The sequence below is a fragment of the Brassica napus genome, unplaced genomic scaffold, assembly GCF_020379485.1.
Source record: "Brassica napus cultivar Da-Ae unplaced genomic scaffold, Da-Ae ScsIHWf_382;HRSCAF=603, whole genome shotgun sequence".
NCBI classification, from domain to species: domain Eukaryota; kingdom Viridiplantae; phylum Streptophyta; class Magnoliopsida; order Brassicales; family Brassicaceae; genus Brassica; species Brassica napus.
In genome coordinates, this window is record NW_026016463.1 from 1 (window position 1) to 123,787 (window position 123,787).

The 123,787-nt window shown below is 34.8% G+C and overlaps 20 protein-coding genes, 3 long non-coding RNA genes, 1 other non-coding gene and 3 pseudogenes across 40 annotated transcripts; 16 read left to right on the forward strand and 11 right to left on the reverse strand.

The window, feature by feature from the left end:
* Nucleotides 1-5,283: 5,283 nt before the first annotated feature.
* On the forward strand, nucleotides 5,284-6,566 carry LOC125603723 (annotated as a pseudogene).
* A 2,419-nt stretch (nucleotides 6,567-8,985) lies between these two features.
* On the reverse strand, nucleotides 8,986-11,217 carry LOC125603724 (expansin-A23-like). Its single transcript, XM_048774557.1, has 2 exons — nucleotides 10,362-11,217; nucleotides 8,986-10,199 (listed from the first exon to the last, which is right to left on the reverse strand). The coding sequence occupies exons 1-2, from the start codon at nucleotides 10,477-10,479 to the stop codon at nucleotides 9,577-9,579; spliced, it is 741 nt and encodes a 246-aa protein (XP_048630514.1). The 5' UTR covers nucleotides 10,480-11,217; the 3' UTR covers nucleotides 8,986-9,576.
* A 2,294-nt stretch (nucleotides 11,218-13,511) lies between these two features.
* Nucleotides 13,512-18,524, reverse strand: LOC125603715 (alpha-glucan phosphorylase 1-like). The gene is made up of 15 exons (XM_048774544.1): nucleotides 18,270-18,524; nucleotides 17,995-18,188; nucleotides 17,532-17,633; nucleotides 17,288-17,464; nucleotides 16,946-17,221; nucleotides 16,595-16,866; nucleotides 15,970-16,087; nucleotides 15,514-15,891; nucleotides 15,284-15,436; nucleotides 15,087-15,215; nucleotides 14,753-14,989; nucleotides 14,534-14,610; nucleotides 14,171-14,357; nucleotides 13,876-14,076; nucleotides 13,512-13,787 (listed from the first exon to the last, which is right to left on the reverse strand). The coding sequence occupies exons 1-15, from the start codon at nucleotides 18,451-18,453 to the stop codon at nucleotides 13,671-13,673; spliced, it is 2,802 nt and encodes a 933-aa protein (XP_048630501.1). The 5' UTR covers nucleotides 18,454-18,524; the 3' UTR covers nucleotides 13,512-13,670.
* An 826-nt stretch (nucleotides 18,525-19,350) lies between these two features.
* LOC106371102 (BAG family molecular chaperone regulator 8, chloroplastic) lies at nucleotides 19,351-21,347 on the reverse strand. The gene is made up of 2 exons (XM_013811135.3): nucleotides 20,733-21,347; nucleotides 19,351-20,655 (listed from the first exon to the last, which is right to left on the reverse strand). The coding sequence occupies exons 1-2, from the start codon at nucleotides 21,276-21,278 to the stop codon at nucleotides 19,768-19,770; spliced, it is 1,434 nt and encodes a 477-aa protein (XP_013666589.1). The 5' UTR covers nucleotides 21,279-21,347; the 3' UTR covers nucleotides 19,351-19,767.
* Nucleotides 21,348-22,998: 1,651 nt separating this feature from the next.
* On the forward strand, nucleotides 22,999-24,257 carry LOC125603717. Of its 2 annotated transcripts, none has more exons than XM_048774545.1 (6): nucleotides 22,999-23,044; nucleotides 23,113-23,259; nucleotides 23,444-23,517; nucleotides 23,610-23,689; nucleotides 23,819-23,970; nucleotides 24,076-24,257. In XM_048774545.1, exons 1-6 carry the CDS (start codon nucleotides 23,041-23,043, stop codon nucleotides 24,135-24,137), a joined length of 519 nt encoding a protein of 172 aa, XP_048630502.1. In that variant the 5' UTR covers nucleotides 22,999-23,040; the 3' UTR covers nucleotides 24,138-24,257. The 2 variants fall into 2 exon arrangements, with proteins under 2 accessions (XP_048630502.1, XP_048630503.1); XM_048774546.1 differs by having other exon boundaries at nucleotides 23,022-23,044; nucleotides 23,819-23,966.
* Nucleotides 24,258-24,340: 83 nt separating this feature from the next.
* Nucleotides 24,341-24,922, reverse strand: LOC125603716 (annotated as a pseudogene).
* A 155-nt stretch (nucleotides 24,923-25,077) lies between these two features.
* LOC106370140 (nucleolar protein 56) lies at nucleotides 25,078-27,148 on the forward strand. The gene is made up of 8 exons (XM_013810203.3): nucleotides 25,078-25,342; nucleotides 25,419-25,633; nucleotides 25,711-25,868; nucleotides 25,963-26,150; nucleotides 26,233-26,485; nucleotides 26,576-26,724; nucleotides 26,807-26,905; nucleotides 27,011-27,148. Exons 1-8 carry the CDS (start codon nucleotides 25,138-25,140, stop codon nucleotides 27,076-27,078), a joined length of 1,335 nt encoding a protein of 444 aa, XP_013665657.2. The 5' UTR covers nucleotides 25,078-25,137; the 3' UTR covers nucleotides 27,079-27,148.
* A 303-nt stretch (nucleotides 27,149-27,451) lies between these two features.
* LOC125603720 lies at nucleotides 27,452-29,107 on the reverse strand. The gene is made up of 2 exons (XM_048774553.1): nucleotides 28,876-29,107; nucleotides 27,452-28,516 (listed from the first exon to the last, which is right to left on the reverse strand). Exon 2 carries the CDS (start codon nucleotides 28,442-28,444, stop codon nucleotides 27,692-27,694), a length of 753 nt encoding a protein of 250 aa, XP_048630510.1. The 5' UTR covers nucleotides 28,445-28,516; nucleotides 28,876-29,107; the 3' UTR covers nucleotides 27,452-27,691.
* A 3,410-nt stretch (nucleotides 29,108-32,517) lies between these two features.
* On the reverse strand, nucleotides 32,518-34,028 carry LOC125603722 (UPF0301 protein Plut_0637-like). Its single transcript, XM_048774556.1, has 2 exons — nucleotides 33,505-34,028; nucleotides 32,518-33,421 (listed from the first exon to the last, which is right to left on the reverse strand). The coding sequence occupies exons 1-2, from the start codon at nucleotides 33,647-33,649 to the stop codon at nucleotides 32,643-32,645; spliced, it is 924 nt and encodes a 307-aa protein (XP_048630513.1). The 5' UTR covers nucleotides 33,650-34,028; the 3' UTR covers nucleotides 32,518-32,642.
* LOC111207034 lies at nucleotides 33,400-35,217 on the forward strand. Its single transcript, XR_002659235.2, has 3 exons — nucleotides 33,400-33,629; nucleotides 34,671-34,792; nucleotides 34,902-35,217. It is a non-coding gene; the product is annotated as an uncharacterized LOC111207034 (long non-coding RNA).
* Nucleotides 35,218-36,500: 1,283 nt separating this feature from the next.
* LOC125603721 lies at nucleotides 36,501-36,962 on the forward strand. Its single transcript, XM_048774554.1, has one exon. It carries the CDS (start codon nucleotides 36,501-36,503, stop codon nucleotides 36,960-36,962), a length of 462 nt encoding a protein of 153 aa, XP_048630511.1.
* A 1,740-nt stretch (nucleotides 36,963-38,702) lies between these two features.
* LOC106369470 (inhibitor of trypsin and hageman factor) lies at nucleotides 38,703-39,456 on the forward strand. The gene is made up of 2 exons (XM_022709075.2): nucleotides 38,703-38,835; nucleotides 39,040-39,456. Exons 1-2 carry the CDS (start codon nucleotides 38,817-38,819, stop codon nucleotides 39,243-39,245), a joined length of 225 nt encoding a protein of 74 aa, XP_022564796.1. The 5' UTR covers nucleotides 38,703-38,816; the 3' UTR covers nucleotides 39,246-39,456.
* Nucleotides 39,457-42,098: 2,642 nt separating this feature from the next.
* Nucleotides 42,099-43,900, forward strand: LOC125574868 (transmembrane protein 230-like). 2 transcript variants are annotated; one of them, XM_048774547.1, is made up of 3 exons: nucleotides 42,099-42,311; nucleotides 42,467-42,751; nucleotides 43,577-43,900. In XM_048774547.1, exons 2-3 carry the CDS (start codon nucleotides 42,469-42,471, stop codon nucleotides 43,654-43,656), a joined length of 363 nt encoding a protein of 120 aa, XP_048630504.1. In that variant the 5' UTR covers nucleotides 42,099-42,311; nucleotides 42,467-42,468; the 3' UTR covers nucleotides 43,657-43,900. The 2 variants fall into 2 exon arrangements, with proteins under 2 accessions (XP_048630504.1, XP_048630505.1); XM_048774548.1 differs by having other exon boundaries at nucleotides 42,207-42,345.
* Nucleotides 43,901-44,236: 336 nt separating this feature from the next.
* LOC106371108 (SNF1-related protein kinase catalytic subunit alpha KIN11-like) lies at nucleotides 44,237-47,908 on the forward strand. 2 transcript variants are annotated; one of them, XM_013811142.3, is made up of 11 exons: nucleotides 44,237-44,494; nucleotides 44,774-44,975; nucleotides 45,425-45,609; nucleotides 45,694-45,876; nucleotides 45,961-46,092; nucleotides 46,165-46,350; nucleotides 46,429-46,518; nucleotides 46,600-46,683; nucleotides 46,798-46,938; nucleotides 47,092-47,322; nucleotides 47,565-47,908. In XM_013811142.3, exons 2-11 carry the CDS (start codon nucleotides 44,783-44,785, stop codon nucleotides 47,676-47,678), a joined length of 1,539 nt encoding a protein of 512 aa, XP_013666596.1. In that variant the 5' UTR covers nucleotides 44,237-44,494; nucleotides 44,774-44,782; the 3' UTR covers nucleotides 47,679-47,908. The 2 variants fall into 2 exon arrangements, with proteins under 2 accessions (XP_013666596.1, XP_013666597.1); XM_013811143.3 differs by having other exon boundaries at nucleotides 44,381-44,623.
* Nucleotides 47,909-54,870: 6,962 nt separating this feature from the next.
* LOC125603718 lies at nucleotides 54,871-63,327 on the forward strand. The gene is made up of 3 exons (XR_007335660.1): nucleotides 54,871-55,444; nucleotides 55,559-55,626; nucleotides 55,738-63,327. It is a non-coding gene; the product is annotated as an uncharacterized LOC125603718 (long non-coding RNA).
* A 12,168-nt stretch (nucleotides 63,328-75,495) lies between these two features.
* Nucleotides 75,496-75,567, reverse strand: TRNAP-AGG. The gene has a single exon. It is a non-coding gene; the product is annotated as a tRNA-Pro (tRNA).
* Nucleotides 75,568-75,627: 60 nt separating this feature from the next.
* On the reverse strand, nucleotides 75,628-77,491 carry LOC106434564 (pectinesterase 31-like). The gene is made up of 6 exons (XM_013875430.3): nucleotides 77,104-77,491; nucleotides 76,924-77,028; nucleotides 76,521-76,598; nucleotides 76,222-76,409; nucleotides 75,968-76,141; nucleotides 75,628-75,890 (listed from the first exon to the last, which is right to left on the reverse strand). Exons 1-6 carry the CDS (start codon nucleotides 77,347-77,349, stop codon nucleotides 75,728-75,730), a joined length of 954 nt encoding a protein of 317 aa, XP_013730884.1. The 5' UTR covers nucleotides 77,350-77,491; the 3' UTR covers nucleotides 75,628-75,727.
* A 287-nt stretch (nucleotides 77,492-77,778) lies between these two features.
* LOC106434560 (uncharacterized protein At5g39570-like) lies at nucleotides 77,779-79,547 on the forward strand. The gene is made up of 2 exons (XM_013875425.3): nucleotides 77,779-78,485; nucleotides 78,760-79,547. The coding sequence occupies exons 1-2, from the start codon at nucleotides 78,090-78,092 to the stop codon at nucleotides 79,333-79,335; spliced, it is 972 nt and encodes a 323-aa protein (XP_013730879.1). The 5' UTR covers nucleotides 77,779-78,089; the 3' UTR covers nucleotides 79,336-79,547.
* A 124-nt stretch (nucleotides 79,548-79,671) lies between these two features.
* Nucleotides 79,672-81,926, reverse strand: LOC106371114 (transmembrane emp24 domain-containing protein p24delta11-like). Its single transcript, XM_048774552.1, has 4 exons — nucleotides 81,635-81,926; nucleotides 81,268-81,477; nucleotides 81,049-81,125; nucleotides 79,672-79,966 (listed from the first exon to the last, which is right to left on the reverse strand). The coding sequence occupies exons 1-4, from the start codon at nucleotides 81,869-81,871 to the stop codon at nucleotides 79,822-79,824; spliced, it is 669 nt and encodes a 222-aa protein (XP_048630509.1). The 5' UTR covers nucleotides 81,872-81,926; the 3' UTR covers nucleotides 79,672-79,821.
* A 137-nt stretch (nucleotides 81,927-82,063) lies between these two features.
* LOC106434578 (phosphate transporter PHO1 homolog 9-like) lies at nucleotides 82,064-86,382 on the forward strand. Its single transcript, XM_048774551.1, has 13 exons — nucleotides 82,064-82,916; nucleotides 83,395-83,653; nucleotides 83,755-83,803; nucleotides 83,877-83,948; nucleotides 84,017-84,146; nucleotides 84,233-84,353; nucleotides 84,429-84,687; nucleotides 84,769-84,873; nucleotides 84,958-85,002; nucleotides 85,087-85,239; nucleotides 85,522-85,800; nucleotides 85,879-86,018; nucleotides 86,116-86,382. Exons 1-13 carry the CDS (start codon nucleotides 82,262-82,264, stop codon nucleotides 86,210-86,212), a joined length of 2,364 nt encoding a protein of 787 aa, XP_048630508.1. The 5' UTR covers nucleotides 82,064-82,261; the 3' UTR covers nucleotides 86,213-86,382.
* Nucleotides 86,383-97,009: 10,627 nt separating this feature from the next.
* Nucleotides 97,010-97,716, forward strand: LOC106370146. The gene has a single exon (XM_013810208.3). The coding sequence runs from the start codon at nucleotides 97,291-97,293 to the stop codon at nucleotides 97,552-97,554; it is 264 nt and encodes an 87-aa protein (XP_013665662.1). The 5' UTR covers nucleotides 97,010-97,290; the 3' UTR covers nucleotides 97,555-97,716.
* Nucleotides 97,717-100,257: 2,541 nt separating this feature from the next.
* Nucleotides 100,258-102,080, forward strand: LOC106371120 (expansin-A5). The gene is made up of 3 exons (XM_013811158.3): nucleotides 100,258-100,538; nucleotides 100,994-101,285; nucleotides 101,560-102,080. The coding sequence occupies exons 1-3, from the start codon at nucleotides 100,373-100,375 to the stop codon at nucleotides 101,867-101,869; spliced, it is 768 nt and encodes a 255-aa protein (XP_013666612.1). The 5' UTR covers nucleotides 100,258-100,372; the 3' UTR covers nucleotides 101,870-102,080.
* Nucleotides 102,081-102,284: 204 nt separating this feature from the next.
* LOC106369473 (transcription factor MYB105) lies at nucleotides 102,285-104,064 on the forward strand. 2 transcript variants are annotated; one of them, XM_013809622.3, is made up of 3 exons: nucleotides 102,285-103,156; nucleotides 103,225-103,512; nucleotides 103,591-104,064. In XM_013809622.3, exons 1-3 carry the CDS (start codon nucleotides 102,877-102,879, stop codon nucleotides 103,905-103,907), a joined length of 885 nt encoding a protein of 294 aa, XP_013665076.1. In that variant the 5' UTR covers nucleotides 102,285-102,876; the 3' UTR covers nucleotides 103,908-104,064. The 2 variants fall into 2 exon arrangements, with proteins under 2 accessions (XP_013665076.1, XP_048630506.1); XM_048774549.1 differs by having other exon boundaries at nucleotides 103,225-104,064.
* LOC111207066 lies at nucleotides 104,003-111,604 on the reverse strand. 13 transcript variants are annotated; one of them, XR_007335669.1, is made up of 8 exons: nucleotides 111,016-111,604; nucleotides 110,728-110,943; nucleotides 110,463-110,626; nucleotides 110,143-110,339; nucleotides 109,872-110,045; nucleotides 109,709-109,790; nucleotides 106,307-106,447; nucleotides 104,003-104,514 (listed from the first exon to the last, which is right to left on the reverse strand). It is a non-coding gene; the product is annotated as an uncharacterized LOC111207066 (long non-coding RNA). The 13 variants fall into 13 exon arrangements; XR_007335672.1 differs by having other exon boundaries at nucleotides 109,682-109,790; nucleotides 109,982-110,045; nucleotides 111,016-111,603; XR_007335673.1 differs by having other exon boundaries at nucleotides 109,982-110,045; nucleotides 111,016-111,601.
* LOC125603719 (probable calcium-binding protein CML45) lies at nucleotides 104,982-105,913 on the reverse strand. The gene has a single exon (XM_048774550.1). The coding sequence runs from the start codon at nucleotides 105,897-105,899 to the stop codon at nucleotides 105,336-105,338; it is 564 nt and encodes a 187-aa protein (XP_048630507.1). The 5' UTR covers nucleotides 105,900-105,913; the 3' UTR covers nucleotides 104,982-105,335.
* Nucleotides 111,605-114,173: 2,569 nt separating the features above from the next.
* On the forward strand, nucleotides 114,174-116,052 carry LOC125575596 (annotated as a pseudogene).
* Nucleotides 116,053-117,330: 1,278 nt separating this feature from the next.
* On the forward strand, nucleotides 117,331-119,515 carry LOC106371123 (amino acid transporter AVT1I). The gene is given in 5 exon segments (XM_013811164.3): nucleotides 117,331-117,461; nucleotides 117,828-117,927; nucleotides 118,018-118,625; nucleotides 118,875-119,085; nucleotides 119,088-119,515. Coding segments are annotated over 4 exon segments (1,215 nt in total). The 5' UTR covers nucleotides 117,331-117,461; nucleotides 117,828-117,836; the 3' UTR covers nucleotides 119,393-119,515.
* The last annotated feature ends 4,272 nt before the right edge of the window (nucleotides 119,516-123,787 follow it).

Here is a 123,787-nt window from a genome sequence, read left to right on the forward strand (position 1 = left end):
TGGATTTGATTCAAAATGTCTTTAGATGGAGAGACTGTGAGATGATTGTGGAAATGGTTGGTGACTCCATAGGTACACAAAATATTGTCCAGATTTTAGAGCGTATAACTGTGGGGGCAAATATATAGCACCAAGAAGGAGTTACAACATAAGTTGCGTATGATCACGATTTTTCAAAATTTTGATTATACAACTTATAAATAAACAAAATCTTTGTTGGTGCTCAAATGCTTTGTTCCTGGTTGTTCTTGGAAGATTCGTGCATCAACAATTAAATCATATTTGAAGTTTAAAGTGAGAAAGTACATAGACATTCATAAATGTTCTGCTACAGAAAGATCTTCTCGTCATCGACAAGCTACATCAAAATGTATTGGAGAGTTGTATTTAGGAAAATTTGGGAAAATCGGTCTAGGGATTAGACCGATTCACATCATGGACGTGATGAAGGCTATTTATGGTATTGATATTGATTACTGGAAGTCATACAAAGCGTTAGTTCATGCCTGTGAGCTAGAAAGAGGTACATGGGAGAGTGGGTATGAGGATTTGCCTTTTATTTACAGAAGATTGAGGCGGCAAATCCAGGTACAATTACTAAACTTGTTTGCGACGAGAAAGATAGGTTTAAGTACTTGTTCATTGCATTTGATGCATGTATCAGAGGTTTCCAGTTTAGAAGAAACGTGACTGTAATGGATGGACCTCATTTGAAAGGAAAATTCAAAGGTGTTATGCTAGTTGCGGCTTCACAAGATGGAAATGGTGAGATATTTCCTCTTGCTTTTGGGATTGTAGATATTCTTCATGGAAGTGGTTCCTAATTCAGTAGCGTTTGGTTTACGGTGACCACCGAGAGAGTTGGTGATAATTTCTGATCGACACACATCCATTATTTCAAGCGGAAGCTCCTTTTTATCATCTTCACCTATGATAATAGTTGCTAAAATAGACAAATATGTAAAACAGATTTTGTCTTCTGTTGACCAAGAAAAAATATCTTCCAAGGCTCCTCTCAACCCTTTCTTGCATAGGCTTTTCCTCTTTACTTTAACTTCTTCCACAATCCTTTATGCACCTTTGTTTCAACGACATCTTCATTTTCAACAAAAGGTGCACAGTTCAAAGCAGTTATGTTTTCGAACTCTGACAAAGAGAACTGAGCCGTGTATTTCCAAACAAGCACCACATCTCATGCTTTTTTCTTGCAAACAAGTTGGTTCACAAGAAAATGCTCGACTACCTTAGATGACTAAGTGAATTTATTTTCTACAAACCATATAATTATTCAAGAGGTGAACCACAGACAATGTTCCACACTTCTTCTCCAACAGCATTTTCCACATCTTCTAAAAACTCAGTCTTACTATGGGGGTTGATACTTTTCTTGGGCTTTGGCTCACAACCAAGTGAAAACAATCGTAATGGAAATCCTAAATCCACATTTGTTTGAATTGACATCCTGTAAAAAGAATATGAGTCTAATAGATTAAATAAAAAAACTCTACCAAAGAATATTCAACTTTAACTAAAGACTCTCAAGATAATAAAAGAAAACAATCTTGTACACATGCTCAAATATAACTATAGGAAGATTTACGACAGTCATTGGCTGAGAGTGAAGGTAAAATTAGAGAATGATGTTGCTAACCTGGTTTTAAAACCACGCCTCGCTCACGATCTGAGATTCACGGTTACAAAGTATTTTTGTCGATAGAATTGGTGCAAGAAAGGAAGATAAGAAAAGAGATTTTGTCGATAAAATTGGTGAATTGCTAGAATTTTGTCGCTGAAATTTATTTGATTTAGAGTCAATATTCTTGTATATCCTAACCTTCCTTATTTTACAATAAATGATTAATGAGATAATATATTAAAATAATTATTTGATTAAAACAATATTATGCACAGTTATAAAAGGGTAGTTTAGGAATTATGGAATTACTTTGATGATTAGTAGGTTACCTGAGTAATCTTAAATTTATGAGTTGTTCGAACAATTTCTGTAAAAAGATAGGTTATTGTAGGTATTTTCTCTTTTTTATTTATTTTTCCATCCAAAAAGGAACGAGAAGGTAATAATTTCATGTTATTTGTTGTAACTGGTTTGTTTTACATGATGTCCAATTGAATTACATTTCGAATAGATTTATCATACAAAAAAAAAAAGATTTCTAGTTGCAGCCACTGCGAGAATCCGAAAAATGTTGAACCCAATAATGAAGTCATAAATTTAAATATATTGACTAAATATGAAATTCTGAATGACGAAATACTTTATTTATTATTAATAATCATACACACAATCACCATAGCTTGGATCACTATTAATGAACCTACCGGTATTAGCGAAATCGCATGCTTCTTCTTCACGTCCATTTTTTTGGTAATACCTATTCATCACAAACGATGCATGGCTACTAAGATTATTTGGTTCAAAGCAAGACCCACCGGGATTGATTGGCGTACAGTCAAATTTCTGACTACACACCCAATTTATATTAGATTGCATTTGTGCATCTGTGGCTGATTTAGATATCACACAAAACGCCATAGTTGAGGTTTCTTACTCTAGCACTTGCAAGAGAAAGGTGGTCGATCGCAATGATTGATAGAACGAGGAAGACGAGTGTTGAGAGCTGACACATAATTTTATGATATCTTTTTAAAAAAAAAATTCTGGATATTTATGTGAATCTAAACAATTATGCTTATTCTTATATAAAGTTGATGAGCTAGGGTTTTAAGAGTGTCCACATCATCCAAAATTTTCTAACCAATCAAATTGACAGCTCATTTATATGTAAGTCATGTCATTAAAAAATATTTACATTCTTTTGTTGTTTATTGTCTACATTAATATGACAGTCTCGTAATTGTTGAACTCATCTCCTGATTAGGAGGACGGGAACTCATCTCCAGGTTCTTAGACGTGTCTCTTTAACATAATTTTAATTTAAAAAAAAAAAGAAAAATCCCTTATATATTAATTGAGGAACATTTGAAAAGATGTAACCTCAATTTTGTATTAATTAAAAGAGGCCCAATGCATAGGTGGCACTCAATTAGGTAGTCAATTACATTCAATTGAAAAATAAGTAGGTCCACATTCGATTTTTATATGTTGTTAGATACATAAGTTGGTCAAACTATATGATATAATGATATGATATGATATTTTCTTTCCTTAAATAAAACCTACGGAATTACCATAAATGACTAATATATATATGACAATTAATGATTTTAATAATAAAGATTTGATAACAATGTATATCTCCTCCATCACTTTTTGTTTAATTTTATATTATTAAAATAAATTAAACAATCAAATTAGCTATAAAAATAAAATTTAGATTTTTTCGTATATGTTATATTTTGAATTTTTAAAAACGACAATAAATGACTAAAACTATTAAAATTATTATGTTAAAAATTAATGATCAATAGTTTAACATTTTTATTATAAGAAGATACACATGATTTTAAAACCATATGAGCAAAAAATATCATTTAATAATAAAATAATATATATATATATATATATATATATATATATAAAACACTATATACCATAAGATTACATAAATATTTTAATATTAAAACTTTCAATGAATTTTCAAGAACATTTATAAATTATAAACTTATTAAAGATTTCAGATTGAAAATTTTGTTATCGATGATTTAAATATTTTGTTATAAAACGATATGAACGATCATAGAACCGTATGATTATAAATTCCTATTTAATAAATAACTATACAAAATATACTATTCCTAGAAAAATAGGTTGGTCCATCTTAACTTATATTACACTTTTTATTAAACTAACTATCGAATTGATAAATAACGTACCAAAAAATGTTTTGCACTTTCCTTAAATAAAAGCTACGAAATTACCTAATATGATTAACGTATATGTGAAAATTAATTATAATGAATAATAAATATTTGATAACAATTTTTGTTTCTTAGTTCTTTTTTTAATTTTATATTATTAAAATATATTTAAAAATCACATTAAATATATAATAAAAACATTTAAAATTTTTCTTATATGTTATATTTTGAATTTTTCAAAACGTCTATAAATTATTAGAAATTTGAAGATCCCCACTCTGAAAATTTTGTGATCAATAGATTATTTTTTTTGTCATAATAAGTTACAAATGATCATAAAATTGTATTAATATGAACTTTTATTTAATATTATAAGAAGATACACATTATTTTAAAACCATATGAGTAAAAAAATATCATTTAATAATAAAACATATATATATATATATAGATTATACTATATACCATAAGATTACATAAATATTTTAATATTAAAACTTTCAATGAATTTTCAAAAACATTTATAATTTATAAACTTATTAAAGATTTCACATTGAAAATTTTGTTATCGATGATTTAAATATTCAGTTATAAAATGATATGAATGATCATAGAACTGTATGATTAAAAATTCTCATATAATAAATGACTATATAAAATATACTATTCTTAGAAAAATAGGTTGGTCCATCTTGACTTACATTATATTTTTTATTAAACTAACTATCGAATTGATAAATAATCTACCAAACTTTTTTTTGCACTTTCCTTAATTAGAAGCTACGAAATTACCTAATATGATTAACGTATATATGAAAATTAATTATTATGAATAATAAATATTTGAGAACAATTTTGGTATCTTAGTTCTTTTTTTTTTAATTTTATATTATTGAAAGTTATTAAAAAATCACATTAAATATATAATAAAAACATTTTTATTTTTTCTTATATGTTATATTTGAATTTTTCAAAACGTCTATATATTATTAGAAATTTGAATATTCCCACTCTGAAAATTTTGTGATCAATAGATTATTTTTTTGTTATAATAAGTTACAAATGATCATAAAATATAACGCATATGAATTTTTATTTAATAAATATTCAAACTAAATAATATATATATATATATATATATATATATATATATATATACACTAATGATTTAAAGCAACAAGATTGGCTGATCAATTTAGTCGTCCAGTTGAAATCTTTCAAAAGTATGTGAAAGACTAAAGTCAAAATAAATATGGATTTAGAATAGTAGTTATATTTTACTAACCAAATACCGAAAAAACCGAACCGAACCGAACCAACCCGATATCCGGATTGAACACCTGTAATCCAAATGAAGCCAAACTATTGTTTCATTCTCAAAAATATAATAAAAATAATAACTTAATCCCGCGCAAGGCGCGGGTCTTATCCTAGTTACAATTAACACAAGAGACATCTCCTGATTAGGAGGAGTTGGAAGAACAGTCTCTTCTCTACTTCTCCCTGTCTCTATCTCTTCCTCTCTGTGTCTCTCCCAATTGATTGTTTCTCTGAAAAAAGCAAAGACATCGCCAACCTCTCAGAAATATAAACTTCAAAGTCATTGTTTTTATGCTCTGATTTGGTATCCCTTTCTCTGCTTGCTGTTGGTTTTGATAAAGAATGTGTTTTTCTGGTTGTTTCAGGACAGAGAAAGAGTTCGAACCAGAGACTACTTAGTGTCGCCTTAAGGAAGATCATCGGAAAGATTGAATTTTTGGAGAGAATGGTGTGTTGTTTTGGGCAGAGGAGAAAGCGCGACCTGACCAACCTTCTTCTTCTGCTTCTGGTTTCTTCTCACTTTCCTTTTCTTTTTTCATTTATGCATTGTTGTCATCTGAATCTAGTTAATTCAATCAAAAAGTATCTTCCTTTTATCTCATGAGCGGATCATAGTTATTAGTCTGTGTCACATGTAAAGGTGTATGCTTTATAGATAGTCTCTCTCTCTTTTTATACTTGATGCTTTATAGAAACTAGCAAACCCAGGACCGATCACAGGCCGCTTGGCTCCAATATTTGGAGCAGCTGGGAAGATGCTGAACCGTGGGATGGTGAAGAGAGTCAGTCTCTGTCTTGTATATGAATTGATTGTGCATTGCATTTCTAGCTTTCTTTTTGTATGGTCTCTATCATATCATGTTTGATCGTTGGGGTTATACTATGTGTAGTTGGTTGTGAATTACATTTCTTGCGTCGGTTTAGTGAAGATTGTAGAGACTACTTATTCATGTTTGGTCTTTTTGGGGTTGTGATGTATCAGTTTGATTAGGTGGAGAAAAGAAAAGAGATGGCAGGACACAGGGTTGCTCATGCCACATTGAAAGGTCCTAGCGTTGTGAAGGAGCTAATCATCGGTATGGCACTCGGTTTAGCTGCTGGTGGTCTTTGGAAGATGCACCATTGGAACAAACAGAGGAAAACCAGAGCTTTCTATGACTTGCTTGAGAGAGAGGTGAGATCAGTGTCATTGCCGCTGAAGAGTAACAAAGCTGCACAAAAACTGATTCTTCAAGACCGATTGATGATTTTGAATACTTTGCTTTCTTCTGATTTTTAATAACTCTTGAGATGATTTTGAATTTTGTAAGAAAATAAACAAATTTGTGATTGGGATTGGTTAGATCATAAACAGGCTCAAATGTGAGATGATTGATTCAGACATAATCACTCTTGTTTTGTTCAAATCTTTTTTTTTAAGAACTCATAATTAAGAAACTTGCAATAAACTGGACTAACTTATTATAATATATTCTCAATTAAATTGAAGCTCATGTCATATACTCATATGTATTGTCTGACTGTTGCTTGCAGTTGGTCAACACGTTAATCCTTGGGTTTAAAGTTTTGATCCAGTCGTATCAGTGTAGCTTCTGATACGTATCTCCTGCTCTCTAATTTCTCCGATCACGCTGAATAGGTTGATTAGGAAAGGGATCCCGCCGGTATTAAGGGAAAAGGTTTGCCTTTCTCTTTCTGATGCTGCCAAGAAAAGTCCACCGCCCTAGAGAATTATTACAGTGATTTGAGCATAGACTCGACATAGGCTTGGTATGGGATCAAACATGTATCCATCAGCATCAGCTTCTCTACATGGTAAACACAAAGACGAAAGCCTAGCTGAAGTTCCCGTTGAACAGTTGATTGAGAATGCCCATGCCTTTGCTGCTGTCTTCCCAGGTTGGTTAAGAAGAGATTTTTTTTGTTCATGAACATGCTCTCTCTCTCTCTCTCTCTCTCTCTCTCTCTCTCTCTCTCTCTCTCTCTCTCTCTCTCTCTCTCTCTCTCTCTCTCTCTCTCTCTCTCTCTCTCTCTCTCTCTCTCTCTCTCTCTACAGCGATGTTTTGGTTTATGTTTCAGCCAGAGAAGAAGTACGAGATTTTGAAGAAGTTGCAATAATTGAAGCATATATGTAGGATGACTGGTGATGGATGCTCTCCTGCTTTGAAGAGAGCCAATATTGGTATCGCTGTTGCTGCTGCTACAGATGCTGTACGAGGCGCTTCTGATATTGTTCTCACCAAGCCTTGACTCAGTGTTATCATCAGCGCGTTTTAACCACTCAAGCTATTTTCCAAACAATAATGAGCTATACAGTCAGTGCTCTTTTTAAGCTATAGTTTTTCACTGTATTCTCTCTTCTCCAATCTCACTTTGTTTTCCCATGTTGTTTTCTAACAGATTTATGCAGTCTCTATAAAAGAAATAATATTTGTGGTGTACGCATATTATAATTTACTAAAATTTTAAGATTATATAACTTGTGATGTACAATAGAACCTCTATAAATTAATAGTGCTGAAATTTTGAAATTTTATTAATTTATAAAAATATTAATTTACAAAAATTTCCTTAGTTAGACTTTTTATTTTAAGATATATTTATTCTAAGATAAGAAAAAAATGATTTTAATGTATAGACTTTAATTGTTATTTTTTGAAATTTGACATTTATATTAGTTTTATTATATTATTTGGTGTATAATATATATATATATATATATATATATATATATTGCATAGAACTAAAATGTAGTTTTAGATATAATATTACTAAATCTCATCAAAAATATATTAAGTGCTAAGAAAATATAAATATAATTCTATTGTGAATATAAAATAAACAATATAATAATAAATTTTTATTTATATAAAATACATATACATATAAATTATCTTATTGTTTTATCGATTTGTGTCAAACTTTGTACCGATCCAAATTGGAACCGGTGAAATTTATTAATTTATAGAAATTATTAATTTATCTAGTATTAATTTATAAAGGTTCTACTGTATATTAAGATTAACATTTAAAATTTGAGACAGTTGGGGGCTTATTGAAATAGGTTTTTGCCAAATCTTCCCTTATTGGACAAGGTATTTATAAAAAGTTTTACAAATCCCCTCTTATTGGATATAGCATTTATAAAAATCTTATTAATCACCCCTTATTGGAAAATATGGATTTCATCAATGAGATTCATCAAAAGTTATTTTGGATATTAAAAACTATCATTTACCCTTCAAATTCAATAGAATCAAATACCACCTAAAGAGATAGAATTTAAATAAAAAAAGTTATTCATCTTTTACGACAGAAGAAACTTAACTGAGATGGGAAGAGAATGAATTCAAACTGTTCTCATCATCATCGATCTGAGAATGGTTCATATGATGAACTAACAATGGAAGTTTCAGCAAGAAGATGATGATGTGCACCTGTCACCTTCTTAAACCTATTTGCAGAAATCCAGTTTGTAGCAAATCAAAGGTATGATTTTTACACTGAAGAATCTGAGTTCAGTAGAGGAATAGTTGATTATATGTATGGTTTTAGATCTGTCTAGCAATGGTTTAAGTGGTGTTATCCCATTAGAGCTTGGAGAACTCTCAAAACTAGCCATGAACTTATGGGACTATACAAGAGAGACCATCCGCCAAACATGTTTGGAGTTGTAACAACGCCATATTTGTATAACTGGTATCAAGTCTGATGTACAATGGCACAGAGAAAGAATGAGTCTTTTGTCTCTTTTTGTTTTGATTCCCTCTCTTGACACTTTATGAGGATTTTCAAGCTTTTTTTTTGTTGTTGTATATCCTTTTAACTCTTTCACATTATTTTTCAACTCACTACAATATCTCTATGTTTAAGATCTCTCTATTTGGTTACTGAAACAAACAAAAAATTCCCGAAGTCAAAGCCACAACAACAACTATGTTAGTGACGTCGGGATTTCTTCAAGTCTATTCACTTGTTTAGAAGAATTAATAGCTTGGAACATATATCTATATCATATAAGTAGTTTTATTGGTATATCCCTATTATATATGTATTTAATATAAACCTAACAACCGATTACGTATTTTTGTAGTTTAATAGTGAAAATTATTATTAAAATATTTAAAAAAGATCTTACCAAATCCTACCAAATTCCCCTTTTAAATCTCTATCAAAATTCTGGAATTCAACAAAACTCTCAAAATTCCACTACATTTTAAAATCCTCAAAACCTTCTCAAACCCCAACTCCAATAAACCCCCCGTAATATGTTTCATTGCTAGGACAATAATTCATTCATCAATAAAAACAATATCTTATGAAACTAATGATTTTATTATAGTAGTACTATGAAATAGTAGCTTCTAACAAAAACTCAAGAAACTAACATAATCTGAAAAAGAAAGTTAAGGTAATCTAATAAAAGTTTGATTTCGCTTCAAAAGTTTGACCGAACCCCCAAGACTCCGACGCAACATCATAGAACGTCAAGCTCCTACCATCACTGGTCTTCACTGTAAACGAGAGTCTTTGTCCGACTAAACCCACACCAGTGTTCCAATTCTGCCCCCAGTTCCTCTGCATAGAGATCCAGTTACTCTTATGCCCCTTAATAGCCAGGCTGTTAACATCTCCAGCTCCTCCAACGTTATACACCAAAACCATAATGAAATTAGGGTTTCCCTTGACCTCAAACCTCACACCACCTCTCTTCTGACACTTCACTCTCCTGAACTTCACAGGAACGATCCCACTTTTGTACTCGGCGATGGAAGTGAACATCTTCATGGATAGATCGAAGTGCTTGTTAGGAGGGTTGCACCAGTGGATATCAACCGGTGGGGTGTAGTTGGGTGGGCAGAAGTTGGTTGCTGTGATTCTGATTGTACCGGCGTTTTGTTTACACCATTGTGAATTTACACACGTTAGCTCGAAACAAGCACCGCATGTTTGGCCGTTGTTGAAGAGCGCCGTGCTTAGCGCCGCCGTTTCTAACCCATAACCTTCTTGGAATAGATCTCCATAACCACATGCTCCTTCTGTCACGCCAAAACATTAAAAATATTAGATACGATGATACTTTTCACTAAAAAAGCCAATGATTTACTAGATTAATTCATAGTCTACATATTACTAACTAGACAATTATATTGAAATTAAAAAGATAGTATATAAATCAATAACAATATAAAGATACTAACGCATGGTTTCTTTGCCGCTAATGTCGCCGTAAAACGTAGCGTGAGCGTCTTCCCACGCAGCGTCAGCCACAGAGACAAGAATCGCCAGTAACATAACCAAAGACATTGATCGATTCATGTTTAAGTGTTTGTATGTTTTCTTCGACTTATTTTACAATTATACTCGGAATGAAGAATGATTATTTATAGAAGAATATGAAACGTTAATGTGATCGTTTTAGGGAATAAAATATGGTAATTAGCATAGATTTTGGCAAGATTGCAGAATGTTGAGTCCGGACATTAACTTTTTTTTAATTTTGTCAACAAGTCCGGGCATTAACTATTAATATCAAATTGAGGAAGACGTTTGATACCATATTTGTGCATTCAATACTGAATATTGTTAATTATTTCCTTGCTGAGTATGAGATACTGGGTACGTTTCTTATCAAATATGGAAATAGATATATTAATTTTCTTGTTACCTTTTTAAAAAATGGTAAATGGTAAACCTGTAAGGGAATTATTAGTGGGATAAAAAGAAATGGAATAGGATAAATGTAATATGAAGAAAAATATAATATAACTATTACATTCATTACTTATCAAAATTTTAGTGCAATAGTTTCCTTTGAATTTTGTTTACTTTTTTTGAAATTTATGGAATGGTTATTTTATTTCATTCAAGGCAAATGTTAATTTTTTGGTGTGGAATTGAAGGAATAAGGCAATCCACGTTATTTACATTCCCCATTATTGTGTCACCTTCAAAGAATATCGTGAGGCTAAAAACTTACCTCCAACGAATATTGTGTTACAGGCTGACAGCCTAATGTGAGTGGTGATTCTTAGGCCCTGTTCGTTTGCTCACCCAGGTGATCCATTTGGGTGAAGATGCAAATTGATGTTCGTTTAGTGCATTATAATGCTACATCCAGATGGATCACCCAGCTGAATTTTTAAAAACTCATCTCAAATTCTCACTCAAATGAAGGTGAGTCTTGATGGTGCATCTGGATGCAGATGCATCTAGTTCAGTCCAAAATGATAAATGACAAAAATGACCTTTTAAAATCAAAATATTATTTTCAAACCGTAAATTCATTTTTTTTTGCATATACTTTTTTCCACTATAACCAAAAAATGTATTTTCTCGCAAAAACGGAAAAACACATTTTCCCGCCAAAACCGCAAGATGCATTTTTACGCAAAAAACATAAAACACACATTTTTCATTAAAACACATTTTTCGGCTAAACCAGTAAAACCGGAAACAACGCATTTTCTCGCAAAAACAAAAAAAAAAACGCATTTTTCGCCAAAACTGAAAAACACAATTTTTTTGCCAAAACAAAAAAAAAACAGAATTTTTCTGCCAAAACTGAAAAACGGAATTTTTCCACCAAAACCAGAAAACAGGATTTTCCCACCAAAACCGGAAAACCGCATTTTCCCGCCAAACTTGAAAAACACAATTTTCCCGCCAAAACCGAAAAACACAAATTTCCCGCCAAAACCGGAAAACACAAATTTCCCGCCAAAACCAAAAAAACACAATTTTCCCGCAAAAACCGGAAAACAAAATTTCCCCGCCAAAACTGGAAAACAGAATTTTCCCGCCAAAACCGGAAAATACATTCTCCCGCCAAAACCGGAAAAATGTATTTCCCGCCAAAACCGGAAAAATGTGTTTTCTCGCCAAAACCGGAAAAATGTATTTTCCCGCCAAAACCGGAAAAATGTATTTTCCCGCCAAAACCGGAAAAATGTATTTTCCCGCCAAACCCAGAAAAAAACTTATTTTCCCGCCAAAACCGAAAAAATGTATTTTTCCGCCAAAACCGGAAAAGCGCAGTTTCCCGCCAAAACCGGAAAAATGTATTTTCTCGCCAAAACCGGAAAATGTATTTTCCCGCCAAAACCGGAAAAATGTATTTTCCCCCCAAAACCGGAAAAATGTATTTTTCCGCCAAAACTGGAAAAAAACTTATTTTCCCGCCAAAACCGAAAAAATGTATTTTTCCGCCAAAACCGGAAAAGCGCAGTTTCCCGCCAAAACCGGAAAAATGTATTTTCTCGCCAAAACCGGAAAATGTATTTTCCCGCCAAAACCGGAAAAATGTATTTTCCCGCCAAAACCGGAAAAATGTATTTTTCCGCCAAAACTGGAAAAATAACTTTTTCCGCCAAAATCGTGAAAAAAAAACGTTTCCCGTCAAAAACACTTTTCGCGCCAAAACTTCAAAACACATTTTTCCGTCCAAACCGCAAAAACGTATTTTTCCGCCAAACCCATAAAACATATTTTTCCGCCAAAACCATAAAAATGCATTTTTTCGCGAAAAACACATATTTCTTCAAAAACCGCAAAAAATATTTTTGGCCAAAACCGTAAAAATGCTAATTTTCCGCCGAAACGTAAGAAATTATATTTTAGTCATTTTATTAACAAGTCCACCTGGATGCAGATGAAAGTTAAAAAATGAAAAGCAAACGAACATAGTTGCATTCAGATGATTCATCTGGATGCATGAACGAAATGAAGAAACGAACAACATCCAGATGGAGCATCTGGATGAGACATCTAGATGGACCATCTGGATGCATCTTCGAGATGTACAAACGAACAGGGCCTTAATATGGATCCAGTTTCTGTTTAGGCTGTGCTTTTAAGAACGAGATAATTACCAAATTTGCATTCTTTAAACTTGTTTTGATCTTATCCGAGAAAATTAACACCTCTGGTGTGCACCATTTAATGTATGGTAAACTGGTTTGCTTCTGGTTTCTTTACTTACCGGTTCGGTTTTGTCTAACATTTTCTCAGGAAAAGTTGATTGAACGTAGAGATACTAATGTGAATGAACATTGTGTTGAGCTCGAGACAAGATTTCAGTGAAGTATTTTCTCACTAAGGTTTAGAAACAGTCTAGTAGGTGATGTTGTTGCCTAAGCATTGCCTTCTCCTCTGAGAAGTGAAATGCAGAGAAGACAACAGAGTAACTCCAGCTATAATCACAAGCATGCGGCAAGAGTTATGGGTGTTATCAAGCTCTAGGTGTGGCCAAGCAAACACTTCACAGACCATTGGTGCGATATCTGAGAGAGTAAAAGGAGATTTGAAGATGGTAATTTACCGTCTGGGTCTGGCTGACCGGAAGCATCAAGTCTCTGAAGAGTTGACTGAACTCAAAAGATACTAAAGTGAAGGAACATTGTGTTGCATATCATTACATATGATTTCCTTATTTACTTGGATACACTTGGAAACATGGGAAATAGAAAAAAACATTCAAAAGAGGTCTTAAGGTAGACTGGAGTCAAGGCTCAAGGAAGTTCAACTTGCTTAATATTCCATATGTCTTTGGCATACTCATGGATCGTCCTATCACTGCTAAACTTGGATGAACCTGCTGTGTTCAAGATTGACATTCTCGTCCATCTCTGTAAATCATTTATAGCAATTTCAAGGTTAGATGTTGAGGAAGTTTCATATATAGGCTTTTGATGATTGAAGAAAAAGTGTACTTACTTTCTGGTCACGGTATGCCTTGTCAACTTTTTCTTGGCATTCAACGTAGCTAGGAAAGTCTTTGCCAACAAGGAAGTAATCAGCTCTTCCAAAGCCTTCGTTTCCTTCCAAAGAGCCAATCAGTTCATCGTATTTGTTTGAGCCAAAGACACCGCTTCTAACGAATTGCTTGACTTCTTCAAAACTAGGATCTGGAACAAACTGGAACGCAGAGACAAAACAGTTCACAATAAATCACTGTTTAACACTGAGAAGAAGACGGTAAGAACAGAAAGATTATGTTCAATTCACATACCTTTCCCTCTGCTCTCTCTTTCCTGAGGTCCACAATCTCATCAGCTTTAGCACCAAAGAGGAAGAAGTTTTCTTCCCCAACTTCTTCTCTGATCTCCACATTGGCGCCATCCAAAGTTCCAATCAAAATGCAACCGTTCATAGAAAACTTCATGTTGCTTGTCCCGCTCGCTTCCATTCCAGCGGTACTGCAGAGATAACTCTTTAGTCTTCAGTAAATAGCAAGAGTACCATTGATTACATATTCATTCCCAAAGTTCTCATGGTAAAGTGGTTAACATATACACTAAGTCAAGTTCCTATTTTACCAGTTATCTTAATGACAAAAAAAAATAAAAGATGACTTGGCCAAATAAGTTGATACCTGATGTGTTGAGAAAGCTCGCTTGCTGGGATGAGCAATTCAGCAACACTGACATTGTAATCAGGAACAAAGATAACCTACAAGTAGTTAACACTTTTGATTATCAGTTATAGTATAGGTACCAATTTGAACAAGACTTGAGGGAGGATTATGCCGGTTGTCTTCTCAGAAGATGATTAATACAAGCATGTGAAGTATACATAATAATAGGCTCCGTACCTTAAGCAGGTCACCAATTTCAGGATCATGGTTAATTGTAGACCCAACATCTGTGATGAACTTCACAATTCTCTTAGCTTGCACATATGTGGCGAATGCTTTTCCCCCAAATATGCAAACTCTTGGAACAAATGCCTTCTTCCTCTCACTTGCACTCATTTCCTTCATCTTTTTGTAGCGATAAACTATTCCCAAGATGTTAAGCAGTTGTCGCTTGTACTCGTGGATACGCTTGATCTGCACATAGTTTTCAATACAAAAAACAAAACAATAAGTTTACTATTTGACGAGATGATAAGAAAGCTAATGTAAACAAGATCCTCTGGAAATTGACCTGAATGTCGAACATTGCATCCGGGTTGACAGTATATCCAGTTCTTTCCTTGATTAGTGATACAACCTTCAACTTGTTCTTCTTCTTTGCTGCCCTCCACTCAGATTGAAGATCTTCATCATCTGCAAACTGGAGAAAGACCGAACAAAGTTAGCTGGTGTGATACTAAAAAGATAACAGCAAAGGATAGACCATACCTTTCTTAGTTCCGCAAGCTTTTCAGTGTTTAAGACCCAGTCTTCTGTGCCTATCCAGTTAGTTATAATATCACTTAAGTACGGGTTACAAAAACGAATCCATCGCCTTGGTGTTACTCCGTTGGTTTTATTCTGGAATTTATCTGGCCACAACTGCAACAAATATAGAATATTCAGTAACAAGAATATGATTATAGAGAATTATGCTTCACTAGTTTAGAATGTTTTACCTTAACGAAATCATTAAAAACATCGGTTTTCACTATTTCACTGTGTATCTCTGCAACCCCATTTACAGCATGACCACCAACAACAGCGAGGTTGGCCATACGGACCATCTTTGGTGGTTCTGGGATAACTTCCGCTATGACGCCAGCAGTTTCTTCCTCTTCTACTTCCTTTTTCACCACAGTTTGAGCATCTTCTTTAGAATCTTTGGTCTGGTCTACGGTCTTTTCTGCAATAGCTGGTTTGCTCTCTGGCTTTACAATCACATCTGCAAAGGCAGAAGGCAACTCGACGTTTTCTAATATCCTCATTGCCTTCAGTTTCTCCTTGAGCAGGTCAGGATTTTCAGTGCCATACTCAGAAACAATGGTGCTAACAAGCTGCAATACAGGAAGTGCAAATTAGACCAGAGATGTGGAAAAAATAGAAGAGACATATGGTTCTGTACAGGGATGGACCTCCTCATCAATCTTTTCAATGATCTCCACATGACGAGGGAGCAATTTCTCCATTAGTTCTAAACTCCACTTCTCCAATGCCTCAGGCAGAACTGTATGGTTTGTGTATGCCACAGTCCTAGAAATATTATTAAACTATTTAGAAACATGCTGCAGGTTCCAAAACTGTAGACTAGGCCTGCGGGTTTGGATAGTTCGGTTCAACATAAATTTTATCGAGTTAACCCAAAATAAAGTTTGGTTTGGTATTCAGTTTGTTCTGTTTTTGAAAATCCTACCGAGATTTTTTATTTCGGTTATATTTTGGTTTAAATTTGTTAAAATTTTGGATAAGTTTGGTTAATTTCAGTTACAGTCCATTAGTTCAGTTATTTTGGTTCCGGTTTTTATATGGTTTGGTTATTTATTTTTTTTTTTTTTTTAAGAAAACAAAAGTAACCAATTACCGAACCGAACCCAAAACCAAAACCAAACTTTTTAAAGAAACTTACTGAATCGAACCCAACTCCTAACCGAAAACTTTAGTTCTATTCGTTTCGGTTTAAAATCCCAGCCCTAGATTATCATTATTTTAAGACAAGGAAAACAAATAAGAATAAGAGATACAGTCATTTTCAAGAAGTACCTCTGTGTGATTCTCCAAGCGTCCTCCCAGCTAAGTCCTTTCAAATCCATTAGAATCCTCATAAGCTCAGGAATGCACAGCGTTGGGTGAGTGTCATTCATCTGCACCGCAACCTTCTCTGGAAACTCTTCCCAGTTAACACTCCCTCCAGACCTCGTCTCAAAACGTGCTACGATATCTTGAAGCGAGGCTGAGCACAGAGTGTACTGTTGCTTCAGCCTAAGAGCCTTTCCTTCATCTGACTCATCTCCAGGATAAAGCACATAGCAAATCTAATAAGACAAACAACTATTTTTTTTTCAGTAATGTACACTTGTTCTATTGTAAAACAAAGAGAAAGTGAATAGAGACCTTTTCAGCGTTGAATAGAGCTTCTGCTGCCTCAGTGTGCTTGCCAGAGTTATACGAAGACAAATCAAAATCTCCTGAAGGGGCCTTTGTTGACCAGAGACGTAGATTGATAGTAGTCTTGGTTTTATAGCCAGGGATAGGAACATCATAAGCAACAGCCACAACGTCTTCACCACCAATCCACCGTTTCTTACCATCTGATCCAAAAACCACTTTCCCATAGAACTTTACTGGATATGAGACATCGTTTCTGACTATCTCCCAAGGATTGCTTAGCTGAAAAAGAAACCATTTAAGTCACTGATGGAGTAAAAAAAACTAGAATAGCAAGAAGAAGGAAACCTCAAGCCAGTCTTCTGCAGCTTCCTCCTGTCCATCTTTTGTGATAATCTGTTTGAACAAGCCGTACTTGTACCTAAGCCCATAACCCCAAGCTGGATAATTCAAAGTTGCTAGGGAGTCCAAAAAACACGAGGCGAGTCTCCCCAGTCCACCGTTCCCAAGTGCAGGATCTGGCTCCTAAGAAACTTAACCAACTCAGCACACATTAGTAAAGATAAAAGTCTCTGTGAATCAATCCACTAACCTGACCAGCTACACTTTCTAATTCAAAGCCAAGACTCTTCAAAGCATCACCGTAAGCACCAGTAAGACCAAGGTTACCAACTGCATTCGACAAGGCTCTACCCTACAATAAGGCCACCAAGATGATCAGATAATAATAAACCAAAGTACAAAAAAGAAAAAGGAGGAGACTTTAAAGCCCTGTTCGTTTGGTTGCCGCAGGTTTCGGCGTCAACGGCAGCGTCAGCGGGCGGCAGCGTCAATGAGAACAGTTATTGTTCGTTTCGCAGACGCTGACACAACCGCATACTATGTCGCGACCGCAGGTTTTATCGGCGTCAGTCGCAGGACGCGGCGTTCGGACACGGCGTTACGCAGCTTCTTGCGTCAACGAAACGAACAAGAGTTGACGTAGAATGTTGACGCTGACGCTGCCGCCGGTACCTGCGGCAACCAAACGAACAGCCCTTTAAAGCAAAGCAAACCTGCAGAAACTCCATAGACAGATAGTAAGCCTGTTTAGGATTCACTCTGTTGTAATACTCATAAGTAGCGTTCCAGTTCACGATCAGAGCGTCTCTGACGCTCTGTGCAGTGGCGAAGAAAGCCTTAGGCAGCTCGAACTTCTCGGGAGAGAAGAGAGGCGTGAACTCAGAGTGGTGCTTGATGCTCGAGGCTACTGTTTTCATTCAAAAAAGATATTATTATTTTTTTATATAATCATCATTTAATGCTTACAAGTATCTGAATGAGACTGGACCTTGTTCGGAATCGGTGACTAGAGTCTTGGGATTGGTGGAGATAGATTTCACCGATAAAAGTCGCCAGGTTCTGATCCTCGCCGGGAACGTCTTCGTTCTCCAGCGACGAGTGACGAGGCTCGACAGGGAGTTGCATTTCACCGGAATCTTCTCAGCTCCGGCGGAGATTCGCATCGTATCCATCTCTCTCTGAAGCTTTTCAGTTTCACGAGGCAACTCAGTGATCAGTTATAAGTGATCTGAAGATTGACTACGCCACGTGGTTTGTATCTACACGTGTCATTGTGTTATTGGATTTGGGGAGAAGTGAAAGGTCACGTTATTTTACAGTGGGACTGGAGCTGATCAGAGATATTTCTTGGAGAATGCGACAAGACACATATATAGTCCACTTGCAATGTGCTTCGTCCGCTTGTAAAGCGTCTTGATCGTTAATTTAAGGACTACTTTTGTCTATACTCATTAGTTTAGTGCACTTTAGTGAAAATAGTTCTTGTATTAAACAATTGAGCGAGTACGATATTCTAGCGGTAATTCTGAACCTAACAAATTACCAAAAAATTGGAGAGTATTCAAAGATTTAAATTTGTAAAATAATTTAATATATTTATAATATATTTTGCTAATTTTAAATACGATGACACATGTTTTTTGACATAATTATATAATTTTTTATATATAATTTAAAACCGTTTCTTTTTGATTCGTCCAACATTTAGATTATGGTGTGTTTGGTACGGAAAAAATTTCATAAATACAGTAATTATGTGTTTGTTTTGGATTTAATAACTAATTGTAATTATTTAGTAATGAATAATTACACAAAATCTGTTAATAATAAGTAAAAAATAATCAACCGTATTTCAAACTTTACACGGACGAAAGAAGAAAAAAACTTAGGCGGTCAACGCAGGAATTAGACGGTCTTACACGGATCAACGCCTAACTACACCGATTTGGGCATATTCGCCACGATCAACTTTTTCGAACAACGTTTAGGCGACCACGTTTTTGAACAGGGTTTAATACTATTAAGCTAGCAAACAAATGTCACACAAGAGACTATAATCATTAATCACATTGTCGGCAAGATCCAATAACGGTACTACTGATACTATATGGTTCGATTGATACAACTTATATTTTAGAAGCATAATATATTACACACACTCAAGAACAATGCAAGAAACAGAACTTCTTATTGAGTTGATCTCCACAGGCAACTAAGGAAACCAACACTCAAAAGAATATCTATGAAGAAAATGCTCAACTCAAAAGTTTCGTGGAGAATTAAAAAAAGACACAGAATCAGCAAACCAAGAATTTAAAAAACTCTCACAGATCTTCCCAGAGGATGTTGCAACCTAATCTTGAACCATCTGCTTATGTTACAGTTTCTACAACAAAGAAAGTTAACCTTATTTGGGTTCAGGGAAGAGACTAAAAGCCATGCATAACCAAAGAAGAAGAGGACTTGGATCTTTCATGATTCACTGGTTAAGGTTCCATTTTTAGTGGCAATGGAGGAGAGACCATTAAGTTTCCTTTTTGAACCTGGATCTGCCTCTTCTTGTGTTCATTACTTCCCGTTGCGTCCCTTTCACTGCCTTCTGAAGAAGAGACTTCTTTTTCAGATTGAGTTTCTTCTTCTTCTTCTTCTTCTTCTTCTTCTTCTTCTTCTTCTTCTTCTTCTTCTTCTTCAAAGCCCTCTTTTTCCTTAGGCACATACTTGATTTCCTCAACTTCATTCCCTTTCTTGTCTCCATTACCATCATTTGATCCGCTTGTTGAGTCATCTCCCTCCTCGCTAATGCTGCTCGCCTCTGGCGTATCTCCATAAACCTTGTACACATTCCCATCCTCATCAAACCTCACAGTTTTCACCACACGGCTCTTTCCTCCACCTTCTTTCACCAAAACCATCTTCCTAGTTTTCAAACCATGGTGCTTCCTTTCATTATCCCTGGTTACCACAAGGGTTTCTTCCTCGCTACTATCAACTGACTCATCCTGATACACAGTCCTGTTCTTGTCAAGTACCATGGTCTTCCTAACAGTAGGCTTCACTACATTGGCCCCAGTTCTAAACTTAGAGCTACCACTCTTTCTCTTATCGATAGAGACTTCTTCACTGTCATCAGTAGTGGAGTCCAACTCTTCACCCTCATCACAAGTAACAAAGACTTTTCCCATTCGGTTTCTCAACTTCTCCACTCTTCTCTCTTCAACTACACCAAAACCCTGAGGCCTTTTGCTGTGGCTACCCACAAAGCTCACATCAGCAGCATACCTTCTAACAACACAATCATCAACGTACTGCAAAAACCTCACAAGATCTCTGCTCAAAGATCTCTTACTACTCCGTATCATTGGATCAACCCTACCCTAACAGAGAACCAAACGAACACTAAAATCAAACATCTCCAAAAACCAAAAAGGACAAAACTTTATTCACATTATACCTGAATCGAATCCAATTGAAGAAGCAAGTCCGTAGCTTTCCGAGAAACAACCTTGTAAGGGAAAATGGGTTTGCCCGAAACCGAAGACTTGAGAGACAAGAAGCTAGATTTTATCACTGCAAGCTCCTTGAGATGCCTGAAGGAGATGGATCTTCGGACAAGGTAAGAGCGGAAATGGGTTTGGATGACTCTCGCCGCGGAGTCTCTTACTGTGGAGTGTCGGTCGCGGCGTTGGTCGTGGAAAGGTGCGAACTTGTTGAGAGATGACTCGAGAGCATCGATTTTGCGTAGGAGACAGGAGAGGATGACTTGGTCGTGTTGTTGTCGTGGAACGTTGTTTTGGTTGCAGGAGCAGGTTTGGTTAGGAAAGTGTGTTTCTTGTTGATGGGTTTGGAGGTAGGAAGCGAGGAGATGGAGAAGAGTATCAGGTGGTGGTGGCGAAGGGTGGTTGGAGTGGGTGCAGCAGTGTGGAGACGTGGGGACTAGAGGGATTTGATTGTGGTGGTTATGGCTTTGTGAGCAGGCGTGGTGGTGGCGTGAGGCCATGGAGTTGACGGCGGAGTTCGCTAGATTGAAAGGTGTTAACTTTATGGGTTTGACTATAAATCGATCCCGTGAACTGAGAAAGAAGACAGAGAAGATAGCTTGAAAACGTCGTGCAGTCGTTGTCATGTGTTACAACCCGGCACGCATTTTATCTTTATTGACCGGTTGAACCAAACCGGATGGGTTTTACACGAGATTACAAATTTACAAGTTGCTAAACATAGGTTTGTACAGCAACGTTCCATGAGTCCTAATCTAAAGACGAGAAAAACCTCAGCAATCGTACATTGTTTTACTCAAATTGGCACTAAGAAGGTTAACAATTGACAAATTAGTTGTTTTATTCCGGTTCAGTTTTCAAACCAGCTCTGGTTAGAGTATTTGAATAATTATTTGATGTCAAAAAAAAAAACTAACAGCTGAAAAAGTGCACAATCCAATCCTGCTATCTTCTCTATTTTTTTTTTTTTGCCAAAACTGCTAGAACTTTTTTATTAGTTGTTTTATTCCATTTCATATCAAGGTAGCAAAATTAACAAGTATATGAGTAGACAAAAGCATCACCACCTTCAACTTTCACAGTCTCTTCAAGTTCTGTAGCATCATAGCTCGAGTCTTACCATCCGGCTCCAACCTCATCTCTCTCATTTCCACATACAGCTCCTTCGCAAACTTAAACTCACGTATTAAACACATCCCATGTATAACCGCATTGTAAAGCGACACATCAGGCTCCACTCTCTGTTCAAGTAAACAAAACAAACATTAACATTAAAATCTTTCCACACACACAGAATCTAACACTAGACTCATCATGCATACCTCTAGGAGATATGTTCTTGTGAATCATCTCGTCGTATGCATCGAGAGCCAGCTCGCTTCTCCCGCACCGGACAAAGATGCTAACGAGAAGAGAATATGTAACCTCCGTTCCTATTAGACCATCAGTAATCATAACTCTCCAGACTCTCTCAGCTTCGTACACGTTGTTCACCCGTCCCTCTCCTCTAGATAATGTATCCTACTCTTCCTAACCCCTTCAGGCTTCTCTAGTTCTACCCCATCTAGAAAACTCATCTCGTTCTCTCTTTCTTTCAATCCACATTCCAAAGCCATAGTTTCAACTCTGTCTGGTTCACTACTCACTTTACTGAAACACATTCTCGTTGTTCCTAAAGATAAAGACTCAATCTTTACACTAACGTAAACTAGGCGTCTTCGTTTTAGCTTCATGGTCAATGCAAAGTCTAAAGAGTGACTCAAAGACCAATGACAACTGCTCTTCTTAACGGAATGACATCCACAATACAGTTGATTCGATGTAGAAGTGGTGGAGAGAGGACTTAACAAGACATCTCCCCCATGACTTTAACCTGGTCGGGAGACACAGTGAACAAGAGCAATCTACAACACATGAGCAGAGAGAACAAGCTCTTTTAGCATAACTCAGACGAAGAATAACGAACAAAAGCTGAGAAATTGATTCCCAATTCAGCATAAAGTTGAGAACTTTGGCGTAAAGGATTCACTAAACCTTAAGTGGAGCTTGTTCTGAGGCTGTGGAATGTGCAGGCAACGAGGGAGGGGAGATACAGAACAGAAAGGTTCATGCTTTGTGAATAGACAAAACGACGTCGTGAGAACCCCCCTCAAAACGATGACGTTTTAGAGTATGGAATCACCCAAAAGCAGAACAAAGAGAGAAAAGGGGAGATTTTGAACATTGGGTAGAATCAGAGACGTCGGTTTCTCTAAATCAACAATGGGTAAAGTTTCAGACTTTATCATCATCTCGCAGTTGTTTCTTTAGTTTTCATGATCGTTGTGATTGCAGATGAGGAAAGAGAAGGAGAGGTAGAGAAGAAGGAAGAAGGAGAAGTGAAGGAAGGAGTAGCTTCAATAGCTTTATTGCCATGTGGTTCCATCTCTGGCCATTTCATTCACATGCCTCTCTCCATCTGCTATGGCCTCCATGGCACTGGTAACATCTGTTTGGTCCTCCTAAAGTTTATTAGACTAAAGACTTAATTTTGCACTAGTTACAGCTTTTTGATACTAGGACAGTGGTTGAACAAGGTATACAACTTTGTATGTCTATTAGTTTAGGAACATAGACAAGGATATGATTTAGTATTGAACTATCTTTTTTTTTTGTCTTTACAAAGAATTGGCTTGTGAGACTGAGTGCAGCCGTGGTGAGGATTATCGGTTGATGAAGCTCACCATCATAGACTACAATGTATGTATGAGTTTTATCACTTCAGTTCCTAACAAACTTTACTCTTCACTTCAAAACCCACTGAGTCCTGCCATTTCTTGAAAAAAAAAAAGAGAAAGAAGGAACAAACAGTTGTAGTAGAATGCAAAGGCCACGATGCTGCTCGAATCAATGATGTTGAGCATGCTCATGGGTAAGTCCTCCTTGTCTAGCATCTTTTATATGCCAGAACATAAGTGATTGTTTTACTACATATAGAGTGGGAAGGTCATAGCTTTTCAGAGACAACATGCCAATGAGTTGAATTATAAAACCTTTTTAGTTGGGAGGAAGATGTGATTGGGTTAGTGGAAGAAAAGCATGGGAAGAAGAAAGTATCTGTTTCGTTCGAGTGTGAGACATTGAAGGCTGATCAAGCAGCAGAGGACCATATCCGACAGTTTATGCCCAAACTAGCTGGACTTGATGCTGTTAGTACGTATAAACCCAACAATTCTTTTCTTGTGTCATCTCATTACATTATGGTTTTCTTGCTTTGCTTGATAAGCACAATCTAAATGACCGTTGTGATTCTTGCAGTTAACATTGGACCAATGAAGATCACTGGACTTGATTTTGCTGCTGTGAAAGAGGAACCATAATGCAACTTTAACTCTTTCCTTTATGTTTCATATTGTAGAACACAATCAGATTTTGTTAGTGCAATGCAATCAAGGATCTAACTTTATGAAAAATAACTTACTACATGCTCTTTCAACGCTCTTCTCAATTTCTCATCTAATGCTTTCTTCAACATGTCTTTGCTTAGGATTCAGTCTCTTCTGAATGTTTACATAGAGAGCGGTTACAGTCTATTTTCACTATTACAAAACTTATCTTTGAAAGAGGCTCCACTACTGAAGCTAGCGTTTGTAGCTGTGCCTTTTACCATTGTGTTTGTGATTCCTGCAATCACTGTCTCCCACTTAAGAATCCCTTCTTTGATCTCTTTCTGTTGTTCTGCCGTTAGCTTCATGGACTCTTCACTCTCTTCCTTCTTGCCGCCACCCATAGTCTTATCCCCCCACATACTTCATCCACTTAAAGAAGCTATGGAGTGTAAGAGACTCCCAGCTTTGGCCTTCATGTCCTTATCATAATCTTTCTTTTGTCTTTTTTTTTACCTATTGGGAAAACATTCTTTGGCGTATGCTCTGAGTTTGTCAAAGAATGCTTTGAACTTGTTCGTCTTGGGACATTCTTTCTCGAGGTCAGATACAAAGACCATCACTACCTTTAACTGTGTAAGGTTCTATATCGTTCACTGTCTTTGATCTTCAATCTGAGGTAGATATGGTTTGATCTTTGGGTGAGCTGAAACAACTTCCATAAGTGTCACAGATGCTAGAAGACACGTGAAGCATAACAGTAACTGAACTCTTGCCATTATTCTAGATTTTTTTTAAATACATTTTTTACGTTTTCTACTTTTTTTTGTTTTTGGTTAAGGTTATAATAACTGAACTAAACCGTGTAATTTTGAGGTTAGTGGGCCAGCCTCATGAAATTAATGTTGGACCAAAGTCGGCTTAGGTTTAGGGTATATATTTGATTCTTTTCAAAGAGGGTATAGGTCTAAGTTTCTCATTCTCTACAATTCCAATGGCTATGTTTGTTCTCTACGAATCATCCTCCGGCTACGCCCTGTTCGACGTGCATGGCCTCAATGAGATCGGTCAGAACGTTGAGGCTGTTCAAAGCTCAGTTTCCGACCTTGCTCGGTTCGGTCAGGTCGTCAAGCTAACTGCTTTTCACCCTTGGCAGACTGCACAAGATGCTCTAAACCAAGTCAACGCCGTCTCTGAAGGTAAACCATTCTCGTCTTTTTATTGCTTGTAAATCAAGAAACCAGAAACTTACATCTCTTTCGTTTTACTCTTTAGGGTTTATGAGTGAGGAGCTTAGAAGTTTTCTTGAACTAAATCTCCCTAAAGCGGAAGAAGGCAAAGAGACTAAGTTTAGCTTAGGAGTATCTGACCCAAAACTCGGTTCTTGCATATCCGAGGCTACTAAGATTCCTTGTCAGAGCAATGAGTTTGTCCAAGAGCTTCTTAGAGGTGTTCGTCAGCACTTTGATAGTTTCATCAATGACTTCAAGGTGATGATCTGATTGATTATTTTTCATTCTTTCTGCATATGTTTCTTAGTGAAACACCATGTTCTTCTTCTATGTAGCCTGGTGGTCTTGAGAAACCTCAAGTTGGATTAGCTCTTAGCTACAGTAGAGCAAAGGTCAAGTACAATGTGAACAAAGAGGATCATATGGTTATTCAAACTATTTCCTTGCTTGACACGCTTGATAAAGATATCAACTCCTACGCTATGAGAACCAGGTTTGTTTTTGTTAATTGTTTGCTTGCTTGTTATTCTCTATGATTAGAAAATTTTGATTAAGCTAAGTAGTTTTATTATAATGATCTTGATCAGAGAATGGTACTCACCGCACTTCCCTGAGCTAGACAAGATAGTTAATGACAATTACATGTATGCTCAACTTTCAAAGATTATAGAGGACAAGTCAAAGTTGTCTGAAGAGCATGTTCCAATGCTTACTGAAGTCCTTGGTGATGAAGATAAAGCAAGAGAGCTTGTTGAGGCTGGACAAGCATCTATGGGTAATAGATCTATACAAATTTACAATGAATAAAAACATGGTATTGTTTGTTCTGAAAAAAAAAATGTTTGTGTGTCTTAAAGGTCCTGACTTATCACCACTAGATTTGTTACATGCCCAGACCTTTGCTCAGGGAGTTATAGACCTAACTGATTACAGAAAGAAGCTGTATGACTACCTTGTTGTTAAAGTGAAGGACGTTGCTCCAAACTTGGCTGCATTGATTGGTGAGACGGTTGCAGCCAGGTTGATTTCACACGCGGGAAGTCTTAGGAATCTTGCAAAGCACCCATCTTCAACTCTCCAGATTCTTGGAGCTGAGAGGGCACTTCGAAGGTGCATTTTTAAAGACCATATGTCTTATTGTTTTCTACTGTTTTACTGCAGTTTTTTTTTAATTAACTATGTTGTGAATAAAATTTACAGGGCGTTGAGAACAGGTGGAAAGACACCAAAGCACGGTCTGATATTCCACTCTTCATTCATTGGCCGAGCATCTGCTAGAAACAAGGGACGTATGGCTCGTTGTCTAGCTGCCAAGTGTTCTATTGCTGCCAGGGTTGACTATTTTGGTGGTAATGATTGTTTGAAGTGTCCTTTTGTAAGATTTTGATGTAACTTCTTTGTTGCATAGATTAATATCTCTTATTTTTGCAGATAGTAGCAGTGCAGATTTTGGTGAGAAACTTCGTGTAAAAGTTGAGGAAAGGCTAGACTCTTTACATAATGTCTATGCAATGGAAGAGGTTTTAGAAGGTATTGCTCTCTCGCCTGTTCTTGTTCTCTTTGTGAACTAAATCTTGGCGGTTTGGTTTGTTAGATGTGTGTGTGTGTACTTAGTTTCTCATTGGCTTGTTTCAGATGAAGAGATAGTTGATGCCTCTGGAGAGGAAATAGACGAAGAAGAAGCAGCTGATGATGTTGAATGATAGCATATGCTACATTTTCATTAATTTTGATCAAGACATACAAAAATTATAATATGGATGTTGTTGTTGATTGCATCACGTTATTTTCACCAAAATATAAAAGATGATGAAGAATTTAGTTTTTCTAAATTCTAGAGGCTTACATTTCAATTGGAATTTAATTATTTTCTGATGTTGAAGCCCAAAGACTAATAGCAAAGTTTTTATGTTCATTATTTCACTTCAGTAAATTCATTAACACCATAAAAAAGATTCAATTAACCGAAATTCAGAAGCTGAAATCGAAAGAAAAAACCTAAAATATAAAATGAAACGTTAAATGGAAATTGTTGTGTAATTATGACATTCACATTAGCTCTAATTTTTCAGACAGTTCAATAGAAATATACTTCTATGGTTTACCTAATCAAGATTAGTATTACAGTAAACAAAAAAAAGTTTTTTTTTTCAACACAAATCTTATTCTCAAGCAAATCAATCACAGGGCAGGATCCTCAAATATCACAATACTATTATACCTTCCTACATAGATAAAGAAAGAGGATGATTCCTTAATCATTATACGTACATGGATGATGGACCAGTCTTAGGAGTAACTTGTTGAAAGAAATGTTTATGTGACAATCTCCCTGACGAGCCAGTCAAGACAAGGATAAGCGAAGTAGAGGATGAGAAACGACGGAAGAGCCAGCAAGAGAGTGACTAGAATGTACATCACCAAAATAGCTGCACAGGTCGGTATTGCGTAGAGTATAATCAGCAGGAACATGACAACCAATGGGAACTTTGCTGTCAACTGAACAAAGAAAACCAAAGACTTCCTCAGTGAAGTCTGTATGTCATCCCTCGGAACAGACTGAGTACGAAGATGACGGTGGTGGAGACACGGAGGAGGAGCCTCCCTTGTACAATCATTGTTACCATCTGTTTGATCTCTCCCTGGAGAATTGCGTCTCTCGCCATTCATCCTCTCGACCATCCAAAGCACAAAGTAGTTCTTGTGAGGGAATCTAAGAGCTCCTTTGAAGACAAGACGGAAGGAGAGTTTGTTGCACCAGGGGCATGAGATGAAGAGAGGGAGCTGAACCGGGTGCGTGGGTAGCTTCACAATAGCCCATTGAAGTCCCAAGATGCAGTTCTTGCACATCGTATGGCCGCACCATAGCACGTAGGGAACGTTTTCGACAATGTTGAATGACTCCCAGCAAATGGGACACTCCAGACCTTCATCTTTGCTGCCTACAGACGACTCATCATCATCTGAACATTCCACATGAGTATGTACTGGTCTTCTTGTTTCGTGTTTCGGTCCGGTGAGATAGCTGGAAGCTAGGTTCCACATTCTAGCATCAGGGATGGATAACATTGAATGTCTTCTTCAACAGAACAAGCCAAAACAGATTCTACTAACTCCCACCTTCATGGAACTCACATGGTACTGAAAGTGTGCATAAACAATACACAGAACTGAATCAATGTCTATCTGAGATCTGATAACGCAAAACCTAAATAGAAAGATTCGATTTTTATGCTCTAAGAAACGTTAAGTTAAGATCTCTAAAGTTTGATCCTTTCTTCATCGTTTAAGCTAAATCTAAACTCTTTTCAGATTCAAACGTTCAATAGGCGAGAACCCAATACATCCGTTAACCTTAAAAATCAAAACCCACTAATCAGCTAAGCGTAGGAATCGAACAAGATCGTCTAGGTCACACGATGATGAGACGCAAATGATAAAAGTAATTGAAAGGAAAGCAATCAATAGACAATAGACATCGATAAAGATGAAGATCGTACCGATTCTCTCCGACGAGGTTCTGCGCCGGCGAAAGTCTCGAGCTTTCTCTCTTTCTCTGGAATTTGCAAGTGAGCTTTTTTTTGTTTCGAAACGTTGAAGAAGATGATTAAAACGACAACGTTTCTCCGTTTTCATCGAAAGAATAGTTTATTTTAATGTTTTCCAACATCAGTTTTGATATAAAATATTGTGAGTAATTTTTATATATTTCATTAGACCAAAAGGCAAAATGTCAAAGAACTTGGTAAGAAATCCATTTTATTAAATACTTTTGGAACATGAATATAAAGAGATTCCATCGTTATCTAAGGCACAACAAATTGTTGATCGCTTGTGTTTGGGTAAATTTGGACCAATGTGAACGCAATTTAGCTTCAATGTTTGAATACGTTTTGCAACATGTTAAAACCATGGGCGGATCCAACACATTATGTAGCATGGGTCATCTATAAAAAAAAAAGTTTGATTAGGGACACTTACATAAATTAAAGGCAATTATTGAAAAAAAAAGATAAAAATTAGTGTGTGGCATTTGTTCCATCCAAGTTCTATTTGAGATCGTCTCTATTTCTTTTTATTAAATAGTTTCACTACGTACTCTTTAATGCATTTTTAGTTTCAGTTTTAGCAACTTCGTCTAATATACACATACACCGTCTAATTTGCTCTAAATATAATTCTTCCTCCTGATTCATAACTCATGTTATATCTCAAACGAACCTTTTAATAATGGCAACTTCCCAAATTCATTTGTGAGAGTTGAAGGCATGTCGTTGTAAGCATGTTTCTCTTCTTCTCAAAGTTCGTGGCTTTTTGTGATTTTAAACATGAGTATGCTTTCTTTTCTATGGGAATTTAGAGATGAATTCATCTTCTTGGATGTTTCAATTTGGATACAATGGCAATGGTACAAAAGACTCAAAGATTTTGCTCCACCACTTCAATTGGACTATTTCGATAGGTGAAATCTCTTTGTTAACTTTTGCAAGATTAAAAAGCATAAACTGTTTAATAAAAGATAGGTTTTAATTCTGCATCCGGTAACTATTTATTGTAACTGAAAGTCGAACCCAAAAAGTAGGAAAATTCATTTAATCTTCTTTTGTTTCTCTTGGGTGTTAGGCTTGAAGATGAAACCATTGTGCTTCACAATGTTGAGGCAAGTTTTAGATTTGAAGGAAATTCATGTCTTTCATGATTCAGTTGTTGCAATATTTGGCTTCATTGGTAAATGCTTTTTGATTAATTTCTCGATACTCTGAAATTTTTTTGGGGCAAAAATCTTTTAACGTTGTGTGCAAATATCCATAAGTTAGATGAAGAGAAGGCTCAAAAATGTCGGGACCTGACATCAGTTTGGTCCTAAACTCCACGTAAACTTTCCACATTTCGTTCTTGGTGTCTTTATATTTCTAAAATCATCGACACCTAATTTCTTATTTCATAGATTCTTTCATTTAGAAGTGCACTTACATCTTTTTGGGTCAAATTGTTGCCAGCATTACAAAAAAATAAACCATTGGTTCTTTAACAATTTAAGGGAGTGAGAGAGTGATCATTTCAGTTTCTACTATAGCACTTACATTTTTTTTGTCTATCATTTCAGTTTTAATCCGAGAGACAGAAAATACAATCAGGTCGGTGAATTCTCCAGAATAAAATACTCTTAAAGCTTTAATTATTTTATAAATAATATTCTAACTTTTGAGAAATGACTACTTTTGGATATGAATTCCAACGCAGGGAGTCAAGGTTCTTCGACCCAGAAGTAGTGAGACTAAAAAAACACTATCGACTTGGTTTACATGTGTCAGAAGCATTAAAAGGAAAAGATTGATTTGAAAAATTGTGGAACACTGAAAATATTATAACTTCATTAGTTAAGATTTGTAATGTTTCCTCATAAGGTGGTTTGGAAGACAATATCATTTTGTATTTCTGGTCTATTTTGCAAAATTTATTCTCTATCATAAATTAGTTTGGTAAGATTTTATTCAGTTTGGTATGAAAATAAGAAGTTAAAAAAAAACAAGTTTAAACTTTCAGTGTAATTAAAATCATATTATTAATTTTATAGGTAACAGTTTAGCTAGAAAATTTTGGTTTTTTGGTCAAAAAATAAAAACATATCTAGAAAAAAATTCTAGGATGACACTAAATAGTTATATCATAAATATATAACGGGGTTAAAATGACTCAAATATTTCACTTAAGAAATAAATATACACTTATATATCTAATGTTAATTAATCTAGATTTGTGATTTAGATTAGAGGGGTGAGATTTTGGGAGTTGGAGTTTAGGATTTAAAAAATATACATAAATTAATATCCAAAATAGCCAAATATAAAACACAAAATTTAAAAGTAGTTTCAAATAGAATTTTTAGATTTCAAAATAAAATTTTGAAAAGAAAATTAAAAAAAAAAATCAAAAAAAAATTTGAATGGAAAAATGTATTACCCAAAAATAACAAAATATATTTTTATTTAAATAATTATTTAGATTCATATATCTAAAAAGTAATGGTAGAAAGGTTTTTTTACCTCTTTAATGGAATATCTTTTGGTCATTTTATTCCTTGTGTACTCTTTTGGTGCCTTTTGAAAAAGTTATCCAAGTATCTACATATATATACTAAACTTAAAATGATATATCATGAATTTAGTTTTGAGTAAATTAGCTAAATATACTAACAAAGGTGGGATATCATTGAATGGGGGGAAAATGGTAATGTTGGGGGGAAGAAAATTGGAGGGATATAGAGTATGGAGTGCAAATAGGAGAAAAGTGGTGTGTAGAGAGTACAAATTCTCTTTAGTTTTTTGTTAACACTGGTACATCATTATATAATCTTTATTACTCTGAATTTAGTTAGACCGTAAATTTATTTCTGAAATACACCAAGTTGAAAGTTGGTTTATACTTCGGTTTTGTACATTCTTTCGAGATAGGTGACAAGTAAAATGAAAACTCATAAAAAAATTTAAATCAATAGTAAATATAAAAAATGATTCACATAAAAAACTTAACAATATTAAATTATTTCTATATAAATGTTTAATTACTTTCTAACTCGTGTCCTATGAATTGTATCATTTCAAAAAAACTAGATAAAAAATCAATAAAATAGTTTTACATCTGATCGATCTTGAACCGGCTTAACCCCAAAATTGGTTCAGCCGATCTAAAAGCTCCTACATTAGATGTTTCGCTAGGACATGAATATTATACAAGAGGAATGGACTAATCCATTTATTGTCAATTAGTTTTTAGTTGGAAGACAAGAACACTTAACAAACAAATTGGAAGAGTTGGAGTACACATTCATTGACGTTAAAGAGAGATTACCAACATTTATTTATGTCGACAGGAAAAGTAGGTGGCTGATCGTGAGCTGCTCCTGGAGTGACCAAAACCGCAACATATAAAACTGTTGCTAAGAAGACTAATGCTTTTGATGTTTGTTCCATCTCTCTAATATTTGTTTCGTTCTTCTTATTCTCCTTTAAGATTCTTGGATGGTTTGGAATATGACATGACAACAAGGTTAGAATATATAGGGCGAAAGTTATTGCAATTAAGTTATTCAAAAGTAACTTACTGTGGAAATTCTTTTTCTACTAAGTTGTTCAGAAGTATGTTACAAAAACACCTCATAAATTAGTGATGAATCCTCAATACATACCCTAATAAAACATACACAATATAGTCATGACTCACTGACATAAACTACTAGTTAGAAACTCATTACATTAAACACAGTTTAGATAGCAGAGCCACTTTGAGGGCCAATAAGCCCAACAACCTCATCCCAAAGACCATGACTTTGAACAGCTGAACCAAGCTCAACAACACTTGAGCTACATGCAGCCACTGTCCAATACCCTCTCAACACATCTGCTTTCAACTGCTCATTTTCCCAACTACAGTACCCATTAAAGATCCTTACCTCACTTCTTCCCACCAACTTCCTCTTCACCATCTCTGCAGCCAATCCTACACTCTCCCTCGTCCCATAGTACAATCCTTTCATGACTTGTCTGAACACCCCACTCTTCTCAACCTCGTTGTCTTCGCCGTTTCTTGGACTCACCAAGAACAACCTTTCTTCCAAAGGTCCACCAAAGAAGAGTCTCTTGTCTGAAAACGTTCCCGCCTTGTCTAAGACAGTTGACTTTGTCCCTTTGATTGACATCAGCGATGGACGGTTGAGGATGACTCCTATAGTATCTGAGGGTCCAACAGAGAGGATAAGAACCACAGTCTTTTCATAGATATGGACTCCGTCTAGCTTCTCAGTGGCAACTAGGAGACATCCTGGCTCTGCCTCGCTGATCTTGTGTGCCCATTTGTCTCCAAGAGTGATCCGTGAGGACGTTGATGATGAACAGTCCACCACCATGTCGGAGGTTGCAGCTTGCTCCCCAGCCACGAGCCTCGCTCTGAACTCTTTCCAGTCAGCATCTGCTTTAGATTTGTTGACACAATCCTTGATGAGATCAGTATCACTCTCCAATGGCTTCCATGAATCCGAAACAGAACCTATTCAAGAAAAAGACTCTCATCAGCCTTGAAATCTTTTAACTTCTAAGGCAAGAAAGTTCACAAACTTAGATCTTACTTACATTTTACAGAGATGGGAGCAGCAACCTTCCTGGTGAGGAACTTGCCGGAGCTTCTCTTGGGGCAAGAATAGATTCTGGCTTTGGTGAACGGGACAATATCTTTAACACCAGAGATTGATCTTGAGGTAAGAAAACAAGCATCCATGTTACCCTCTTTCTTTTTTCTGACTCAATTCACTTTAGTTCCTCTGTAGACAAGACAGAGAGGATAAAAATACATCTATATATAAAGAGGCTAAATTCGTTTGGTTGTAAGTGTCCTAGTCAGAGGGATGGACAATGGATACACTTTGGCCTCAAGGTGTTGCCTACTTTTTATTTAGTGCACAAAATAGTACAATTAGTATAAACTTAAAAAACTGCAATAGATGCATGTGAAAATTAGTGAAGAAATGTATTATTTTTTTGAAAAGATCATGAGTGCATGTGCAACCCCCCTATTGGACATGTGCACACGCCTTTGAATATTAGATAAGAGACAAATCTTCTATCAACTTTTTGGATGAAGTGTAGACATAGTAGCCAAATCATCTTTGTAGTTACTTAGCCCACTTGTGTGTCGGAAACAAAAAAGACATACATTTACTATATCCACCAACTAGATGATAGGATAGTCCATTTATAATCTCTCAAAATGAAAAACAATAATCTAATTAGTCTTTTGACCTTGTTTTCTGTATGTTCAAAGTCCATTTGCAACCACATAAAACTATAGCGGATAAATTTGACAAAATCAAAGGTGGTCCTCTTTTTCAACCATTAATTAATTACTATTTTCAATAAAAATCATTTCAAAAAGGAAATTAACATCAACTCAAAATCATTTAGACATTTGAGTTCTGTAATAAAATAAACCCCACGAGTTTGTACTATTTTGACTATCTAATCATCAATTTAGATCGTCCAAGAGTAAATAGTACATCTGTACATATCACCACACCAGCAAATACGTCATGGCACTGACGTCCATTTTACGTGACAAAAATGACCAGTAGAATTGTCATTAAGACTTTTACAATTCAAAGCTTTAAGCATCACCTAACCATAAGTTTTGTTTAATATTTTCTTACAAAGTTACAAAGGACCACCTACTTGGTGACGTTCGTTTACATGACATTACAAAACTGAGCATCAGTTGACATCACTACTTAATGACGTCCATGCAGTTGACTTCACTACTTAATGACGTCCATTTACATGACAACATTGCAAAATTGATCATCAGTTGTCAATGTCATCACTCATCAGCCTTATACAAGTCAAGTTCTACGGATCGCCTAACCATAAGGTTTGTATAACGTTTTTTCACGAAGTTATGATTATCACTAATACTCACTGAGTCACTCTGAGGTTCCACGAGGGTTGAACGTCTAATGTTTGATCTTCTCTTGTTACAGGAACTTCCTGATTGATTAGAAGAGCCTGTTTTGGGGACTAAGAATCTGGAGGTAGTATTCCAAGATCAAGTCCATCTCAAGATTAATTAATTATGCAGTGTATACTTCACCCAAACTCGTTGAGGCTTTTTCAAGATCAAGTCCAACGCTCTTCTCGTCTTATTCTAATGAAGCTTTTTCAAATGTTTTTGCTTAGCACTACTCACTTATGAATGTTTACATAGAGGGCGGTTACAATCTATCTTTACTTTTACAAAATCATTGCTTCCATAGATCTGCGATTGGCCTATACTTATCTTGGTTTTATTCACAACCAACAAAAATCTCTAACTACTAGCTAGCAATGATAACATAAACGTTTTTTTTGTTTCTTTTTTAATTATTTTAATTAATGTAGATATGCCATTGAGCTCAAGTTAGCTTAACTTTGTCTATATCTACTGTAGTATTTGAAGAAGCCTCAGTCTCCACGAACTGGGTTGTGACTTGTTCCCATTTAGTTTGGTGATTGTCTGTTTAATCTCTGTTCGTTGTCACAGACTCTCGTCTTTCTTGCCTTGGGTTGCACTAATGATTTTACTGTGGATGGTTTCTAACTCTTGCAGAGCCTTCACCACCTCTTGATGGTACTTCTCCATGGAGATAGATCCATATGTGTTTCGAGAGGTTTCTTTCTTGTTACGCTACCTCTGATGATTTGCTTCGAATTCTTTAACTAATGAAAGACATGGCATCAGATATTTTTCCCTTAACTCCAGAGAAGAAACCTTTCTTCTTTTCGGCTGCAGAAGCTACCATGGTATCCTTTAGTTTCTCGAAGGACTTGTATTCCTCCTTTGGTGGGCACTTCTTCTCAAGGTTCATTATAAATGACATGACTTCTTTGGAAGTCTCACCCTCTAGCTCTAGTTCTGCCACTGTTGTTGTGGCGCTGCTCTCGCTCCCACTTAAACTAGACCCGGTGGGACCTGCAGAACCAGAGGGAGTGCTTGTAGTACTTCCACTAGGACTACTTGAGTTAGAACCTCATTGTTAAAAATGGTAAGAAAATAAGAATGGGCTCAGTTTTGGATTCTTTGGATTCAGTTTTAGGCTAATTCGCTTTTGACAGAACTCTAACGAGACTGTACTGGAATTGGATAATTTGATTTATGTTGTGAGCTTTGTGCATTTCAGATTGGCTTTGGGATGGTTTTGAGTCAAAAAAAAAGTTTACAAAACACAAAGCAAAGCAAATTGTTTATCATTAATACTGAAAAGTAATAGAAATTTTATGAAAATGTGTACTAAAAATAGTCACGAAGTCACTAAAAACAAAGTCTTATATAAAAAGCAGAAATAAATTAATATTTAATATCATTGATATAATATTTAGCCAAGTTAATTAGTTAAAATGAAAAAAAAGGAAAATCAAAACTTGAAAAGGGAAACATATGAAAAAAAGGAAAAATATAATAAGAGAAAAAGGAAAACGCATAAACTAAAAAAAAAAAAAGGAAACTGAAAAACCTATAAATATCTCTCTACCTCTAATACTAAACACGTGATTCATAGTTTAAAACTCTTACATCAATCAATCTTTCATTCAACAACAGTATCATGGTCTGGTTTGCGTATTGTGACGATGAACCCGACTCCTTCATCTCCTTCAACCCAGTCTTCACCGACACGCAACACAACCTCACAAACAACCCTAACATCGTCTTCGACTTCGTATTGGTTTACAGGCGAGCCCCCGAACCGGACTCAGATTCAGACGAAACTCTTGATGACCTCTGCGACTTAGAAACTCGAGTCTTTAGTGAAACCCTCGAGTTTGATAGAGAGTGGCTCATCGGTGGTGGCGATAGGGAGCAGATAAAATCCAACGTCTTTCACATTCTTGAGATGATCCAAGTCCCTTCTTACTCTGACATTGTTCACACGTTAACTATAGATATCTTGGATTTAAAGAAACACGTGTCCGTGTCTGATTCTCCCGAGATTGAGAGGATACGAGTCGAGATTGATACCATTGTCCCTAGGTTTCCCGACGACGTCGATATGGAACTCGAGCTATGATGAGGTGGTTGTTGGTTGGGAACGACGACCAAGGCTGTTGTGCTATGTTTCGATTTTACTGTTTTAAAACGTTGTGTAATTAAAAATTATTCGATACAGTCTATATATATGTTGATTTTCATGTTGTTCCTTGTTTCTTTTTGTCGTTATGAATCAATACATTAAAATGTTGGAATGTTGGAAAATTGTAAGAACAGAGGTTGCAGTAGAGTTATTTGTGTCTTCTTATATAATTATGCTTTAGTGCTCTATATTTAGAATCATTTATCCACTCAATTAAGCATTGAGTACTTAATGGATCAAGGTCAAAATAATATATAGCAAATTAATTGTTGCGTGGTTAAAGCACCACCTAAACTCAAAGCATTTTAGTTGGAGGATGCTATCTGGAGCGGTGGCAGTGTGCCAACATACACGACGTGTGGTTCAGCTACTGAAACTATATATGTCATGTGCATGATCCTCTGTTTCTTCCTCTGATTCTTTCGATACTCTGTTCTCTCCACCTCCTCTGTTTTTCATCAAATGGAGGCGTCATTGTCCGCTGCTCTCTTCCTCCCACGAAGCCGCCACCACCTCTGTTCACGCCGTCATGACCCTCACAGGGTATGAAGTTATGAACCAAACCCATTGCTCAAACTTAGCGTAAAGTCGAAGCCTTTATGAAAAGTTTGAACCTTTCCTCGTTGTTGTCGATGCAGATCGCTGACGGGGAAGAACCGAGTGGATGAGAGCGAGAGCTTGACTCTCGAAGGGATCCGAGACTCTCTGATCAGACAAGAGGACAGCATTATATTCGGTCTGTTGGAGAGAGCCAAGTACTGTTACAACGCCGATACTTACGATCCAAATGCTTTCGACATGGAGGGATTCAACGGCTCTTTGGTTGAGTACATGCTCAAAGGCACCGAGAAGCTTCACGCTAAGGTACACAACATAACCTCTTAATAGGTTGTTACTCAAAAGTTATAGAAAGATTGAATCTTTGGTTCTGTTACGGTGATGATTAAGGTAGGTAGGTACAAGAGCCCTGATGGACATCATTTCTTCGCAGATGATTTGCCAGAGCCTATCATAAATTGGCACCTTTTTGCATCCTAAATTGTGACCTTTCCCAAACAATTTATCTAACAATTGTTTCTATAATCTAGAATTTAGTATGCAACCTTTTTTAACAACTATTTTATTTAAATAAAACATAAAGTTACAATAAAAGTATATAGAATAATAGAAATACAACATAATGCAAAATTAAAATTAGAAAACATTACAACTCAAATTTAAGTTCTTCTGAACCATCTAGCTTGATAACTGAATGTCAATTTTGTTACTCTTATAGTATTTTTTCTTAGGGTGACCATTAAGTTACTCACAACTCAACTTTAGTTAATTTCCAAGTTTTTTCTTAGCATTGAGATAAAAGTAAGGAAAACATGTGGAAAGAAGATAATTTAAGCGAATATATATACAACTGATGATTTGATGAAAAGAAATGATCTACACATATGTTTCTTGTGAGTTGTGAAAAAAATATATAAAATGTAACGTAAACAGAATCATCGGGAATATTTTCTTTCAATATTATTTGAGATTCTGAAAGATTATCTTGCTGTCGATCGGTATGGGTAGAAGAAAATTTAGAAAATAATTAAAATCACTTGCAAGAGCATCAATCCAGATAAGCAATAATCTTAGTCAAAGCTTGAATACCGAGTAAAAAATATCTATTTTACTTTGAATGTGCAAACTCCCACCGACTATACGTCTCCGATTCTATAAATTGGACTCAAACTTTTAAAGACGAGCATGTCAAAATTCACAACGTAACACTGCAAAGCTAAAAGGAGAGGCAAAATGTCGTTTATATGTTCTGGTAAATACTTTTTGTTATATGTTGATGTTTCAGTTACAACGTTCAAAAAATTTCATTTACCGAGATACGACCTGAGAAACATGGTTTGGGGGCATATTGTTTTAATTAATTCCATGGAAATCTTGTTATGGACATTGATCTCTAAAATGTCAAATGTAAATTACTAACCAATCTATCTACTGTGGTTGCTTTGAGTGCGTGCAGGGAAGACCTCATGGCCGGAGCTTATGGGAACAAAGGGAGACTATGCGGCTTCTGTGATCGAACGTGAGAACCCGGAAGTCACAGCAGCCGTGATTGTAGTTCAAACTCCGGTGCCTTTTGAGTATAACATCAGGTGCAACCGGGTCTGGGTCTGGGTTGATAAAAAAGTTGATGGTACCGTCGTTGTAGTCCCTATCGTCGGTTAGACTTGTATACGGACCACGCTGTGTTACTATGTCAATTTAATATGAATAAAATAAAAGAACTATGTACAATGCATAGTTGATTGTTGGTTGGTTATGATGTAGTTTTCTCGTTTGCGTGGACAATTTATGTTTTCGTTACCCGAACGGTTACTGATGTCCAAAGTTATAAATAAATGTTTGTACTCCAACCTAATGGTTGCAGTTGAATAAATTCATATCCTCTTTATTACTGTTGTGGAATCCAAGAGATAAGTTGTTGTAGAAAGGTCGTTCAGTTACTGTCTGAAGCAGACACTGTTGCTTGAAAAGAATCACAAAGTTCAAGTAGTACAGTTATACAATATTCCTACAAAAGTAAACTGAAACTTTCCCTTATTATATCAGTTATGTGGATGAGATGTGCTATGACCTTATACGGTTTAGATATCAATCAGTATCCACATCCAATCTGAAAAAGGTTACTAAAAATGTGCACTGGGTGGGTGAAACATAATGCTATAAACAGAGAGACTCGTACGTACAAATGACAATAAAGGTTTGGCAACTTATTTTTGTGAGACGAAAAGTTTCTTCTATGTTAATCAAACACTATGATCATTTATTTTCTTGTACTGTCTGTGTCTATTTAACTATCCTTGAAATGAGTCTACAACAACTTCTGATCTCATTGACAAGGATTTTCATAACATGTAGATTGTGGGGAATGTTTACTGTTACAACTTTCAAGCTAGACTTGTGAAAAGCTTCTTGGGTAATGTTCCATCTATTTATATTCGTTCATTTCCATTTGAAGTTTTTTTCAAGTGTATTAAATCCAACAACACTACTGTTCGATGTTCGAGGTAGTGTTCATTAGGTAAGTTTTTTTTTCAACTAAATTAAACAAGACTGGCCACTTGAAAATGAACGGCCAACCGGTAAAACGAGCAAGCGAGAAAATAACAGGTCTCGTTCTATAATGTAAAAAGTTGACACAAGTTCAACAAAACAGACTTATCATGTGCTTTCCCATATGAAAAAAGGAGATTATTTGAAATGCTATTGATCACTTGTTGTTAATGAACATATTCTGAGCTAGCTGATAAAAAAAAAACATTATAAGAATCTACAAGCTTTTTGTTTTCTGGAAGATTTAGATCAAAGGATGTGGAATTTTTTTTACCACTGTAGTTGGACTTTCAATGAAAATCTAGCATAGCAGAAACTTGAGAGACTCAATCTTGAAACACAAAAATTGAAAAATCTTTCCAGAGAGGGAAATGTAGGGCAAGAACGACTCTGCTTCAACAGCCTAAAGATAAGGAAACAGCAAAGCAGAGACAAAGGGCCCCTATTAAATGATATGCGCCTACGCACCACTTAGGGTACGCCACAATTATTCCGTCGGAAACCATTCTCGTGGGTATACCACGCCACCCCTCACTAAAGAGGGAAGCTCTCGGCCTCAGGCGCTCTCTTTTATCTTTCTTCTAGGGCTTCCTTCTTCCCCTTATATACGCACTCTCTTTTTCTCTTTCTCCCATTTTTACCCCTCTACTTTTTCTTCTTTCCAAATTGACCCCATCCACATACATGACTTTATTCTCTTTTTCTTCTTCTTCTTCTTAATTTTAAGGGTTAATTAGTGAAATAACAATAAGAAAACAAAATTAAATTTCTAGAGAAAAATAGTAGAGAAAGATAGGAAGATAAAAGAGAGAGAAAGTTTGGTTACTTTGTTAATTTGGATATTTTTTTGGTTATAGGGTTTAATTTCTCATTTCTTAAAAGACATTTTAGTTTGTCATGTGAACATCTAATTTTGCTATGGTTTAGCTTTGTTACAATCTTATGGTAATGTTATATACATAATTTCAATTGTGGTCATCCTGCAAGTAAAACTCTTCTTAATTTTCAGGTTAAGATTTTAGTAAATGTAAATGGAAAATAACCACCTACGTTGCACCGGGACGGATACAGGGACAGATACGGGAGCGGGGACGGAGACGGAAAACGACTAAACTTAAAATTCATAGATACGGAGACGACATGGAAACGTCTATAATATATACTCATAAATATAAAATCCAATAAATATAAAACCAGATAATAAGTTGAGAAGCATGAAACTTGAAAAAGCATATACAAACTTGAAACAACACACACCTAGCTATGATTGTAGGAAAACATGAAACAACACATACGTAAATAAGCTATGAGTTTGCTAACGCTACTTGCCTGTGTTGAGTGCGTACAGGATGTAAGACCCGGAGTTTGCTAACGCTACTTGCCTGTGTAGTCAAACCATCTAAAAGCTGCCGTTGTATGTCGTACCTATTTTACTTGCTTATTACTTGTGAGCCACTGTTATCCCCATCTCGGGTTGAATATATTCGGATTGTGTTGTCATGTTTTCCTTTTAGTTTCAAGTTGTATTTTTTTTTCCTTTTGTTTCTTATTTGTAATCTCTGTACTTTTTTCTTTATTTCAATATGAAAGCCAGTTAAAAAAAAAAAGTAAATAAGCTATGATTCGCAGGATAAGCTATGATCTAAATACACACATGAAAGTTGAAACAACACACCTACGTAAATAAGCTATGATCTAATACACACATAAAAGACATAAAAAATAAATAACCAATCTTCTAGAAAACGATACTGAGTTTACACGAGAAACGTTTTGGAAACGTTTCCAAAACCTAACTTCACCGTCTCCAAAAACCTTTATCGTCCCCACCTCTTTGAAACGTTTCGGAAACGTTCCCACGCCGTCCCCACACTGTCCCCGTCCCGGAAACGCATCTGGTACGGGAGACGTCAAGGAAATGCCGTCCCCGTGCTTCATAGGTAACCACACGAGCACACAATATCATTGATTGGTCTTTTTAGACAAAAATAAAGTAAGGGGTTCAGCATGTGATTTAATGAAAACCAAGGGACTTAATCTATAAAATTTCAAAAGAGTTGAACCGCAAAACGCGTCGTCGTCGCGATAGAGACGAAGACGAAGAAGAAATGCAAATCCGCTCGTCAAAGTAGATCCGGATCATCTCTATCCTCCCGACGACGGAATCATCCAACTCCGGTGAGTTTCTCGCCCCCACCTTTCTCTTCTTCAGGTTCTAAGCCGTTCAATTTTGAATCGATTGATATTCGTAACCTTGATTTCTCTTAGTTAAGAGTTTGTTTCTGTGTGTTGTGGATGCGAAGTTATGCTGTGTGTGTGTTTACTCTGATTAGGAATGGCGTCGAGGAGAAACGTACGGTACGCTCAGCTTCCAGGGGAGGAAGACGATGAGGATTACGCAAACGGTGGTGGAAGGAGAGATTTCGATCCTCGATTTGAGTATACGCCGAAAGCATTTGATAGAGTACCGTGGAAGTCTATAGCGTTAGCTTTGTTTCTTCTGTTTCTTGGTTGCTTGCTTCTCCTTTTGACGGTTTTCATATTCACTGGTCACATGGAAGGAGATAGCTCTCAGGGTTACGCGCTTCTTGTTCTTGGCATCCTTACTTTCCTCCCTGGTAAGACTTGGAGAATAGTCTATTTGTTGAGTTCCTCATCTGGATTGTACTCAATTGCGATGGTGTTTTGATGAAGAAGACCTTGTGGAGTCTGTTGTTTGATGTGGAGTTTTAGAACATGACAAAGATTGTGCTAGCTCTTTGTCTGTTGATACTATGGTTTCTTTAGTCTTTTTATGCTTCTGAGATCCTTTAGTTTTCTGGAAAGAGCAGTGAACGTTGTCATGTTGCTGTTTTGAGTGCTTGATGCTTGATTTGAAAACCGTTGTTTGATGTGGATATTGAGTGGGTTGGATCAAGTAGACAACAGCTTATTTTACTTGTCTGTTGAAATCATGCAGCTTGTGCTCTTGGTCTGTTGAAATCATGCAGCTTGTGTTCCTTGTCTGCTGAAATTATGCAGCTTGTGTTCCTTGTCTGCTGAAATTATGCAGCTTGTGTTCCTTGTCTGCTGAAATTATGCAGCTTGTGCTCTTGGTTTGACTTTGCTGAAATTATGCACTTTGTGCTTTGTTGTCTGTTGAAATGATGCTTTATTTAGCCATTTATGCTTCTGAGATCCTCTTATGTTTCCTGGAAAGAGCAGTGAATGTCATCACGTTGCTGTTCTTAATGCATGATGCTTGATTTAAAAAAAAAAACCCTGTGGATTCCGTTGTTTGATGTTTATATTGAGCGAGTTGAATCAAGTTTGTATGCACACAGCTTGTGTTATTGGTCTCTGATGAAATGATTCGTCTCTTTGTTTTTTTCTCTTTATGCATTTGTGGTACATGAGTAAACGGGTGATTTTAACACCTTTCACAATTGTGTGGCTATAATCAGGGTTCTATGAGACTCGGATTGCTTACTATTCGTGGAGAGGAGCTGAAGGGTACCGTTTCGCAGCCATTCCCTCCTACTGACTTCCCAAGTAGCTGGAGAGACGTTACACGACTCTGTGCATAAACTTTTTTTTTCTTTCAAAGGAAGAATCTTAGTGGAGATACGTAATAGTATACAAATAATAGACTTGATGAGGTGTTTCATGAATCACTCCAAAAGGCTTGGATTATTATAGATAGGGATACTACATAGACTGTTATGTTTCCATTCATCTAACTTGTGAATCTTATTGAACCTCGTTTTTGTCAATATTTTGTATGCGTCTTTGGGTTTTGTCGGCAAAGCAGACAAATGAAGTTAACTTCATAACAATGACATGTTGGGAAAAAATATCTCTAACCCACCAATATACTTTTAGAAAATAGATGAACTCTAAACATCATCAAAATGTATTCTTTTAAAATAACCGAATGCTTTTTTTTATTATAAATAAATGCTATTTCTTCCTCACATTAAGTTTTAATGCATGTTTGTTTTGAAATTTTTGGTTTGGTATTTGATACATTTCTTCCCTTTTTTTCCCAGTTAATCAAGAAATTCTGAGACATGCCAATAACATAAACATGTACATATTTGACGACTTAAACATAGAAGTAATTTAAACATGAATTAAAATTTATTCATAAATAAACAATGTTTCTTGAGTAAAAAAAAACGTAATAATAACTGAAATGTATTAAAAAAAAGTAAACAATTTACTTCCTTTTTTGTGCACTGTAAACAATTTACAGACTCAAATTGGCATAATTTGGTTTCCTTGATTCAACACACCATCAAAGACTCAAAAGGACTGACTCAGCTCTGAGTCACACACACACGAGTTGGAATCTGAGTTTACCAACATTTTACCATTACACAGTAAGACTCTTAACCTTTTCATATCTCTCTCTCTCTCTCTTTCAACCAGATTCTCTGTGTAGTTTTATTAGTTGGCTCTTTCTTTGAACAACTTCTATTTCGATTCGAGGATCTGCTCGAAAACAAAGGGTAAATAAATGTTTGTAAACTTGATCAATTTCTCCTGCTTAAACCTAATTGATGAGTGTCTTGACTGTATCACGGAATACGTGTTGATTAATAATGGTGTAGATTTTGAGGAGCAAGTTTTAACTATAACAAAATGTTGTTTGTTGACAGAAGGGGAAAATGGATCATTCACCAAATAGATTTGGTGGCAATGGAGTTGAATCCATTCTAGCAAACTACAAGCTTGGTAAAACCCTTGGCATCGGATCTTTCGGCAAAGTTAAAATAGCTGAGCACGTTGTAACTGGCCACAAGGTTGCTATCAAGATCCTCAATCGCCGTAAGATCAAGAACATGGAGATGGAAGAGAAAGGTAATAATAATAACACATCATGCCACTCTTAAGCTTCAGAGCTTTTCTTGAACATAACCTTTGATGATTGGTTATGTACAGCAGTGGCGAAGCCACGTTATAGGGTCTGGGTGCAAGTGCACCCGTAATTATATCAAAATCGAAACTTTTGCATATAAAAACAGTTAAGTTTGGGTAGCTACTATGGTAAAAGGGCGCATATGCACCCCCACTTTCTTAGGTTCGATGCTTGCCAAATGCATTTTTTATCTTTTACTTGCAATAGTGCACCCAGTACTTAAAAACTCTATAGATTAATATGCTGGGATTATGAGAGTTTATTAATTTATAGTTATATCAATTTACAAAAAAAAAATGTTTTTCAGATTTGTGTATTTGATGTAAAAATAAGAAGAGTACTTGATTTTACGGTATATGTTTTGATTAAATGCTCTGCTTCTTCCTTATAGTGAGGAGGGAGATAAAAATTCTGAGATTGTTTATGCATCATCATATCATTCGGCAGTATGAAGTCATAGAGACCCCTAGTGACATTTACGTTGTTATGGAGTATGTCAAGTCCGGAGAGCTCTTTGATTACATTGTAGAGAAAGGCAGGTTACAAGAGGAGGAGGCTCGCAACTTTTTCCAGCAGGTTCTGTTTGTTCATCTCTTTCCCACACAACCACTGTTGTTCTTGTAGCTCCTTCTCTGAGTTTGAGTGTTTGACTTCGAGCAGATAATATCTGGTGTGGAGTATTGCCATCGCAATATGGTTGTCCATAGAGACCTCAAGCCTGAGAATTTGCTGTTGGACTCGAGGTGCAATATCAAGATTGCTGACTTTGGACTGAGTAATGTCATGAGGGATGGTCATTTTCTGAAAACGAGCTGTGGAAGCCCAAACTACGCTGCTCCTGAGGTATTCAGTAATCTTATGTACTCATGTCTTGTTTCTCCTTTCATTGGATTATAAGCTGAATCATACCTTCCTACTTGTTGTAAGGTTATATCAGGAAAATTATACGCTGGGCCTGAAGTAGATGTATGGAGCTGCGGAGTGATATTGTATGCTCTGCTCTGTGGTACTCTTCCGTTCGATGATGAAAACATTCCCAACCTTTTCAAGAAAATTAAGGTACTGTGCAGTCTACTTTGATTCATCATTATTATGAGAAGTAATTAACTGAGGTGTTATTTTTCACTCTAGGGTGGTATTTACACGCTTCCAAGTCATTTATCACCTGATGCTAGAGACCTGATCCCAAGGATGCTTGTAGTTGACCCAGTGAAACGAATCACCATCCCTGAGATCCGTCAGCACCGTTGGTTCCAGACTCATCTTCCTCGTTATCTTGCTGTTGCTCCACCTGATACACTAGAGCAGGCCAAAAAGGTTGGTTTCGTCACCATGTGGAACATCAAAAGATTCACTTGCAGTGATAGTAAACAAATTTCTCTTATATTGTGGCAGATCAACGAGGAGATAGTTCAAGAAGTGGTTAACATGGGATTTGACAGAAACCAAGTTATGGAATCTCTTCGCAACAGAGTACAAAACGATGTATGTAGTAGTTTCTGTCTGTTATGCTTTTAAATACTAGTTTCCAATAGTTAATGAAATGCCACTTGCTGCTTGTTTCAGGCTACTGTTACGTACTACTTGTTACTGGACAACCGGTTCCGTGTTCCAAGTGGTTATCTTGAATCCGAGTTTCAGGAGACAACAGTATGTGTTTTTCTTTTCTTCCAGTAGATAGCTTTCCAACATATAATGCTAATCAAACCCGAGTTCCACCTTTATGTTTTGTACTGACATTTTCACCTTTTCTTACTCATCTAGGACAGTGGTTCCAATCCTATGCGCTCAGCTGAAGCCGCTGCTTCACCTGTAGGCCACTGGGTTCCTTCACCTATGGATCAGTACGGATTGGGAGGAAGATCACAAGTCCCAAGTGACCGCAAATGGGCTCTTGGACTTCAGGTTTGTTCATGATTGCTGAATCTTGTTAGAGTTATCATAATATTATTTGGAACTTTGGGGATTTTATAAATGTTATCTTGTTTATGAATGAGTACTCTTCACCTGCACATACCCAAACTGATAATTGTTCTGATACCGTTGTGTTTTGAACAGTCCCAAGCGCATCCTCGTGAGATCATGAACGAAGTACTGAAAGCTCTTCAAGAACTCAATGTGTGTTGGAAGAAGATTGGTCACTACAACATGAAATGCCGATGGGTTCCTTGTTTTGCTGATGGTCTGAATACTAGGGACAACAATCAGCTGCACTTCGGAGATGATTCCAGCATCATTGAGGATGACTGTGCCATGACCTCACCCACCGTCATCAAATTTGAACTTCAGGTAACTGCACACTCACACACATCTCAGTTAGTTATTGACTCAGCAAGTTTCTCAGGGGAAAAAAAACTTCCTAGTTCGGTTTCATTATTACAGTTTAGGTTTCTTGGTAATATTTTCAGTAGTTCACCCAAACGAAAACCGGCTAAGACAGAGACTAGACCCTTCTCCATAGCATGAACCAACTGTTTCATAGTAACAATGCTCACATTTTTTTTTCTGTGCTACTTTGGATTTTGAAACAGCTATACAAAGCTCGGGAAGAGAAGTACTTGCTGGATATACAGAGAGTTAACGGTCCTCAGTTTCTCTTCCTGGATCTATGTGCAGCCTTTCTTACCAAGCTCCGTGTGATCTGAGAGCTTTTAACCATTTGTTAAAGACATTTGTTTCCACGGTTTGTAATAGTAGAGAAGATAGTGTAAGATGTGGGTGCAGTGTTTACTCTGCCGGGTTGCTATTATATACCTGGATTCGAAGCTAAACTCTATTGTAATAGTAATTATCTTTTTTCCATTTTTGATGGTTTCTAAGGTTTGGTCATGTGTACATAAAACTTAGATGTTCACAATACACTAAGATTCTTAAATCTTGGCTACAAACTCGTTTTACCATTTTGATATTGTCTTTTTTTTTTTTTTTTTTTTTTGTTAAGGACAGGTCAAAACTCAACTATAGCCACAAGTCCAATTCTTTTTCTCGTCAAACATAAACAGAATATATTAAGGTAGTTGACACCTTACACTATGAGCAAGATTATTCGCCTGTTTTGAATCACAGATATGTGTTTTATCTCAAGAGTGCTAAAACTTTCATTTAGGGTTTGACTGGTTCAAACGCAGCAGTTGCGGTTGCGGCTGCGGGCGTTTGCGGATGCGGGTGGTTGCGGTTTCTAGCGGTTTTAAGAGATTTGTACGACTGGTTCTGCGGTTAGAAATTGGTGCGTTTGCGGGATACTTACGACTGGTTAACTACCAAATACAGCAGCAGTTAAATAATAAATTAACAATATTTATATTTTATATAATTATAAAAATATCAAAAATCATAATATTATAATAAATATGTAAATTATATTTTCAAAGTTATAGTTTTAAATTTTTCAAAATTATAGAAAATATTTTTATTTTAAAATTTTATAATATTAATTAAAATATAATAGATATATTTTAGTATTTTTATAATTCCATTTTAAAAATTTTATTTTTATTTTTATTTTTGTATTTATATGGTTTTAAAAAAAAAAGAAAAAAAATTATCCTCCCGCAACCGCCCGCAACCGCAAACGCTAGCTGGAACCAGCTTTTGATTTTAAGAGGTTTGGAGCGGTTTGAAGCGATTTGTAGCGGTTTGTATGATTGTTTCGAAACGCTGTCAACCGCTACCAATCGCAAAAGCTGCGTTTGCGGGTGGTAGCGGGAAAACCAATCAAGCTCTTAGTCTTTATATTTTTTCCAGGTAAGTTACAAAAGCAAACTATTCTTCAAGTTTTAAAAGACAAAATGAATCACAGATATGTGGTTTATCTCAAGAGTGCTAAAACTTTCATTTAGTCTTTATATTTTTTCCAGGTAAGTTACAAAAGCAAACTATTCTTCAACTTTTAAAAGACAAAATGTTTTTACAGATATTACTGGTATTATTATATCGATAAGTTCTGCTGATATTACTCGTATTACTACGTTGTATAGTAGTACTGAAGTGAACTATCTTCATCAGTTAAGAAGAAATTGTTACAAAATCACATAAATTTTCTGAGAGTTTTCATATTTCCCATCGCTAAATGAAAGTTTCAATTTCCATGGTAAAAGACCATTTCTCGACTACGCTTTGTTAAGTGATGACATTGTTATTGCCGATTGTAGTGAGAGACAGTCTCTTGTGTTTCTTGTTCCTATCAATCTTTCAAATTCTTCTAATGCATTATACCAACCAAAGCCTGAACATAAGTCTTTATCCTTCTAAGACCCACCCAAGCTCAATTTTGTTAAAATACATTATAATGTTATCCTAATTTGTATAAAATAATTTTGATATTCTAATTTCTAGTTACTTTTTTGCTATTTTTTTCAATTATGGATATTTGCAAATTATTTCATTTGGATATGTATCAAATCTGCAAATGTATCAAATCTCTTCATATCATATATTTCCATACACTTCCTTTTCTTTTCTTTTGGTCAAACAATTTTCTTTTCTGGTCATAACTAATTACAGAAAACCAACGAAACATAGACTTTATTTTTATATTATTTTGCATTGCAGTTATGGCGCTACATAAATAACTTCACCATCCTACTCAAAATCTCAAAATACATTTTAGAATAACAAAAACAAAGATTAACATTGTAAGTGGAGAGAAGGTCACAAGCCACCATGAAGTTTACAACACTAGCATCCATCGCGTTTGTTGTTGTCCTCTTGTCATCAACGGCTCCGATCAAATCCGAATTTCAATCTTTATCTACTAAACCACCTTGCACCACTATTGATATCACAGAATGCGTTCCAGCCATAATCTTTGGAGCACAACTATCGCCAGATTGTTGTCAGAATCTGAAAGTACAACAACCATGTTATTGTGGTTTCATAAATAATGCAGGTTTAAGACCATACATTACTTCTCCTCAAGGTCACGCAGCTCTAGCGTCTTGTGGTATTCCTTTTCCTGTTTGTTGAAGTCCTAGATAACTAATATAAAGTATTATATAATGAAGGACAATTATGTATGTAAGAGTGATGATGATTGGAAATTCATTATAGCACAATTCCGTGAAATTTTTTAAGTAAATCATTTATAACGTTTAAAATAAAATAAAAATAAAAATCTTAGTTATTAAATGGAATAGAACAAACTTATGTTCTTTAAATGTGATATTCAATAACAAACCTAAAGAAATTGTTTGATGAAATTTTATTGGGTGGCTTCTCTTACTTATTTATGCTGACCACCGATTGTTGGAAGACATGGCATGAGATAGAGAGAAAGTCACAAGATATGAAGTGTACAGAACTAATAGTACTCATCGCCGTTGTTGTTAATTGTAATCCTCGTGTCATCATCTCTAGTTAAACACAACTCAGAATCTCAAAGTGTACTCTTTACGATAGAGAAGAAAAAAAATAAAAAGAATAGCATCGGAAGTGGATAGAAATTGACAAAACATGAAGAGTACAACACTAGTAGTATTCATCGTCTTTGTAGTAGTAGGCCTCGTGTCATCTCCTCCTCAGATCGAATCAAGAGTGGTCGTAGAATCTACAAAACCACCATGCACTAAGATTGATCTCACAGGATGTTGGCCAGAATTATTTGATGGAACTAAGCCATCTGCACAGTGTTGCGGAACACTGAAAGCACAACAACCATGTTATTGCGATTTCATTAAGAATCCAGCTTTAAAAAAGTTCGCTACTTCCCGGGAAGCTCACTTGGCCTTAGGGTTTTGTGGTATTCCTTATCCTACTTGTTGAAGTAACCAAAGATGATTATTATAGTAATACTTGATGATAAACAGAAATTATATGTAAAAATGATGTTGATTGGAAGTTCATTATGTTGTCATATGGATCTTGTTTATTCCGTATAATGTTTCAATAAATAAAGAGAAACCAGTACTCCTTGATCTTTTTAAATCGTTTGTGATACATTTTGCTTTGAATTCTACCTAGAATTTATAAAAAGAATCTGAATCACAACGAGGAAGAAGAAGATAGTCAATGCCATCGGATTTCTTCACTCTTGCTGCCTAAATCGAGTAGTCAGTGGAAAAAAGGAAAAAAAAATGGGAAGTAATTAACTGAGGTGTTATTTTTCTCTCTAGGGTGGTATTTACACGTTGGTTCCAGACTCATCTTCCTCGTTATCTTGCTGTTGCTCCACCAGATACAGTAGAGCAGGCCAAAAAGGTTGGTCTTCAAGCACCATTTGGAACATCAAAAGATTCACTTGCGGTGATAGTAAACAAACTTCTCTTATATTATGGCAGATCAACGAGGAGATAGTTCAAGAAGTGGGTTAACATGGGATTTGATAGAAACCAGGTTATGGAATCTCTTCGCAACAGAGTACAAAACGATGTATGTAGTTTCTGTCTGTTATGCTTTTAAATACTAGTTTCGAATAGTTATTGAAAAGCCACTTGCTGCTTCGTTTTAGGCTACTGTTACATACTACCTGTTACTGGACAACCGGTTCCAAGTGGCTATCTTGAATCCGAGTTTCAGGAGACAACAGTATGTGTTTTTCTTTTCTTCCAGTAGATAGCTTTCCAACATATAATGCTAATCAAACCCGAGTTCCACCTTTATGTTTTGTACTGACATTTTCACCTTTTTTTACTCATGTAGGACAGTGGTTCCAATCCTATTCTTTTCCTTTTCTTTTTCACGACGAAACCCTGCACATGCGCAGTGAAACTTCAAAACCATATAACGGTATCTATTGCTACTACTCTTAAGACCTCCTAAGTGCTAACTCGATTTTTTTGGTGTTTTCCCTTCGCCATCCTCAGGTTTCACTACAGGAGGAGAAGGTTTCGCGAGTTCTTCCCTTTAAACGTAATCGATGTGGGACTTTTACGCATCTCTTACTAGCAAAGTTTAAACGGCAAAATTGTTGTGTGTTTACACGCACATGGACCGGACGCTAAAGGCCCAAGTTAAGTATTTGGTAACTGCTCGTGGTTAAACGCATACGTGCATGATGCATGTCAGCATGTGTAGTTAGGGAATGTGTTTAAAGAACCCACTATGTGTATGTATCTCTTTGGTGTGTGATACGTAGAGCTGTCAGATGGGAAAGTCCATGTCCATTTGCCCATATCCGTTTGTCCATTTATAGTTTGTGGACAGAAATTGACCACGTCCATTAAGGACCATTCCATCAAAATCCATATTTATATGGGCTGTCATGGGACCCATTAATGACCATTTATGAAAATTTTGAATTTTAATCTATAGACCTATAAATACAAATATAAGTTCATAAGATTAAAATTCATTCATAAATCCACAAGTACAACAATATAAAATTCATTCAAATACCACATAAATAGCATAATTTCATACCATAAGTTCAAAACATCATAACTCCATACATAATTGCATACATAAGTTCATAGAAAGCAATACACATAAGTTCTCCTTCATGACATCTTCCACCAAATCATAAACCCTACAAAACAAGTGATTTATTATAAGAACCAGTATCATAAACAATCAGCAGTACAAACGCACTAAGCATTAAACAATCACGCTTTCCTTATTCCTTAACCACACTAGTCTACATTAGTCTAAAAACCCATTTCGGTTTCAACTCTACAACCTAGCAAGTAGCAAATGGTACTCAAACTAGTACATAAACTCATTCTCACGCTTTCCTTAAACACACTAGTCTATACTAAAGTGCTTCCAACCTCACGCTTTCCTCAAACTAGTACATAAACTAACATCAGAGTCTGACATCTAAGAGAGAACCCACTATGTGTATGTATCTCTTTGGTGTGTGATAAACTGATACGAATAGTTTAGTGTATATATATAAATTAGTTACTTAACTATATGATATACGATTCTTCGAATCTAATAAGACAAGATGAAGATTTGATCACATCCAACAGATGCGTTCGGTGTTCTCATCGCTAAATGAAGAAGAGCTTGGGAAATTGTTAGGGCAGCCCCAGCGGTAAAAACCTGCCAAAGGTTCTAAAAAAATAAAAAAATTAATATTTTAATAAAAAAATTATATTTTAATTTTCTGTAAATACAAAATCCAACAAACAGACGACAGATGTAGAACTTAGTATCTAAGAGCAACATTAACGGAAGAGCTAAATAGGGGAGCTTAAAAGAAAGTTAATATAATAGTGAGTGGGTCCCACAAAAAACTAAACACCATTGCTTCTGCAGCCTATTTAAGCGTCAGTGTTTGCCTAGTTTACGGGTCCTACTGATACGTGACGACCTACAATTAGTTTATTTATTAATTTTTTTTTAAAATCCAGAAAAACTAAAAAAAATAAAAATTTAAGCACTCCATAATAGAGTGGTAGGGATAATGCTGTTCTAAACACTTCTCTGCACCTCTTTGCAAACAACTCTTCTTTCTTCTTTCTTCTCTCAACTCTTTTTAATATTTTACCGATTTTTTTTATATAAGACATATTCTCCTTAGAGTATCTCCAATGGTGTTACCCACCATTGGAGTCCTTAGCAATATAATAGTAGTTTTTTTTTTGAATAGTTAAGGACTAATCCTAATTGTATGTTCAATGGTGTTATCCATTATGGAGTCATTAGATTTTTTTTTAATTGAATCTTAGAAATTAAAAATTATGAAATTTGCAAACATCTAGCTAATCACATGACCGAAAACAGAAATGAACGAATCAAATAAGTTTCTAGTGCATACATATCAGTCACCTAAAGCCAAACCGAAGTACATCATTAACTCTTATCATCTATGAGATCAGTGAGCATACCTAAAGCCAAAGCAAAGTAGATGAAGGCAAGGGTTGATGAAACGCAGATGCTTGAAATTAAAATATCATCATAACCAGTTTTGAGTACAACAAGAGCAAATGAAATAGCTCTTAGCCGAGTCTACAAACAGACTTATAAAGGCAAGAAATACAAAGCTAAAACAAACAAAGTACCCGTGACTTTGGTCTTGTACACATGGTCTTGTATTTCACCTGAAATAGAGAAAATGCAACCTACTTAAGGAAAGTACAAGAAAGAAACAAAAACACATAAGCAACCAGTGACGTTAGAAGCTCCAGTGTCCACGGGTTAATGAAAGCCGTCGGAATCATGGGAATGACTAGCGAACCGCAGAACCACCCCACTGTTAATGCACCAAACCTGCAATCATAATAACCAAACCCCAATAATTGAAAGGAAAAAAAAAAACAATCCAAGTTCTCGTTTCAGCTAGTTTTCAAATAGCACCAGAAGTTTACCCGATTAGGCAAGCTCTCCCCAAGCTCTTTGTCTTCTCATTAAGGAAATATACGCAGAAGTTTACCAGGAGGCCCAGATCTCTTCCTCGGAGGCGTAGGGGCTAATCCCTAGACGCTTGTACGGGTCCCAGACCCTGGTTAGAGGGAACGTGAGGACGTTGCCTACACACAAAAAAAGGATAATTCGATTTACATGAGTTAATAAAAAAACAGAGTAAAGATTGAAACTTTAAAGAGAGGAAGGGGAGATGATAATAATAACCTCCGTATGGAGAATCAGCGGAGGAGCACTTAATGGGTTTGAAACTTCTCAAAAGGTTCCGAGATAGTGACAGTGACTGATTTGGATTCCGTAAGAGAGAACTGTAATCATAAACAAATTCATAAGCTCTTAAGATTCGATTATGGAACAAGTATACGAACAAACCCTAGAATTTGAAATTGGATAAGCCGAAAGAAGGTGAAATGAAGGCAGACGAAGGAGATAGAGAGAGATGTTACAGCTTCGATGCAGCGATGAACGAAGAAGATACTGTAGAGCCAGAGAGAAGAAGAGACGACGACATGGTTTCATAATCGCCGAATCGCCTTCGAGAGAGCTTTTTTTCGTGATGGAGAAAGAGAGTAAAAAAAATTTTCCACACGCGAAACACAACTCCCAGCCGGACCACTCACGCCTTGCCACGTCCTTAAGGATTTGATCCTTAGACGCCTTAATTAAGGATCAATCCTTCGGTTACGAAATTTTTTTTTTATTATTTATATGTCATTTGCCTAAATAATCGTGCTAAGGATTCATTACGAACCCGCGTTGCAGGTGCTCTTAGAACTTCTCGTTGGACTTGCTCTTATTTGCAAGAAAAAAACTAAATTATCGATGTAAACCGGTTTGCCGGTTCAAAGACAAGTCAGAGAAAATGTAGTTTGGGTAATAATAGTATAGGCCGGACCAGGGGTTGAAGATTATAAAGCTTGCTTTAATCCCAAATTACGGGCATATATATACCGTCGCTAGGGTTTCCTTCCAGCACAAAAGTGTTGCTATGCGGAAACCAGTCGGTAATTGTTTTGTTCTCAGTAGGAGTTTAAGTAATTCGCGTAAGGCAGTGTTGTTTCCTCCTCCTTGTCGCTCGAGCCGGCGCAATGATCCTGCCAAGTTGAAGGTTATTTTTTTTACTTTCTTTCCAAATAATATTCCTTATCGATAAATTTATGTCAATCTCTAGGCTTTTGTTATTTTGGTTGATTTGATTTCAGCTTATATAGTGTTATAACAGAGAAGGCTCCTCAAGTGGTCTGATGTTACCACAACCAACACCACAATGCCTAAGTCGTCTTCATCAAGGTATACTAGATTCACGGTCACCATATCTCCACTGTGTATATATATATATATATCAAGTAGCTAATCAGATGGTTATTGATGAATTGTTTTTTTTTTTTGGGCCCGACACAGTACAAGTAAGCAGCAGCTCGGATCATCTTCAAAAGAAGAAGATGCTCGTAATGATGAAGCCCAAAGCGAAATCCCCACCTAAGTTGTTGTTGTTGTTTTACCTAAACTTTCTTTGCTCAGTACTGTTGTTTTTTTATGTTATATATGTGTGGGTTGGAAAAATCTCACCCACTGTCACAACAATAAGCTGCACTTCGGAGATGATTCCAGCATCATTGAGGATGACTGTGCCATGATCTTACCCACTGTCATCAAATTTGAACGTCAGGTAACTACAAACTCACACACAATGTGCACATGTATCACCAAAACTAAACCAGTTAGGACAGAGACTAGACCATAAAACTTGAACCAACTGTTTCACAGTAACAATGCTCACATATGTCATCATTACACCCACTCCCCACAATTTTTCTGTGCTACTTTGAATTTTAAAACAGCTGTACAAAGCTCGGGAAGAGAAGTACTTGCTGGATATACAAAGAGTTAACGGTCCTCAGTTTCTCTTCTTGGATCTATGCGCAGCCTTTCTTACCGAGCTCCGTGTGATCTGAGAGCTTTTAACCATTTGTTAAAGACATTTGTTTCCACGGTTTGTAATAGTAGAGAAGATAGTGTAAGATGTGGGTGCAGTGTTTACTTTGCCGGGTTACTATTATATACATGGATTCAAGTTAAACTCTACTGTAATAGTAACTATCTTTTTTTCCATTTTTGATGGTTTCTAAGGTTTGGTCATGTGTGCATAAAACTTAGATGTTCACAATACACTCAGATTCTTAAATCGTGGCTACAAACTTCGTTTGACCATTTTTATAATGTCTTTTTTTCTTTTCTTTTTCTTAGCCACAAGCCTAATTCTTTTTGCTATGTTTTCAGTTATGAATATTTTCAATTATTTCACTTGGATATGTATCAAATCTATCTGCAAATGTAGGGATAGGCGTTTGGATACATGTTCAAGTTAGGGTCAGATATTTCAGATTTTTGGGTATTTCAGTATAGAAATATAAAACTCGTTTGGGTATTTCTACATTTTGGGTTGAGTTCGAGTATTTTAAGTTCAGGTTCGGTTATTTCGGGTCTTCGAATATTTAGATTATGAAGGAAAAAAATAAATTCTTCGTTGTTTAAGATTTTTGTATTTAAAATATGTATTTTTAACTTAACTGATTTTCTAAGTTTTAATAGATTAAACTATTAATATGTTTTGAAGATAAAACTTTTAAAATAGAAACACACTAATTTAATTGTTATTTTAAAATTTTGGATGCAATTTTTGTTAATATAGAAAACAAGAGCTTGATATGTATTTTAATTGCATAGCAACTGATTTTGTCCATAATTATGTGTATTATCTGATTTGGAGCCATGTGCAGTATCAATATAAATATTTTGAATAAAATTAGAAAAGTAAAATAGAAATATAGGGTTAAGTATTCATATGTTCGGTTATCTTCACATAGCTATTCGGATTCGGATATTATCCGTTCGGGTTCAGATATTCAATCTCTCCTAATTCAATATCTGTTCTAGTATTTTACACTTCGGTTCAGATTTTGGTTCGGGTTTTTCGGATCGGATTCCGATACGGGTTCGGATATCGGGTAAAATGCTCACCCCTATGCAAATGTATCAAATCTCTTCATATCATATATTTCCATACACTTTCTTTTCTTTTTTTTTTGGTCAAACAATTTTCTTTTCTGGTCATGAACTATTATAGAAAACCAATGAAACATTGACTTTATTTTGTTTGCATTGCAGTTGTGGTGCTACTCAATAACTTCACCATCCCACTCAAAATATCAAATACATTTTAGAATATAAAAACAAAAACAAAGATCAATTTTGTAAGTGGAGAGAAAGTCACAAGGCATCATGAAGTTTACAACACTAGCATCCATCGCGTTTGTTGTTGTTGTCCTCTTTTCATCAACGGCGGCTCCGATCAATTCCCAACTTATTCAATCTAATTCACCTTGCACCACTATTGATATCACAGGATGCGTTCCAGCCATACTCTATGGAGCACCACTATCGCCAGAATGTTGTCGGAATCTGAATGTACAACAACCATGTTATTGTGATTTCATAAAGAATGCAGGTTTAAAGCCATATATTACTTCCCCTCAAGGTCATGCGGCTCTAGCGTCTTGTGGTATTCCTTATCCTACTTGTTGAAATCCAAGATAATTAACAAAAGTATTATATGGTGAAGAACAATTATGTTATGTAAGAGTGATGATGATTGGAAATTCATTATAGTATGTCAATTCTTTGCAATATTTTAAATAAATCATATATAACGTTTAAAATAAAAATAAAACCTTAGTTATTAAATGGAATAAACAAACTTATGTTCTTTAATGTGATATTCAGTAACGAACCTAAAGAAATAGTTTGATGAAATTTTATTGGGTGCTTCTCTTACTTAATTATGTTGACCACCGATTGTTGGAAGACATGCATCAAAGAGACAAAGTCACAAGACATGAAGTGTACATAACTAATAGTACTCATCGCCGTTGTTGTAATCGTCGTGCTATCTCCAGCTGCGATCAAATCAAGAGTGGGCGTAAAATCTACAAAACCGCCTTGCACCGAGATTGATATCATATGATGTTTTCTAGCTATAGTCTTAGGAGATAAATATCGCCACAATGTTGCCGAACACTGAAAGCACAACAACCATGTTTTAGTGTGATTTTATAAAGGATCCAGCTTTAAAACACTTCGCTACTTCCCCACAAGCTCACATGGCCCTAGCGTCTTGTGGTTCTTCATCCTGCATGTTGAAGTAACCAAGATAATTATTAAAAATAATAATATTAAATAATGGTCAATATTTTTATGCAAGAATGATGATGATTATAAATTCATAATGTCATTTATCATGGTTTTTCCATGTAAGTTTTAATAAATCATATGTAAAGAGTGCTTGAAGCATTTCAGAGAGACACTATGAGCTCAACGTAAAATAATCAATGAAGATGTTTCCCTCATATTATCATACTCGATATCGTATCCTTTATATACTAAAGCGCAAGTCGCATCACCAATCTAAATTTGACATGTGGAAAATCTATTTAAAAAAAAAAAAATTGAAAAATACAAAAAAGTAAAACACGTTATCAAAACATGGAAGTTTGAAAATAAGACAAATAACCAACCTTTTACGACCCAATCAGGTAAAGCAATTTTTTATGAATTTTTCTTTGCATCTCCTATTTTTCTGGAGTTTAAATTTAAACTAACACAAGTCATTTAACAATGCTCTGATTGACATGTGTCATTTACAGTTTCTAAAAAAGGTAACCTTTTGTTTTCAAAATAATTAATTAAATACATTCAGAATTTTCAGCAATCGGGTAAACCTAAAAAACAAATAAAACAACCGCAAAATCCCTTGCATACTTTTTTGAAACTGCAAAATCTAAATCCCTGAATTTTCTCAGATCACCACGTCCAAAAGTGAACATAACATCATAACTTCTATATCATGGCTGTTTCAAACTGTTTATTATTATGTATGTATATATAACTTTCAGTCAACTAATTTGTTTCTATTCGCTCTTTTTTTTTGCCACAGTTTCATCTTCCTCCTCGAATTGTTTTTTTCTTTTGGGTTTTGAATGTAACAAAAGAAAACAGTTACATGTTTATATTTTTCCTAAAAAAATCCAGATTCAATGTTACCTTTTTGTTGGTAATTGATTCAATGTTTTCTTCTTCTTAACTTAATGCTCTCTTCTTCTTTTTTGCATGATTCACAATAAAGATACCAATGGAGTTTTCTCCTGATTCAGAGCTTAGCTCTTCCAGAAAAATGGGAAATCAAAAGCATTGTCAAGGTAATAGTAAGTATATATGGCTATATTATATAACGTATATTGGATGTAGATTACTTCTTTCTCTTTCTTTGACAAAAAGGATTTGACTATTTACAAATATGTGTTTCTTTCATTGGTTTATGCTTAAGAAGACCAAGGGACAACAGATTTAGATGTGTATACAGAGATTCCAAACACCAGACCTTAACTCGATTTGAAATACTAACGTGAGTATTTGACAATTTTTTCAGCTTACCAGAATTTGTTTTGGTGTTTTAAAGCTTCCTCTCCAAAAAATTAGGTTTATAATGGTTATAGAGAAAAAGAAAACCTGGGCCATATTACCACTGAGGAACGTGAATATAGTTTTTGGTGCTGTGGTGGGAACTACCGAACATGATTAAGGTCAATTGTTCAAGTAAATTTATGGATAATGAAAGTTGTTATATTTTCCTTGGTACAATATGTATATTTATGGGTTTTAGTAGAAGAAGTAAGTTTGTATTTAGACAAAAAAAAGTAAGTTTATAAAAGTGTGGATGATAAAGCTAATTAGTTCTGTAACATGTACATAGAAAACAAAAACGGAACAAATGTCAATGTGATTTTAATTTGTATATCACCAAGTTCTGAAATTAATCCCAGTTATTTTATTTTGACAAACAAATTTATTATATCCCTTATAAGTACAAAGAAATTGCATATTTTATGTTTTATAGTTTGTCAATATCTAAATAAAAATTTCACTATCTTTTATGGATTTGTTATGATATATTAATAAGAAGTTAAATTTCTTTTTGATACCTTATGGAAAGCTAAAACATAAATATATCTAAACTTATTTTCATTCAGAACTATTTATATCTATCTTCAGATTTAATACTCTAACTTAAATTTGACTCAAAATAGTGTTTTCGAATTTAGAATGTAATACTATTAAACATTATATGAAGACGAAGAAACAACAAGGTCGCACAAATAGAGTTAAGAAATGAGACCATGTGTAGAAATACTAAAGTAATTGTTTTACCACTTTTATTTCGGTTGTTTCATTGTTATTGTTTTTTCATAGATTTATAGCCATGTGGCAAAAGAAAGACATCTTATGTTTCCCTTAAGAAATGTGAAGATGACATATCGGTGGTGCTGCTGGGACGCAATTGAGGTAATTGTTATGATTTTTCTCGATATATTATCCATAATTTATGTTTTATGTAAATATAAATTAACACTCTTCGGTATCTCTTGACACCCAATAAAAGTGGTATGACAATATACGTGGAGTTAATATATTTTTAACCCAAAGTGTATTGTCAATACAATACACGTTCAAAATATATGTTGAATTTATAAAAAATTAAGATTGTTTCCCGTACGTAGTACGGGATCAAACACTAGTATTGATATAAACTATGAGAAAAGATTATTGAATATATTAACGACGTGAGTGTGGTCGGATGGTTCGGTGGACTTAGAGAAGTGTTAAATTTCCAGGATTTGAAACATACCATGCAGATTTACCTATCATTATGACCAGACTGGTGTGGATATTTAATTCTATTGTAGAATTCTGGGTTTGTCTGTCGCCGATAGACCAGCCTCCAGAGAATTAGTTGAGTTCAGATTCGGATACTCCCAAATAATATAAAAAAAAGATTATTGAATATTGAAATACTAGGATAAAATAATATCCAAGACTAAAAATGGATATATTAGTTGTAAATATATTAGTGAAATTATACTCTCGTCGGTTCTTGGACCTGAGTGTTCTCCTACTTAGCATGGTGTGGTTTCTGTACCACGGCGGCGAGTTCGTGAGCTTCAGCACAGGTGGGGTGGTGTCTGAGCTATGTGGCCAGCTCGCGTAGGTCCTGTAGGAGGTTTAAAGAGCGGCCGTCTATGCTGCTTGAGTGGCCTCTCGCATTACTTCCTCACCATCGGCCTTCCTCTTCACGGTCCCTCCTCCGGATGATTTGTGCTCTGTTTTCAAATCCCGTTTCTTGCTGTGGCAAGTTCAGCTCTAGCGTCTCCAATTTTAGTTCGTCGATTCTTGGCGACGATGAGCGAGTGGTGGTTCTTATTAGAGTATACAAGACAAGCCCAAGACAATACCAACAAGCCCATTACTATGTTATAAAGCTATGTGTGTTAGGGTTCCTTTACAAGTAGACTAGTAGTATAAATGTGATTGTAATGTGATGAACAAAGTAACTTTGGCTGCGTTGAATGCAGCCTCTCCTTTCATATTTATGAATCATTTACAATCTTACTTATCTTGGTGACAAACATAAAGATTCTTCCTTTCTTTAGTTTCATTGCACAATAAAGCTTCCTGAAGCTATTTCATTTTCTGTGTCAATAAGCTCTTGTGAGCAGAATCTATGTTGTTTTGAGTTTATTCACATGGTATCAGAGCTGCAGTCGATCAGGGATCTACAAATTTTTATTTCTTGCTCTCAAGCTTCTGCTCGTTTCTGTTGAAGAAGTTTCGTGGCTTACAAAAAAAAAAAAACAGAGCTTTGTCTGAGAAAGAAGAACCTGCGAGAAGACCAAGCCTCTCAACGTTGCCCTGCCCAAGCCTCTCAACACTGTCACTTTCCATAACTAAAGCTTCAAACTTTTAATCCATGAAGATTCAGAGGGTCTTGAAGAAGGAACAAACGACCATTTTCTACCCCTGAAGCTCCAAGGATTTAGTGTTTTCTCGATCCAAGCAAGCAGAGAAACAAGACATGAGCTTTATTTGAAGAAGAAGAGTTTGGTTCATCTGAAGAAGAGTCTGAGTCCTCAAGCCGTTGATGTTCAGTCGTTGACACGTTTCTCTAAAGTCAGAACCTTTGAGAGTGCACGAAGATTGAAGAGTCTGAGTTTCGAAGGGAAACGTTTCACGTCATACATCACGTGTCATGAGTGGCCAGAGATCAAGCGGACTAGAGGCATCACATACTTCATCGCTGGATGGAAGAAGTCTTCAAACCAAAATATCTATGGTAATATTCGTGATCTCTTATTAGACATGGTTTGAGATGGATATTGGCTGGTTTAGATTCGTAGGTCTGGAACTCAGAAAGTTAGATGAGATAGACTGTGATTGATTAGGCTGATAAGGGTGTGTTTAGATAAGCAAGTTAGGGTCGGATATGCTGAATGCACACAACCTGTTCGATGAAATGCCAAAGAGAATGAACTGCAATGTTCTAGTTGGTTATTGGATGGAAAATAGACAGTGGGTAGGATTGAAGTTGTTGTGGGAAAGTCCCTTTTGTATCAGACAAATTTGTTGAGTTACATGGGTCATGAAAGAACCCGGACTCTTTGTGAGAAAGAAAGGTCACAATGTACCTCTGAGTGAGATCGACAAAGCTCTCCAAGTTCAAGAGAAACCTCTGAGTGAAGCCATGCGATACTCTCCAAGTATAGACCAACAATCTCTTCTATGTGGTGAATTGAAGATTACACCTATAGCTCCATTTGATCATGCTTCCACTACCTACTCCCCAAGCCATTTGCATTTGCGGTTCAAACTCAGCATCTTGCTTTCACCTGACGCTAAGTTTGCGGGAGAGTATTAGAGTATACAAGACAAGCCCAAGACAATACCAACAAGCCCATTACTATGTTATAAAGCTATGTGTGTTAGGGTTCCTTTACAAGTAGACTAGTAGTATAAATGTGATTGTAATGTGATGAACAAAGTAACTTTGGCTGCGTTGAATGCAGCCTCTCCTTTCATATTTATGAATCATTTACAATCTTACTTATCATGGTGACAAACATAAAGATTCTTCCTTTCTTTAGTTTCATTGCACAATAAAGCTTCCTAAAGCTATTTCATTTTCTGTGTCAATAAGCTCTTGTGAGCAGAATCTATGTTGTTTTGAGTTTATTCACAGTTCTCGGGTCATTGACTACCACTTCCTAACGCTCGGTCTTCCTTCACATCCCAACATCACGTGGGTTTGTTTGAACTCTTTATGGTGGTGTGCGTGACAATTGTGTGCAGGTTGAGCTCGGTCTGGAGAGTACAGAGGTTGCAGCCCTGTTTTGCTCGGAGTGGCATCATGCATAGGCCGTTTTCGGGCTAATAAATGCTCGGTTTTGGTTACGTCGGGTGTGTTTGGCCCCTGCGTTGCTTGTCTGTCTTTGTCGGCTTGTGCTATAGAGCCTCGGCGAGCTGTTCTCGTATGGGCCATTATCTTTAAGAGCAAATCACCAGAGAGGCCAAAATTACCAGGGTTCCGACTCTCGGTTGAACTTTGCTCATTCTTTTGCAGCAAGCTGTTGTGTGGACTTGGTCGAGTCTCAGGATAGCGGTTGTAGTTGTTGTATCTGTCTGTCCCGCTTTAACTAGATTGAAGTTGTGTGTAGAATTTTATTTGTTTTTCTCTGTTTCTCGTTAACCTTTATAATTTCACTACAAGAAAACATCGGGATACTGAGGGAAAAAATCGTCGGTATGTCGTCGGAATAACGCTATTCCGAGAACATACCGACGAAAAAAGTCCTCGGAAATAACTCCTCGGAAATTCATAATTCCTCGGAATTCCGTCGGAATTTTCCGACGGAATTCCGAGGAAACAAAATTCCGAGGATACTCTGAGGACACAAAGTTCGTCGGAAGGTTCCTCGGAAAATACCGAGGAAATTCCGATGGCCCAATCCTCGGAAGTTTCGACGAAATATTCCTCGGAATGTTTATCGGAAAATACCGAGGAACATTCCGAGGAACTTTTTCCCTCAGAAAATTCCGAGGAACTTAAAGTTCGTCGGAATTTGCCGAGGGGAGAAAGTTCCTCGGAATTTTCCGAGGAACTCCATTCCCTCGGAATTTTGAAAAAATTTATTTTTTAAAAAATTTATTTTTTTTTAAAATTAATTTTATTTTTAAAATTAAAATTTTTAAAATTTAAAATTAAAATTGAATAAAACATAAAATAAAACATAGTAGATAATATTCAAATTTAAATAAAACATTCAGAGTTTTTGGAAAAAAAAAAACTACGGGTCTTGAATGTTCGGGAACGTCTCGTTCGGGTACATCCTCTTCATCATCTCCATCATCTGCTCGTTCAGCCTCTTCTGGGTCTCATAGCCCGCCTGTTGAGCTGCCATCTGAGTCTCCAACGCAGATATCCGATCATCCTTGTCCTTCAGCTGAGCCGTAAGAACTTCTGGATCAACATACGCATGTGGTGCAGAAGAAGGAGCAGCCGACCGGGAGCGACGACCCAAACCGACCAAACGTCCCTTTTTCTTTGGAACCGACTGAAATATAAATAACCAAGTTTAGATAATTTAAATTGATGATAAAATAAAAATCAAGAAATAATTAAATTGAACTTTTAAAAAAAAAAACTTACCGATTCAACGATTTCGTTGATTCGAACCCGAGACAAGTTGGTCGAGGCCGTCGAATCGTCATCATCGGTTTGAAGCTGAGACACTTCGTCATACACCTGAGTTTGGACCAGGTCGACCACGTCCCTCACAAGACCATCATCAATCTGGCCGGTCTTCTTGTTGGTATACGCCCTTTTCATAAGGGCGAGATCATCAACTGGGTGGCCTTCATTTTCTTCCGCCTTGAAAAAAAATAAATTAGACAAACATTAGAAATTTGAAAATGCAAAAAAATAAAATTCTGAAACTTAAATAATTGAAGAAAAAGCGGTTGAGCTTACCATGCGATCCGCCAGAGTGGCAATAGATTGAGCACCCAAGTTATGCTTGTAGATGCCCTTTCCTTTACGGTCGCTCCTGCGGTTGTTGGAGTTGGTGGAAGAAGTTTCTTTCGTCTCTTCTTTATCCCAATGCGCACACAACTCCTTCCAGACCGTGTCGTTCATCGACTTTGGGACCTTTTAATTTAAAAAAAAAAGTTTAATAATTTTAAAAATAGTTTAATAAATTAAAAATTGTTAATAAATTAAAAACTACCTTGTTTACTTCCCACTTCTTCTTCCACTCGTACATCTGCTTCCCATAGTTGTCCATAACTTTATGGACAAAATGGTGATAGATAGAGAGCGTATCATCGGCATTCCAGTTGAATTCTTGCTGAAATAGTTTAAAAATAGTTTTTAAGCACAAAAATATAATAGTTTAATAATTACAAAAATCGTCGTTTTAATAAATAAAAAATAGTTTAATAATTAAAAAAATAATTTAATAATTACCAAAATAAGTTTTAATAATATTTAAAATGTCTAATAAATATAGAAATTAGTTTAATAATTACAAAAATAAGTTTTAATAATATTTAAAATGTCTAATAAATATAGAAAATAGTTTAATAATTACAAAAAATAGTTTTAATAATATAAAAAATATAATTTAAAAATTAGAATACTTACCGCAAACTGCTGAAACCACAGATGCTGCTTCTCGACAGGGAAGTGAGTGAAAGTCGGATGTCCGCTGTCGAGGGCCGAGTACATCATACGGTTGATCCATGCGCTGATCCCGTTCCCGGATCGGTTGAACCTAATAAAAAAAAATTATTAATAAAAAAATAGTTTAAATAAAAAATAGTTTAAAAAATAAAAGTTTAAATTACCATGTTTGACCATGTCCATGTGGATACTCAGTGAGATAGGGAAGATGGTCACGACCGGGCTGTCGAACCAACTCCGCAACCCTCATCACTCCCAGAGGACCGGGTGCAGCAGCGGGACCAGGAGCGGGTGCAGCAGCGGGAGCGGGAGCAGCAGGAGCGAGTAATGGAGAGGGAGATGTATGGTATGAGCTGTGGGGCGAAACGGAATCCTGAACATGGCTGGAAGAACCCCGAGACTGGCTCCCCATACCACCCCGGCTACGACGCTGGCGAGGCCGGATCTGATCATCATTAGACCTGTAAATTAAAAAAAAACATATTTAAAAATTAGTTCTAATAATTTTAATTAAAAAAAACAGTTTAAATAAAAAAAGTTTTAATAAATAAAAAATAGTTTAAAAATTTTAAAAATAGTTTAAATAAATCCCAAAAACATAATAATTACGAAAAATAGTTTTAAAAATGTTTAAAATGTTAAATAATTACAAAAATAGTTTTCATAATATTAAAAATGTTTAATAAATATAGAAATTTATATTTTACATATAAAATACAAAAAAAATGTTTTTAAATATTATATAAATGATTTTTAATCTTAAAAAAAGTTTTATAGATTTTAAAAATGTTTAATAAATATATAAATGAATTTAAAATGCAAAAAATAGATTTTATATACAAAAAACGTTTTCAATATATATATATAATTTCAAATTCGATTTTTATAACCACAAAATTAATAAAAACTAAAAAAAAAATTCAAATCAAGTGAAATACATAATCAAACTCGATTTTACACAAATCTACCATTCACCCTAACAAAATCTATAAATCTCATTCCAAAATCATCAAATCTACTTAAAAACCATACAAATCTAACCTAAAAGAGTGGGATAGGGTTCTTACATGATTATGGGGGAGGATTAGGGGAGATTCGCCGGAAAAACGCGAGAGAGAACGGTGGAGTCGCCGGAAATCGCGAGAGGAGAGGCTCAGCGGCGCGGAGAGAAAGAGAGAAATGGGGAAGAAGATCGGGCTCGCCCTAATATTATGAGGCGTCCGACGGAAACTATCCGTCGGAATTTCCTCGGAAATATTTAATATTTCCGTCGGAATTTCCTCGGAATTCTTTGATTCAATTTTCCCGAAATATTTGGCGGCTTGGTTTACCCGGTTAAATGAAAATATTCCGACGAACAATGATTCCTCGGAATACCCTCGGTAATCTCCGAGGAATTTCTGAGGAACCAGGGTTTGGGGTTTTAAAACATCGATTATTTTCGCCGTATTTCATTTCTTATACAATTATAATGCATACCATTGAGGATTCTTTGTATAGATGATCATAAACCATGAAATAACACAATTTCAAAAATAATTGTAAGTATTCCCTTTACCATTTATTAAAGTGTATAAGTGTTTCTCTTATGTTGTGTGGTTTTCGTTCATGCAATCGTAAAAGTGTTTGTTATTGGATAAAACACCAAAGTTCATAGTTCCAAACATCATAATCTGGTTATGACACTTAATGAAGGTTATATACGTGTTATTCAATCCGTAAAACGTTGTTTTCGATTTAAAACCCCCAGTTCCTCGGAATTTCCTCGGAATATACCGAGGAGATTCCGAGGAAATCCTTATGTTCGTCGGCATTTCCTCGGAATATACCGAGGAGATTCCGAGGAAAAAGAATCTATAATCAAATCCCCATCTCCTCGGAATTTCCTCGGAATTTTCCGAGGAAATGCCGACGAACATAAAGAGTTCCTCGGAATTTCCTCGGAATTTTCCGAGGGAATTCCGAGGAACTTGGGGTTTTCAATCGAGAAGATCTATTCCGAGGAAATTCCGAGGAAAACCTATCTGTCCTCGGAATTTCCTCGGAATTTTCCTTAAAAAAAAAAAAAAAAAAAAGGTCGACGCTAGTCTGTTTCCGAGTCGTCATCACCAGATGAATCTGAATCTGGATCTTGGTGAAACTCTCCAATCACTGGTTCATCCTCTACGTGAACGGCGGCTTCTTCTCCGAAGTCAGTTAAATCGACTACAAGGCCAACTCCACCTAAATCTTCTGCTGCACTTAAGTTGCCGGATGTGCTTGGTTGTAGTGGGTCTTCCAGCTCAGAACTTCCCTGAACTCGGCCTCTCGGGTTGAGTCTTGTAACAGTAACCCATGGATCATCTCTGTTCCTTACCCGGGGGTACTTGATATAACAAACCTGATCGGCCTGAGAAGCAAGAATGAAAGGATCATAATATTGCAGCTTCCGTCTTGAATTTACTGATGTAACACCAAATGCATCTGTTCTCACACCTCGATCTGGAGTGTTGTCGTGCCAGTCACAATAGAAAACAGTACAGCGCAATCCAACCATGCCCAAATACTTGATTTCCAAAATCTCATTTATGTGTCCGTAGTATACATCATCTCCTGATGCAGAACAAACACCAGCATCGTAAGTCGTACTCGAACGTCTCCTCTTCTGAGTTGTGAATGCATATCCTCGAGTACAAAATCTCGGATATGACTTCACAACAAAGTTTGGTCCAACGACCATCTCGCGTATCCAATCGTCAAATGTTTCACCTCTGGCCAAACCATCACTCACATAAGTAAACATCCATCCACCAAATTCTCTCTGCTTCATTTCTTCTAGTTCGTCCTCTGTGGCGTATCTATATTCTAACCGCTTTTCTGCCATGAAAATCCTTTCATATTGAAGAACATCTTCGCAGTTGGTGAGTAAATATGTTTGCAAATGACTGCGCTCCTGATCAGTAAGTCGACGGTCCTTTGGTTTTCCGCTAAGTCGTCCAACGTCTGTGAAAATGTCTGGAACCTTCCAATGATATGTTGCCCGTTCGCCTCTATCATCATGCCGAGCAGGTCTTCTGTTTTTGGTCTGAACTTCTGCTGGAAAGTAGTACTCGGCAAAGTTTGAAGTTTCTTCATTGATCATCTGTGCGACTATAGACCCTTCCACCCTACTTAAATTTTTCACCATCTTCTTCAAATGGAACATATACCGCTCATACAGATACATCCATCTATACTGCACAGGACCACCAAGTTCCAATTCTCTTACCAGGTGAATAACAAGATGCTCCATAACATCAAAAAATGAGGGAGGAAATATCTTCTCAAGGTTGCACTGAATCACAGCTATGTTAGTCTTCAAATTTTCAATACCTTCAAGAGTCACTGATCTTGTGCATAAATCGCGGAAGAAACCACTTATCCCTGCAATTGCTTCATGAACATTTCGTGGTAATAGTTCCTTGAAGGCAAACGGAAGGAGACGCTGCATCATTACATGGCAATCATGGCTTTTCAAGCCAGTAAACTTTCCTTCCTTTCTGTCGATACAGTTACGCAAATTAGATGCGTAACCGTCTGGAAATTCCACATCGTTTGAAATCCAATCAAAGAACGCATCCTTTCCCGCTGCATCAAGTCGGTATATGGGAAAAGGAGCCCTACCACTCTCATCAACATGAAGTTCTGAACGAGCACATATATCGACTAAATCCAGTCTTGACTTCAAATTATCCTTTGTTTTACCTTGAACATTAAGGATCGTGTTCATGAGATTGTCAAAAAAGTTCTTCTCGATATGCATGACATCTAAATTATGCCTTAGTAGATGATCCTCCCAGTATGGCAGATCCCAAAAAATACTTTTTTTGTGCCAGTTATGTAGGTTTCCAACACCATCTACCGGAAAATGCTCATGTCCACCGACGTCTGGCGTCCTTTCTGCACCAAAATCTCTAAGTTGTGTCTTCAAATCTTTCCCACGAATTTCCGGAGGTGGACTGTCAAACACCCTCTTGTTCTTCGTAAACAAATTCCTACTTCTACGATATGGATGATCTGGTGGTAGAAATCTCCTGTGACAGTCAAACCAACACGTTTTCCTTCCGTGTTTTAGTTGGAAAGCATCAGTGTTATCTTGACAATATGGACATGATAGCCTTCCATGCGTTGTCCATCCAGATAACATACCATATGCTGGAAAATCACTTATTGTCCACATTAGTACTGCCCGCATTTGAAAGTTTTCTTTATACGAAACATCGTATGTTTCAGCACCTTGAGTCCATAGTTGTTGCAACTCATATATTAGTGGCTGAAGAAACACATCAAGTGATCTCTTAGGATGCTCTGGTCCGGGAACGAGAATCGAGAGAAACAAAAACTCTCGTCGCAAGCACAAGTTTGGGGGTAGGTTGTATGGTGTAAGAATGACTGGCCATAGAGAATACTGTCTTCCACTCTTGCCAAACGGGCTGAAACCATCAGTACATAATCCAAGGTAGACATTTCTTCTCTCATACGCAAAGTCGGGATACTTTGATTGGAAATGCTTCCACGCTTTTGCATCTGAAGGATGTCTGATCTCACCATCTGTTGAGTGCTCCGCATGCCATCTCATTGGTTGCGCTGTGCGTTCAGACAGATACAGCCTCTGCAACCTTTCCGTCAAAGGCAAATACCACATCCTTTTATATGGTACTGGAACTCTTCCACTCGTATCTTTATAACGAGGCTTCCCACAAAATTTGCATGAAACCCGCTGTTCATCCGCCCTCCAATAAATCATGCAGTTGTCTCTGCATACATCTATTACCTGATACGATAAACCAAGACCAGCTACGAGTTTCTGAACCTCGTAGTATGAGCCAGGAGCTACATTATCTTCGGGTAGAATACCTTTTACATAATCAGCAATCGCATCCACACAGTCTTCAGCCAAATTATAATCCGTCTTAATGCCCATCAATCTTGTAGCAGATGATAAAGCTGAATGACCATCTCTGCAACCTTCGTACAATGGTTGCTTTCCAGCATCCAACATATCATAAAATCTCCTAGCTTCGGCATTGGGTAAATCTTCCCCTCTAAAATGATCATTTACCATCTGCTCAGTACCTACACCGTAATCTACATCCGTTCTAATTGGATCTTCTAATCTAACCGCTGGCTGAGGTTCGCTAGTACTACCAAGTTCATAATCAGTTTCTCCATGATGATACCAAATTTTGTAACTTCGTGTAAACCCACTCAAATATAAATGAGTCCAAACATCCCATTCTTTAATAACTTTTTTATTTTTACAATTAGAGCAAGGACATCTTAACATACCTGTTTTTGCTTCCGGTTGTCGGTGAACTAACCCCATGAATTCGGTTATACCTTGTTGGTATTCTTCCGTAAGCAATCTCGTGTTCGGATCCAAATGAGGTCGATCGATCCAAGAACGAAAATAATTTGAAGAAGACATGTTTTTTATGAATCAAATTCGTGTGTAAAGAAAGTGAGAGGGAGGATGAAGATATGGTGTGAATGAAGAGGAAGAGGGGTGCTTGTATTTATAGTTGAAATCCTGCCGACGGTCCGAGGAAATTCCGACGGAATTCCGATGCAAACGGCTAGTTCGTCGGAATTTCCTCGGAATTTTTAAAATCCCCCAACGGCTCTCCAACGGCTCTCTAACGTCTATAATATTTCCTCGGAATTCATCGGTTTTTTCCGAGGAATACTAGTTTCCTCGGTATTCCGTCGGAATATTCCGACGAAATGAATTTTCCTCGGAATTCCGTCGGAATATTCCGACGGAATTCCGAGGAAGCAAAATTTTGTGTTTCCTCGGAATTGCCTCGGAAATGCCTCGGTATATTCCGAGGAATTCATTTTCCGTCGGAACGTCCGTCAGAATACCGCTGTTTTCTTGTAGTGTTTCTGTCAAAAACTTAAAATTTGGTAATAATATCTTTACATTTTTACCAAAAAAAATATTAGTGAAAATGTTTAACTGAATTGTTTACAATGTAGAATTTAGTTTAAAATATTTCCTGGGAGATTTTGTTGTGACTAGTATAAATATAAAATTAAAGTTCATTTACAAATGTAATTTATTTGGTTAGGAGTGACGACTGTGAAGGCAACAATATCCTCATTGTAAATCTTTTAGATGAGTTTTTCAACAAAAAGAAAAACAAAAAGGAAATGAGGAATGTAATTTCATATGAGAGACCCAACAAAAAATAAGATACCCATTTAACACGTGTAATTTCATTATTAGTTCAGTAACTTGAGTTTTATTTTATGGATTAAAATTTAATTATTAACAAAATTAAATTAAAACTATTAGTATGATATTTACTAGATATCTTTGTTGACAGAACAATGAGGATATTCTAAGGTTTTCTTAGTAAGAAGATCTCGTTTCCATCATTAATTTTGATACTAATTTTTTTAATTTCTTTTCTCTTATCAAAAAAACATTGAGACAGAATCCACAACATTACAAAATCTGACATGTGTTTTGTCAGTTACAAGTTCATATCTATATATAATAATGTCATCATCCTAGTTAAACACAACTCAGAATCTCAAAGTGTACTCTTTACGATAGAGAAGAAAAAAAATAAAAAGAATAGCATCGGAAGTGGATAGAAAGTCACAAGACATGAAGAGTACAACACTATTAGTATTCATCGCCTTTGTCGTAGTCCTCGTATCATCTCCGCCTCAGATCGAATCAAGAGTGGTCGTAGAATCTACTAAACCACCATGCACTACGATTGATCTCACAGGATGCTGGCCAGAATTATTTGATAAAACTAAGCCATCTGCACAGTGTTGCGGAACACTGAAAGCACAGCAACCATGTTATTGTGATTTCATAAAGAATCCAACTTTAAGAAAGTTCGCTACTTCCCCTGAAGCTCACTTGGCCTTAGGGTTTTGTGGTATTCCTTTTCCTACTTGTTGAAATAACCAATATAATTAATAAAGTAATACTTTGACAAAAAAAACCTTAATAAAGTAATATATATGTGATGATAATAAATATAAATCCCTTATATATTAATTGAGAAACATTTGAAAAGATGTAACCTCAATTTTGTATTAATTAAAAGAGGCCCCAATGCATAGGTGGCACTCAATTAGGTAGTCAATTACATTCAATTGAAAAATAAGTAGGTCCACATTCGATTTTTATATGTTGTTAGATATATAAGTTGGTCAAACTATATGATATAATGATATGATATAATATTTTCTTTCCTTAAATAAAACCTACGGAATTACCATAAATGACTAATATATATATGACAATTAATGAGTTTAATAATAAAGATTTGATAACAATGTATATCTCCTCCATCATTTTTTGTTTAATTTTATATTATTAAAATAAATTAAACAATCAAATTAGCTATAAAAATAAAATTTAGATTTTTTCGTATATGTTATATTTTGAATTTTTAAAAACGACAATAAATGACTAAAACTATTAAAATTATTATGTTAAAAATTAATGATCAATGGTTTAACATTTTTATTATAAGAAGATACACATGATTTTAAAACCATATGAGTAAAAAATATCATTTAATAATAAAATAAATATATATATATATATTAAACACTATATACCATAAGATTACATAAATATTTTAATATTAAAACTTTCAATGAATTTTCAAGAACATTTATAAATTATAAACTTATTAAAGATTTCAGATTGAAAATTTTGTTATCGATGATTTAAATATTTTGTTATAAAACGATATGAACGATCATAGAACCGTATGATTATAAATTCTTATTTAATAAATAACTATACAAAATATACTATTCCTAGAAAAATAGGTTGGTCCATCTTAACTTATATTACACTTTTTATTAAACTAACTATCGAATTGATAAATAACGTACCAAAAAATGTTTTGCACTTTCCTTAAATAAAAGCTACGAAATTACCTAATATGATTAACGTATATGTGAAAATTAATTATAATGAATAATAAATATTTGATAACAATTTTTGTATCTTAGTTCTTTTTTTAATTTTATATTATTAAAATATATTTAAAAATCACATTAAATATATAATAAAAACATTTATAATTTTTCTTATATGTTATATTTTGAATTTTTCAAAACGTCTATAAATTATTAGAAATTTGAAGATCCCCACTCTGAAAATTTTGTGATCAATAGATTATTTTTTTTGTCATAATAAGTTACAAATGATCATAAAATTGTATTAATATGAACTTTTATTTAATATTATAAGAAGATACACATTATTTTAAAACCATATGAGTAAAAAATATCATTTAATAATAAAACATATATATTTATATATATATATAGATTATACTATATACCATAAGATTACATAAATATTTTAATATTAAAACTTTCAATGAATTTTCAAAAACATTTATAAATTATAAACTTATTAAAGATTTCACATTGAAAATTTTGTTATCGATGATTTAAATATTCAGTTATAAAATGATATGAATGATCATAGAACTGTATGATTATAAATTCTCATTTAATAAATGACTATATAAAATATACTATTCTTAGAAAAATAGGTTGGTCCATCTTGACTTACATTATATTTTTTATTAAACTAACTATCGAATTGATAAATAATCTACCAAATTTTTTTTGCACTTTCCTTAATTAGAAGCTACGAAATTACCTAATATGATTAACGTATATATGAAAATTAATTATTATGAATAATAAATATTTGATAACAATTTTGGTATCTTAGTTCTTTTTTTTAATTTTATATTATTGAAAGATATTAAAAAATCACATTAAATATATAATAAAAACATTTATATTTTTTCTTATATGTTATATTTGAATTTTTCAAAACGTCTATATATTATTAGAAATTTGAATATTCCCACTCTGAAAATTTTGTGATGAATAGATTATTTTTTTGTTATAATAAGTTACAAATGATCATAAAATATAACGCATATGAATTTTTATTTAATAAATATTCAAACTAAATAATATATATATATATAAACACTAATGATTTAAAGCAATAAGATTGGCTGATCAATTTAGTCGTCCAGTTGAAATCTTTCAAAAGTATGTGAAAGATTAAAATCAAAGTAAATATGGATTTAGAATAGTAGTTATATTTTACTAACCAAATACCGAAAAAAACTGAACCGAACCGAAACCAACCCGATATTCGGATTGAACACCCGTAATCCAAATGAAGCCAAACTATTGTTTCATTCTCCAAAATATAATAAAAATAATAACTTAATCCCGCGCAAGGCGCGGGTCTTATCCTAGTGTTATGTAAGAAGTAAGAACGATGATGATTAGAAGTTCATTATGTCATGGATCATGTTAATTTTGTACAATGTTTTTAATAAATCAAGAAAAATCACTCGGTCCTTTTATATCGTCTGTGATACCTTTTCGCTTTGAATTCATTCACGAATTATAAAATGAATCTGAAACACACAATGAGAAAGAGGAAGATACTCTTCCAGTATAAATCGAGTAGTCAGTGGATAAAAAGAGAAAAACAAGGGGCGTTCCGAGAATTGAACTCGGGACCTCTCGCACCCTAAGCGAGAATCATACCACTAGACCAAACGCCCATTTTGATAATTATCATCGGTGTAGTTTTGATAACCAACGCTTAAACAAGAAGAAAACAATCAAAAGATAATTTGCAACTTTTTTTGGTTTTGGTGTGTGCATTTATTCACTTTGACAAATGACAAAGATAATATTCCAAGTTCAATTACAACAAGTATTCTACGCAGAATATGGTGTTTTCACTCCCATTCTCAGACACAACCAAGGCCGGTCCTGATCTGGATCCACAAAACTATGATGCAGAAAGTGTCCCGCTTCTTCATCCATCAGTTCTCTCGACCACGTAACACGTCCGGCCGAACAGCTACCAGGACCAAAGCACCTGAGGTTTTTCCATCAAAAAAACAGTATTAAATAACCAACCTAATGTTTTTTACTGCAACTTGTTACAGTATGTACCTGTACTCATAAAAGCAAGCACTTCTCTCATTCTCAGCGTTTCCCCAGTTATGCCAACCATCATTTCTGATACACCCATCCATGTAAGTGTACGCAAGCACCACCCTCCCAAACGGTCCCCATGGCCTTCCCAGATACATATACCCACTCTCACCATTCCCAGTGATCACACATCTACAACAAAGTATGTAGAAACTGAGCTCCCTTGGATGAATATTAGAATACATACCAAATAAACATAAACAAAAACAGACCTTAGGAACACGTAACCAGTTGATTCCTGACACGATTTTCGGCTTTGTGCTGTAATAAAACCCTGAGATTTGCAGTGGATATGGCAGTGTTCCAAGAGCGCTGTGCTGTTCCCAAATATGAAATCCACACTTCCCTCAACGTAGCAGTCTTTCAAATATTGTTTCCCATGATGCAAATATAACGTATCCTGCACTTCACCGTTTGCAATAAAGCACACATCTAAACTTAACAAGTACATAACGTTAAAGAGACCTAAAGAACAATAACATTTTGAAGTTGTCTGAATAAAGAAACGAACCTGCCAGCCGAGAAAGCGACAGTTATAAAAGGCACAACGGTCTGCAGTGACTCTAATCGCCACAGCTTGTCCTGATCCCTATGCATATATAAGAAGTAAAAGAACCATACAAAACTGATGAAACAAGTTGTAAACTTTTGTCGGAATCAGATGAAATTTGTAGTAAAAATTGATCTAATCCTATTCCACTTTTCACTTTATAATAAAATAAAAAGTAAATTTTACTTCATTTATTTATTTTCTGTTCATCATTATATTTTTCTGATTGGAATAGACTACAACTCTATTACAATACTTTCGAATACATAATTACTCTATTTTAAAAGAAGAAAAAAATAGAGTTTTTACATTACAGTACGGAATTTCATTTAGAATTTTAAAGGTACAGAGTTTATACATTTACCTCAGAAGCAGAGTTCTCAAAAGTAACATTCTCTGCAATAAAGTCTTCACCTTCGACAATAACACTCCCGCACCCAAACGTTCCCGTCCCTATGACTCTCGACGCCTGACAAACAAACCAATCAGAGTGATACACGTGCTTTTGCCAAGAATAGAAAGGTTTTCAGAAAAGAAAAAAAACCTGGTGATGCTCGATCTTCGAAGCGGTGTTGTTCCAAGTGATGACGGTGATCTCCGGGGAGATTCCGGCGAAAGTGATGAAGTTTTTTCTCTTGGGCACGTACACAGGCTGTCGGTAAATCCCCGGTGAGAGACGGATCACGGTACGACACGTGTTTCCGAGAGGCACCGAGTCGACTGCGTCTTGGACGGAGAGGTAGTCTCCGGAACCGTCTTGCGTAACCTTCACCATTCTAATCGTCTCCATAATTGAAACTCTTCTTCTATCTTCTCTCTCTAGTGACAGTGTCCGACAAACTCTAGTTGCATTGTATTCGCGGCGGGGCCACGGTGGGGATATACGATTGGTGAGAAAGGAGACAGCTTTAACTCGGTTTGTATGTGTCGTGTTGTTTGATCACCATCTGTGTTCTGTTCTTTTATAGTTTCTTCGTCTTGTTATGTTACTTCTTGTTATTTCTAAAAACCTCCCTGTATTTTCATGTATTTGTAAAATTCACCCGTAGCTCGTGAATTGTATTATTTAACCCAGTCCGAAGCACCCAGTCCATATGTGTTTATTTGTTAATTTAAAACTTTTCATCAAACGCCAAAATCGATTCTTTTTTGGTTGATATATTTTCGAGCCAATATAATTCAATCAACTATAATATAACAACAAAGTACGAATAAAAATTATATTAGAATTTTTTTTTAAAATATATATAAAATATAGAAATTTATATTAAAAAATGAAATCTATAGTAGTAGCGTGAAATAGTAAAAGTTGTTTGTAACAAAGATTCAAATTTACGGTCTGACCGGGTTTGCAACTTGATTTAATTTTTGATACAATAAACGATACGTTGACTTAGTCAACAAAGGTAGAAAGCCACGTGGCAGCATTGACTTTTCCGCATAATGGTGGCCAAGTAAACAGACAAAACACAAACTGAGCAACATTGTAATAGTCAGAGAGGAGGAGAAGAAGAAGGAGACGCTTAAACGATGCCGTACTACACCAAAGACGACGATGAAGTTGATGAATTCAACGACTACGATCCGACGCCGTATAGCGGAGGCTATGACATCACCGTGACGTACGGTCGCTCAGTCCCGCCGTCGGACGAGACTTGTTACCCTCTCTCCTCTCGCTCCGGCGACGCCTTCGAATATCAGCGGCCCGTGTTTTCTTCTAGCCATGAGCCTGCTGCTTATGGCGACCAGGCTCTCAACACCGAGTACAGTAGCTATGCCCGACCCAAAACCCGACCCGGAGGTCACGGAGGCGTTCACGTTGAAGGTGAGTACGGTGGAAGGAAACCTGATTCCGGATATGGCGGAAGAACGGAGGTTGAGTATGGCCGTACACCACCTGAGTTGGAGCACAGCCACACAAAATATGTAAGTTCATTTAGTAAAGTAATATAATCTTTTTGCATCTAGATTGTGTTAAAGTTTGAAAATTGGAATATATATATGGAATATAGAATCTCATAGTGAATTATTATTGTTTTATTTGTTGATATCTTGGCCTGAGAGAACACACTTTGAAGGTTTCTTTAATTTTCTTGTTTTGCTGAGTGATTGACTTTTTTTTATTGAAATTGCAACGTAAAGGTTTTGGATGAATATTAATATATCCTCTCTGGCTCTAATTGTTATTTAAATGTTGCAGAGTGGGAAGGACCCTGGTGATGAGAAGAACATGAAGAAGGATAAGAAAAAGGATGGTAATGTCTCTGACGATGATGAGAAGAAGAAAAAGAAGAAGGAGAAGGACCAATACAAGCACCACAACGACCATCATGATGATGGTTATGATGAGGAAAAGAAGAAGAAGAAGGAGAAGGACCATCATCATGATGATGAAAAGAAGAAGAAAAAGGACTATCATGATGATGGTTATGATGAGAAAAAGAAGAAGGACAAGGACCATCATCATGATGATGATGAGAAGAAAAAGAAGAAGAAGGACAAGGACCAACATGATGATTATGATGAGAAGAAGAAGAAGAAAAAGGACTATGATGATGATGATGAAAAGAAGAAGAAGAAGGAGAAGGACCAACATGATGATTATGATGAGAAGAAGAAGAAGAAAATGGACTATGATGATGATGATGAAAAGAAGAAGAAGAAGAAGAAAGACGATCATGATGAGAAAAAGAAGAAGAAGGAGAAGGACCATCACGATAGTGATGATGAGAAGAAGAACAAGAAGAAGGATAAACACCACAAGGGCCATGACTAAAACCCTTCTTTGTAAGGGATTGCATCTCTCAAGCTTCTATTCACTAATTAAGTAAGTAACCCACTCACCCTTTTCTCTAGGTTTTTGTTTTGTTGTTTTGTTTTTATTTCTGGTTCCCATTTGTGCTATCTTCTACGAGACTTGAACGAGTCATGAAACTCTATGCATTATAAGTTTCCTAGTGATGTGTTTTGGTTTAACCAATCCGGCTATATTACTATCCCGGCCGTTACAAAACAACACAGCTTAAAGGCCTGACTAGCCGGATCTTAGTTCCATTATGCGACCAGCAGAAGAAGAAACTATTCAATATGTGACACAACAAGACTTCTAATCAGTACGAAATGTATGATCTGACTTTAGGATAACCAGAAAAATGGAATGTTACATTCTGAAAATCCAAGATAAAGAAAGTGATTTATTTAGTAAAAAAGAAGCTAAAATGGATAACACCAAAATCTGATAAAAGAGTAACAACTTGTTTGATTAGAGAAGCTTCTTCCTCTCCAAGAATGACTTGAGATGCCACAGTTGTAAACCGGCTACAAACAACGTAACCACCAACGAGAATAAACTTAGACCCGCCATTCTCGAGTTCGTCGACCGGTTTAGCTCTTGCATTTCCCGCTCCCTGTCCCAAACAATAACCATATAACAAACTCATCATCATACTCTCCTTTTTCTCCTAAACTAGACCGTGTAAATCCAATTGCATAACAATCGATCATTGCCTATATAATTCAAAAATGGCTGCAAGCTGACCAAATTTACAAAGGTTTGATTATTATGCTAAATGCATTAAAAACAGTCTTAGAATAAATTTTGAAAAATGTTCCTAAAACTTTACTTGACATTTAAGATTAGTGTGTACTACTTTCTTAGGCTTTTCACATTTCGAAAGTACGACCCATCACCAAAAGTACACTCTGTTGTCAACGAATGTACACCTACGTTGCACGGAAGCTTCATCGGACGTCCGCTTCCCGCTTCGGAACCGGAATCGGAATCGGAACCTTGCGGAAGCTTGCGGAATCTCGCTTCCAAAACGTTTCTAAAATATTCTCTTTAAAAATTTGTTGGAAGCTTACGATTCCGTTTTGGAATCACGCTTCCGTTTTAAAAAAAAATGCAATGTATATCAATAAAATATAAAACCATAGTTTTAATCTATATAAAATAAAAAAATTATAGTAATGAATATGAGTTATAAATATACAAATATACAAATAATACTATAAATTATCTTTATTCATTGAGATTTTTATCAAAGATATAGCACATATTGAAATATATTGTGTCAATTATTTATGAAGTATTAAAAATGATTAATATAATATTTTTGTAAACTTCATTTATGTGTAGTTTACAGTTTTAATATAAAATCATTTCAAAATTATTATAAATGAATAAATGCACTATTTCAAATTAAATCATATAATTTTTAGTCCTAATTTTTTTAAAAAAATAATATATATATATATATATATATATATATTTATTTATATATGGATATACGCTTCCAACACGTACCCGCTTCCTAATATTTTAAAAAATCTCGCTTCTGCGTTTCCTTACGCTTCCGCTTCCACGTACCCGCTTCCGTTTCCATGTAACATAGATGTACACACGAATCAAACGAATGAAATCATGATTATACCAAACAAGAGATATTAGTCTGGTACATATACTTTGCTGGGATTTCTTAAATAGTACCTCTCCCGGAGTAGAAACATTTCGTCGTGTATAGACTCCGTCACGTCTAGTAGTTTCCTCACCTCCACCTCCAGCATCTGATAACGTAACCATATCACTTTACTAAGGTTAAGTTATACATGATACATATAAAGAATTATGGTTTAGATCAAAGAAGAAACTATATGGCTAGGTTTTAAAAAATATGCTAGGATTAAATATATATATATAGTTTTGTACGTTGATCTGGCCTCTCTTGGCGATGGTGGCCCAATCTTTAGCCTCCACGCCACTTTTCCATTCGAAATCAACGGCGAATTTGGCCGGAGGTTTAAAAACAGGAGCAATAAAACACGTTGTGTAATCGCCGTCTTCCACCGCCGTGAAAACGAATTTCCCAGACTCCACATTTTCTGCTTGGTGTTGAGTGTGCCCTTTAGGTGACGCCACCTATACGTAAACAATGAGTTTTTATTTTTTTTAAGGTGAAGGTTCATCAAGGAGTCCTGAGCAGAGATTCACACGTATATTGTGATTCTCTATCGCTAATGAATATCATAGATTATTTCGATTATATACAACCATTAATTTATAATTTAAAACTTACAGTGACAAAGATTTTGTGGGAAGCAGGAAGATGGATAGCTTCGTTGGGATTGACGACGGAATAAGTACCCACAGTCAGATAATTCATTTTGATGTCGTCTGAGATACATTTGGTCATGCCTGATTCCAGATCCAATCTCATCGAGTCTCCGGTTCTCATCATCAACATTGTCATCGTTATGATGATCAATCTTGACGTTGTCATCTGAATCTTGCATGTTGATAATCGCAAATCCATGTTTCAATTACACAGAAAAAATTAGAAAATATAAAAAATAAAATGTTTGTTTTGGTTAAGAGATGTAACGAGGAACTGATGAGTTTAAGTATGGTTTGGGACTAACGCATGCACATGCACGTGTGGTTACAAACACACTAAAAAGACTTGAATTCCAAAAATAGAATAAACATGCATCTCCGAATCTCACCCACGAATTTTGGGTATTTTTGAGATGACTAGAGATTACCAAAAGAGGGGGAAAAGATTAACAAATAAAAACAGTTTCTTCTTTTCTTTTTCTTTTTGGTAGATTTTCCTCCGGAAAGATTTGTTTTTGGTGGATTTCTTCCCGGAAAAATCCAACATTTTCCGGGGGAAAATATACCAAATCAAGAAAAGAAGAAGATAATGAAGTTCGGAAGAGAATATGAAGTACAAATGATCCAAGAATGGAGAGAAGCCTACATGGATTATCGTTCTCTCAAATCCATCGTCAAACAAGTCCTTCGTTTTCACCTACAGAAACAACAACATCCATATCATCCTCCTCCTCCTCCTCCCACCGGAGAGACCGCACCTCTCCACGCCGCCAGCACGGGCGGGACCGGCGCATCCGGTCTATCAAGAAGAGTCTCTCTCTACCGTGCATTCAGCGGCCTAACAAACCGAGCCAAAGGAGGCTCCCCGAAGAAATCACACAAACACAACAATCCTCTAAGCAGCAAACGCCATTACCATCTATTCGACGATGACGAGGATCAAGTCATTCTCATCAACGAGGACGAGACGGGTAGCTACAACACGACGTTTCTATGCTCCGCGGAGGAAGGAGGAGAGATGGAGGTTCAGTTTTTCCGGCGGCTTGATGGAGAGTTTAACAAGGTTTTGAGATTTTATAGGCAGAAAGTGGAGAGCGTGATGGAGGAAGCCGATGAGCTTAGTAGACAGTTAAACGTTTTGATTGCTCTTAGAGTTAAGGTTGAGAATCCAAACGTTGACTTCCCTGACATTAATAGTCTCTCGAGTGCTCCTACTTCTCCACACACGACCAACAGAACTCCAGGTTTAGCTCCATAATTTCATCATAACTCCTAAGATAACGTTACATTTTGTAGATATATCAAACAAGCCCGGTACGAGCATAGTCAAAGGAGCATGATGCTTAAGGCATCACAATTTTGTGCAATGATTTTAGCTGTATGTAGGAAATTATAAAAAAAAAATTGTCAAAAATAAGGACACAGAAATTTTATAGATTCAACACGAGAACGAGAATATAGATCCGATTATAAGCCTACTCGTACAAAAATTGGGTGTTTTTGTTCAAGGGCACATACTTTTGTTTGAGCGTTGGACATTAATAAATTTTTAACATTTAATCTTTAAGTTATATTTTAAACACGTCCAAATCAAATAATTTGAAGGGTTTCTAGATATTCCAGGACTAAACTTTACCCATTTAAGTGATGTTTAATCTGGATTAAATGATTATCCTAGCGTTAACCTCAGATATAATTTATGTGAATGTATTATATTTGTAGCCATTTCACCATTGGAAGTGATCAAGGAAATGGAACAGACAGAAGATAAGAAAGTCTTTAAACCTGCTCCAGTAGAAATGCTGGATCATATAAAGCTCAAGATCGAACCCGAAACTCCGTTGTCAATGCTTAAGTGCATGATCATGGGTCTCTCAACTGAGCAAACCTTCAGTAAACCTGAGCTTAAGAGAGCCGAGGAGCTTATGGACCGCGCTTTTGTTGAGTTCTACCAGAAACTTAGGTTCCTAAAGAGTTATTGGTAAGAATTATAATTCTTTTTTATTTATTTAACTATAATTCGTTAGATCTCTAGTTTCTATATAAACCTGCTTCTCATAATTTCTCTCACTATGTTTGCAGCTTCTTGAACCAGTTGGCGTTTTCAAAGATACTAAAGAAGTATGACAAGGTTTGCAATCTTCTCATTAAGCATATGCTTCTTGCTGTGATTTGATACTGATGTATTCTGTAATGTTTCACAGACTACTTCGAGGAACGCATCTAAGCCTTATCTACATACGGTTGATCATTCTTATTTAGGCAGCTGCGACGAGGTTAATACAAATAACCAATTTCTTCTTAAATGTTACTTAAAACCATACTTATCTTTACATTTTTTCAGGTCTCAAGTCTCATGTCTAGAGTGGAAGCTACATTTATTAAGCATTTCGCCAATGGAAATCACCGTGAAGGAATGAAATGTCTAAGGACTAAAGCTAAAAGGGAGAAACACAGAATCACATACTTCCTCGGTGCTTAAACCCAATTTTTCTAACCTATGAAATGACAAAACCTAATGCTCTTTCTAGTAGACTAAAACATCATCCTTCATCTACAGGCTTCTTGTCTGGTTGCGCCGTAGCTCTAGCCATTGCGATATCGGTTCTTGTACATATAAGAGGCATAACAAAAAGCGAAGGCAGGCATCAATACATGGAGAACATCTTCCCTCTTTACAGGTTCTTGATAACGTTGCATTCATCACTTTTGAACACAGAAGAATTTAATTATCTAATGCTACTTTTTTTCCGCAGCATGTTCGGGTTTGTTGCGGTTCATTTGTTTATGTATGCAGGAGACATATATTTCTGGAGACGATATAGAGTAAACTACCCTTTTATCTTCGGGTTTGAGCAAGGGACCGATCTTGGTTACAGAGAAGTTCTCCTCCTAGCCTCTGCTCTAGCAGTTCTTACATTTGGAGGAGCCATCTCGAATCTCGACATGGAGATGGATCCGAGAACCAAAAGTTTTAGTGTCATCACTGAGCTTGTTCCTTTAGGTCTTCTCATTGTAAGTTATTTAGGTTATTGATATTGATCTCTAACAATAAATCCTCATTGTTAGTTTTGAAATTAAATTTTATGATTGCAGTTCTTCATGATTACACTGTTCTGTCCATTGAATATAATATATCGGTCAAGCCGATATTTCTTCATAGGATGCGCCTTCCGATGTCTTTTAAGCCCGCTATACAAGGTAACGTGCAATGCAAGTAAGGGCGCTATACGATGTAGCGTTCAGTCCAAGTAATCTCTAGAGTTTGTGTTTTTCTATTGCTAGGTTATTCTCCCGGATTTTTTTCTCGCTGATCAGTTGACAACTCAGGTAACGAGTTGCTTGGTTTATGATCCGGTTATCAAGCTTGTGTGTGTTTTCTCCTCAGAAACTGATTAGGGTTTGGTTTCGCAGGTGCAAACATTCAGAAGCTTATTGTTTTACGTTTGTTATTATGGATGGGGAGGAGATTTCAAGAAACGAACACACACATGCTATGAGAGTGACATTTACAAAGAACTCTACCTTGTCGTTGCGATCATTCCTTACTGGTTCCGCTTCGCTCAGGTACTAAAACAATGTCAGTACTTGTAGGCAATGCTTAAAAAATCGCTAGATGGTAATTAGCTGTTTCATAAGGGTTAGTATCTAGGTAGGCACCTAGGGTAGACCGATTTTTTTTTTTTAATAATTGTTTTAGAGAAGTCATTTCGCTTATGACTGAATTTTAGTGTCTAGGGTGCCTAAACTGATTTTTAGAAAATTTCTTGCAAGTGAAGTAAGCAAGTTTGCATCCTTTCAAAATGTTTCAAAACTCTTTTGTTTGTTTGTTTGTTTGTTTGGTTGCAGTGTATAAGGAGGTTAGTTGAGGAGAAAGATAAGATGAATGGCCTAAATGCACTAAAGTATCTCTCGACCATATTAGCGGTGGCGGCTAGAACAATATTTGAAACAAAGAGAGGGACGTATTGGCTTACTGTGGCTGTAACCACGTCAACCATTGCCACATTGTTCAATACTTACTGGGACATATTCAGGGATTGGGGTCTAATGAACCGCAACTCGAAAAACCCTTGGCTTCGTGACAAACTCTTAATCCCTTACAAAAGCATATACTTCATTGCCATGGTAAAAAAAAAATAGACACTAGAAGCTTTTCTTTCCGTGGAATATTATTATTATTAATTGAGAAATTGTAAAATGAAGGTGGTGAATGTGGTGCTGAGGCTGGCTTGGATGCAGACGGTACTTGGGATTAGAGAAGCTCCATTTTTGCACAGAAGAGCTTTGGTTGCTGTTGTTACCATCTTAGAGATTGTTCGTCGTGGCATTTGGAACTTCTTCAGGTTCAGTTTTTTACTTAAAACCACATTCCAGAAGTTACGGAAGAAAGAGATCATAAAATGAAAATTTTGTGTTCTGACTTTGTGTGTATGCAATCAGGTTGGAGAATGAGCATTTGAACAATGTGGGGAAATACAGAGCCTTCAAGTCTGTACCTTTGCCTTTTCAAGAAGTTGGAGGAAGCAAGAGCATGTAAATTTATACATATAATGTGGACTAAACACAAAATGTGTGTATTAATTGTTTTATTGTTGTATCGTATGAAAATTGATTCATCCCAATTTTCCAGCAAATATCATTTTTTTGGATCTCTTAACTTGTTAGCATTAACGGATGTCTTTTTATGACCCGACCCGATTCTATTCGGGCTCTCTTTGTCTCTGCTGCCAGTAATCTTCTGAAATTCTCTTTGATTTCAAAATTTTAAAATCAAATTTTCTTTTAATCTACAATAGATTTTAACCCGCACACCTGTGCGGGTAACATTTCATTTATAAATATAAAATTTTATATTATTTTGTATATAATAATTTATAATAATATATTGCTGTCATTTTAAAATAAATAAATAGATGATCTAAATATTAAAATTTAACATATGTTAACAATTTTATTTTTTGTAAAAATTATTACATAATTTATGAATATTAATCATTTTAAAAGGTGAATGATATTTTAGTCACTTTAAATGGTGAATAATATTTTATTTATTTGTCTTACTGAAAGTTCTTTTTCAAAATATATTGGTTTACCAATTCAACATAATTTTAATATGTTTGCAAAAAAAAAACATATTTTAATATGTAATTCATTAATTACTTCTATTTTTTTTTAAAAAAATTATTTCTATTTTAATATAATGTAGAATATACTTATAAAATTTATAAATTAGGAAAAAAAATTCATTATTTTGTTTATAATAAACATTTAATTAAAATTAATTTATAATAATATTATGCTACTAATTTCGAAATTAATCAATGCATTAATTAAAAGAATATTTAAATTTTTTAAAAAAATTTGTTAGATTTTTTCTCAACAGATTTGTTATTCCTAAAACTAAAATTTAAATGTATAGTCAAAATGGATTTTTTATTAATATCCTTATAATTATTTAGAAATGTTATACATTAAATAAACAAATGTAAATAATAAAAAAAATATTTGAATATATGGACGTAGACTTCTAGTATGACTATTTTGTAGTAGATAAAAATGGTACTTCTCTTTTAATAGAGAAGATTAGTTTCTTAATAGATTATATAAATCTATAAATTGATTTTTGAAATGTTGTTAATTTCTTTTTTTGATTATCTCCCGAGTTTTGAATCAAATAGAACCGAGATGTGATGTTAAGAGTTTTCAAATGATGTAGTATAAAAGATTGTCGAACCAGTTCTAAGGGATATCAAAGCACCGAGAATGCAAGTACTAATTTAATCTAAGTGCAACCAATGATTTGGATGATTTTAAACTACTACTAATACTAGAAAGCAATAACATAATGATACTTTCTTGACTAAGGGAAAAGAGAACTCATGGACATAGGGATTAGACCTTGGGTGATCAAGTTTCGAACTAAGGATGAAAAATGATCAATCAAACTATCGACCTTAAGCCTAGACACAATTCTAAACAAGTTCTATGTCTAGATGAATGCTCATTTGCTAACATATCTCAAACATCAAATGTCTTTGGTTGAATAATATGAAAGCAATCATTACTAACAAGTCTATTAGCTATCTTAGCACCTTTAACAACAAATGTCTTTGGCAAAGTATACTAAAAGCAAAGTATACTAAAAGCATAGGAGAGTTGTCTCAGGCATTTCATCAAACACCTTTTTGGTGGGAAATGCCTATTGATCAACTTTTGAGTAGCCAACTCAGAAGATGCATTATGAATATACTCTACTAGGAAGGAACAAGAATGATCTACACTAAAACAACTTAGAACTAACCTAATCACCCTTAATCTTCCTAACCCATGAATTCAAAAAGTGATTACTCACTAATCTCCATGATTCCTCTTAAACCCATATTGGATTTCAGATTAATCATGTAGAGAAAAATATAAGAAATCAACAAGAATACAAGATGAAAGCAATCTGAATCTCAAGAAGTTTTTCTAGTTATTCTCCACCAAAGAGATCATCTGTCTCCAATGGCTTACAAAAGTACTTAACTTAGGTTTAGGCAATGTAAAACAAAAAACAAATGACCAAAAGGCCCCTGAAATAACATAAAAATCGTCCAAGCAAAACACGCGGAACGACCTAGCATAGCCGCTCAAGGAGGTCGCTCCCGACGCGTTTCTTCGTGTCTCGCCCCGTCAAAACGCGAGCGACTTGAGCTGGTCGCTCTGGCTGGAGCGACTTGAGATAGTCGCTCTGGGCTGGTCGCTCTGGCTGGGAGCAACCTTGGTAGGTCGCTCCAGGATGTTCGAACAGGGTGGATATGCCTCTAGTAAATTGGTCATAACTCTTTCATTACATCTTCAAATGACTTGAAACCATTTCCATTAGAAAGCTAACTCAATTTGCTGTGTCTCCACAGAAGATTTCTCTAAAGGCTCCATACATGCTCATCTTTCACCCCCTTTTGGATCACAATGCTCCCAAACATCTCAAATCACTCCATGGCACACTCTAACACCTAATAAGGACAATAAATACAAAATGCAATCTAGACATGGCTAAATCCTAATCTATATGATGAAAATGCTCATGGATGAATGGATAAAACAATGAAAATATGCAAGACATCAAGATGATTTATAAATTGGAACATTTTTGCCGAGTAGAACTGAAATGATCAAATTTGGATTGACCATTCTTATTTAAGTAACTAATCAAAATATATTTGTACTAACTTCTGAATTGGTTTTGTTACATTGTATGTTGTAACCACCAACAGTCTATTTTTTATAGACATGTTACAACAATTTATGACAATCCGGGAAAAAAGTATGAGAACAGGAAAGTTTAAAAGGTATATGTAAGACCAGAATCACGGAGTCTTACAAAATGTGACAAGAGTTTTTCAATAACTTTGTATATCATAGTGTTAGAGAGCATCTTCGGAGTCTAAAAAAATCATCAAAAAATAGTCTCTCAAGCTTTAGAAAAATATACGTAATAATATGGGCTTATTAGTGAGATAGCCATATATGAATGTCAAATTAAGGAAGTAGTCATGATTTTGACATAATTAAATGTCAGGCTTTTTGCATTCAATCTAACCGGTTATACCCTTACCAGCAACAAGTTTCCAGTTGCATTGTCTAAAGTAAATAACGTGGTTATTTTTTGTGGCTTATTAACAATCACAGAACTGTACTGAAAGCGTACATAAGATATATTTCACACATATGATGAAAGAGTATGCATCGACATTAGGTAATAATATTTGTATGTGTAACAAAACATATGTAAATGTAATGGATATTTGATGTTATTAAAATTGCTATTCCATATAGATAAATAGCATAGTTCACGTATTACAGGCCAAGATATATGTGTTGTAAGTACTCAATGCTTCTTAAATGATAATATCTGGAAACATGGTTATAACAGAGTAATCCATTGTATTTTATATAGAAATGAACTTTTTATATTTCAAACATTACGATGATGCAGAACGATAGTGCATTTGTTACAGATCATGCAATTTCATCTCAAGTAGAATAGTTTGTTAATCGATTCTATCTCAAATAGAATAGTTTGAACATATAATTTTTCATATTCTATTTCAAATAGATTATGCATAAAAGATCTCACACAGACAAGTTGTATTGATTAAACCTTAAACCCTAAACCCTAAATCATAAACCATAAATCCTAAACCCTAAACCCTAAACCCAAATATAATCTCTAAACCCAAATAGAATAGAACAAAATAAATAACACAATACATACTGGTAAAATTATAAAATGTATATAATTGCATGGAAAGAAGTTAATGATGACCTAACCATACCACCTCGCCTTTTAAATACTAAACCCTAAACTCTAATCACTAAACCCTAACCCAAATATAAACCCTAAACCCACATATCAAAATCTAAAAAATACATAATATTATATATGTAATATTAAATTATACAATGTAGATCATAGTATGTTTTTTACAGATTCAAAAACATGTAGCCATAGTGAAAACTTAAAAAAATTACAAACTATATATATAAACAAAATATCACTTTTTAGTAACCGTCAAATAGAATAGAACATGATAAAATAGTATAGTAACAAAATATATCATATTACAAAATAGGAAAATACATATTGTTTTACATTTATATTCTATATGCATAAATAACTACATTGGTTTCGATTGTAGATATAGAGGTGATCGCCACTGCACAAGTCTTGTCTCTCACCATAAGAGTCTTTGAAACTCTATTATTCGCCACAGTTCTTTGCCATCAACATAGAAAATTTCATCAACAATCTCACAATTAATATACTATACGGACAGACATTTGTACTATTCCATTTATATACAATACCTTATGTACCCTAATTCTGAGAGTAGCTCCAAATTGAAAGAAAATAAGCAGGGACGAGAAGACGGTGAAGAGAATCAATGGAAAACAAGGAGAACTTACGGGAGTTTCAAAGATCTGAGAAGAATCGAGTTGGAGAAGTTCGGTAGAAAGGGTGTGCTACTAACCGCCGCTTAAACCCTAACGGAGACCCCTAACTCCGAAAACGAGTGACAATGGAGAACGAAGGAGATGGAAACTCTGTCTATTACATGCAGAGTTGAGGCGTTGGAGTGTTGGAGGAATTAGGTGAACGACGGTGAAAGTTAAAAGAGAAAGATGTGAACGACGGTGAGACACAAGTTACTTTTGTAAAGTTAATAATTAAAATATTTATTTAATTATAGTAGCAGGTTGAGCCGGTGATGTTTCAGAGGTATTAGCGTATTAATATATAATTGTAACAGTGTGTATAGAAATATTAGGTTAAATAGCTAGTATGTGAATTACCGTTTTTTCATGGTCATTGGGCCCAATTCTCCTAATAATATTAGAGATTCAGTTTGAGATTCTTATTGATAAACACAGAACACTATCACTACAAGAAAACACGCCGAATTCCGACGGAGATTCCGACGGACGACACAGCCGTCGGACACTTTGGACGGAATTCTGACCGATTTCCGACGAAAACAAAAAATCTGAAGTCGTCGGAATTCCGTCGGCTAATTCCGACGAATTTCCGAGAAAACATGGGTCGTCGGAATATTCCGACGACTTTTCGACGATATTCCGATAAACAATATAACCGTTGTAGTCGTCGAAAAGTCGTCGGAATATTCCGTCAAATTTCCGACGATATGCCGATGAAAAGATATAACCGTTACGGTCGTCGGTATTCCGTCGGTATTTACCGACGAATTTCCGACGAACCAAGTGACCGTTGCCGACAAATAAATATGACCGTTTTATAGCCGTTCGAGATTGGAAAATACTGACGGAATTCCGACGGAATGCTTAATATCTGTCGGTATTCCGTCGGAAAGTCGTCGGATATCCGTAAGCAATTTCCTATAAATGCAACCCCTCCTCATTCATCTCATTCACACCTCATTCTCTCTTCTTTCTCTTTAGTCATAACAATTCCGTGAAAATCATGTCTTCAGGAGCTTATTATCGTTCGTGGATGGATAAACCTCATTTGGATCCCAACACTAATTTGCTTACGGAAGAATACGTTCAAGGAATTGGAGAATTCATGAGGCTTGTTCAACAGCAACCGGATGCAAAAAGTGGTATGTTAAGATGTCCCTGCTCTACTTGCAATAATAATAAGGTTATAAAAGAATTTGATGTTTGGACTCATTTGTATATGAAAGGGTTTTCACGTAATTATAAAGTTTGGTACCTTCATGGGGAAACTGGTTATGAATATGGTAGTACTAGCGAACCTCAGCCTGTTAGTGAACTTCAGCCTGATATTAGGTTAGAAGAACCTAGAACGGATATAGATTATGGTGTAGGTACTGAGCAGATGGTACATGATCATTATAGAGGGGAAGAACCAAATCCCGAATCTAGGAGATTTTTTGATATGTTAGATGCAGGAAAACAACCTTTGTATCAAAATTGTAGAGATGGTCATTCAGTCTTATCATCTGCAACTAGATTAATGGGTATTAAGACAGACTATAATTTGGCTGAAGAATGCATGGATGCGATTACTGATTTTGTCAAAGGTATTCTACCTGAGGATAACCTTGCACCGGGTTCATACTACGAGGTTCAGAAACTTGTAGCCGGTCTTCAACTACCGTACGAAGTGATAGATGTATGTATTGACAACTGCATGATCTACTGGAGAGCGGATGAGACACGAAATGTATGCAAATTTTGTGGGAAACCTCGTTATCAGGAGACGAGGGGAAGAGTTCCGATCCCGTTCAAAAGAATGTGGTATTTGCCTTTGACGGAAAGATTGAAGAGGTTGTATCAGTGTGAGCGCACAGCAAAAGCAATGAGATGGCATGCAGAGCATTCCACAAATGGTGAGATTAGACATCCTTCAGATGCGAAGGCTTGGAAACATTTCCAGTCAACATATCCAGAATTTGCGGAAGAGAGAAGAAATGTTTATCTTGGATTATCTACTGATGGTTTCAGCCCGTTTGGAAAGCATGGAAGACAGTATTCTCTATGGCCAGTTATCGTGACCCCGTACAACTTACCGCCGAGCTTGTGCATGCGACGAGAGTTTTTGTTTCTCTCAATTCTCGTCCCCGGTCCAGATCATCCTAAAAGATCACTAGATGTGTTTCTTCAACCACTGATATATGAGTTGCAACAACTATGGGCGCATGGTTTTGAGACATACGATGTTTCGTGCAAAGAAAACTTTCAGATGCGGGCAGTACTTATGTGGACAATAAGTGACTTTCCAGCATATGGTATGTTATCTGGATGGACAACACATGGGAGGCTATCATGTCCATATTGTCAAGATGACACCGATGCTTTCCAACTAAAGAACGGAAGGAAAACGTGTTGGTTTGACTGTCACAGACGATTTCTTCCACCTGATCATCCATACCGCAGGAGTAAGACTTCGTTTACGAAGAACAAGCAGGTGTTTGATGGTCCACCTGAGGAAGTTAGTGGGGAAAATTTGTTGAAGCAGTTTAGGGATTTTGATGCAGAAAGGACGCCAGATGTAGGTGGACATGAAAACATTCGAGTCAGTGCGGTTGGAGAGCTACATAACTGGCACAAAAAGAGTATTTTCTGGGATCTGCCATATTGGAAGACTCATCTATTGCGGCATAATTTAGATGTCATGCATATTGAGAAGAACTTCTTCGACAATCTGATGAACACAGTCCTTAACATCCAAGGTAAAACGAAGGATAATTTGAAGTCAAGGTTGGATTTAGTCGATATCTGTGATCGTTCTGAACTTCACGTTGATGAGAACGGTACGGCCCCTTTTCCCATTTATCGGCTGGATGGTGCTAGAAAAGAAGAGTTCTTTGATTGGATTACAGATAAAGTGAAATTTCCTGACGGATATGCATCAAATTTGGGGAACTGCGTTGATAGAAGCGAAGGAAAGTTTAGTGGCTTGAAGAGTCATGATTGTCATGTAATTATGCAGCGCCTCCTCCCGTTTGCTTTTTCAGCATTATTGCCACGTAATGTTCATGAAGCAATTGCAGGGATAAGTGTTTTCTTCCGCGACTTATGCAGCAGAGTAGTGACTGAAGAGGGTATTAATAATTTGAAGACAAACGCACCAGTCAGCATGTGCAACCTTGAGAAGATATTTCCTCCATCATTCTTTGATGTAATGGAACATCTTGCTAGGATATATAAGTTAGGATTGTTGTTTGGATTGTTGTTTAAGTTTTTTTTTGGAATTATTTTGTGTTTTTGTTAAATTCAAAACGTTTTCCTGTTTTTAAAAACGTTTTTGATTTTTAAAAACGTTTTTCAAGTTTCCAATAATAAACTATGTATAATAAAACGTTTTTAAAAAATTTTAAAAATATTTAACAACATTTTTCTATAATTATAAAAATTTATAATTTTGTATACATATATATATATAAATCATGTATAATAAAAAATTTTAAAATTTTAATAATTTTTTACAAATTTCCAGTAATAAACTATGTATAATAAAACGTTTTTAAAAAATTTTAAAAATATTTAACAACATTTTTCTATAATTATAAAAATTTATAATTTTGTATACATATATATATATAAATCATGTATAATAAAAAATTTTAAAATTTAATAATTTTTACAAATTTCCAGTAATAAACTATGTATAATAAAACGTTTTTTAAAATTTTAAAAATATTAACAACATTTTTCTGTAATTATAAAAATTTATAATTTTGTATACAATATATATATAAATCATGTATAATAAAAAATTTAGTTGTTTTTTTTAAACGTTTATAAAACCTTTTGTAAATATATAAATGAAAACATTAAAAATAGAAATGGTTTGAAAAGATTTTGATAAATTAATTTTTTTTTAGGTCCGAGGATGTACCCCGCCCCGCAGCCCGTCTTCGACGTAGTTCGGTGAGCAGTTCCCGTGCATCGGGATCGTCTCACGAACAAAACTCGGTTCCCGCATATATTCCCGCTCCAGCTCCCGCTGCCCCTCCCGCTGCTGCTCAACAGGATCCGGGGGTCATGCCAGTTGATCTATTGGTTCAACAACCAGGTCGAGAGCATCTCCCGGTTCTCCATCCCAACCCACGACGAGGACATAGCACTTGGTTAGTATTTTTTTTAATTTGTAGTATTATGTTTTTTTCCATTAATTAACTTGTTAACTAACTTGTATTTTTTTTAAGGTTCACCAAGTCGAAAAATGGCATTAGCAGGAGCATCAACCAGATGATGTACTCCATGCTTCGTTTTGGATATTCAAAGTGGAGTGTGATTCCTTTCGAAGAACGAGAGTTGTGGTTTCGTCAGTTTGCGGTAAACTCTTCATTTTTTTAAAGTATTTACATTTTTTAAAATATATTTACTTATTAAATTATGTTTGTTTTGTAGCAAGAGTTCAACTGGCACTCCGATCTCACGGAAACAGTCCGTAAGAAATTCAACGAAAAAGCCATGGACTCTTATACGAAGCAGATAAACGCGTGGAAGACAGTTTGGCAGAAGAACAAGAGGCCACGGTTCATCAACGGGACGGTGTGGGAGCAGTTGATAGCTCATTGGGGAAGGAAGGAAGAAACTGCAGAGACGTCTTCTAGGAACTCCAAGAACCGGAAGAGCGATCGTGGCGGGAAAGGTATGTATGTGCACAACCTCGGCGCTTGCTCTATGTCTACTAAGGAAGATGAACTTGTAAGTTTTTTTTAATTATTTATCTTTATATTTTTTAAATAAATATTTTATATATTCCTTGGCTAATAATGGCGGTTTTTTAGATCGAAGAAAATGACGGTAATCCCGTTGATCGTCTCCAACTCATTAAGGTGGCTCACACTAACAAGAAGACAGGTCAAATTCAGGATCCCGTGATCAAAGGTGTCGTTGATTTGGTGGAAGCTGAAATAGCAACTCAATCTCAGCCTCTCTCTGATGACGGCGATTCTACGGGAGCTTCAACCAACTTGTCCCTATTGCAAATAAATGAGATGGTTGAAAAGGTAATTTTTTTTATTAATATATTTTTTTATAATGTCGATTACTAATTTGTCTATATTTACTAACTTTAAATATTTTTGTAGGCGGTTCCTAAAAGGAAAGGAGGCCGTTTAGTTGGGTTGGCCCGCCGTGCTTCTTCGTATCCGGCGTCTTCTTCGCAAGCTCCGTATGCCGATCCCATGATTCTCGAGGAGCTACATGACAAAGATGAACGGATTGGGGCATTGGAGGAGCAGAACACCACTATCCTTTCGGAGAATGCCACTATCCGTTCGGAGAATGCCACTATCCTTGCTGAGCTGGCATCCCAGAAGAAGTTCAACGCCGAGATAATGCAGAAGCTAGATCGTTTGATGTCTTCGAGTTCTTAGTTTTTTTCAGCTTTTTAAAACTGTCTGAATGTTTTTTTCTTTCGTTTTGCATGAATTTTAAATTTTCTGAATGTTTTTTTTCTATTTCGGTTTGTATGAATTTAAATTCTATAATATTATTAGTTTTAAATTTCAGATTTTATTTATTTATTAATTAATTTTTCATATAAAAAATATATATAAAAATGCAAAATTAATTCGTATTATTAAAATTGACATTTTCCGACGAACTAAGTTCTCGGTAAATACCGACGGAGTATGACTCGTCGGTAAATACCGACGGACTATGATTCGTCGGAACATACCGACGAATGGTGAGTCGTCGGAATTTACCGACGAATCGTAATCCGTCGGTATTTACCGACGAGTCATATTCCGTCGGTATTTACCGACGAATCAGACTCCGTCGGTATTTACCGAGAACTTAGTTCGTCGGAATCTTCGGAGGATCCGTCTCCGTCGGTATATAGTTTTTCCGATGAACTCTAGTCTCGTGTGTCCGCATCGGAATATTGTCGGAAGTTCGTCAGAATGTTATTTCTCGGTATTCGTCAGAAAGTCGTCGGAAATTCTGACGAAATTCCGACGAATTCTTTTTTTCCGACGAAATGATACCGACGAACGCCTTCGTCAGAAATGCGTCGGAATAGGCCTTTTCCGACGAACTTCCGACGATTTTGGCCATCAGAATCTCTTTGTTTTCTTGTAGTGTATACTAACTTACCCCATAATTGTTTTCTCCATATATGTATATATTTTTCTTCTTTGAAACACTTCTCCACATATATACATACATATATCAATATTTTTGATCTGTTTCAGTTTCATTGTTCAGAAATTACAAATGCAATCGACCTCAACCGTTGTAACCACAATGAAAATCATATTATTTTGGCTTAAAACCAGACAGAATGACAATCATATTATTTTTTTATTTTAGTAGGTGACAATATATAATTGTACACTATAATATATTGTAGCTGAAGTTTCAACTATCATCGGCAACTAGTTGTTTTATAACACAATAGTAATTAATACAAGAATCTTGGATCTATACACCCACCACTAACTCTTCTATTAATAGTTGACTTTATCTGTCGATGAAAAGGCCTCCAAGCAATCCCCAAAAGACCATGTTTGTCTCCATCATTAACTTATAATTACAAATCACAAAACACAATCAAACCCACATCACAGAATCACAATCAGATTCTTTCCATCTCATCAGAGAAACATAAACATGGTGAGACAAAGAAGGAAGTCAGAGAAAGAAGAAGAGAAGCGAGAACAGGAAGATGGAGAACAAGAAGATCAGAAGGTGCAGCCAAGGCAAAGAAGCGTGAGCAGAAGAAACATGCAATCTCTGGTGATCGGGCTTGTTGGAGGTGCGTTGACTCTCGGGGCATATTCTCAGTCCTATGTTTCTCCGGGCACATCTATCGGCGCTGGTCTTTTTGTCCTCTTCTTTGGCTTGCTTGTTAGCGAAGGTTTTATCTCTCTTTAAGAAATTGTTTCCGTATAAGTAATTTTAAACTATGCTTTTGTTTAATGTATGTTGTTTACATATATACATATCTATATGAGCATCTTGTTTGATTTTGTTTTATTTAAAAACTGTTGGGACTCTTTTCCATTAATGTGATCCAATCCATATTGTTTCTACGGATTTGTCTTCTTTTTTTTTATCTTGTAAGAATGTGTTTGATCTCTATATATATCTTCCAATACACTAAATTGTTACTAAAACATAGTCCCACAAAAATAGTTGAGGCAGATGATGCAATGAATTCGAAACTTGATGATCCATACACACATTTAGATACAAAGGCCTATGTATATACGAAGCAGACCCGTGCTTAGGAAATTTAAAGCCCTAAACAAAACAAAAAAGGTAGATAAATATAACAAAAGAAATTAACAAACTCGAGTTGTCCAAAAGTATATATTAATAAACAAGTTTACAAATAAACATTAATTCGTTGAAGTATTAGTAGGGATATAAGTTTAAGAAAACAAAAAAAAAATTAAGAAGACGAAAAATGCATATATCAAATAAATATGCTGTAAGTCATGGTTTCTTTTCCCATTAATAGGCACGGCTCTAAATGATACTCTTCAACACGTTAGGCAAAGTTGACTTTGGCTGAGTACCTGTTAGGACCTGTTAATACAAAGAAAAAAACAAATTTAGATGTAAAAATGCCAATAAGTAAAGTATGGTATATTTTTCATTTTTATGTATGGTATACTTTTTGTGTTCAAAAAAGAGTATGATATACTTATAAAGTTATAATTAACAAAATGTTTGAAATAGCATAGCCTACACATTAAATCTAAAAGTCGTCGACAAAAAAAAAATCTAGAAGGCGAAAGTAACAACACTAGACGTCAAAAAACACCACGCGTAAAATAAAAACACTACAAGTAAAATAAAAACACTACAAGTCAAACAATCCGGCTTACCATTCAATTTGTATGGAATGTAGAAGCCGTGTATCATTTTGCGTATTCGTTATTGCCTTATTGGGCCACTAAGTTGTGAATTTATTGTTTTCATTTGAAACCATGTTGCTTTAGACTTTCACCACACCCTTTTCTTTCTGAATATACTAATATCCCCATACATATATTATCATATGTCCATATAGTCTCATTTCTCTCATGGCATAAGGACTTTGGACACATCACTTTCATAAGCTAAGCTGTATTTGAACTACAAACCATGATTGACGCCACTATAGACGTTATACACTTTTAATTGACAAAATAGACGACTATTCACATGCTTCAGGTATTACTCTCATTTGGTAGATGATCTACTCCGATTAGAAAAGGGGATTAACTAATTTAATTTTAGGGATACACAACGATCTTAGAAGCTGTACACTAAACTGAACCATTTTTGTCACCGACATAATTAGTTGAAATAGCGTCATGTCAAAGTCAATATATTTAAACCACCATGCTTCATCCATGTGAGAACGGGTACTAGTGTTCGACCAAATTTGAGTATGGATTAAGACTTCATTCGCATACTGGTGAAACGTACAAAAATATCTGCACGTCGTATATTACATGCATTATTTACATCAGTTCACCTAACAAAAAACGGAAAACAGAAGCTGTAAAAAAAATTCACAAGTTTTAGCAACAGATTTATAATGCTATATGCTTTCAATTCATAACATTTCTATTGCTGATAGCATATGATTCTATAACAAACTTTCAATATTTCATACGAAAACTTGTAATACTAAAATATTTATATTCATATATACATATGACATGTGGTTCGTTTTCATTCAGTCCATGTCGATACGGTTGTTTCTTCCAGCACAACTTTCCTTTTTTTAACAAATCGTTTACATGTATTTTTCATTTTTAAAAGAAAAATAGAGCATTAACAACGTATCTCTTGACCATCTCCTATCATTGTCAATATGTTTATGACATAATAACCGGTACAATTTCTTATTAAAGCAAACTCATTCGGTCTATCGCACATGGATACTTCGCGGCATATTTTGTTTACCAACATATATACATACTTGAAGTTGTTCAAGTGCTCGATATAGATTAAAAAAAAGATATGATATTTTGTAAGATAACAAATTTAAACTTGAAAGTATTTAACAAAAAAACAACTTGAAAGTAACAAAGTTTCTTATGCAAGCGTCAAACTGAAACAATAGTAGATTCCAGTGCAAAGTGGACTAAAATAAATTGCACTGTTAAATTCTCAGGAATTATTTGTTGAGCTCTATATTGCATGTCTCGAACAATCAAACCCGCATAAATTTATTAGTTGTAAACTATTGTCCAAATCGTGTCTCCGTATGATGACACTTTCTGACATTTTAAATCATCAATACTTCTATACTTTAAAGGAAGGAAAAAAAAAACTGGTAATGTTACAGTATCACAATCATATGTACTAATTTTGAGTGATAGACTCCAACTCATTTTGACAAATTTTCTTTGACCTCTTATGTGACATTCACCTCTCTTTTATCTCTTACGCGGTTCAATATCCTTTTTATGATTTTTATTTAACTTTTTTTTAACTTTATACAAACTAAACACTTAAAATGAAATAAATTTAATTAACAGATTATAGTGAAGACCAAGAAGCAGTGTGAGTGGGCATGGACCCGGGTTAATTCATTACAGCTAAAACTTTGTCCGAATCCTTCTTCCTATTTATACAAACTTCGTTCTTCCTCAATTTCATCACACCAAACTTCCACATTAACATAACATACACATTGCTAATCTTCGTTCCTTTTTTCTCCCTCTGTATGTTGTAATTGATTTGCCTCATCATGGGAGCTTTAGTAATCTCGTCCCTCCTGCTACATGTCCTAGCGTATTCCATTTGCGTTCAAGGCTTCTACCGTCGTGGCGGCCATCATCCCGGCGGCCACGGAGGACGTTGGATCAACGCTCATGCCACTTTCTATGGCGGCGGTGATGCTTCCGGCACTATGGGTACCTTAATGTTCTCTATAATGTCTCATTTTCGCTTGTATCATTCTATTTAAGTGACAAAGGGGTAATTAATTCATTTCACTCCTGAGCTTAATCTCATGTTATCAGAGCTAGTTAGTCGCCTCGTTACACATGCAACCGATTTCAACGAGTAAAATATATTATACAGTCAGTGATTGAAGAAATTGACTCTTTGACGTTATAAGCTTATAAAATTTATTTTCTTATGTTTGAATTTGTTTTCTTTAAACTATTTTTTTTTCTTATGTTTAAATTTGTTTTCTTTAAACTAATTTTGCTTAATACAAAACATTACAGTTTTTCATAAGAACTTTTTCAAAACATAAACGCAAACTCCGGACGCAAAGAAAATAAAAACCTTACAAAAATTTGCCAGCCTAGTAAGTTTTTGGTGATGGGTTATAACCATTTGTGTAATTAATGAACCAAATTAGGTGGAGCATGTGGGTACGGGAATCTTTATGGCCAAGGTTACGGAATAGAGACGGCAGCGCTGAGCACGGCGTTATTCGACAATGGACTTAGCTGTGGTGCGTGTTTCGAGCTGAAGTGTGTCAACGATCCTAAATGGTGCATACAAGGCCGGTCCATTGTCGTCACTGCCACTAACTTTTGTCCTCCTGGTGGCGCCTGCGATCCTCCCAACCACCATTTCGATCTTTCTCAACCCATCTACGAGCATATCGCTCTTTACAAGTCCGGTATCATTCCGGTTATGTACAGAAGGTACTAATTTATTCATGAAATTGCATAGTAAAAAAGTTGCATAATAGTACGATCAGTGTATGAGTAGTTTTTTCAAAAATATAAAACGCATTTAAAAGACAAACAAAAGAGACACGTATCAGTGTGATTCATTTGTTACCACACAACTTATTGGAATTTAGACCTATAAATACGCATTTACTACTTCTGGACCAGTTGATAAATGTAGAAGAAATTGGTATTAAGTTATTAATAGACCTAACTTGTGGTGCCTCTATAATAATTATTTTTATAGGGTTCGGTGCAGAAGAAGAGGCGGGATAAGGTTCACGATCAACGGCCACTCATACTTTAACTTGGTGCTGGTCACAAACGTAGGTGGAGCCGGGGACGTACACTCAGTGTTGATGAGAGGGTCACGTTCAAGATGGCAATTAATGTCAAGAAACTGGGGGCAAAACTGGCAAAGCAACTCTTATCTCAATGGTCAAAGTCTGTCGTTTGTTGTGACCACAAGTGATCGCCGAAGTGTTGTATCGTACAATGTTGCTCCTCCTAGTTGGTCCTTTGGCCAGACCTACATCGGAGGGCAGTTTCGGTATTAACTAGTATACTAATTAAGTGATTTATATTATAGACCGGTTTGGTTTGCTTCGGGTGTTTGTTGTAATTTCCGGTTCCAAGTTGGTGACTTTTTTGGGTAACCAATTGAAATTTGGACTGATAGTGATATATTAGCCAACTGTGTGTGAACGAGTGAAAAAAAATGTATAATTCTCATTTTATATAAAATGGAAAGTGATACTGTTATCAAAATAAAGTAAAAATGAAATTTACTAGGATTGCTATAAAAATGGTTCAACATGTGTTATATGAATCTTGTACGGTTCAGAATCATTTGGCATTCTGCTTCTATATTAGAGCTCACGGTTCTCTTATTGCTTATTCGAAATAGGTTATAAACTTATAATATTATAGGATTCATGTACATATTTTCTCTGCAATTTTGTGGATTAGTTGGCTTAGTGGGACTTATTCAAACCTTGAAGGATAGTGTTATGATTCTTTCTTCTTGTTCTGTTATTCCTTGAATAATGCTTAAATTTGTTCTGTTATTCCTTGAATAATGCTTACAAGTTGCATATGCATAATGAATTAATTACATACACATAAACTGTATGTATGAGTTACACAAACTTTATGTATGAGTTACATCTGAAAATGGTTATGCATATTTTTGGTCTTATACACCTACATTTATACTTCTATAAGGAAATGGTATATTTTAGAAAATGGTAAAGCGTGGGGAGAAGAATAAAAGGTGACAAAATATTCAAACCAGTTTTTTTTTGAAAAAGACGATGTCAGAGAGAACTGAAACTGTTCTTAACAGAGCAACCATGAAAGATGTATGCGTGGGGCTTCTTTCTATTTCCATTTATACTCTCTTTCCCCACACCTGCTCTTCTCTCTCCTCAGGTTTCCATTTTTGGCAACCAAAAAGATTGCATACGATAACATAGCCATCACCAGATCTAAACATCACATGCTTTATCTCTCTATGTATATATGAGACATGGTTATAGAAGAGAGAGACCAAGAGAAGAGGTAGATGGATGTTTCTTGTTTCCAAGAATACCCTTTTGATCTTCATTGCAGAGGAGCATTTAATGGCTTTGGAGAAAACAATGCAGTGGAGCTCTCTAATAAAAGAAGCATGCTGAAGGAGAGTGATGGATTCAAGAAGAAGAAGAAGCAGAGAGGTTCTTCTAGGTTTTGTAGTAGAGGACACTGGAGAGTCTCTGAGGATTCTCAGCTCATGGAGCTTGTTGCCCTTTACGGTCCTCAAAACTGGAACCACATTGCAGAGAAGATGCAAGGAAGAAGAACAGGTAAAAAAACAAAAAATATTTTCCTCTGCTTTTTCCGGAGAAAGTGAACTCTTATTGTGTTTTTGAAGGCAAGAGTTGCAGATTGAGGTGGTTTAACCAGCTAGACCCAAGGATCAACAAAAGAGAATTCAGTGTTGAGGAAGAAGAGAGGCTACTTGCAGCTCACAGAGCATTTGGCAACAAATGGGCTATGATTGCTAAGCTTTTCAATGGAAGAACAGACAATGCATTGAAGAATCACTGGCATGTCCTCATGGCAAGAAAGTTGAGGCAGCAATCAACTTCATACCTCAGGAGATTCAATGAGTCTTCTTATAATCCTACTTCAGATCACAAAACCTTCACTCTTCCTCCTGGTTTGTGTCTTCTTCTTACTCTATCTAGTATACAATGTTTAAGCTTCATGTTTATGCTGATGATGTTGAATACGGTAGATGATGGTGAAGATATGAATTTGGTAAAGAAGAGCTGGAAAACGCTAAAAGAAGAGTATACAACTAACCTGAAAGCTCAGTATCTGCAAGAAGAGTATTGTTCTTTGCGCATGCCAATGCAGGGCCCACATCATCACTGCTCAACCTTCCCTGCAGATTCCTTGGCACTGACACTGCATGTCTCCATCCAGGAACCATCACTGTCGTCATCATCATGTGCAGAACATAGAGTGGTGGCCAGATATTTTGAGACCACCAAACCTCCAGCTTTTATAGATTTTCTTGGGGTCGGCCACCACCAAAGCCCCAAGATTTAGTGAGAGAAAGAAAAGACTAGGAGCTAACTAAGAACTTGATTACTCATGTCATTATTACCAGAGTCCTTGTCTTTTGTAAGCAAGTAACCATCATCACCATGTTCTATTTATTGAATTTCTTAACCAAATTTTGAATAACATATTGCAAAATGAAACACTCAGCACATAATTGAATTCTAAGAATGGAAAGACAAAGGTAAAGAATTAAGGACCAAATGTGTAAAACTTAACTAGCATGAGAAACACACACACTCATGCATTCTGAGTGGAAGGAGAATAACTAACTAAAACCACACTTTCACACACTGTTCTCAAGTAGCTGGAAACTCTTAACACCATACAATTTCGATCATCTGGGTGTATCAAATCTTGATTACTGATCTTGGTCAATGCTTATGAGGATTCTTTTGTTATACCCAAAGACAGAATTTTTATCGCAACCCATTGTTCGCTTTCTCCCGGCGGTAAGTCAGAACAAGTCGCCGCCTTGCCTTTGTTACTGGAGCGTAGCGTTAACAGGAGAGAGAAGAGATTCAATCTACGTCCGCGCAAGGTGTTCGTTTGAATGCCGCAGAGTAAGTAGCTTTGCCGCTTCGGTTCAATTGAACTGAAAAAAATTCACACCGGTTCGTTTTAATTTCGGTGGTTTCAAATTATAAAAATTTACCAAGATAGCTTCTTTTATTTTTGTTTCGGTTAGATATCAATTTTCTAAAAAAAAAATGAATATTTTCAGTTAAATTTCGATTACTTCGATTCCAACCTGTTATTTTTGAATTAGTTTGGTTGATTCATTTCAGATAATATTGGTTAGTTTGGTTGTTTTATTTTTTTTAAAAGATTTTAAACTAAACTAACCAAGAATCAAACTGAACCGAACAAAACCGAAATATTCAAAGCTTTTCACACTAAACCAAATTTAAAAACTGAAAATTTTGGTTTTGTTTCAGCTGGTCCGGTTCAATTCAAATCTGAAGGCCAACCTACCGCATTGGGATGTGATTGTTTGATGTATTATCTTCTGTTATGAGTTTATGTCGAAAGCTCTGAAATTACTAAAAGGTCCCTACGATATCATGAAAGTTTGAATAATATTTGACATACGATGAGAGTTTTAGCATAAAAAAATCATCCCAGGAAGTTAAAGAAAAACATAAGAACGAAGAAGCAAAGACATTTTTAAGGGAACAAAAGAATAGATTAATATGAGCAAATTAGCTCAATATACTGAAAAGAGTGGGATACCATTGAATTGTGGGAAAATGGTAATGATGGAGGAAAAAAATTGAAGAGAAATAAGGTATCAAGTGCAAATAAAGGGGAAGTTTTTTTTTTTTTTTTTTTTTTTTTTTGACTAAAAAATAAAGGGGAAGTTGTGTGTAGGGAGTACAAATTCTCTTAATATTAAGAGATTAATCATATGACTTATCATAAGCTATTATTATTCTCCATGAATTTCACAAATCCGTTAAAATCGATCCTTCCATCTTTGTTTTCATGTACTGATCTGAGCATAGCCGAGCAATTCCCTAGGAAATATCCTTCTTTAAATCCTAAGATAGTCAAAACTCTCTGCAAACTCTGTAGCGTCGATGACCGCCTCTCTTTTTCATCGAACACATCAAAAGCTTGCTTCACTTCCTCCAAGCTCGCTTCGTTACTTTCGAACAAACTTGAAATCTCCTTGGAACTGTAGCGTTCTTGAAGCTTGTCACTTTCTTGGTCGGGAGAAAGTCCTAAGGTTCTCATAACCATTTCTATATCTGCTCTACAGAGATCATCATATTCTTCTTCTTCTTCTATGCCTTGTTTGGTCAAACTCTCGTGTTTGTGTGAAACACGTTGTTGGTGTTGAAGAAGAGGAAATAATCTGAATAAAAAGATGCGAGTAGTAGAAACCCATCTGCCAAATTTGATCAGGAACAGGTTGAAGAGAGCAAGGAAAGTGAGAGAAGAAGATCGTTTGTATTCAGACAAGAAACTCTTCTCCATGGTTTGTATATCAATAATGAAATGAAAAGAATCTCAAAGAAGCGTCTTAGAGGAGATCTTGGAGCTATAGCAATTTATGTGTATGCTATGGATGGATGAATGAAACATATATTATATATACATGATAAGGTTTCTAAAGAGGCAGAAGAGAGGAAGGTGGTGGTGCATGTAGAGACAAAAGACAAAGTCCGTGTTTTGAAGAGAATTTTAAAAGAGGAAGTTTTTTCAATATCTTTAAAGAAAATGTAAAAAAAAAATGAGTTTTCTTGGTCTTATTTGGAGGGAAGTTTGGTGGGCTAGTGCGTGTATCATTTTCTTCTTTTTTTATTACTAGAGAAAAATGAAACATGCATGGACAATGGACATGTAAGACAAGACTCTTTTGAGAAATGTTTGACTATACTAACCCCATTCATGGTCAATGTCTCCCTTCCACTTCCACGCTTGAGTGTATCTCGAAGATATTCATACTGACTAGGTAGAGAATTGAGAATTCAATAGATATACACGACCTGGTCTTCTTCTATGGTATTTACTTTAATCAAGGCCTGCCATATATAAAGCCAATTTGAGAAATACATCAAGATTTTCATCCATCTCTTGAAACAATGTAAATGCTATTTAAAAAATAAAAATAAAATTATATATATATATACATTATGTTTGGTAATGGCGTGTTTGATATTTTCTTTTATAAGAAAAGCAGTCAACATTATTGAGTAGGTTCCTTAATAACCTTTTGTGCTACTTTCACTAAATTTTTTATATCAATATGTTCGTCACCATATGATCCTCCTTGGTCTAAAAGATTAGGTTTAGCCTCGGTTTCTCATATCTCATGACCTTGTAAAAAAGAATTGTAGCTTCTCCAAATTCTAACTCTGATTACAGTGACCAAGATTCTATTCTTTTTTACTTCTGTTTTTATTTTAACGTCTAGTTATTACAATTTATAAGAGACTAGATTCTTTGTCCGCGCTACGCGCGGATAATATATTTTGAACATGTTAACATCATAAACTTGTATCTTATAACTTTGTAATAAAGAAAAAATATTTCTGATAAGGATGTGATTTATTAGAGTTCTAACACTTTTAAGATATAGTTTGTAAATTTATGACAAATCTCTTAATAACCTATTTTATTAGTTTTTGTTCTCTAAATAGTCTTCAAAACTCAAATTGATTAAAATAATTTTAATTAAAGATTCAAATGGAAATTATATAATCATTTCTAATTTATAGTTATTTATCAAATATATCTATTAAATATTGCAAATATGAAAATAACAAAAGCAAGGAAATCAATTTTTTCAAAAAAAATAATTTCTTTTTTTTTTGGAAACGATTTTCTTGTAACAAAAATTTCAGAGTAACCTCTCTGAACATATATCATATCTCCATGAATTTGTAAAAAAAAAATCTTGGATTCAGAAACGTGTTCATAAATTTGTATAAACACGTCTTGAATATAACTTGTATGTATGATATTTTCTAAAATTTACGAAGATGTTTTTAAATATGCGTAATTTCTTTATAAAATTTGGATATAGGATTTAGGAATGTCTTCCAAAATTTTTAAAAATATGTTATACATATTGAAGAATATCTTAATAAAAATACATATAATTTGAATTCAGTTAGATATTGATAAATACATATTCAAGAAATCTTCTTGAATACACATTTAAATAATGTATTTTAAATATATATTTATGAAAGTTTTCTTAAATTTTATGAAGATATACGTCTATATAAATATATTCCTAAATTTTAAGAACATATTACACTTATTTAGAAATGTCTTTTTTTTTTGTTGACGCCCATCTTTTAAGATCAAGTGGTAGTCGGGCTTGAGTCGTTCCGAAGAGACGCTCTATCCGGCTGAGTCTGATCTATATGGGAAAAAAGAACAACGGTACACCTTGCCTCCTTGGCGAGAGAATCTGCACGAGAATTCCTAGTCCTCGGTATTTAGGGATGTCATTTTAAACTCGAATTCATAAAGATATTATACCCATTCAAGAAGGTTTTCATAAAACAATTCAAGAAAAAAAACTTTTAAAAAAAGATTAGAATCTTTAAAATTTTCTAAAATATTTATATATATATATATATATATATAGAGTTTTGTGCATAATTATAATTTACTTCTTTAGTGAAACTTATTTTGATCTTTTCGAGCTATTTTGTGATAAATTTTTTTTGGGACTGTTTTAGGATATTTCTTTATAAAAATACATATAATTTGAATTCAGTTAGATATTGATAAATACATATTCAAGAAATCTTCTTGAATACACATTTAAATAATTGTATTTTAAATATATATTTATAAAAGTTTTCTTAAGTTTTATGAAGATATACGTCTATATAAATGTTTTCCTAGATTTTAAGAACATATTATAATTATTTAGGAATGTAATTTTAAACTCGAATTCATAAAGATATTGTACCCATTCAGGAAGGTTTTCATAAAAAAATTCAAGAAAAAAAACTTTTAAAAAAGATTGGAATCTTTAAAATTTTCCAAAATATTTATATATATATATATATATATATATATATATATATTTGTAGAGTTTTGTGTATAATTATAATTTACTTCTTTAGTGAAGCTTGTTTTGATCTTTTCGAGCTATTTTGTGATAATTTCTTTTTGGGACTGTTTTAGGATATTTCTCTTAAATATTTATGTTGATTTTCCATGTTATCATTCTAAATATCAGTTAAGTACATTTTAAATGGTTTTTAATTTTGATTCTTTTGATATTGATTTCTATTTTGTTTTAAATGATATAGATGTTTTACTATTTCTAAGATTTAGCTAAATACTTTTGATGTTAAATATTTGAAGAGGTAGGATAAATATCAAATATAATTAAAAGTTTTAAAATAATTTTTGTAATAGTTTTTGTTACTAAAATAATATTTTGTGAATGTGTCTCGTATTATTTTTGGTAATCATATAAATCTAAGAGTTCTTAAAATGATTATAAGTTAGAATGCTTAAAAGTTACGAAGACTTAAATATTCAGAGAGTTGATCTTACACTGAGAACATAAACATAGGCTTGTGACATCTAGTTCTTAAATAGCACAAAATAGTTGCTAAACTAATTCTGTATAATTTGTATTCACCTAGAAGTATATAATTTCAATAATAATTTTTATTGATTGTAATTTTTACTTAATTGATAATGCTCGTATGTAACCTCATGAATTTGGAAAAAACAATAGTTAGGTATGTGCTAGTTTTATATATTCACTTATTTTCTTCTCCATTTCTGTTAATAAGCTCAGAAAATTTGAAGATTTTTAAACCAGATCGAAAGATTGAAAAGTTTTGGTCCAAAATGGTTTGAATTGTTGTTGAATGGAATTCATAAAGATTCATAAATTGTCTCTTTTGATTTTTTTTTTTTTGGTGTTTTCTATTAGGTCTGAAAATGAGATATTTTTCTCTTGGTAATAGTACTTTTTATATCAATTTTGTGAACTTCGTTGAAAAAAGTGGCAGTCCCCTAATGAACTTTCTAATCTCTTTCCAAATATCCATTACTTGAATGTTTTAAGTGTCAAACAAAATAAATTATCGATGTTTTAGATGAAGAATCTAAACCTACAATGTTGGAGTTAAAGTTTATAGAGCTTGCCCTCAAGGTATAAAAAGAGTCCATGTTTTGTGACAACAAATAGGTTATGTTTCATTACAAAGATGATTGAATATTCTCAGGCATAGTGTTTTATAGGAATCCGCAGTGTAAAGACTGAATCAACTTACTCGGGAAAGAAAAGGTAGTCAACTTACTGACACATCATAGGCTTCCAAAAAATGATCCTAGAAAATGTTAGGTAACGTTCATTTCCTCAATTTGTTCTGCCATTCGAAACTGTCACAATTAAAAAAATACTTTTAGTATAATCATATTTCATGATTGATCAAATTTGACCTTCGGTAGGTTTTTAATGACCTTTCACTTCAATGGATTCATGTATTTTATTTCAAGCAAGCAAGGAACAACACCAACCGAAATAGATCGAATGTTTTGTAATGAAACTTAACCTATTTGATAACACATACACCCTTATAATATCAGGTTTTTGAGTCTGTTCTCAACATGCTTCTTTATATCAGCTGATGCAACCTGCACCATCCAAAATTAGATTATGACACCAAATTAAAATGTTGATCATATGAACTGAAGAAATAGTAATGACTGAGACAAAATTAATTATTTATACATCATGAGTGTTAACTAAGCATGTTTGTGAATCCCCAAGTCTCTCTCCATTACTCGTTTGTGATACATTCTTCTGTAGATAAAAATACTTGATCACACGTAACACATAATATCCCCAAAATGTGCATTTCAGATGCTTGTTTTGGACAGTAAGCGTTTTCAACAAAGATGGGTCAGTGTGACGCTTCAAACCGGATCCTGACCCAACAACATCAATCCGTAAAGACAACAGAAAAATTATAAAGGACAAAACCTCGTAAAATAATTTTAACTGTAATGAAAATTTCTGAAACTTCCGTGAATCTACTGAAATGTACTTACAGTGAACAAAGAACTGCTCTTTTAGCAGAGGTTTCAGCACTGGCGGTTGCCGGTTATATTTTTCCTTCGATTCACCAGTTTTCTACATCAAATTTGCTGTTTTGGTTATATGCCACAACATTCAATCTTGCTGTTAGCCACAAAATACTTCCTTAGACGTCAAACTGAAATGGATAATAATAGTCTTAAATCTCCTTGGATTATTATCCCTACTAATATTGAGAACAATAGTCTTTCTCAAATCTCCATATATTTGCAAACATACCAAAAGCACAACATGAAAGCTACAGTAGTCTGCGTCATCTGCATCGTTAAGCCGTTTTTATCATGAACAGCTCCAAAGACATCAAATTCCCTCTCTAGATCAAGCATCTCCTCGAAATATCTCTTGTTCATCTCTGCCATCTTCTTCTCCCTCTCCTCCATAAACGTTTTCATCTCTTTCGCTTGAAACTCTATGAAGCTAGAGAACTCCTAAGCCCTGAAGAAGATCAAATCAGAAGAATTTGGTTTTCACCAGTAGCGCAGGATTTATGTAAGTATGTATGCGTACCTCTTGCTTATATCAACAAATTTAGCACGCTCCTGCTGTTGGAGCATCTGGAAATTATGTTCCTTTGCGTCTCTTTTATCATGCATCTGTCTGTTTTAAGCTTTGGAAAAACTGTGATGTAATCCATCTTCAAACCATCAAGGGTTTAAAAAAAAAAAAAAATTAAAAAAGTTTACCAGTAAGGATTCAATACATAGTGTGTATTTTCGAGATTTTGCCACCTCTTCTCTGTTCTGTTCAAAATTCCCAGAGATTCCTCAAGCTCCTTGGCGTGCTTGTTCTGTTTTGTTAGCTTCAGCTTCTTCAATGGAGGTTAGCGTTTCTGGGTGGATAAAAGTATAGCCAGAGGGCTTAATAAAGATGTAGAAACAAAGGGATGCGAAACGAACTAATAAAGTGGAGAGTAATGAATACAATTGATTGTTAAGAGATGAGTCGGGATAAAGGAGATTTCATGAAGATGAAATAGAGAAGAAGAAGTGGAAAAGACATTGTCGCTTGATTGAAGCTTTCATCGTATCGTAGGTTTTCAGTGTACCAATTTGGGCCACTACGCGAAGAAGCCCATTGGTTTTCATTTCGACAGAACAAACAATGACGTGGCAAGTTGAAGCTTTATGATAGGTCAATTTTTTAATCCTATGTGGCATAGCTCTACATTGAGCATATCTCCCTTTTAGTATAGGACTAGGATAAGACCCGCGCCTTGCGCGGGATTAAGTTATTATTTTTATTATATTTTTGAGAATGAAACAATAGTTTGGCTTCATTTGGATTACAGGTGTTCAATCCGGATATCGGGTTGGTTCGGTTCGGTTCGGTTTTTTCGGTATTTGGTTAGTAAAATATAACTACTATTCTAAATCCATATTTATTTTGACTTTAGTCTTTCACATACTTTTGAAAGATTTCAACTGGACGACTAAATTGATCAGCCAATCTTGTTGCTTTAAATCATTGTATATATATATATATATATATATATATATATATATATATATATATTATTTAGTTTGAATATTTATTAAATAAAAATTCATATGCGTTATATTTTATGATCATTTGTAACTTATTATAACAAAAAAATAATCTATTGATCACAAAATTTTCAGAGTGGGAATATTCAAATTTCTAATAATATATAGACGTTTTGAAAAATTCAAATATAACATATAAGAAAAAATATAAATGTTTTTATTATATATTTAATGTGATTTTTTAATATCTTTCAATAATATAAATTAAAAAAAAAGAACTAAGATACCAAAATTGTTATCAAATATTTATTATTCATAATAATTAATTTTCATATATACGTTAATCATATTAGGTAATTTCGTAGCTTCTAATTAAGGAAAGTGCAAAAAAAATTTTGGTAGATTATTTATCAATTCGATAGTTAGTTTAATAAAAAATATAATGTAAGTCAAGATGGACCAACCTATTTTTCTAAGAATAGTATATTTTATATAGTCATTTATTAAATGAGAATTTATAATCATACAGTTCTATGATCATTCATATCATTTTATAACTGAATATTTAAATCATCGATAACAAAATTTTCAATGTGAAATCTTTAATAAGTTTATAATTTATAAATGTTTTTGAAAATTCATTGAAAGTTTTAATATTAAAATATTTATGTAATCTTATGGTATATAGTATAATCTATATATATATATATGTTTTATTATTAAATGATATTTTTTACTCATATGGTTTTAAAATAATGTGTATCTTCTTATAATATTAAATAAAAGTTCATATTAATACAATTTTATGATCATTTGTAACTTATTATGACAAAAAAATAATCTATTGATCACAAAATTTTCAGAGTGGGGATCTTCAAATTTCTAATAATTTATAGACGTTTTGAAAAATTCAAAATATAACATATAAGAAAAATTTAAATGTTTTTATTATATATTTAATGTGATTTTTAAATATATTTTAATAATATAAAATTAAAAAAAGAACTAAGATACAAAAATGTTATCAAATATTTATTATTCATTATAATTAATTTTCACATATACGTTAATCATATTAGGTAATTTCGTAGCTTTTATTTAAGGAAAGTGCAAAACATTTTTTGGTACGTTATTTATCAATTCGATAGTTAGTTTAATAAAAAGTGTAATATAAGTTAAGATGGACCAACCTATTTTTCTAGGAATAGTATATTTTGTATAGTTATTTATTAAATAAGAATTTATAATCATACGGTTCTATGATCGTTCATATCGTTTTATAACAAAATATTTAAATCATCGATAACAAAATTTTCAATCTGAAATCTTTAATAAGTTTATAATTTATAAATGTTCTTGAAAATTCATTGAAAGTTTTAATATTAAAATATTTATGTAATCTTATGGTATATAGTGTTTAATATATATATATATATATATATATTATTTATTATTAAATGATATTTTTTACTCATATGGTTTTAAAATCATGTGTATCTTCTTATAATAAAAATGTTAAACCATTGATCATTAATTTTTAACATAATAATTTTAATAGTTTTAGTCATTTATTGTCGTTTTTAAAAATTCAAAATATAACATATACGAAAAAATCTAAATTTTATTTTTATAGCTAATTTGATTGTTTAATTTATTTTAATAATATAAAATTAAACAAAAAATGATGGAGGAGATATACATTGTTATCAAATCTTTATTATTAAAATCATTAATTGTCATATATATATTAGTCATTTATGGTAATTCTGTAGGTTTTATTTAAGGAAAGAAAATATCATATCATATCATTATATCATATAGTTTGACCAACTTATGTATCTAACAACATATAAAAATCGAATGTGGACCTACTTATTTTTCAATTGAATGTAATTGACTACCTAATTGAGTGCCACCTATGCATTGGGGCCTCTTTTAATTAATACAAAATTGAGGTTACATCTTTTCAAATGTTCCTCAATTAATATATAAGGGATAGATATTGCAAGATGTTGAGATTTTTTGTAACTTCTTTTCTTTCTACATAATATGTGAGGTTTGAACAAAAACCTCATTACATAGAATCATTAATAACTCTTAGTCAAACTGTTGATTCAACTTTTAATAGGTCTTTGAGTTTATGTTCAGTTAGACTCTTAATGGGCCGTGAGTTTGGGTTCGATTAGACTTTTAGTGGGCTTTTTGGCGATAAATTAGCTATTTAAATTTTGTTTTGGTTTCGTCTTTTAGTAATTTAAACTTTTTGCTGCTTGTGTGGGATTTGGCTTTCGAGTTTTCGATCGCCCTGGAGCTCGAGAGAATCCATGGATTCTTCGCCTGTGTCTGGTCGCCTCGATATATTCGAAATATACCGCAGATTCTGTGGTAAAGTTCCTTACTTTCCTCTTCTTTTTGATCTTTGTCCTTGATGAATTTGAGCTCTTTAGATTTGAAAAGATTGCTTTTTTTTTTTTCAATATGAAGTTTCTTGCTTTGCTTGCTTATTGTAAAGCTGAAATTGGCGTAAAGTTTATAGCTTTACCTCATGGGTAAGTCTGGAATTTTGAAATATGAAGTTCATTTGCAGAGATTAGATCAAGTCAAGGTCTGTGTAATAATATCTATAAGCCTCCCTACGAGGCATCATCACCAAGAGCTAACTATCTTAAAGAAGCATTGACTCAGCTCTTAACCCTTGTCGAGAACAAGTTTCAAGCAAGGTGATTTGGCTTATACTATGTACTACTTTGTCTTGTCCTGCTTATCCGTTTGCTTATTTCACTGCCTTGCATTGCATCCTATTGGTTAGAAACTCCATCTTTGATGAGTTGTTCAAGTTGATGTCACGCCTAGACTTAATGGCAAGTTTATGATTCCTTTAACTTTTATTCTTGATCAGCTGATCTGTGATCTAACCTTTGATATGTTCTCTTTGTAGGTGGACTTCTCGGAGTTTAGACGCTTTTATGATTTTGTTTTCTTCATGTGCCGTGAGAATGGGCAGAAGAGTATTAGTAAGAGCCTCTTTGTTTCTCTTCAATCATTTATTTGGTACTGAAACTCACTTTTTGAGTATTGTGAAGCTGTAGGCAGAGCTATTACCGATGGAAACTGGTTTTGGTTGGGAGATTTAGGTTACTTAACCACTTGTGTGTTTGTCTGTCTTACGAGAAGAAGATGATGATGTTTTTTTTTTTAATCTTTGTAGAAAAACCAACGGCACAATATTACAGAAGATACTTGGCAACAAGTCTTGGTGTTTAGTCGTTGTGTACATGAGAATCTTGAAGGATATGACTCCCAAGGTACTGAACAAGTGTATTTGTATTTGTATCTGTATGTGTTTTTGTTCTCATCTTATTGCGTTGTGTTTCACGTAGGTGCTTCGCCTGTCCTCATCGATGAGTTTGTTGAGCAGATGTACAGGTTTGGAACAAAAGAAAAAGAAAAAGCTAACACGGTAAACAATAGATAGACCAATCCTTTTGTTATCGATTTACAGCATTCTAGGACCGAGAAAGAACACTAGCTTGTCATGTAACTGTGGTGACAGAGAATCTGAATCATGTCTTTATGAAGATCCTCTTTCAGGTATGTTTGGATTTTTACAATCTGAGAGGTTTTGAGATTTTTAGGCATAGTTTTATTACCTTATTCTTCTTCTGTTGTTGTTGTTAGATGAGCATCACAAGGATTTTCGCCGCTGCAACACGGTTTAAGAAGTGTTCCAGGCTTAAAGAGAAAAACATCTAAAGACTACGATGAAGAAGAAGTATCAGAAAATGAATACGCTTTTTCTTCTCCAAACATGAAACGGATAAGATCCGAAGACAGTCCAGGATGTTCATCCAAGACTCATTGTGCGATTGAGAGAAGTCTATCACAAGGGTTTGCGAGTCTTTTATCGACTGGAGATGAGTCTTGAAACACAAAGACACCATCCCGCATAAGCACAGGTTATATACAAAACAAAAGAGGTCCCAAGTTGACGTTTAGTTCTTATTTGTTGTAAGCTTATATGACATTTGCTTACCCAATCGATTAAAAAATTGATTTTATTTTTGTTTGGTTGCAAATTTAGTTGATTTGAAATGCTACTAATCAGATGAATTTTATTGTGCAATCAAGTCATATCTTAATAGATAAGATTCGTGATCTAATATTATGAATTAATGGCATGTTCAACCCTTATAATTAATTAAGGAATTAAGGAAGAGAACATGCAACAGAGTTCATTTTCTTTGCCAGAGAGCATAATCTATATACTTCCTCTGTCCTTAGATAAATATTTCTTTTAAAACAAATTGTTTCAAAAAAAAGTTGGGTATTTTTATTAGTTAATAATGATAAATTATAAACTAAAAATAATAATTATATTTTTAAAATATTATTATTCTAAAATTATGAAAATTGACAAACACACAAATAATATATTTCTTATCAAATTTAATATATTTTCTTAATATGTATAAAAATATATAAAATACCTTTTTTAGAAATACAAGGAGTATAATATAAACCGTTGAAACCAAAGCTACTCTCTATGTTTCATGTTATAGGTAGTTTTAGGGGAAAAAGGTTTGTTTCAATATATAGGTAGTTTTCATATTTCAATGCATTTTTGTACTTATTGAATATTTTGTGACCAATAATTAATACATACTTTGTATGATTGGTTGCACTTATACATAAATGATACTTTTTGAAAAGTAACAAATTTCTTGATATTGATATTTTTAACTTAAACTACTTGCATTTTGAAACAGAGGGAGCAGTAATCATTTAAGCAAAATCAAAATAATCACATAAAATTTTATGCAGATCTTTACTTACTCAAATAATTTTTTTTTTTGTAAATACTTGCAGTATTACACTTAACTTATGAAACTTCAATTATTTAAGAATGGCGATTTTATTTTGGTGAGGAATGGAATCAAAAGGCACCACTTCGATCGCCAGCCAACAAGTTCATCGAAGGATATTTCTTTGGTTTTGGATTGCTTTGATTAGCGAAGTAAGGATATTGTATTCGTTTAATTGATATTTTAAAAAGTAGCATAACTGAAATGACCACCATTTTAAAAAATTTGAAATGTAGATTCCAAATTTTTGTCATTATGGTATTAATGATTGGATGTGTTTTAGGTTAAAATAGACTTCGTAGGTTAGAGGTCTGTAAGTCTATAATTTAGAATATTGTTTACATTTGAGTGAAAAAAAAAGAAGAAGAAGCTAAAATCTAGTAGTTAGTTGGTAGTGAATCCCTATCGTGTAGGACTTTAAATCCTAATCACCTAAAAAGTTTTGTCTTCACTTTCATATGCGTGAGACTCCACTCATTCCTTTTTCGTGATCCGTAAACTTAAATAGGACTACCTGTTCAAGTGCCATTCTTCAGGCTCGACGATTCACTTTGGAGATTAAGTAAGCTCCTTAGAGTTACACAAACTATTCCCATTTATTTTCCAGGTAAATTTTATGTTTTTCCTTTTACAAAATAATAAAATCTAGGTTTTTTTTGTTTAAAAATTAGGGTTTCTGAATCGTTTATGTGTAAACAAGCCTTTAAAATTTGGAGACTATAATTATATATTTATTCATAAATATGCATATACGCACACGTAACTCCTAATTAATCACAATAAGTAATCACGTTTCTCTTGCTTTTCTCTTTTGATGAACTCAACCATATAATCTTCTATTATTTTTGAACAGAAAGATATATCATTATTTCTGATACTCTCTTTCTATAGAAGTTCAAACTGTACACGTTAAAGTTCACTTATACACAACTTTGCAAAAATAAAATTGCATTCTCTACTTTTCTATGAGAAGTTATCAGCAATGGAAGAAGATAACCAAGAAAAACAACTTGAAGATGGCGGATCTTCTTCTCTCTTTAAGACTTGTTTCAACGCACTCAATGCTTTTTCAGGTTAACTTTTATTTAGTCGATACATTTATATATTTACTCGTCTTTGTATAACAATTTGAATGCTAATGGCTATAACGGAAATTGTATTAGGCATTGGAATATTATCAGTACCATATTCACTAGCTCGTGGAGGATGGTTAAGTCTATCACTTCTGTTACTCCTAGCCGCAACCGCCTTCTACACATCTCTGCTCATTACAAAATGCATGAACGCTGATCGCAGCATTAAAACCTATCCGGACATTGGAGAACGTGCGTTTGGTAAACCAGGGAGAATAATTGTGTCAGTCTTCATGCACCTAGAACTATACCTAGTCACCACTGGCTTCTTGATCATGGAAGGAGACAATCTTCATAATCTTTTCCCGGGGTTTAACATCAAAATGATCGGTTTAAGATTGAACGGTAAACAATCGTTCATGGCGTCAGTGGCCCTTGTAATCATGCCAACTCTTTGGTGGGATAATCTAAGCGTCTTGTCTTATGTTTCTATGAGTGGTGTTTTAGCTACGGTCTTGACTCTTGGATCAATATCTTGGGTTGGAGCTGTCGATGGAATCGGGTTTCGTCAAAGTGGAAAGCTGATTAACTGGAGTGGCATCCCTACAGCTTTGAGCTTGTATGCTTTTTGCTATGGCGCACATCCCGTGTTGCCCACTTTGTATAATTCCATGAAAAGTAAACATCAGTTCAACAATGTAAGTCATCATTTCTACACAAAGATTTTTTTTGTTGCTAAAATACACATATATATTGTTAAATTTGGATTATGTATATTTTTAGATCACGAATAGATATAAATCAATCACTATCATTAACCAACAAACTCGTGACCACTGGCATGAATTTATATTTTGTCTCGTGACCACTGGCATGAATTTATATTTTGTTTTGTATATATGAAAACTAAAAACTAAAATTATGTTAGTTTTACCTCTTTTTTGCAGGTCCTACTTATAAGTTTTATATTATGCACCATAGGCTACACATCAATGGCGGTATTGGGCTATTTAATGTACGGATCAAATACTCTATCGCAAATAACACTGAATCTTCCGACTCATAAGACGAGCTCAAAGGTGGCAATATACACAACCCTCGTAAACCCCATAGCCAAATACGCATTGATGATCACACCAACAGTGAACACCATAAAAGATTGTTTCCTTCGCGTTACGCCAAGAAAACATATTTGCATCTCTTGATAAGTACATTATGTATAGCAAGCAGTGTGGTCATCGCTGAGACATTTCCGTTCTTCGGTTATATGATGTCTTTGGTTGGAGCGTTACTGAGTGTAACGGTCTCTATTCTTCTCCCTTGCTTATGTTACTTGAAGATCTCAGGAAGTTTCAAGAAGTTTGGGTTTGAGACTATCATGTTGTTTGGTATGGTGGCTATGTGTGTTCCTATTGGAGTCTTGGGTACTTACATTGCAATTCGAGAGTTAGTTATTAGTGTTTGAAAGTTTGATATTATGAGGCCAGTGTTTGTAGCAAATAAAGATGTTAAATCAATTCACATATGTTTGTATTTCTATTATCGCTTTCTCTAAAGTTACTTTATAGTGGATGTTGTTTCATTAATATTTCTACATGGGTACATATTAGTGAGATACTTTATACTTTGTGTGGATATTAACATCCACTTATACATACGTGATTATAAATGATGTCGCTATATACAATAGGACAGGAACCAGAAAAGAGAGTTAGTGAAATTTAGAGTAGATACACACAATGGCTAAAGTTTAATCATCGATTACATTCATTATTGTCACTTTTGTCAAATCAAATTGAGTCATAGGAAGAAGATGAGTGGATCTGATGCTCCTTCTCATAGCGTCTTTGTTTGCGGTAGCAATCTTGAACCTGCCGTGATCCTTCTCCATGGCTAGCATGTTGTCTTTCTTCATTAGCTTTTAATTTATTTGCTTTTTGCTACGGTGCGTATCCAGTTTTGCCCACTTTGTATTCTGATATAAAAAGAAAATATCAGTTCAACAAAGTAAGTTTTCATTTCTGCATAAATCAATCACTATCCTCAAGAACCTTTTTTTTTTTTTTGTCAACATTCATTCCTCAAGAACCTCAACCACCAAATTTATGACTCCATTCGCATAGTTTACACGTTTCTTATGTTTGTTTTATAATTTGAATAATTTCATAACTGTTTTTTTTTCTGGTCCTATACTCCAGTTATTTTATACACCATAGATTACACAACAATGGCGCTTTTGTGCTACTTAATGAATTTGTCACATATCGCAAATGAAATTGGGTCTTCCGATTCATAAGACAAGCACAAAGACGGCAATATAGACAACACTCCTAGCTAAACCATCCAAATACGCATTGATGAACACGCCAACGGTAAACACCATTAAAAACATAATTACATTCATCTTTTATTAAAAAGTGGTGAAAGTGGTAAAAAAGTGGTGAAATATACTCATTATTCAAGAACAAATCAGAACCTCTGAACATTGATCTTTTATTTAAAAAGTGGTGAAATATACCCAAAAATTCCAATTAGAATCAATCTCATCTCGAAAATTGTTTCCTTTTTCTATCTAAACTAAGATAAGACATGCGTCTTGCGTAGAGTGAGTTTATTGCATATATTATCCACAAATACATATAATGTTTGATCGGATTGGACCGGATCATTTTATTTATACATATACAATGTTTTTGTTGTTATTATATAATTTTATCCGATGAATCGGATCAATTTTTATTAAAAATTATGGAACTAAACTATAATTAATTTATCATGGGTTGATCGAATTGAACATTAAACAAATTATGACACAAAAACTTTATTTTCCACCGAACACATTCTTGAAGAAAAGTGAACAGCTTGTGTCCACAGTTGAATTATTTTGACATTTATCTTCCATATGGTTTTGAAAGATTTTATATCAACCATCAAATTGATACACGTCATTTTATTTTTTTAGTCGTATGCTTAAGAAAAACTTACATTTTGTAATTTAAAGTCATTTTACAAAATTAAAAATATAACATATAAGAAAAATCTAATATAAAAAAAAATAACATATAAGGTTTCCTCATTTTGTAATTTAAAATCGTTTTAATAATTTAAAATATAACATATAAGGTTTCCTCATTTAACCTTATCTAGACTCATTCACGATCTTGTGGGACTAGGATCTCCAGGTTGGTGAAAATGGGAAGAGTGTTCGTGATAGAACTCGAGGGACCCGCCTATACATGCATAGAGTGCCACACACACATCGGAGTCCCCAGTGATATCATCTCTAAAGAGATCGAGGTTTTATAAACTTATATTCATCTTTAACTTGACACTGCATTTTGACATGATGATGTTTTCTTTTCAGGAAGTTTTTGACATCCATGACAATGACATCATATATGACTTCAGTAGACTGTAAGTATATATGCTTCCCTAGTTTCATATTGCTTGAGAATTTTAACCAATATATATATATATCCTTAATTTTGGTGGCAGCTTCAATACATTTCCGGCTGAAAACACTTCTATTCTGCTTTGCAAAATATCTTTTGTGTCGGTTGTGCTAATATCATTGGCATACATAACGTAAGAAAAGACCTGCAAGACTCGATTCCACCAAAACAACGTAAGAAGACGTGTGTGTGTTCATGTTTTTGTGGTTTTTTTCTCACAGATAAGCCAAGTTGATGAGGGTGGTCCAACTACTTACTGGGCTATGAGGTAATGTGATATTTTTCTTTGTTAAATCATGGTTTCATTGATATATACAAACAACAAACAAGCAAACAAAATGTAGGAAGATACTCCATGGACCGGAAGGAAGTGATGATGAGGTTTAGGAGTTGGTATGTGCTAAGAAAAAAAAGACTATTTGATGTAGAAGTATATATGCTTTTGAATTTCATATTACTTTGTATAGTGTGTGAATAGTATGAAGAACAAATCACATATTCCTTTTGGGGTTTTGATGACATTTGGAATTAATGAGTCCATCTGCATAGTTTACATGTTTATTATGTTTTCTTATAATTGAATAATTTGATAACTTTTTTTGCTGGTTCTAGCTACTAGTAATAAGTTTTATACTTCCTCCCGTTTCTAAAAACTCCATATTTTAGAATTTTTACACTTATTAAAAAAAATATCAAATTTTAGTTACTAATACATTATTTTCCGTATCAACTATTTTCTACAAGTTTTCACTAATAGAAATTTAATAAATAAAATTATGTTTTTTGAAGTTTACAATTTACATTTAATTCATGAAAATATGAAAAATGTATTTTTTTTAAACAAATTTTTTTTTCTAAAACATGGATATTTTAGGAACGGAGAGAGTATTTGTCACTATAGATTACACATCAATGGCGGTTTTGTGCTACTTAATGCATGTGTCATATATATTATATCGCAAATAACATTGAATCTTCAAATTCATTAAGACGAGCTCAAAGACGACAAAGAGGCATTGATAAACACCATAAAAGATTAGTTCCTTCACGGTACCCATAACAATCATATTTACATCTCTTGAAAAGTACATTATTCATTAAAAAACACCAAAAAAAAAAAATCGGAACCTCTGAATACTCATCTTTTACTGAAAAGTGGTAATTTACCACAAAAAAAGTCGCTATTAGTATCTTTGTCTTATCTCGAAATGGTTGAATTTTTCTACCAAAATACAAGTTGATAATAACAGAAAAATTAGCTATGTCTATTTTCCCTCTTATGGTGAATTTATATCCTTCATCTATAATTAAAAATTTAAAATCCCAAGAATAAGATTTCAAACTTCAAAGTAAAATGAAATAATTTTATAAATAATCGGCTTTTGCATTTGATTTCACTTTGAAAAATAATTGATGAAGAAGTAAGTAAATTGTACAGCCCAAAGCCCACCCAAAGGCCGAAACGTTGACTTAGTCTTAACTACTTTTTATCTCTCTCGAAAATGGCTTAATACTTTATGAAATTCATGTAACACCCCCTCAATGTGGATTCAATTGATCTCAAACAAACTATTTCCGTCAAAAACCAAATTATTGCTCTCCTTTTTCTTCTTCTTGATATTTGGTTAAAGCGTAATATAAAACCCTCTCCCTCCCGCTCTCCTCCCGTCTCCAAAACAAGATCATCTTTTGGGTTCCAAGACTCTCTCTCTCTGACTTCTCATCTCCCGCCGTGTCACCGCCTCTGAGTCACCATCTCCGGCCACTGTGAGTTCTCTCGCTCCCTCGTTTGTGTTTAATCGCTGCAACATTTAGCAACTTCCGGATAATCAGTGAGAATCCATGGATTCTTCTTCCGCAAACATTCTAGGGTTTCCTTCTAGCGCGCGTTGTAAATTTTATCTCTTTTCTCGGACTCGCGAACTGATTCTTGGTATCGTTTCCAGTTTCTTGAATTCCTCCTTGATCGTTCTTGATGATTATTGTCGTTGTCTTGCATATCTCATCGTTTTAGTCTTCTCTAGACTCAATCATGACCGTGAGAGTAGTCTCCAGATTGGTGGAAGATGGGAAGAGTGTTCGTGATAGAACTCGAGGGAGCAGTGTATACATGCAAAAGTGCCACACACATCTCGCACTCCCCAGTGATATCATCTCTAAGGTGATCGACGTTTTCTCACACTTACATCTCATCTTTAACTTGACACTGCATTTTGACATGCCTCTCATGTTTTCTTTTCAGAATGGTCGTCACGAATATGAGTTCTCTAAACTGTAAGTATATATGCGCTTTGTTTCATGTTGCTTGAGAATTTTAACAATATATATAACCTTAATTTTGGTGGCAGCTTCAATACATTTCTGGCTGAAAGAAACGGTGAAAGAGATCTTTTGTGTCGTTTGTTCCA

What these genes read in the sequence shown, in the direction of transcription:
- LOC125603724 (XM_048774557.1), bottom strand. Translation starts at nt 10,479, where the DNA reads ATGAATCGATCAATGTCTTTGGTTATGTTACTGGCGATTCTTGTCTCT. An exon ending in TAGCGGCAAAGAAACCATGC is followed by an intron (nt 10,200 to 10,361) that starts GTTAGTATCTTT and finishes TTGGCGTGACAG; the next exon opens with AAGGAGCATGTGGTTATGGA.
- LOC125603715 (XM_048774544.1), bottom strand. Translation starts at nt 18,453, where the DNA reads ATGGATACGATGCGAATCTCCGCCGGAGCTGAGAAGATTCCGGTGAAA. An exon ending in TAGAAAGTGTAGCTGGTCAG is followed by an intron (nt 17,465 to 17,531) that starts GTTAGTGGATTG and finishes TAAGTTTCTTAG; the next exon opens with GAGCCAGATCCTGCACTTGG. An exon ending in GAGCTTTCTCAACACATCAG is followed by an intron (nt 14,358 to 14,533) that starts GTATCAACTTAT and finishes TTATCTCTGCAG; the next exon opens with TACCGCTGGAATGGAAGCGA.
- LOC106371102 (XM_013811135.3), bottom strand. Translation starts at nt 21,278, where the DNA reads ATGGCCTCACGCCACCACCACGCCTGCTCACAAAGCCATAACCACCAC. An exon ending in TTCAATTGGATTCGATTCAG is followed by an intron (nt 20,656 to 20,732) that starts GTATAATGTGAA and finishes GTTCTCTGTTAG; the next exon opens with GGTAGGGTTGATCCAATGAT.
- LOC125603717 (XM_048774545.1), top strand. An exon ending in TCACCATCATAGACTACAAT is followed by an intron (nt 23,518 to 23,609) that starts GTATGTATGAGT and finishes AAAAAAAAAAAG; the next exon opens with AGAAAGAAGGAACAAACAGT. An exon ending in GATGTTGAGCATGCTCATGG is followed by an intron (nt 23,690 to 23,818) that starts GTAAGTCCTCCT and finishes AAACCTTTTTAG; the next exon opens with TTGGGAGGAAGATGTGATTG.
- LOC106370140 (XM_013810203.3), top strand. Translation starts at nt 25,138, where the DNA reads ATGGCTATGTTTGTTCTCTACGAATCATCCTCCGGCTACGCCCTGTTC. An exon ending in GGCTGGACAAGCATCTATGG is followed by an intron (nt 26,151 to 26,232) that starts GTAATAGATCTA and finishes TGTGTCTTAAAG; the next exon opens with GTCCTGACTTATCACCACTA. An exon ending in CAGGGTTGACTATTTTGGTG is followed by an intron (nt 26,725 to 26,806) that starts GTAATGATTGTT and finishes TTATTTTTGCAG; the next exon opens with ATAGTAGCAGTGCAGATTTT.
- LOC125603720 (XM_048774553.1), bottom strand. Translation starts at nt 28,444, where the DNA reads ATGTTATCCATCCCTGATGCTAGAATGTGGAACCTAGCTTCCAGCTAT.
- LOC125603722 (XM_048774556.1), bottom strand. Translation starts at nt 33,649, where the DNA reads ATGGATGCTTGTTTTCTTACCTCAAGATCAATCTCTGGTGTTAAAGAT. An exon ending in TGCTCCCATCTCTGTAAAAT is followed by an intron (nt 33,422 to 33,504) that starts GTAAGTAAGATC and finishes TTTCTTGAATAG; the next exon opens with GTTCTGTTTCGGATTCATGG.
- LOC125603721 (XM_048774554.1), top strand. Translation starts at nt 36,501, where the DNA reads ATGGTCTGGTTTGCGTATTGTGACGATGAACCCGACTCCTTCATCTCC.
- LOC125574868 (XM_048774547.1), top strand. Translation starts at nt 42,469, where the DNA reads ATGGCGTCGAGGAGAAACGTACGGTACGCTCAGCTTCCAGGGGAGGAA. An exon ending in CATCCTTACTTTCCTCCCTG is followed by an intron (nt 42,752 to 43,576) that starts GTAAGACTTGGA and finishes GGCTATAATCAG; the next exon opens with GGTTCTATGAGACTCGGATT.
- LOC106371108 (XM_013811142.3), top strand. Translation starts at nt 44,783, where the DNA reads ATGGATCATTCACCAAATAGATTTGGTGGCAATGGAGTTGAATCCATT. An exon ending in ACCTTTTCAAGAAAATTAAG is followed by an intron (nt 46,093 to 46,164) that starts GTACTGTGCAGT and finishes TTTTCACTCTAG; the next exon opens with GGTGGTATTTACACGCTTCC. An exon ending in CCGAGTTTCAGGAGACAACA is followed by an intron (nt 46,684 to 46,797) that starts GTATGTGTTTTT and finishes TTACTCATCTAG; the next exon opens with GACAGTGGTTCCAATCCTAT.
- LOC106434564 (XM_013875430.3), bottom strand. Translation starts at nt 77,349, where the DNA reads ATGGAGACGATTAGAATGGTGAAGGTTACGCAAGACGGTTCCGGAGAC. An exon ending in CGAAGATCGAGCATCACCAG is followed by an intron (nt 77,029 to 77,103) that starts GTTTTTTTTCTT and finishes TTTGTTTGTCAG; the next exon opens with GCGTCGAGAGTCATAGGGAC. An exon ending in GCTTGCTTTTATGAGTACAG is followed by an intron (nt 75,891 to 75,967) that starts GTACATACTGTA and finishes GAAAAACCTCAG; the next exon opens with GTGCTTTGGTCCTGGTAGCT.
- LOC106434560 (XM_013875425.3), top strand. Translation starts at nt 78,090, where the DNA reads ATGCCGTACTACACCAAAGACGACGATGAAGTTGATGAATTCAACGAC. An exon ending in AGCACAGCCACACAAAATAT is followed by an intron (nt 78,486 to 78,759) that starts GTAAGTTCATTT and finishes TAAATGTTGCAG; the next exon opens with AGTGGGAAGGACCCTGGTGA.
- LOC106371114 (XM_048774552.1), bottom strand. Translation starts at nt 81,871, where the DNA reads ATGGATTTGCGATTATCAACATGCAAGATTCAGATGACAACGTCAAGA. An exon ending in CCAAGAGAGGCCAGATCAAC is followed by an intron (nt 81,126 to 81,267) that starts GTACAAAACTAT and finishes TTACGTTATCAG; the next exon opens with ATGCTGGAGGTGGAGGTGAG. An exon ending in ATGTTTCTACTCCGGGAGAG is followed by an intron (nt 79,967 to 81,048) that starts GTACTATTTAAG and finishes TGTTTGGGACAG; the next exon opens with GGAGCGGGAAATGCAAGAGC.
- LOC106434578 (XM_048774551.1), top strand. Translation starts at nt 82,262, where the DNA reads ATGAAGTTCGGAAGAGAATATGAAGTACAAATGATCCAAGAATGGAGA. An exon ending in TTTTAAGCCCGCTATACAAG is followed by an intron (nt 84,874 to 84,957) that starts GTAACGTGCAAT and finishes TTCTATTGCTAG; the next exon opens with GTTATTCTCCCGGATTTTTT. An exon ending in GCATATACTTCATTGCCATG is followed by an intron (nt 85,801 to 85,878) that starts GTAAAAAAAAAA and finishes TGTAAAATGAAG; the next exon opens with GTGGTGAATGTGGTGCTGAG.
- LOC106370146 (XM_013810208.3), top strand. Translation starts at nt 97,291, where the DNA reads ATGGTGAGACAAAGAAGGAAGTCAGAGAAAGAAGAAGAGAAGCGAGAA.
- LOC106371120 (XM_013811158.3), top strand. Translation starts at nt 100,373, where the DNA reads ATGGGAGCTTTAGTAATCTCGTCCCTCCTGCTACATGTCCTAGCGTAT. An exon ending in TGATGCTTCCGGCACTATGG is followed by an intron (nt 100,539 to 100,993) that starts GTACCTTAATGT and finishes GAACCAAATTAG; the next exon opens with GTGGAGCATGTGGGTACGGG. An exon ending in ATTCCGGTTATGTACAGAAG is followed by an intron (nt 101,286 to 101,559) that starts GTACTAATTTAT and finishes TTATTTTTATAG; the next exon opens with GGTTCGGTGCAGAAGAAGAG.
- LOC106369473 (XM_048774549.1), top strand. Translation starts at nt 102,877, where the DNA reads ATGGATGTTTCTTGTTTCCAAGAATACCCTTTTGATCTTCATTGCAGA. An exon ending in GATGCAAGGAAGAAGAACAG is followed by an intron (nt 103,157 to 103,224) that starts GTAAAAAAACAA and finishes GTGTTTTTGAAG; the next exon opens with GCAAGAGTTGCAGATTGAGG.
- LOC125603719 (XM_048774550.1), bottom strand. Translation starts at nt 105,899, where the DNA reads ATGGAGAAGAGTTTCTTGTCTGAATACAAACGATCTTCTTCTCTCACT.